The 138,775-nt window shown below is 33.5% G+C and overlaps 5 protein-coding genes and 3 long non-coding RNA genes across 9 annotated transcripts in view; 4 read left to right on the top strand and 4 right to left on the bottom strand.

Moving 5' to 3' along the window:
- Positions 1 to 6,856: 6,856 nt before the first annotated feature.
- Positions 6,857 to 52,874, bottom strand: LOC126886626 (pickpocket protein 28-like). 2 transcript variants are annotated; one of them, XM_050653619.1, is made up of 9 exons: positions 52,722 to 52,874; positions 46,032 to 46,274; positions 39,441 to 39,537; positions 34,813 to 34,958; positions 30,913 to 31,114; positions 14,371 to 14,424; positions 12,972 to 13,188; positions 9,134 to 9,398; positions 6,857 to 7,164 (listed from the first exon to the last, which is right to left on the bottom strand). In XM_050653619.1, the coding sequence occupies exons 1-9, from the start codon at positions 52,847 to 52,849 to the stop codon at positions 6,939 to 6,941; spliced, it is 1,578 nt and encodes a 525-aa protein (XP_050509576.1). In that variant the 5' UTR covers positions 52,850 to 52,874; the 3' UTR covers positions 6,857 to 6,938. The 2 variants fall into 2 exon arrangements, with proteins under 2 accessions (XP_050509576.1, XP_050509577.1); XM_050653620.1 differs by lacking the exon at positions 14,371 to 14,424.
- Positions 52,875 to 67,127: 14,253 nt separating this feature from the next.
- Positions 67,128 to 67,932, bottom strand: LOC126886627 (uncharacterized). Its single transcript, XR_007698722.1, has 2 exons — positions 67,528 to 67,932; positions 67,128 to 67,470 (listed from the first exon to the last, which is right to left on the bottom strand). It is a non-coding gene; the product is annotated as an uncharacterized LOC126886627 (long non-coding RNA).
- A 1,722-nt stretch (positions 67,933 to 69,654) lies between these two features.
- On the top strand, positions 69,655 to 70,845 carry LOC126886628 (mitochondrial import inner membrane translocase subunit TIM50-C-like). The gene has a single exon (XM_050653621.1). The coding sequence runs from the start codon at positions 69,684 to 69,686 to the stop codon at positions 70,731 to 70,733; it is 1,050 nt and encodes a 349-aa protein (XP_050509578.1). The 5' UTR covers positions 69,655 to 69,683; the 3' UTR covers positions 70,734 to 70,845.
- A 6,252-nt stretch (positions 70,846 to 77,097) lies between these two features.
- On the bottom strand, positions 77,098 to 89,559 carry LOC126886629 (serine--tRNA ligase, mitochondrial). Its single transcript, XM_050653622.1, has 5 exons — positions 88,830 to 89,559; positions 86,121 to 86,269; positions 84,992 to 85,179; positions 78,829 to 79,086; positions 77,098 to 77,352 (listed from the first exon to the last, which is right to left on the bottom strand). Exons 1-5 carry the CDS (start codon positions 89,290 to 89,292, stop codon positions 77,115 to 77,117), a joined length of 1,296 nt encoding a protein of 431 aa, XP_050509579.1. The 5' UTR covers positions 89,293 to 89,559; the 3' UTR covers positions 77,098 to 77,114.
- A 5,236-nt stretch (positions 89,560 to 94,795) lies between these two features.
- Positions 94,796 to 100,806, top strand: LOC126886630 (uncharacterized). The gene is made up of 3 exons (XR_007698723.1): positions 94,796 to 98,709; positions 99,345 to 99,690; positions 100,626 to 100,806. It is a non-coding gene; the product is annotated as an uncharacterized LOC126886630 (long non-coding RNA).
- Positions 100,807 to 113,446: 12,640 nt separating this feature from the next.
- LOC126886631 (60S ribosomal protein L17-like) lies at positions 113,447 to 114,333 on the top strand. Its single transcript, XM_050653623.1, has 2 exons — positions 113,447 to 113,615; positions 113,721 to 114,333. Exon 2 carries the CDS (start codon positions 113,730 to 113,732, stop codon positions 114,249 to 114,251), a length of 522 nt encoding a protein of 173 aa, XP_050509580.1. The 5' UTR covers positions 113,447 to 113,615; positions 113,721 to 113,729; the 3' UTR covers positions 114,252 to 114,333.
- Positions 114,334 to 118,578: 4,245 nt separating this feature from the next.
- LOC126886632 (uncharacterized) lies at positions 118,579 to 120,754 on the top strand. The gene is made up of 2 exons (XR_007698724.1): positions 118,579 to 119,034; positions 120,590 to 120,754. It is a non-coding gene; the product is annotated as an uncharacterized LOC126886632 (long non-coding RNA).
- A 13,052-nt stretch (positions 120,755 to 133,806) lies between these two features.
- LOC126886633 (translation initiation factor eIF-2B subunit beta) overlaps positions 133,807 to 138,775 on the bottom strand; it is a 12,633-nt gene continuing 7,664 nt past the window's right edge. The window contains exons 6-7 of the mRNA XM_050653624.1: positions 136,386 to 136,582; positions 133,807 to 133,899 (exon numbers count right to left, since the gene is read on the bottom strand). Coding sequence (XP_050509581.1) covers positions 133,827 to 133,899; positions 136,386 to 136,582 — 270 coding nt within the window. The 3' untranslated portion in view covers positions 133,807 to 133,826. The remainder of the gene's footprint in view (positions 133,900 to 136,385; positions 136,583 to 138,775) is intronic.

Below are 138,775 nucleotides of genomic sequence, written 5' to 3' on the forward strand. Positions count from 1 at the left end.
ATGTCCATGAATCTTTGAGCTAACACATTAAAAGCAAATAACGCCTCTCTGGTTCCTAGTCCGTTTCTGAACCCAAACTAACTATCATCTATTCCTTTTTCTAGTTTTTTATTTATGTGACCATGTATTATTTTCAAGAATAATTTGAGAATGTGACTTATTAATGATATATTTCTGTAGTCACTGCAATCTTTAGGGTTTGTATTTTTAGGGACAGCACAAAAGGTTGAGAGTAACCATTGTTTTGGTATGTTTCCTGTTTTGTACATTGTGTTAAACAAGTCTACGATAATGTCTAAGGTTTCTACTGGGATTTGCTCTGAACCTACTGCTTTAACATTTTTGCTGTTTTTTAATGCCGATTTAATTTCTTTTTTTAATCTCTTTAAGACCATATATCATCTTCTACTTAGACTTCCATCTGCTCTGATCTATTGTCTTTGAACAATTTATTTATGCATTCTGTCCATCTCTTTAATATTTCGTTACCACTCAACACAAGTTTCCCATCTGTAACTTTTAGTATTCCCGGTTTTCTTTTTCTGTTGTTCTGAGTTAATTCCTTATTTTTTTTATGTGTGTTAAAACTATCATGTCTTTTCTGGTGTTCTTCTATTTCTGCGCATTGTTATTTTAACCATTGTTCTTTTGCCTGCTTAATTTTGGATTTTATTTGTTTATCCACATTTTTGTACATCTGATTTTCTTTGTTTTTATGCTGACGTCTTTCTTCCATTAAATCTAAGATTTCCTCTGTGATCCTTGTTTCCTCTGTCATCCAAAGTTCCGATTTACTCCTAGCCAATTTTGCCAGGTCGTAGGCAAATGCTAAGCACTGGTGCTTTTTATGATATATAAGACCTGTTCTATTAATATTTGCTTCCTTATAACCTTTTCCAATATTATGCTAAACATTACAGATCATAATGGATCACCTTGCCGTACTCCTTCTTTAACATCAAAACTTTCTGTTAAACTATCGCCGATCTTAACATTGTTCGCTGTTCTTTTAGTCCAGGGCGCATCTGTTTTGAGATGGACGTTGAGAGGTGACTCAATTTTTTTTGCAGAAATTGCTTGAAAATAAGTCAAATAATAATATTTGAGTTATCCTCCCTCTCAAAAAGGTCCGGAACATTGTTTAAATAATCAAAATGTCAAAAATTAAAGGAAAAATTCGATTTTTTTCTTCATTTTTTGATTATAACTTTAAAACTATTCATTTTCGAGAAAAGTTGTACTGACATAAAAGTTGCATAATTAAATTTCCTACAATATAGAATTGGTTAAAAATTTAAAAAATAGTCACCCTAGTTGCAAAATAGCAATAATTGCGAAAAAAACCGTACAAAAACAAGTATTCGCATTTTACGTTTTTCAACCAGTTATGCTACACTTAGGACCTTAATATTTCACCCAGAAAAACTTTATGATACAGTAAAACAATACTGTAAATTTCATTAAGATCGGTTCAATATATTTTGCAAAATAAATTTTGCAATCCAGCTTTCGCAAAAAAAATTCATTTCTTCAAAATGTTACAGGACTGAAAATAAAGCAGATAGCAAGTTGAATTTTTTTTTGCTTATAGAAGTGTACTGTAACTTTCATTTGCAATTTTTAAAATTAAAATCGATTAATTACCACGGCGTCAGAAAATTTTTTAAATAAACAATAATTTTTGGTGCTACGCGCAGGACAGCGGTGTTCGATTCACACAAGTTGATTTCCACCAAAATTTCTTCCAATCTTTAACTAATATATTATTTTCTTACTCTATATTTTGTTGTATTTTAATATTTTATTTCCACAAAAATCAAACTAATTTTATTATTGTTTGTGAAATATTGTTTAAACAATTGCATATGTTTAAAAATAATAAACTTTTATTATTTAAGTTAAAATATATGAACAAAGAAAGTCTTTGCTAACAAAAGTGTTATTTAAAAGGATAGAGTAGGTGTTTTTATTTTGCAATGAACAAATTTATTTATTTATATCGAAATGTAATAAAAATTAAAATGTATCAATCATTATCAAAGGTCATTGGAATGCCCAATCAGAGCAAACTATCCGCTGTCCTGCGCGTAGCACCAATAATTAATGTTTATTTAAAAAAATTCCTGACGCCGTTGTGTTAATCGATTTAAATTTTGAAAAATTGCAAATGAAAGGTACAGTACACTTCTATAAGCAAAAAAATTTTCAACTTGCTATCTGCTTTATTTTCAGTCCTGTAACATTTTGAAAAAATGAATTTTTTTTACGAAAGCTGGATTGCAAAATTTATTTTGCAAAATATATTGAACCGATCTTAATGAAATTTACAATGTTATTTTACTGTATCATAATGTTTTTCAGGGTGAAATATGAAGGTCCTAAGTGTTGCATAAATGGTTTAAAAACGTAAAATGCAAATACTTGTTTTTGTATGTTTTTTTCACAATTATTGCTATTTTGCAACAAGGGTGACTATTTTTTAAAGTTTTAACCAATTCTGTATTATAGTAAATTTAATTACACAACTTTTATGTCAGTATAACTTTTCTCGGAAATGAATACTTTTAAAATTATAATCAAAAAACCAAGAAAAAAATCGAATTTTTCCTTAATTTTTTGACATTTTGATTATTTAAACAATGTTCCGGACCTTTTCGAGAGGGAGGATAACTCAAATATTATTATTTGATATATTTTGAAGCAATTTATGCAAAAAAATTTGAGTCACCTCGCAACGTCCAAATGTACTAATATTTTTACAGATGCGCCCTGGTCTATTTGTAGAGTTCATTTTATCATCCTAACAAGCTTTGGACAAACACTCATATCTTGCAACTTGCAATGCTATGAATAGTTCTTTTCTTCTGACTCTCATTGAGAATCAATGAAAAGAACCATCGTGGGTTTATTGTATTCATGGCTTTCGGCTTGTATTTCTCTCAGAGTGAAAATTTGATCTACGGTGCTTCTACCTTTCCTGAACCCACACTGATATTATCCTATTCTATTATCAGTCGTTGCTGTTTTTCTATTTTTAATGTGTTTGCCAGTATTTTATACGCTATGTTAAGTAGCGCTGTGCCTCGATAGTACTTACATTCTGCTTTACTTCCTTTATAGGGCCTAATATTCTTTCCATGTGCGTTAGCTGCTGGCTCTATTATTTCATCGTTATCCTCATCTCTCTCGTGTGTCCCATTCAAAACACCGTCAGGCATAACATGATAATCTGAAAGAAAAAAAAAACGTTTCGTTCGTTGCAATCCGTGACTGTACGCCGGGGTTTGTTCTAGTTGGGTCAGAGAGAGCCGCATATGTGCCTCCTGATGAGAGACTGCTGCTGTAGTTTCGTGTTGCAACGAAATTGAAAATGGTGATTCATTTTTGATTTACATGTTTACTCTGATTGCAGTACGAAGGGAACCATTCTCGTTGGAACTTTACCGCGCTGAGCAGATGGGACGTGAATTATAAATTGTAAAATTCCCTCCTCTTCCTTAGTCTCAGCATCCGTTACGGCTTGCACCTTGTAGAAGCCTCGGAGGTGTTACCAGAGAAGGTTCCCATTGTTTTCAATCTGATAGGATGTAGAGTAACATTTTTGGATGTTGTTTTATGTGCTATTAGATTAAAGAATTAGTTTTTTGCTAGCAGTTGCCGCTAGGGCATCCCTGCCATTTCTCTCGTTGCAATCCGTGACTGCACGCCGGGGTTTGTCCTAGTTGGGTCAGAGAGAGCCGGATATGTGCCTCCTGATGAGAGACTAATAAGTTTCGAAACCGGTAGAGGTGCTTGTTGCACTCTCTGATTGAACTGGAATGATGATGAGGCTGTAGTTTCGTGTTGCAACGAAATTGAAAATGGTTATTAATTTTTTATTTACGTATTTACTCTGATTGGAGTACGAAGGGAACCATTCTCGTTGGAACTTTACCGCGCTGAGCAGATGGGACGTGAATTATAACTTGTAAAATTCCCTCATCTTCCTTAGTCTCAGCATCCGTTATGGCTTGCAAATTGTAGAAGCCTCGGAGGTGTTACCAGAGAAGGTTACCATTGTTTTCAATCTAATAGGATGTAGAGTAACATTTTTGGATGTTGTTTTATGTGCTATAAAATTGAAGACTTAGTTTTTTGCTAGCAGTTGCCGCTAGGGCATCCCTGCCATTTCGTTCGTTGCAATCCGTGACTGTACGCCGGGGTTTGTCCTAGTTGGGTCAGAGAGAGCCGCATATGTGCCTTCTGATGAGAGACTAATAAGTTTCGAAACCGGTAGAGGTGCTTGCTGCACTCTCTGATTGAACTGGAATGATGATGCGGCTGTAGTTTCGTGTTGCAACGAAATTGAAAATGGTTATTCATTTTTGATTTACATGTTTGCTCTGATTGGAGTACGAAGGGAACCATTCTCGTTGGAACTTTACCGCGCTGAGCAGATGGGACGTGAATTATAAATTGTAAAATTCCCTCATCTTCCTTAGTCTCAGCATCCGTTATGGCTTGCAAATTGTAGAAGCCTCGGAGGTGTTACCAGAGAAGGTTCCCATTGTTTTCAATCTGATAGGATGTAGAGTAACATTTTTGGATGTTGTTTTATGTGCTATTAGATTGAAGACTTAATTTTTTGCTAGCAGTTGCCGCTAGGGTAGAGGTACTTGCTGCACTCTCTGATTGAACTGGAATGATGATGCGGCTGTAGTTTCGTGTTGCAACGAAATTGAAAATCATTTTTGATGATAATCTGAATTTTTGGGTAGGAATTTGATATTAACAGTATAATTGTTTAAATATACGTACCGGTATTTAGGCATCAACGCCCTTCCGGTAGGGATCTATGGAGGAGTTTCATCGAGCCTCAAGCCCTTATCCCTTGTCGTACTACTCCCCCATATGCCGATCACACTCCTGTGTGTTCCATTCTAAGCCTTAGATTTATATTAGAATTTTAAACTGCTGGGTTAGCCTTTTGTTTTTCGTTCACCGAGCCAGGATTTGAACTCACATTTATCACGACGGAGTGATGTGCGGGACATCTCTCGTCCCACCTTTTGTCCCACTAGGTAACCCGGTCGACGGATACCTAGCTTAGATATTCTTTAAGGAGGATTTAACGTTACAAACGTCACATCTTTGCTATTTTATTTTTAAATAATTATTTTACTTTATTTTCTTTAATATTTCATTAATAATTATGTTCTATTCGTTTTAACCTGCTTTTTCGTTGAAAACTTGTTTGGCGCCCTCTTTTATTATCCTCTATTTCCTATCTCTCTTTTCATCTAACATCTAAATCATCAACTGAACATACTAAACGTACCCCGTATATCCTTACTCTGTAGATATCTGTCTTTTAATACGGAACATGCCTGCCACCTCCTACGTCCCACTGTCATGGCAGTGACACTTCGTCTCTCAATTCTCAGTATGGTGGTGGAAAATTAATTTCGGTATAAAAGCCGAAGAAGCTTCAAAATTTCAACATTTTCATCAGCACTTAATATTCTCTTGGGGTGATTTTTTCATACAGCTTTTTATAATAATTTCTTATAGTCAATTTTTCAGGTCTAGAACGTTTCATCGCCGGCAATTCATCGCGGGTCGATTCATCACCGGCCGATTCATCGCCGGCCGATTTATCGCCAATTAATTAATCGCTAATTGATTTATTTCCAAATTCCCGACCAATTTTCTTCAGTAATATTTATTATTTATTTTTAATATGAATTAGGAAGTCTAGGAAATGACCTAACCTAACCTGACACTTCATAAATTTGAACATATATATTTCTACAAGGCCATTTAACACTACAAATTTAATACTATTTAGTATCAAATTTAGTGGAAGTAGAAATAGAACAGTAAATTAATATAATAATATTTTTTATCTTTTTAATTGTCCTAAGTTTTGAACTGAATTTAACGTCGTGTCGTGTCATCTCCCATAATACAAAATCAACTGACTAACTGGCGATGAAACGGACGGCGATGAAATGGACTGGCGATGAACTGGCGGCGATAAACCGGCGGCGATGACCGGCGGCGATGAAACGTCCCATTCCGCAATTTTTCCTATACCTAACCTTCCATGTCTACGACCACATGGTCAGTTTTAAATACCCATTTCTTTCTAATTTTCATATATGCACGTGTAAATCAAATTTTAACTATTCCTCTCATCCTAATTCCATTTAATTTATCCTTTGCCAATGACTACTTTTTACAATTGTTTGGCAAAGGCTCGTTTTTGGTTTTTCTTCTTGATGTTCGATATGTGTTTTTACCTTATAATTTTTGGGAATAAATCAACGTTTCTCCCTTCGGGAGCCTCCAGCATAAAGCCTATCACCGGCTGACAAGAATGAAGACCATGCCATCTAGACTACAACGACGAACATCTTCAGCTGCTTCAGTTGGGGACCTAGGTCCACAACATCTGCCCAGGTCTACAAGAAGTCTACAGCAGTACCATTCGACATAAAGAAGTTACCGTCGAACCAGATACCAAAAGCCATAAGTATAATCCAGAATTGTTAGTTTTTGGCAAGAATTTAAATATATTTGTTAATGCATTTAATAAGTCACACTTTTATGATATCTTTATTGAAAAAATAAACATGATTAGTTAAAAATACTGTTTTGTTTGCTTTCATTCTAAATTTTCAGAGTTCATATCTAAGATTAGGACAAGACGAATACACACCCTGAGAGATTGAGCTAAACTGGGGTGAACGATAGCTATCTTAGTTGATTGAAATATTATTTTCGAATAGTATTTCAATTAGCTGGGGTAGTCTATCGCCTTTTTGTAGCTTTCGTTTCAAGGATATTCTCTAAATATTACAAAAATAATAAAACATTATTATATTCAGCATGCTTATATTGACGAAAAGTTATAAAAGTGGAATACATATTAAATAATTTGTTACAATAATTTATTCTCAATTATCATTTCCTGACCACTGGCCAAAGAGCCTTACGTTACAACATATCCTAATTGTTAAGAAATATACTATTTCCATCATGGAGAGCAGTGAAAATCCTGTAAAGAGTCCTAATAATCCTCCGAAATTAGCCAAAAAATCCAAAGGTCCGTACAATTCATTCCGTTCGGAGAATATGAAGTCAGTCGTTTTAAAAAAGATTGTTAATTTGGATAGAGTTATACTAAAAAAATAAGATTAAATAGTTAAATGTCTTTTTATTAAAAACAGTTTGATGCTTTAGATCCGAAGAATTGGCTAGTGGGACCAAATTCTGGTAAAACAGCTTGAACTCGTACTTTCTAAAACTTGCTAAGCAAACGAACGGTGAATTAGAATAAGACTAAGGAAAATCTAAAATTGCATTTCACCACCTGTCTGTCATATATGTAAAAATTCCAAGATTCCAAAAAAATAAGCAAAAAACGAAAAATATCTCGACGTTGTTACCTCAAGAAATGTCTAAAGAAAATCTATGCAAAATTTCAGGTAGATCGATCAAGTAGTTTTTCAGTTACAATGTCCACAGCATTTGAAAAAGCAGTTTTGAGAAAAATGCGTTAAAAGTTTTGACAACTGCATCTTCATCTTCTTATTTGTCTGCCAAATCGTAAAGTGATGATCATTGGAATATGTTTTTACATACAGAGAGAGTCTGTAAAGTGGAATAAATTCAATATCTCAAATACTAATTGTTTTTTTGGAAAATGCTCAGACCCGTCGATTAGTATTTCAAATTGTCCTTTTTGACATTCAATAAAAATGTATACAGGGTGTCCCAATTTAGAGATATGACGTCATCGTCGATTTTCTTAAATGGCAACACTGTCATTTTGATAGCTAATTTGATAGGGTTTGTAAAGTTATACATAACTGCAAAATATCAAATTTTTATTCTCTACCATTTACAAGATAATAGAAAATAACAAAGTTATATCTGTAATTTGGAATATATTCAATAATTAAAATACTAACTGTTTTTTTGAAAAATGCTCAGACCCGTCGATTAGTATATCAAATTGTCATTTTTGACATATAATAATAATGTATACAGGGTGTCCCAATTTAGAGATATGACGTCATCGTTGATTTTCTTAAATGGCAACACTATCATTTTGATAGCTATTTTGATAGCGTGTGTAAAGTTATACACATCTGAAAAATTTCAAAATTTTATTCCCTACCATTTACAAGATAATAAAAAATAACAAAGTTATGAAGAACAAGAAGTAATCAAATAATAATTGAATTTATTTATTTCAATTAAGCAAATGCTCATAACGTTGCCCATTGACAATTTGACAATAATTGAGGGCAACATTATGAGTTTTTGCTTAATTTATTGAAATAATTAAATTCAATTATTAGTTGATTACTTCTTTTTCATAACTTTGTTATTTTTTATTATCATCTAAATGGTAGAGAATACAAATTTGAAATTTTGCAGTTGTGTATAACTTTACACACCCTATCAAAATAGCTATCAAAATGACAGTGTTGCCATTTAAGAAAATCAACGATGACGTCATATCTCTAAATTGGGACACCCTGTATACATTACTATTATATGTCAAAAAGGACAATTTGATATACTAATCGACGGGTCTGAGCATTTTTCAAAAAAACAGTTAGTATTTTAATTATTGAATATAATCCAAATTACAGATATAACTTTGTTATTTTCTATTATCTTGTAAATGGTAGAGAATAAAAATTTGATATTTTGCAGTTATGTATAACTTTACAAACCCTATCAAATTAGCTATCAAAATGACAGTGTTGCCATTTAAGAAAATCGACGATGACGTCATATCTCTAAATTGGGACACCCTGTATACATTATTATTGAATGTCAAAAAGGACAATTTGAAATACTAATCGACGGGTCTGAGAATTTTCCAAAAAAACAATTAGTATTTGAGATATTGAATTTATTCCACTTTACAGACTCTCTCTGTATAAATAAGTTTTGCAATATTTTACCGTCAGTGAACGGACTAAAAGAATAAAAGATAAAGAAAAAAGGGAAAAAAGGAAAAGATAAAATTGAATAACTATATAAAAATTGTTGTAACCAATTCGGATTACCGGGTGTTCTTTTTTCTGTCACCTACAGTATAAAAAAGAGAGACTGATGGATAAACTATGCTTACCTAGATGGATCTAAAAATTTCTCGTTTCTAACCAGCGCCCTATAAGCAGGATGCCAATTCCATTTTGATTGAGATAACTCAACGTTGTAAGATAAGTCGGAGCACATTGGTAGACAATCGCAAACCGTGAAGTTGCCATGAAATTTATGTTTTTTAGTCTTATTTTTGCTACTAAAATCTGGTAAATTTAGTATATGTAATTTATCCGCAGCATTCGTCATACATCTTTGTTTTTCAATACCACAAATTTTTGTTCCATTTTCTCCTAAAAAGTCGTAATATGTATATAATGTTAACACCCAAATACTGAAACGGCCTAATATTAAATAAAAAATAGTGTAGAGTGACTATAGACGATTTGGTATTTATTTTTAATAGGTTTGATCCCCAAATACAATTTACAGTTGAAATAGGGGACAACAATTATTCAATTCCTTTTTTAGACATCAAATTATATCGCACAACAAATAATACGATCTTAGTTGATTGGTACAGGAAACAAGTAAGTTCAGGTTAATACCTGAATTATTGGTCTTACCATAAACACTTCTTCTTCTTTTGGTGCCTATTCGTTCCGATTATTGGCGATAATTCTGGCTATATTTTTTTTATTAACTGATGCTTTAAATAGATTAGTTATTAGTTATTGTTGTGGAGAACCATTTCCTCAGGTTCTTTAACCATAATATTCTTCTTCTCCAGATAAACATGTTTTTTCTATAAAGACTTAATAAAAGTTAACTTGGTAAAAAAACATAAAATCCTTTATAAAAGGTGTATTTGTTAAAATCCCTATACAGGGCTACATCAAGAACAGAACTAGTTTTTAATCGGTTGACCGATCATCATTAGTGTTTTCCTAAAATGTGTATAACCTGATAAAATGATGCAAAGTATTTAAAATTTTGACTACGATTTTAAAAGTTATAGGTTATACTCACTCAGAATCCAACATGCTAACCACCAAAGTAAAAAATATTTGGGTAAAAACCCTTTACAAATAATCCGTCAAAGGAACATAGAAAAATGATGTGAATTTAAATATGGATGTTTAAAATATCCAATGTTTCCTGCTCTAGGTACCATTGAGCTCGAATTTGACTTGTTCACATCATGGCTGTATGGTAGCAAGTGACTTTGATAGCGGAAATTGTGAATGATGACATGACAGAAATGACAGTTCCACAGAAAGTTAAAATTTCCCTGTTAGTTTTGTGATATTTATTGTAAAGTTTGTTAAATTATGAACAATAAAAACAGTCGCTCCCACTGTGGTAAATCATCTGTTACACTGAAAATAACCTTGATGTAAAAGTTAGAATGTTTGCGTGAAAGAGATAGGCAAACCACATTACACGTTATAACGAAAACTTGATGAACGTTACTAAGTCCTCTTATGTGAACATCTAGGGCTTAGAAAAGCAATTTTGTGTTGATTTCAAGTTATCGATTTTATTCGAATGATTGGAAGTTGTTACAGTATGTGGAAGTTAAATAAAATATCACAATAGGGTGACAGAGGTGTAGAACTGTCTCATAAACTGGAAGGGATGTATAAGACCAGCTCAGATTCATGCGATCATTTCCCAAGGCCCCTGCAGGCTACCTAATCAGAACTCTAAGGTTTCGACAAAACAGACCGTCATATGATATAGTTAACCATAGGGGAGTGGGTTGATCGTTAGAGGTTTATGAGATTATAATGAAAATGTGACATGAACGGGACCCAGAAAGAGTAGAGAGACTATTAAGTTTAGTTAAAGTGTGAATAGATGGGGTGAAAATAGTCATAGAAAAATTATGGATGAAATTTAGAGATGGAGATCTATGTGGGTGATGATAGCAGATGTTAGTTTGTATGTGTATCATAGGATAGATGATAGTAGTTAATGGATAGAGATGTATAAGGAAGGAAATCATTATAGATTGCGCTAAATGAACTGTAAATGTGACTGTAGGAAAGTGAAGGAACTAGTAAAGAGGTGGAAAGTAATATTGTAATTAAGAAAGAAGTTAAGAAAAGAGTTGTCGATGAAGTGGATGGAAGTCCCGGTTGAACGAAACGTGGCGGTTGACACAGTTTGGACTTTTTTTGTTTTTCCTTGACTATTTCTAGGTCCTCGTACAAGTCCAACTTTAAGAAGTCTTTCTGTGGGATGTTGCCTAGAAGAGAGACGTCATCTGGGATATTCAGAGTATGATTTTCTCTTTAAGATGTTGTGAAAAAGTAGAGGTGTTCTCTCTTTTGGTGTGTTCAAGAGAGCGAGAAGCAAGTGACTTGGTAAAACAAATGCGAATTAGGATTAAATGATTTGCTGATGAGTCATTCCACCAAACTATTTAAAAAAAACTATATATTCTGTTTTTAGACCACTCTTACCCTCCTGCAATGTAAGAGCATCTATTACTTAACACCCCATCTGCCACACCAACTATTGTAAATAATGATAGTGCAAGTAACAATGATAATGTTGTAATTCCGAAAGTAATTTCATTCATATCTTTAGCATTCTTTAGAGAGATTACGGCAAAACTCACACAAATTGTAAAAAAAAAACAGGTAAATCTCAAAATTTTATATTATTTTATATTATTACATATTTTCAAGTATGAAATGTAGATCACCAAAGGAGCTGATGTTTGATGTAGTTTACAGTATACCATGTATTGAGTGTGACAAACAATATATTGGCCAAACCACTAGACGAGTTAAAGATCGTATTACCTCTTATAAAAATGATTTCAGATTATATCCAGGGATGCTCATTTTAGTGTTAATAAAATTGTTCTTTCATTTAGATTACAACAAAATGGTTCTTTTTAGAATCACAACTTGTTTTTAAATGTTGAATGCATCTATTCGTTTCAAGAAATTTTAATAAATAATATTATATTGTTTGTTACTAGCGATTAAAATTTCAGTTGATTTGCGTCATAAATGCGATCCTATGGCATAAAAACATCGACATTATTAATACATTAATCAAAATAACTATGCCGCTTCATTTTTAACTTCAAATATTTCGAAAAATAATGACTTTATTGTTACGAATTAAGAGTATATTATTTACATAGAAAGCATTAGAGAATCGAAAAATTGCACTAACATTGTAATTCCGCCAGCGTTGTAGAGTTTTGGAAGGGTCTACCATTTACTTTCCCCTGCTGTACGCCTCGTGTAGTAGCCAAAAACGTTTATTTAACATAATTAAGTAGGGTGTATAGTACCTACACTTTCTGCCAAGTATGACAAGGATATGGCAAATAGTTTTAATGTACGTGGTACAATTATTTTTTAAATTTTTAAATAAAACAGCAAACAACCTTTAACTCAGTAAGGAGCTAGATTTTATTTAAGTGATAAATCTTAGTATTTTGAGCCCAGAAATCTACAGTTTAAATATATCTCCAATAAAAAAAAGTTTAAGGTTTTAAAATTACCATTTTATATAATTATTTTATATTATAAATAATTAAACTTTAAAACTTAAACTTTTTTATAGCAGATGTCGCTAGGGCATCCCTGCCATTTCATTCGTTGCAATCCATGACTGCACTCCATGACAGTATTATCCTGGTTCATTCAGAGAGAAGAGCATATGTATCTCCTGATGAGGGGCTAAGAAGTTTCGAAACCGGTAGAGTACTAATTTGCCGCCCGAGCATACGGGATGTGAATTATAAATTGTAAGATTCACTCATCTTCCTACAGTCTCAGAATCCGTATGGCTTGAAGTTGAAATGAACGAAATTGAAAATGTTTATTTATTTTTATATTTCCAATTATTAATTAAATACCCTGTATATCTAGACAATTAAGTGTTTAGCTGTAGCTTACTTGGCATATAAAATCCCACACATCCACAGTAGTATAAAGTAAAGTTTGTAAGGCACTCTATTTTACAATTTCTAATGGTGTAAATTTTGAAAAAGTGCAACTCTTTTTCGTAAGAAAAATAACAATTTCTTCTAGCTACATCATAACTCTTGAGAGTGTTTGAAGTTGTTATCATAGTCGGCGTAACACCAGCAATAACTATCTCATTATCCGGTACCTAAAAAAAAATTAAAACTCAACTATCGATGGATGCTGATAGACAAGAGCATTTAGAACAAAAAATACCGGAATAAATCAATTATTTTTTAATACAACAAATATCGACTTGCAACTTTCTGCATTGTGTTCAGGATGATGCCAGGAGCAAAGTCTACAATAAAAAAATGAGTGAAAATTTATAATTGCATTTACAATGCATAAGATGCATTAAAAAGTGTATAAACATATCAAAATCAACTTTTGTTACCTGGGGATATTTGGGGTCGCTGAACATGAATGCGCTATCAGTACCGACTGTGGACATACGGGTAACTGCTAAATCACGTCATTTGAAGTTTGGAGAGTTTTCGTCATTAAGCTGATGCAAATTCAGGTTTTTTTTTGGGGTCGATGAACATGAGTACGCCATCAAAACGGATCCACGGAGGACCTGGTGTCCAGGGTCACTGCTAAGTCACGTCATCTGGAGTTTCGAGGGCTTTCGGCACTTAATTGATGCAAACAGATTATTCGGGGGATTTTTGGGACTGCTTAACACGAATACGCCATCAGAACCGACCCTCAGAGCATCTTGTGCCCAGGGAGACTGATATGTACGTCATATTCTGGATATGATACATTCCAACACTAAATTGGTGCAAACAGAGTACTCGGGGATTTTTAGCAACCCCAAAAACATCTGGGAAATCTGTTTACATCAATTAAGTGACGAAAACCTTCGAAACTCCAGAAGAAGACGTGCCTCAGCAATTACCCTGGGAACCAGGTGCTCTGGAGGTCGTTTCTAATAATGTATTCTTGTTCAGCGAGTAATCTACGTATTTGAATCAATTTAGTATCGAATCCCTTAAAACTCCAGATGACATGCCCTAGCAGTAACCGTTTGAACCAGATGGTTTGGGAGTCGGTTCTGATGGAATAATCATGTTCAGCGACCCCAAAAACCCCCGAGTAAAAAAATCTGGATATTAATATACAGTGATTCTGTCAATTTTGGATGCACTTTATGCACTGTAAATGCAATTTTGCATTTCCACTAATTTTTCTATTATAGAGTTTTTCCTAAAGTCATGCGTCATCCCGAATGCAATGCAAAAAGTTGTAAGTCGATAGGTCGTAAATGCCCTGGTCTATTATGAACTTCGGGTTCGACTATATTAACTAAAAAAATATAACCTACTCTGAAGTATCCCTGACTTAACAAAGGCAATCTTGATGGAAGGTGAAGTAAAACCTACAAAGGAAGTTATATTATATTGTAGCAATTTTACGTATTAAATACATTTTATTAAAGAAATAAATCAATACAGTTCGAAGTTTTACATCCGAAGAACTAAAGGGTTCTACTACTGGGACCATGTTCTGGTAACAACCCGAATTCGTGCTTTCTAAACATGCAAAGCAAACGAAAAATGAATTATTATTAGAAGAAGACGAGGAGGAATCTATGACTACATTTCACTACCTGTCTATCCATCTTTACACGTGGAATGAAAAGTTCGTAGTCTGATACATAAATGACACTTCTAGTATTAAATCAATATGATTTTTAGTCAAAAAAATGCTGTAAAAATTTGACTGCTATCTAACTGTTAATTTATGAGATAAATATAGTATATATTATACAGGGTATCCCGAAAAGATTGGTCATAAATTATACCACAGATTCTGGGGTCAAAAATAGGTTAATTGAACCTCACTTACCTATATTCAATAGTGCAAACAAAAAAAGTTACAGCACTTTCAAGTTACAAAATGAAAATCAATTTTTTTTTTCATATATCGAAAACTCTTAGAGATTTTTCATTGAAAATGGACATGTGGCATTCTTATGGCAGCAGCATCTTAAATAAAAATTAAAATGAAATTTGTGTACCCCATAAAAATTTTATGGGGGTTTTGTTCCCTTAAACCCCCCAAACTTTTGTGTACGTTCCAATTTAATTATTAGTGTGGCACCGTTAGTTAAACACACTGTTTTAAAAACATTTTTGTCTAGTAGGACTTTTTCGATAAGCCAGTGTTTATCGAGATATTTTGAATATTTATCGAATCCACCACCTATTTGTATATGGTTAAGTACGATTATAGAGACCTGTTAATAATCTTAAAATGTATTTATAATTTACATTTTTAGGTATATTTTGAAAACGAAACCACATCTCGATAAAAGGTGGCTTATCAAAACAAGACTAAGAGGCAAAAAAGTTTTGAAAACACTGTGTTTAACTAATGGTACCACAATAATAGTTTAATTGGAACGTACACAAACATTTAAGGGGTTTAAAGGAACAAAACTCCCATTAAATTTTTATGTAAATATATTAAAAAAGAAGCCGCATTTCGATAAAAACTCGCTTATCGAAAAAATACTAAGAGGCAAAAAGTTTTAAAAACGTTGTTTTTAGCTAATGGTACCACAATAATGAATTAATTGGAACGTACACAAAAGTTTAGGGGGATTTAAGACAAATCTTACTATAACTTTGTTTTAAGATGATCCTGCCATAAGAACGATACATGTCCATTTTCAATAAAAAATCTTTAATAGTTTTCGATATATTGAAAAAGATCGATTTTCATTTTGTAACTTCAAAGGGCTGTAACTTTTTTATTATTTAAATAAATTTTTTTTTGTTAAAACAGAGGAGATATCAGAATTAAAAGCTTAATTTATTAGATGAGAAATACTTGCAACAAATCTAAATTTTTAGCATATTTTAAAATCTTATGTTTATGGTATATTGGATAAATAAATAATATTTTTAACATTTATATGACATTGAGTGTGTTTAATTTCCTTGTTTTGTCCTGGATGGAGTAAGCAAACTAGAGATACCAGAAGCCACAAACCAAAGGTAAAGCATCAAAAATAAAATAGCACTGAGAATAAAGTTGATTAGAAAATTAAATTTAAATTTGGTTTTGTTTTACATAAGCAGTAATTAAAATAATTGAGTAATTAATTAAATTAAGAATTTGCTGATCAATCTCATAAAAGAGAGAAATACAGAGCATAACAATATATTGTGCATGAATATTTGGGTATGAGAAAGCTCTGTGAAAAGTGAATGCCGCGAGAGCACAGCTCACAATCGATCAAAAACAACAACAAATTGATGATTCTGAGAAATGTTTGAAGCTCTTCAATCGTAATAAAACCGATTTTTTTCGTCGATATATTACAATGGATGAAACGTGGCTCCATAATTTCACACCGGAGTCCAATCAAGAGTCTGCTGAGTGGACTGCACGTGATAAACCGACTCCAAAGCGTGGAAAGACGCAACAGTCGGCTGGCAAGGTTATGGCGTCAGTATTTTAGGATGAACATGGTATAATATTTATCGATTATCTTGAAGAGGGAAAAACCATTAACAGCGACTATTAAATTGCGTTATTGGAGCGTTTGAAGGACGAAATCGCGAAAAAAAAACGGCCCCATTTGAAAAAAATGAAAGTGCTATTTCATTAAGACGACGCACCGTGTCACAAACCAAAGAAAACGATGGTAAAATTTCATGAATTGGGCTTCAAACGGCTTCCGCAGCCACCGTATTCACCATATATGGCTTCCAGCGACTACCACCTGTACGCTGACCTCAAGAAAATGCTCGCTGGAAAGAAATTTAGCACCAATGAAGAGGTAATCGTCGAAACTGAGGCTTATTTTGAGGCTAAAGACAAATTGTATTATAAAAATGGTATTGAAAAGTTGTATAACCGCTATAATTGTTGTATCGTTCTCGAAGGTAACTATATTGAATAATAAAATCAAATTTTATCAAAAACAAATTTCTTTCTGTGTTAGCATACGAACTTTTCAGCTCAAAGATTAGGTAAAAATTCCAACGAATCTTGGTTTCCTGTACCCAGATAGAAATATAGCCTATAAAAAAGTGAAAATGATGGTGTATGTCAGAAGTTTATAGACTCAGTAGAAGCACAGTTGTAGCTAATAAAAAGTAGATTATCATTCGTCAAATTCCAAATCGAATATTTCAACGTGACGTAATAAAAAAATGAAGCACTTTTCGGAAAAAAGTTATCTAAACTTTTTTAAAGTGTTAATCTGTAAATTATATCGGTTCAAAATGCTTATTTTTGAAACGGCTGTAGTTGAATGGGCTTGAACGAGTCTCTAATCATTATTGTATGCAAATGTTAAATAGCCATATTTTAACCAATTTTTGTCTTACAGAAAAACAAAAATTCCAAATAATTCAAAAAACAAAATCCATATTTTTTACTCTTTGAGATTTTTAGTATCACTAATAATTTGTACGTTATTTAAAAAAAACAGGCATTTTTTCCAAAATTAAAAAAAATACTTTAAAACTAATTTTTTTTAAATAAGCACTTTGAACCGATGAAACTTACAGATCATATTTTCCTACATAAGAACTGGTGAAGCTTTAACGAGTAATTTCATTTGGGATGCTAATTAGGGGGTGATTTGCACGACTTTTTTAACATTCACAAACTTGTTTAATTGATATGTTATAGAAACTTTCTTAAAACAACAAAAATAAAGCTTTTTTATGCTTTAAAAAAGTTGTAACAAGTTTTCTCCGAAAAGGGCTTCATGTTTTCGTTATTTCACTTGGTTAGATTTCATTTGGTTATTTGGTTAGTGTTGTTATGGATGTACAGACTTATTACATACACAATTTCTTTCACTTTTTTTTCGTGTGAATTTGATGGCCTTGGCCGAACCAATTAGCCAGTCATTTTGTTATTTTAAAAACAAACAATTTTTTTAATCAGAGTTCGACTTATTTCGTATGCTTTAAATGATGACGCACGGGTAAAGATTCGCGGACTCAACTGTAATGCTCATTTAAAGATGGAGTTACTACAAATAAAATGGTATCTTTGGATGGTGAACTGATTGTAAAAAAGCAATAGTTTTAAGTACCTGGGATCGGTATTACAGAGTAAAGGAGAAATAGATGGAGATGCATGCAGTAGATTTAGGGCTGGATGGATGAAGTGGAAGGAAGCGAGTGGTGTGCTGTGTGACAGGAAAATTCCATTGAAGTTGAAGGGAAAATTCTATAAAACAGCCATAAGGCCGGCTATGATATACGGAACTGAATGTTGTGCAGTGAAAAAGAAAGAGGAACAACGAATGCATGTGGCGGAAATAAGAATGCTTAGATGGATGAGTGGAGTGACAAAAAAGGATAAAATTAAAAATGAATATATTAGGGTCTAGGTGTGGCACCAATTGATGCCAAAATGAGAAGGCATAGGTTGAGATGGTTTGGTGATGTTCAACGACGAGACGTTAATCACCCAATACGAAGAAATGCTGAAGAGCAGATTCCTGGAAGGAGTAGGAGAGGAAGACCAAAGAAGACGTGGGGGGAGACGATTAGGCAGGACATGTTGGTAAAGGGGATTAATATTGATATGACTAAAGATAGAATAGGGAACTTGCATAAAATTTTAAATTCGAAAAAAATGTTATAAATCACAACGGAACATAATTTAAAACATGTATCAAAGATAAAAAAGTTTTGTTTGGCTTTCGTTTGGCCCCTAAAGACGATTAAAAATTCAAATTATACGAGCCAGCCCAAAACGCGTCGTGACGTCATCTATTTATATGTTTCCATTCTTTAAACAAAGTAAACATAATTTTAAATTAGACGTTATAAACGTCAGTAGAAAATACAGTTATGTGACGTTACAAGTGTTTGATTGTTTGAACTATTCATAGAAAACTTATACTTGTACACAATGGTTTTATTTTCCGTAGTAAACCTTCTTTCCTTTCCTTCAATAACTATATCAAACTCCAATGTCAACAAACTGGTATATATTATTACAATGAAATACGATAAATGTTAATAGAATATAAATATTTTTCCTTTATTCCGCGACGCGGTATTCCCCCAAGTAGTTGGAGGCCAAGAAACTAAAGAAGAAGAAGAAGATTATACCTAATTATAACCATAAACGAAACCATATAGTTAAACTGTGTGACGTGACGGGTCTTTTGAACTATTTTAAAATACAGAAGACTTTAAATTTGTACTTCTAAGGTATTATGAGTATTTGAAGAGTAAAATTTTGGAAATTTCATTTTTATACAAAAATGAACATTATTATGTAATAAAAAAAATGTGCAAGTTCCCTATTGGGTGAAGAAATGCAATTAGGGAAGCCGACCCCGCATAGGGATAAGGCAAATGATGATGATGTTTATTTTTTATTAATTATTTTTTTTACTACGAAGACATAAACCCTATCACTCTTTATAGGCTGTATTTTGCTAAGAATATTTTTTTCGATAAACTACCTTTATGAGTTAAGTATTTGCGAAAAACCGTCAAAAAACTTTTTTTTTGTTAAAAATGAAATATTCACTCGCAATTAACTCGAAAATTATTGACTTAGTAAAAAAACTCTATGGAACAAAAGTTGCTTAGAATTAGTAAGTTTGTCCACTTCCGGACTTATTTTGAACATATGTTTTTCACCCCCGAGAAGGGGTGGTACTCCCCCTATTGCGAAAGCACACATCGGAACAATATCACTGGCATGTTAGCTTGTGTATGCCAAATTTCATGCCAATCCAAGCGGTTCTTTAACATTCGGAGTAAAAACCGTGAGCAAAAATGAACTATCATATTACACTAAGCATTAAAATTAACGCACCACCTTAAAAACGGGACATGTTTGATGTCTCGTATTTCCTAAACCTGTTGTCCGATTTTAGTGATTTTTTTAATGTGTTATAGCTTTATTCTTTAAGAATGTAATAATATTATTGCCAAACAGATTAGTGTCATTGTATACCGGGTGCAGGGCCCCCGCTACCATAAGTGCAAAGTGTGTAATGCACACGGGCGCCATCCTTTAGGGGCGCAAAAATTGAGGATCAAAAATTGCAAAATATTTAAAAAAAAAATCAAAAAGCAAAAATTAATTTTAAAATAAAAGTTGAGAAATTAAATAGAATCAGTTTTACTTTGTTTGGATGACATTATTAGTCTTTCTATAGATATAAAATAAAAAATCCTGCTATAAAAATAACAAACACCCATTCCGTAGATAAAATTGTAGATAAGAAATACCTAACTAAGCCCTGATTTCGTGGAAAAATTCTAAACATGTAAGTAGTAGTGTGTGGGCGGTAATTCTATCTCATCTATAAGCCAACGATTGTGTGACACTCAAATGATGAATCGACAATATTTGCGTATATTAGCGTACACATCAAATAACTAATTAGACCGGCCTGTATCGTCGTCCCCGTTAGCAAAATTATTTCGATTCGATTTTTTTGCAAATTACTCAAAATGAGGTCTTTATAACAAATCCAGAGAGCCAGGCGATGCCTTGGTCGAAAAATTATTAAAACAAATTCACAAAAATAATTTTTTTCATTCGAACCAATTTTTTTAGATCGCTTGGGTCATTCTGAGTAAAAAATTCCTCTTGTCATTTTTCACTAAAATTGATTGTTGTCGAGTTATACGCGATTTCAACTTAAAAAATGCGAAAATGACCATTTTTAAGGCTTAATAACTCGATTAAAAATCATTAATATGAGAGTCAAAAAGCGACGAAGTCAAAGTTTAAAACCCCTCCTTCAAGATCCTGAAGAAATTTTTGTCATTATTTTATTACGAAGCTGTTGTTTTTAATTATTAACAATTAGCGCTATAGCCCAAGCTGTATCGTTGCCCCCGTTAGCGAAATTATTTCGATGGTTTTTTTTTGCAAAAACTTACTCAAAAATAGGTCTTTATAACAAATCCACAGGGTTCCAGGCGGTACCTTGGTCGAAAAATTGTTTAAACAACTTTTTTAAACAAATTCACAAAAATAATTTTTTCACTTCGAACAATTTTTTTAGATAATTTGGGTTATTCTGAGCAAAAAAGGTCTCTAGTGATTTTTCTCTAAAATTGATTGTTGTCGAGTTACGTATATGATCATTTTTTCGCATTTTTCAAATCTTAAATCGCGTATAACTCGACAACAATCAATCTTAGAGAAAAATGAAAAGGAACCATTTTTACTCAGAATGACCATAGTTATCTAAAAAAAATTTGTTCAAAATGAAAAATTTTCTTTTGTGAATTTGTTTAAAAAAAATTGTTTAAACAATTTTTCGACCACAGCACCGCCTGGTACCCTGTGGATTTGTTATAAGTATTATGCCTATTATGGTAAGTCCCGTCTAAAGGTACGTTTTTACTGGCGCGGCTCGCTCGTTTAATCGCTGAAAGATCGTCGCTGAACAGGGTTGCCAGATTGGGGTATTTTCCCACAATTTTTTGGTAATTTGAAACCGTCTAGGGAAATTAAATTTGCGAATGTACATAGAACTGTATATTATACTCTCATATAATCGAAGACGATAGGACATATGAATTATTTCCAGGGCCTCTGTTAATAAGTAGTATAATTTTGGTTTACTCTTCTTTACATATAACTACTAATTCATTAAAATGTGCCAAAAATTTAAATTTGGGAGATTTGAGCTTCAATTTGAGGGAATTTCAGAATTTGAGGGAATTTCAGTTTCTAAGTGGGAGATTTATAAAATCACATCTGGCAACTCTGTAGCTGAACAGTGAATGCGGTGTATCTGATTGTGCGTGTGGTTGTGTGGATTGTAGGAGCCGTTTTGACTGAAGCGTCTATAACCTTTGTACCCAGGGGCAGCAAGTGTCGATTTTTGGTGACTGCTCTGAGAGTATGAGAGCAGACAAAATCGTAGACACTGGGCGGTTATAGTGGCGTATTTCGTTGACGGTCAGACAAACAGACAGTCATGAAACCGGAAATATATATTTGTTCTCGTATTGCTGAGCCGCGTCGAATAATATATCACTTGTACTATTCCGACGACTTTAAAACAGTACTTTCGGTCGAATTGCTAAAACCGGAAGTCCTAGGTGAAATTTCCCACTTTTATTACCATCGTTGGGTCATAAGCTTTCATTCGACATCTCATTTGCCATTATACCTAGTGCCATGGCGAAGGAGTTATTTTCACAGACGGACAGATAGTCAGAAAACCGGAAGTATACATTTGCTCTCGTGTTTCTAAGGTGAGTCGAATAATATATTGCTTATATTATTATTCCGGCGACTTTAAAACAGTACTCCCGGTCGCCTTTCTAAAACCGGAAGTCCTGGGTCAAGTTTCTCACCTTTAGTACCATCCTTGAATCATAAGCTTTCGTTCGACATCTCATCTGTCATTCTACCTAGTGGAATGACGGAGGAGTTATTTTCATGGACGACGAACAGACAGTCATGAAACCAGAAGTAGGTATATATTTGTTCTCATCTTGCTATAGCGCGTCGAATATTACATCGCTTGTACTATTGACTTTAAAATAGTACTTGCGGTTGCATTTCTAAAAGCGGAAGTCTTAGGTCAAATTTTCTCACCTGTAGTAGTATACTTGGATCATAAGCTTTCATTGGACACCTCATTTTCATTCTACCTGGTATAATGAGGAGTTATGTTTACGGACGGACGGACAGACGACAGACGGACAATATTAATATTATTATTCAAAGAAAACAATTATTGTTAAAATACATGCGAGCAGAGGAAATAGAGGATGAAGAAAGAATTATCCAATGCTACAAGATTAGAAAAACATGCAATATTTAAAAGAAGACATGAAGAAGGATACTTAAAAATTGTGATAAACAACCATTGATTAGGAAATTATGAAATGATACATACTTATAAAAACAAGCTTCACTTCACAAAAATTTCTCAAATAAAAAACTCCGAAACACGCACCGCCAACAAATCACACAAGCAGTATACCGCAATCAATGCTCAGATTCAGCGACGATCTTTCAGCGATTAACGAGCCAGCCGCTGCAGTAAAAACGTACCTTAATGGACAAAATTTGAAAATCGCGTTACTCTGGGTTCGCCATCCACAAAAAGGTGGGATGTTGTGAGGTGAGCAAAAATGTTCTCGGGTTAAGTCTAAACCCTCTATGTGTGACAAGATGGTCCAGCAGAATTGATTCAATAAAGCCCCTTAAACTTTATTTAATTAAGATTTGTTATGGTGTTATTTGTTCCTATTTTGCTTTATTTGCACCTACCTACCTACCTTCAAAAAAAAATAAATAAAAAAAATTATCAAAATGCCTTAAGGGGCGCCAAAATCATTTTTTGCACACAGGCGCCAGTAGTTCTTACGGGGGCCCTGACCGGGTGTAACAATGATAGTGTGTTTTTTCTAGCGTATTATATCTGTTTATATTCTAGAGTATATAAAATATTGAAATTAAAACTCAACTGTAGCCTTAGGCTTTCTTAACATTTTGCTTTTTGATTCATTCGCTTATGTTAGATAATGAAAAAGTTAAGTACTTTAACAACTAGCAACGTTCTTCATCAATACAGGGTGTTTCTTAATAAGTGCGACAAACTTTAAGGGGTAATTATGCATGAAAAAATAATGAACGTTTGCTTTATAAAAATATGTCCGCAAATACTTCGTTTCCGAGATACGGGATGTTGAATTTTTTCTTACAAACTGACGATTTATTTATTGCTCTAAAACTGGTTGAGATGTGTAAATGAAATTTGGTAGGTTTTAAGAAGTAGTTATTGCTTATTTTTTGGCATACAATTGGGAATGTTATATTCACCATTGACGTGCATACGGGTAATATGACCGGGTACTTACTTACTTTCCGTGTCCGGAACTCCAACAACTTTAAATTCTGTATTTCCAATGGTTGGCCACATAGATGGCCCTTTCATTTGCTATAATTAAGTCTTGTTCTGTGCAGGTCTCTCTCATCTCTGTGCATGATAGTAGATGCCGGCTGGTCTGAACCGCCCCACAGTCGCAGGTATCGTCCTCCTGGTATCCCCATTTTTTCAGGTTACTCTAGCACAACGTGAAACGCCGGTTCTTAGTCTGTTTAGCGCTTTCCAAGTCGGATACGGTAAATTGTGTCCAGCAGCCATTTCCTCCGAGGGAGGAAAATGTGTCGCGGTAGCTGACGCTTGCCATAGGTGTATTCGGCGCGTCTCTGGCGCTTCGGGGATGGATCTTGATGTTTTCAGGAAGCTTTTCCGAGATCTTAGTCTGCTTGGCTGAGTTTGGTGGTCATATAAGGGGTGTCTTCGGTCCGTCTCCTGCTTTTTCCGTTCTACCTCTGACGTGACCTTCCTCCTGATAGGTGGTGGAGCAATTCCAGCAATGGGGTATACCTCTTCGATAGGTGTCGGTTTCAGGCAACCCGATATTATACGGACCGTTTCATTTAGAGCCACGTCGACGTTCTTTGCGTGAGCGGAGTTTGCCCATACTGGTGCTCCAAACTCCGCGGCCGAAAAACATAATGCCAAGGCAGAAGTGCGGAGAGTGTGTGGTTGTGCTCCCCATTTTGTATTAGTTAGTTTGCGGATGATATTATTTCTGGCACTTACTTTCTTCTTGACATCTTGACAGTGGTATCGGTAAGACAGAGTTCTATCCAGACGGACGGCAATGTATTTTGGCGTCTTGTTGTGTTCCAGCATCTGACCACGCCATTCCACCTCCAGCGACCTTCGGGCATGCTTGTTTCTCAGGTGGAAAGCACATACCTGGGTTTTTGTGGGATTGGGTTTCAGATGGTTTTTATCATAGTATAGAGCTAAGTCTCCCAGGGCATCTGTCAGTTTCACTTCGACTTCATTGAAGGTTCTTCCCTGAGCTGCCACCGCTGTATCATCAGCGTAAATAAATTGCCTTGTTTGTTGGTGTATGGGTTGGTCGTTGGTGTATATGTTGTATAAAATCGGCGCGAGGACACTTCCCTGTGGTAGCCCATTTTTTTGGTCCCTCCACCGACTGTTCTTGGACTGGAGCGTTACGTAGAAGCGTCTATTCTGGAGGAGACATTTCACTAACCTTGTTAGTCGGAAATCCTTTGTAGTTTCGTAGAGTTTTGCGAGTAGCCGTTGATGGTTAACTGTATCATAGGCGGCAGTTAGGTCTATGAACGCTACTCCTGTTATTTCCTTCCGTTCAAAACCATCTTCAATATGTTGGGTGAGATTAAGAATTTGACTGCAGCAGCACTTTCCGGGCCTGAATCCTGCTTGTTCTGGAATAATTTTAGTCTCCACATATTCTGCGATCCGGTTCAGTATCATTCTTTCAAAGGCCTTGAAAAGGTGGCACAAGAGAGATACAGGTCTAAAACTCTTTGTATCCGCCGAATCCTTCCCTGGTTTTAAGAGGGCTACCACTCTAGCTTTTCTCCAGATTTTGGGGATTTGTAATGTACGGATGCAGCAATTCATCATTTTTACGAGCCACTCTACGGTTTTTAGTCCAAAGTTCTTTATTTGCTCTGTTCGTATGTCGTCCAGGCCAGCCGCTTTATTATCTTTCATTTGATGGATCGCGCCTCTCATCTCCTCTAGACAAAAAGAGGTACCTAGAACATCTCTTTCTTCGTCGATATTCCGTTGAGCTCTCACCTTGTTCTTTCTTGATGTCGTCTTACCGTTCATTAGAAGATGATGGGCTATCTGATCGGGTGTGACTTCTGTCATGTTGACTGCCGGAGCAGCGGGATCGTTGCCAAGATTCCGAATCAGCTTCCAGGCACGTCTGCTGTTTTGTTTCATGTCCAGACTCGTGACCAGCTTGCACCACCTTTCCGTTCTGTTGGCGGATATCGCATGTAACATTTCCTCCCCAGCCTAAATTGTCGCTTCCGAGAAAGGGTCTTCTTCATATAGCTGTTCGTATCTTTTAAGTAGGGGTTTAGATTCCTCATTGAGCCCCGCTATGTACTCAGTTCGACAACCTCTAGGGATAAATTTCCGTGATACTTGCTTTACGATTTCTACAAATTTATCGTATGAATCAGGGCAAGGTTCTAGCTGGGAAACTTCTTGATCCAATGTTTCAGAGAATTTTTCCCATTTTGCTTTAGTCAAGTTGAACCTTCTCTTGAAAGGAACAATTTCGTATCTGATTGCCGCGTTGGAAAGACAAATTATTGGTCTGTGCTGTGTCTTTGGGTGGGCGCTTCCAACGATTTTTGTCACCTGGTCTCCAATTCTGTCGCTGACAAATATATTGTCTGGGTTGTAACCTCTGCGCCATCTTCCGCTGTTGAACGACGCAGGCTGCTTTGGATCGTGAATAAGTTTTAGGTTCATGCTTTCAACCCATTTTTCTAGTTCTTCGCCATTGGAATCTGTTTCGTTGTAACCCCACGCGACACTGTGACAGTTGAAGTCACCCAGTACGAATTTGATTTGCTGTGATTGAAACTTATTCGGTTCCTCAAAAGCAAAGTCAGCGTTTGGTGGTTTGTAGATTGACGTTACTGTACAGGAGTTTATCTCCACTGTGAGGATCTCGATGTCATTTTGATCTGTTAGAAATGTGGATGCTACGTCGATATCTGGTCTGACGAAGACTGCGCTACCATATTGGTCGTGTGGCCTCTCCAGTATGAGCTTCATACCCCGAATCCTTGGTCTGCGGCTTGCAGTACCTCTATGGGTTTCTTGAACCAGTAGAACATCGACACCATGTTCTCTGCACATATTAGACAATAGGTCTTCTTTATCTGCTGATAGTCCTTCAATATTAATTGAGGTCGTCATCAAAAATGGCCTTGATAAAGACCGTTTTGATTTTGATTGCATCTGTGTTGTTGGTGCACCGGTGTTGAAAGGATTAGCCGACATTACTCGTTTCCAGGGGACGCTCGATTGTATTCACAAGTGACCACAATCTACGTGGAGGCTCCTTTCATGTCCCCCTATGACCGGGTAATATGACAAGTATGCACGCCAATGGTGAATATAAAATTCTTAATTGTATGTCAAAAAATGCGCAATAACTACCTCTTAAAACCTACTTAATTTCATTTGCATATCCCAACTGGTTTTAGAGCGATAAATAAATCGTCAGTTTGTAAGAAACAATTCAACATCCCGTATCTCAGAAACGAAGCATTTGCTGACATATGTTTATAATGCAAACGATCATTATTTTTTCATGCAGAATTACCCCTTAAAGTTTGTCGCACTTATTTAGAAACACCACCCTGTATTGATGAATAACGTTGCTAGTTGTTAAAGTACATAACTTTTTTTATCCAACATAAGTGAATGCATCAAAAAGCAAAATGTTAAGAAAGCCTAAGGCTACAGTCTACAGTTGAGTTTTAATTTCAATATCCACAGAGAACGGCAGTTCTCACCAGTGGCGCACAACACCCCTACAAGCGACACTATATATACACGAAATTTTCGATTTTCTAAACCTGACTGAATGGAAAATTGGGCCACATCCCATCTTAAAGTTTAGGAAAAGACTCGTCCATCCATATGTTACTTCTCCATTTAGGTCCAAGGGTGCGGAATTTACGGCCCTTCCCATTTAAAGCCTGTTTTTCGTTCTCGTCCCCAAAACTCCCAAAAATTTCAAAAATTTAAGCCCGACCTTTGCGGCTTCTGATAGCATAGATCATTACCTTTTCAACGCATGTTCAATTTTGAAAATCGGTTGCACCATCCAAAAGTTATCGAGCTCAGAAATATGACTCAATTTTTATTTAAAAAATGGAAAATGTTTGTGGATATGTATGTTTGTATGTATGTATGTGGAAAAGTTAAACCGATCTGAATTTTTTTTTCTGTGTTTCAAGAGGGTGTGAGGGCCGATTCAGAACCGGTCTAATTTTTGACTTCTGACTACCCGTAAGTTAGCTAGAGGACTAAGTAGATACAAAATAGCATATTTTTTGGGCGTATATATCTTAGGTTCAAGGAAAGACAGGAAAACCGAAAATACACCAAATCAATAGAGTTGAGTTAAGCTTTCAAATGGCGCCTAAGCGATCAAGCTGAGACATACGCATTGCTCAACATAGCCAAAAAATTGAAAAATTAAATTTTGAAAATTTTGGTTTTTCGACAATTACTCAAAATTTCAACCTACGAATTGCGCCAATAACTGAGCGTTTGTAGAAGGACTCAGGACGCGTCTAACGGTGTATACCTTATATCTGGGAAAATTCGAATTTTTAAGTTATAGGGTTAATAGTATGATCAAATCTATTTCTTTTGGGAAAAACGGTTTTTCAAGCTCAATAATTCCTGTAATACGTTCAGTTATCATAATCGATCTTGGATGCATCAGATACTACTTGTCAATACGTTTCAAATTCATGTTTAGTGATCAACATCAGGTAAGCCGTTCAGAAGTTATAGAGCTCCAAAGGTATAATTAGTCCAGGAACTGAAATTTTTCACTTCGCAATTTTTACAGAATGGATACATTTGTTTAAAAATTTGACAATAAGTAGTGGATAGTCCAAGGATCAAAATCTATATGATGCCGAAAGACGCTTTTACCATGGGGTGGTTGCCACCTCATCTCGAGGGTGGAATTTTTTTTTTTTTATTTTGACCGCAAATGCTGGTAAAAATATTAATTATAAACAAAAAATGTTCATTATACATTTTTTTTGATAAAATTAATAGTTTTCGATTTATTAGTTATCGAAGCTGTTAGTTTTATATCGGAAAAATTACCAGATAACGGCAGTTCTCGCCAGTGGCGCAGAAATACACCCCCCTACAGGCGACACTATTATATACACGAAATTTTCAATTTTATAAATCTGACTGAATTGAAAATTGTGCCAACTCCCATCTTCAAGTTCAGAAAAAGACTCACCCATTCATAAGTCAACCATCCATTTTGGTCCAAGGGTGTCGATTTTACGGCCCTTCCTATTTAGGGTCTGTTTTTCGTTCTGGTCCCCAAAACTCCCAAAAACTTCGAAAATTTAAGTCCAACCTTTGCGGTTTCTAATAGAACTGATCATTACCTTTCCAACGCATGTCTAATTTTGAAAATCGGTTATACCATTCAAAAGTTATAGAGCTTAGAAATGTGACTCAATTTTTATTTAAAAAAGGGAAAATGTTTGTGGATATGTATGTATGTGTGTTTGAAAGTTAAACCGATTTGATATTTTTTCTCTGTATTTAAAGAGGGGGTCAGGGCCAATTTACAACCGGTGTAGTTTGTGACTTTTGACCACCCATAAGCCAGCTATAGGACTTTGTAGGTACAAAACGGCATATTTTTTGGGGATATATATATTCGGATCAAGAAGAGGCATGAGAACCGCAAATATATCAAATCAATAGTGTTGACTTAAGCTTTCAAATGGTGTCCAAGCCGTCAGGATCAGACATACACACGGCTCAGTATAGCCGAAAAACTGAAAAACTAAACTTTGAAAATTTTGGTTTTTCGACAATTACTCAACATTTCAACGTACGAATTGTGCCAATAACTTAGCGTTTGTATAAGGACTCAAGACGAATCTAACGATGTCTACCTCATATCCGGGAAAATTCGAATTTTTAGGTTATAGGCTTCATAAATATGATAAAATCTATTTTCTGTGGGAAAAACGGTTTCGAAAGCTAAATAATTCCTGTACCTAATAGCTCAGTTATCATACTTGACCTTAGATCCATCAGATACTACTGGTCAATACGTTTCAAACTCATGTTTACTGATCAAAATCGGTTAAGCCGTTTAGAGAAGTTATTAAGATACAAAAGTATAATCCAATTAACGATTATTCCCCAAATGGTTTATGAGTTGTAGTGGTTACGACGCTAAATTTGATCTGGCAACGGGCAATCCGACTTCATTTACCGGCCATCTCAATATATCTTTTTCTCAATCTATTTCGAATAGAAAAAAATCTAGTGTACATTCGATGGACACTAGATGATTTGGGAGATAATGCAACAAAGGTGACCATTTATAAAGCTTGACGTGTAATAGAGGAACATTGCATTCAACTTCATACATTTAATTTATAAATAACTTTGAAAAACTCCTGATACAAGAATAAAAAACCGCTAAACGCCGTAAAAATGAGTGGCGCATAAAATATTCCAGCTACAAAAGATCTGATATGAATGTTACGTGGCGCGAAAATGGATTTTCATTTGATGCAAAACAAAATTCTAGTTTTATTTTAAAAGATTTTTCCATAATATTTGCTAAATTTGAAGTAAACGCGCCACAAAAGAGTTTCAAAATTCAAACTGTATCAAAGTTACTCTTTTGTGGCGCGTTTACTTCAAATTTAGCAAATATTATGGAAAAATCTTTTAAAATAAAACTAGAATTTTGTTTTGCATCAAATGAAAATCCATTTTGGCGCCACGTAACATTCATATCAGATCTTTTGTAGCTGGAATATTTTATGCGCCACTCATTTTTACGGCGTTTAGCGGTTTTTTATTCTTGTTTTATATACGCTAGAATATTCCACAGGGTGTTCCAAACTTTGAGGAAAAAACACACTATCATTGTTACACCCGGTATACAATGACACTTATCTGTTTAGCAACAATATTATTACATCGTTATTGTTGAAGAACAAAGCTATAACATATTTAAAAAATCACTAAAATCTCACAACAGGTTTAGGAAATACGAGACATCAAACATGTCCCATTTTTAAGGTGGTGCGTTAATTTTAATGCTTAGTGTATAACAATCCTTTGCCATGAACAGTTTACATTTTTAGGTTAAAACTCTGTAATAAATCAAAATTTTGATTTATTTCACTGTGTCTTACTTTAATTTTTGCTACTAAATATAACAATTAGTTTTAGTTTATTTTCAGTTTTTTGAAAAATCGTGACTTTACTTACTTTATAACCTTGAACTCCTAATTTGCAACTTGCATCAATATCTTCTGTAGTCGACCTAAAATCTATTGACAAGCCATTTTGAAGTCCAGCAAAGAGCGCCCTTCTAGGATATGTGTGTTTATCTAAATGTTCAGCATAACCAGTTTCTATAGTCCAATCATTATTAGTTTTATTAGCGTTGTGAAAATTTGAATTAGATACACTAAAAATAAAATGATTTGTTCTGAAGCTATTTCTTTGTGGCATCTTATGCAATTTACTATTTTAAGTATGTACTTGGGAAATAAGACACAATTTAAGTTGGAAATTAAAGTTATTGACGTTTTGACTTCCACTTCGGGAATCGTTATCGAAGTACACAATATTAATAAATTAAACAAATTTTAAAAAGACTAAGTTTTCACTCTAATGGCATATAAAACAACATAATGCTATTCTTCATCCCACCAGAATGAAAACAATGGGAACCTTCTCTGGTTACACCTCCGAGGCTTCTACAATTTGCAAGCCATAACGGATGCTGAGACTAAGGAAGATGAGGGAATTTTACAATTTATAATTCACGTCCCATCTGCTCAGCGCGGTAAAGTTCCAACGAGAATGGTTCCCTTCATACTCCAATCAGAGTAAATGTAAATCAAAAATGAATAACCTTTTTCAATTTCGTTGCAAAAGGAAAATAGAGACAAACCATATTCTAGTCCAATCAGAGAGTGCAGCAAGCACCTCTACCGGTTTCGAAACTTATTAGTCTCTCATCAGGAGGCACCTATGCTGCTCTCTCTGATCCAACCAAAACAAACCCCCAGCGTGCAGTCCCGAATTGCAACGAACGAAATGGCATAGATGCCCTAGCGGCAACTGCTAGCAAAACGACTAAGTTTTCACTCTAATGGCATATAAAACAACATAATGCTATTCTACATCCCACCATAATGAAAAGAATGAGAACCTTAGTCTCAGCATCCGCATGGCTTGTAAATTGTAGAAGCCTTGGAGGTGTAACCAGAGAAGGTCCCCATTGTTTTCATTCTGGTGAGATGTAGAACAGCATTATGTTGTTTTATGTGCCATTAGAGTGAAAACTTAGTCTTTTTGCTAGCAGTTGCCGCTAGGGCATCTATGCCATTTCGTTCGCTGCAATCCGGCACTGCACGCTGGGGGTTTGTTTTGGTTGGATCAGAGAGAGCAGCATATGTACCTCCTGATGAGAGACTAATAAGTTTCTAAACCGGTAGAGGTGCTTGCTGTACTCCCTGATTGGACTAGGATATGGTTCGGCTGTATTTTCGTTTTGCAACGAAATTGAAAATGGTTATTTATTTTTGATTTACATTTACTCTGATTGGAGTATGAAGGGAACCATTCTCGTTGGAACTTTACCGCGCTGAGCAGATGGGACGTGAATTGTAAATTGTAGAATTCCATCATCTTCCTTAGTCTCAGCATCCGTATGGCTTGCAAATTGTAGAAGCCTCGGAGTTGTAACCAGAGAAGTTTCCCATTTTTTTTCATTCTGGTGGGATGTAGAATAGCATTATGTTGTTTTATATGCCATTAGAGTGAAAACTTAGTCTTTTTGCTAGCAGTTGCCGCTAGGGCATCTATGTCATTTCGTTCGTTGCAATTCGGGACTGCACGCTGGGGGTTTGTTTGGGTTGGATCAGAGAGAGCAGCATAGGTGCCTCCTGATGAGAGACTAATAAGTTTCGAAACCGGTAGAGGTGCTTGCTGCACTCTCTGATTGGACTAGAATATGGTTCGGCTGTATTTTCGTTTTGCAACGAAATTGAAAATGGTTATTCATTTTTGATTTACATTTACTCTGATTGGAGTATGAAGGGAACCATTCTCGTTGGAACTTTACCGCGCTGAGCAGGTGGGACGTGAATTGTAAATTGTAGAATTCCGTCATCTTCCTTAGTCTCAGCATCCGTATGGCTTGCAAATTGTAGAAGCCTCGGAGTTGTAACCAGAGAAGGTTCCCATTGTTTTCATCATGTTGTTTTATATGCCATTAGAGTGAAAACTTAGTCTTTTTGCTAGCAGTTGCCGCTAGGGCATATATGCCATTTCGCTCGTTGCAATCCGGGACTGCACGCTGGGGTTTTGTTTTGGTTGGATCAGAGAGAGCAGCATAGGTGCCTCCTGATGAGAGACTAATAAGTTTCGAAACCGGTAGAGGTGCTTGCTGCACTCTCTGATTGGACTAGAATATGGTTTGGCTGTATTTTCGTTTTGCAACGAAAGTGAAAATGGTTATTCATTTTTAATCAAATTTTGTTTATGTTCATCATCATCATCACGTAGCGCTACAACCCTGGGTGGGTCCTGGATGACTGTACAACTTTCTTCCAATTTCTTCGGTCTTCCATCAACCTAGGGTCAAAAAAATGGAATGTTAATTTTCCGGAGATCTGCTTGTATATTATCTCTCAATCGCATTCTGGGACGTCCGACTGGTCTTTTGCCTGTAGGAATCCCCTCCCATACCAGTCTTATACTTATAAGTCTCTCGTTATGAAGTCTGTGCACGTGGCTTGCCCATCTTAGTCGCTGTGATTTAATTTCTTGGACAATATCGGTGTCATTGTAGAGTTCTTTTAATTCGAAGTTGGTTCTGATCCTATACTGGTTTGTGTTAATGTCGTGGTCCGAAAATTTTTTTAAGTGTTTTTCGTTCAAAACGTTTCAGCTTTTCTTCGTTCCATTTGGTCATGGTCCACGTTTCGCAACCATATGTTAGTACAGGTCTGACGATGGATTTATAGATTTTTATCTTGGAACTTCTTGTAAGATTTTTTGATTTTATAAGCTTATCCAGTGCGAATAGACATCGATTTGCCGATTGGATTCTGTCTTTTATTTCTTCAGTAGCATCGTTGTCAGCTGTGATTACGGCCCCCAGATACTTAAAACGTTGTACTCTTTCGAAATTGAAGGTGTTGACCGTCACATTTTGTCCTATCCTGTGTCTGTGTGTATTTATACACATATGTATATTTCGTCTTCTCTTCATTAATCCTCAGCTCTACTTCACTTGTTGCTCTCCTTCCACCTTGTTGAAAATGCCTTTTATGGATAGGATGGAGTCTCCAACGAGATCAACGTCATCTGCGTATGCTAGTAATAGCTTGGGATCTTGAACCTATAGCAGTTCTGTTTTTATTTCGGCCAACCTCATGGCTTTCTCTAATACAAGGTTGTTTATGTTGCTTGATAAAAAAATTCTTCTAACAATTTAATTTAATCTGACTCATTCATATGGAAAATTCAGACATATATTATACATTTTACTTAACTATATTATGCATTGACTTATTGATCGTGGTATTTTATTCTATTTATTTCCTCTTTTAATATGGGTGTCAGGGTGTCCACATCCTATTGCATTCTACCGAGGAATTTGCGCACAATTGGTTTCATTTAGCATAATTAGAGCCGCTTCTTTAATTTTTCTCTTTTTACCATCTGATTCTTTCAGGACTAGACTTGAATCTGACCACTGAACTCTATGTTCATTGCCACATGCGTGTGTACATTTGAGATCTATCAAATTCTCAATTTAATAATACAAGATTGATGTTCACTTATTTTAATGTTTAATGGTATTGATGTTTCACCTAAATAAAAATGTTCGCATTAACAAGGTATTTTATGAATACAAAGCTTTGTTCTTTCTTGTTCATTGTTAGGTTTAGTTTTAGATAAAATATATCTCAATGTGTTTTTTTTATTTCCAACTTAAATTCTGGCTTATTTTCCAAGTAAAATAGTAAATTGCATAAAATAATTTATTGCAAAAATATTTTATTATATATAAAGTGAACAACTTTTATTTACAATTTAAACCGTAAATTGTTATTACATTCACGTACTTACGTATTACATCATACTTACACAATATCTTTAAAGAGATCAGATTTGTCCAAAATATTAAACGAATAACATATTCCATCATCAGTAATAATTGGATCAAATACTGCACGACAGTCAACGGACTGGCCCATATAGGAACACCTATTCAAAGGACTTTTGCAGTTTACCTAGAATAAATTGGTATAAGTAAAATTCATTAACCTAATAACTCTCCCGTTAAATACAAATCACACCTCTGCTCAAACAGTATTACAACTTAAAAAAAAATTAAAAACAGTTTTATTGCACTAACAGTTTAATAAAACTACAAATTTGTATCTCAAAAAGTGTTACTAGACAAGGAGAAATCGGCGGGTTCGTTGGAAAAAATATTCCCATGAGATTTTTTTGCATCATCACATTCGTGAAACATCCTAGAATTAGGTTCAAGAAGTCGCCCACGCAAAAAGTGGTCCAAACTTTTTTGAACAATTTTTTTTTGTTCAAATTGCAAAAACCAATATTTTTGGCCCGGACAAATTTTTTTTTAGATTTTTTGGACCATTCTGGACAAAAAAGATCTCTTATAGTTTTTCTCTAAAGTTGATGGTTTTCGAGTTATAATAGATTTCAAGGATTAATAAATCGCTTAAAATTTATTATTATGAATATCAGAAAGTGACTAAATCAAAGTTTAAACCGCTGCTACAAGATCCTGAACAAATTTTTGTCATTATTTTATTACTAAGCTATTATTTTTAATAAAACTAGAAAAATAGACGGATTCGTTTTGATTTAAATCTGTCTCCTGCCATCCCCTGATAGCGCTATTTCTAGGTCTACCTGTTATCAAGGAGGCTATGCAAGAAGACAAATTTACATCAAAACTTCCGTAGTTCTCGGTATACAATAAAACTATGTATACCGGAGTATGATTGTTACACCCAGTATACATGGCAGGCATGTCCTTGTATAGTATCTCTATCCAGAGCTCCACGAGATCGAACACATACTACCAACGTGAAAAGAGACTTAAGGGCATTAAAACAAATGAACAGAACGAACTCCGAATATTCAGCAAGAATACTTATTTCTGAAATCACACATGCGCTGAAAGAAATGAAATCAGGTAAAGCACCTGGCTTTGATGGTATCCATCCAGAGTTCTTGATACACAGTGGTGCATACACGAAACAGTGGCTTGCAATGTTCTTTAATGATATACTTCAGTCAGGTAACATTCCTTTCTCACTTAAGCGAACAAAGATAATTGCAATTCCGAAACCGGGCAAATCAAACAATAAGCCAGAAAACTACCGCCCCGTAGCTCTACTCAGCATGGTATATAAACTATTAGAAAAGCTTCTTCTCAACAGAATTAGTCACAGGATACTAGAAAATGTCCCCATTGAACAAGCTGGCTTCCGCCCTCATCGAAGCTGTACGGACCAAGTGCTGTCATTAACAACTTTTATAGAAGCTAGTTTTCAAAAGAAACAAAAGACAGCAACAGTATTTATAGATCTAACAGCAGCATATGATACTGTTTGGAGACAGGGATTAATATATAAACTGGCCCGCATTATCCCCTGCAGAAAGATAATTAACCTCATTGACAACATGCTGACCAACAGAGCCTTCCAGGTTATAATGGGAAAGGAGACGAGTAGACAGATGAAACTTAACAATGGTCTTCCACAGGGTTCTGTCCTTGCCCCTTTACTTTTCAGCCTCTATATTGCTGACATGCCTGAAACCGAATCTCGGAAGTTTGGATATGCTGACGACTGGACCCTTGCAACAAGCCACCAATCTTTAGAAACTACAGAAATCACTCTCACGAATGACTTATCCATCCTCAGCGAATACCTTAAGAAATGGAGACTACAGCCAAGTACTACAAAAACTGAAGTATCAGCTTTTCATCTAAACAACAAGTTGGCAAACAGAGAATTGCGAGTGTATTTTAATAACAAGCTGTTAAAACACAATAAATACCCGAAATACCTTGGGGTTACTCTAGATAGAACGCTCACATTCAGAGAACACCTGACGAAAACAGCAGCAAAATTGAAAACACGCAACAATATAATACAGAAACTCTGCGGCACTACATGGGGGTCCACAGCATCAACATTAAGATCCTCTGCTCTTGGCCTGATATATCCGGTGGCAGAATACTGTGCTCCAGTGTGGCTAAATAGCAGGCATACCCACCTGGTCGACACCCAACTAAACCGTACTATGCGTATGATAACAGGCACAATTAAGCCCACCCCTACAATGTGGCTACCTACCCTTAGTAATATAGCACCACCCAACCTACGCCGCGAACATGCATTGGTTAAAGAATATAACAAAATAATGGACAGTCGCCAGCTTCTAGTCCACAACGACATCCCCGATATTCTTGGAAACCGTCTCCGATCCCCCCTCTACAATCTGCTCAAGCGCTGCAGCAATCCAACTTTGACTTAAATACCCGATGGAGAGAAGATTGGGAAAGTAGGACAGATCCGCATTACCATAGTCTACCGGACATCATAGGGAAACCTGGCGAATTTGAACGTCCCCGTAAGATTTGGGCAGCCCTTAATCGAATTCGAACAAACTGTGGAAGATGCGCCGACTCCCTCCACAGATGGGTTAAACTCCCCTCGCCTTCTTGTGACTGCGGCGCTGCAAGACAGACGATCAGTCACATTGTTCAGGACTGCCCACGCAGAGCATACATATGCGACCCTATAGACTTTGTAATGGCAACCGAAGGGTCAATCGAATATATAAAAAAATTGGACATCTGTTTGTGATGCATTGTATAATGCATAAATCTAAATATATTCTGTGATATACTTAAGCCATACGCTAAATAAAAACCCAGTATACAATTACATTTGCACTTCCACCAACAGTATTACTACATAAATGTTCTTAAAGAATAAGGCTATAACATACTAAAAAATCACTTCAATCGGATAACAGGTTTAGCAAATTCGAGACATCAAAAATGTCCCATTTTTAGGATGGTGCGTTAATTTTGTTGCTCAGTGTATTATTATTTATTAAAAATGGCTTTAGCAGTACAGAAGAAAAATATCATTGTTATTATCTGGTTAACAGAGTTATACTTTTTTAAAGATCTAACTTTAAATATAAGTAACAAAATTAAATAAAAAACATACTGCAAAAAGAAAAATAAAGGTGTCAGTTTTTTTGAGCATATTCGCAGGTTATTTTGAATGAAGCAATCACATAATATACTGTCTTATCTCGACAAACGATGCTTTATATACAGATCTTAAATAAACAACTGTTTATGTTCGGTGCATTTTTGATTTTGGTTAACCTTATAATGACACTAATAGTGTCATATAACCACAAATATTTGAACCATAGAAGTAACACTTTTTGAGATATGATTTTCTAGATTTATTATACTGTTGGTGCAATAAATCCGTTTTTATTATTATTTTTTTAAGTTGTGACATTATTTGAGTAGAGGTGCGATATTTGTAAAACTAAGAACTGTAATATAAAGTTCTTGTATTTATCATGTTCTGTGAAGTTTGTTGGTCAACGTGTCAGTTCTAAATTTTCACAAAAATAGTCATTAAATGTTTATCTATTCAAAAGATTATTTTTAACTTTATGGTTTAACCCGGGGTATACCCAGCTGCAAATTTTAGAGAAGTGCGTTTATTATTGAGGACGGCTTAAACGGTATCGGTACAATAGACGGACAAACGCAACATCTGCTGACGTCAGGCAGCAGCCTACTTTGTATTACTAAGTGACTAAAAACACAACACCAAAAGACAGTCGTTGTAAAAAACTGCAAAGATCTCCTTAACAACGGAGTCAAAGACAATAAGGTCTCTTTTATATAGGTGCTGGTGCTGGGTCATGAAGGGGTGCATGGAAATGAACGAGCAGACAGGTTGACAAAACAGGGCTCGAGAGAAACTTTTGAATGCCCAAAACCTTTCTGTGCATCACTAAAAATGCTACGAGAAATGAGGTTCAGAAATGGCTGATAAGGAATCATCAAAAGAAATGGCGAGCCACTCAATGGCAAATTCAGACTAAAAAAATAATCAAGCATATTGATAAAAAACTCTAGAACAATTTAATATGATTTGAAAACTCTTAATAAACGAGAGATCAAAAAGGTCACTAAAATGGTGAATGAACATTGCTGTTTTAGAAATCACCTATACCAACTACATAGGTGCAGAAAGTGCGAAATTGAAGAAGAAAATGTGATACACATACTATGCCATTGCAATGTGCTAAGTGGTATAAGGCAGAAATCCACTGTTCAACTGAATTTGGCTCTACACCACTATGTGCTAACAGGGTTTTTTGAAAATATATATTATGTAGCAAATTTATTTAAATTTAGCAATATATTGTTTTTGTTATATTTAATTATCCCTTATTTTATAATATTGACGAATTATGTAATTTCAGTAAATTGTATTAGGTAGTTATTTTTTTTTTCTCTGACTCTTTGTAAGCTTTATATCCATAAAATTGTAAAATTTTCAATGGCAATAATCATATTTCTATTATATTCTGTCCTCTTTGCACCGAAAAACCTCATCCTTTTTTGAGTTTTAAGTAACAAAATATAAAATATTGCAAGAAAAATGTAGGGATGTCTTACTTACCTTAGCTAATACTTTGTAAATATTTTCATCTATAAATTTTCCCTTCGCAGCATGCTGGGTGTCACAGACTAAACTTATGTAGTTTAAAATATTTTGTCTATAATTCAATATATTTTTTTTATTTTACAAGTTTTAGATAAATGAAGCAGTTGACAGTAAAAGTGATGTAAGCATTTTCTAGGAATTAATTAATTAATTAAAATTAAAATTATACAGTGTGTTATTTCAATTTGAAAAATGCCAGCCTCTATAATTTGGTCCTTATAGAAAATCTAAAAATATGCAAAAAATACATCAAATTTATTTTAAATTAATATTTATTTCAAATTAATACGTGGGGGGGGGTGTGACATTTGGTAGACCAGTTTTCAACGAAATTATTCAACCCGCTGACAGAAATAACCCCCAAAATCTTTAATGGAAAGAAGGGTTGATATCTCATTTTAAAGGTCGTTTAACTCACTTTTCAAAAATACCACATAAATTTTATTTCTTTTCAGTACTTTTGGAAAAATCTTGGACTCAATACTCCATATTTTGGCGTTTTGCACTCACTTAATATCTTTAGGGTTTGCTTGATTTTTTCAAAAATACTATAAAAATACTCACATACTCCAATACATTACAAAAACTTTTGGGGTTCTGAACTCGATAAAGATCCCCCCCCCCCTTTTCCGTTAAAGATTTTGGGGGTTGCGAATACTTACGAATATTTTTAGAGTTCTACTTGATTTTTCCAAACATACTCCAAAAAATACTCAAAATACTCTAATACTCCGAAAGTTTTATTTGATTTTTCAATAGTACTAAAAATAAATATAATGTAATGTGGTATTTTTAAAAAGGTGCTTGAACGATCTTCAAAATGAGGTATCACTAAACCCCCTTTCCATTAAAGATTTTAGGAGTCGTGTCCGCTCCCGCTAGAGGGTTGATGTAATTTAGTTGAAAAGTGGTCTACATAATGTCCGCCTCCCAAATAAATTTGACGCGTTTTTGCATATTTTTAGATTTTCTATTGGGACCAAATTAGAGAGGGTGGCTTTTCAAATTGACACACTTTATAAAATTAATATTAGACATATAAATACTACGCTGCTAAGACATAATTTTCCTGTGCTAGACGTCGAATTAATTAGCAAAATAAAACCAAACTATAGGAGGAGACCACAAAAATCAAGTTAGTGCCAGTGGCGGCTCGTGACCTCAGTATGCGGGTAGGCAACACATATACCTTTATATATACTCTATACTCTACTATACTCTACATCTTATATACTCGTATACCTATATACACAGTGTGTCGCATTTAAGATGAAGACACCCCTATATTGCGGCTATCAAAATAAATACAGATTTAAAATTTTGCTACCTACTGCGAATTTACAAACAGGGCGAATTTTCGATATTTTGCTTCGCGTTAGAGATATCGGAAAAAGTTATTTTGAAAAGTTGTTCCAAATATTATTCTAACTCCACGTACCAAATTTCGTGACAAAATTCGCACTTTTAATTTTTTCAGTATTTGTAGTAAGGATCCTAAAAAATACAATTGGCTATCCCGAGATGCAGCTCGAGACAACCATTGCCGAAGGCGCAAACAAATGTAGCCTAACCAAGCCCCAAAAAGTTCCCGGAAATTCTCGTTCACTAGGGCTAGACAAGCCACAGCCACAGTTACAACAGCGCTGTGCTTAGCGTAAGAATGAGAGACGCATATCATTCTGTTCTGTTCTTTAGGTTAGGGGGATTTTTAAGTGCCTGACCATAGGATAGTGCCATAATTTAGAAGTCAGTACTACTACTACGAGGAGCGTACAATAATTACAACTTTGAAGAGAAATTAAAAAGTAGCTTTTTTATTTTAGATACTTACGCATTGTGTCAAAATTTATAAATTACAATTTTGAAATAAGTAATTTATATTAATGAATAATTTATTATTGTATTGTACATTTGAAGAGGTTAGGCAGCGCCTACCTTGCCTACCCCGACGGGCCGCCCCTGGTTAGTGCAGTCACTGAAGGTGGATATGAGCTATTACCTCCGATTTCGTTGAACCTCCATCGATTTGCATGAAAATTGGTGAGTGGTTAGAGGATATCTCAAGGAACAAAGGTGATATGGTGCCAACTTGCGCTTTTACCCTGGGTGTGGATTACCCCCTCCTCGGGAGTGAAAATTAGTTTATTAAAAATAACCCCACAATTCGATAGAGGGACAAATTATCAGGAAAATTGGTTTTATAAAGTTATTAAAATAAATCAAAACTTTTTGAGTTATTAAAGATCAAAGATTTTAATTGTTCGTGAGAAAAATGCATGTTTTTAACCGATTTTTCATAAATAACTCAAAAACTATAAGTTATTACAAAAAAGTTGTTATTATTAAAATTGAGGCTAATAAAAAATCAAATAAACTCCTTACTAGAAAAACCTTTCAATGGTAACTAAAAGTGTGTTATAGGTAATTGAATGTATATTTCTTTCGTCGAGTACTCAAATCTAAATATTCAAGCTTAAATACAGGGAAAATGATGCATTTTATAACATACACTTATTAAACATTTGTCAAAGTTCTTAGAAATATCTATCAAATAAGCCCTCGAACAAGTTGATAGCATTAAAATTTATGCACCAAAAATGTTTCAAAATTTATCTTTTAAAAATTTTTCCAAAAAATGTTTCTTTGTAAATAACTCCGTTAATTTTTAAGATGTCAGGTTCACCTAAAAACTAATTAAAAGTTGATTCCAAGAGCTATTAAAAAACGTCAAAATTAGACTTTTAAACCTCTTACTTTTTAAAAAAATAAAAGGTTAAATGGCCCCGGTTACATGGTTCTCGCAGCAAAATTGAAATTTTAAACGTTTCTATCTCGGTTATTTTTTGCTCTACAGAAATAGTAAAACGGGTAAAGTATATTGAGTATTTTTGGAGTTATTATCAAAAGAAAATGAAAAGTACGATGATTTTAAAAATTCTGATTTTTTTAAATTATATCTTTTTTTTTCAAAAATATGCATTCTAAACCGGTCAAAATGGTTGAAATCATTAACTATGTTAACCTAAAGAAATTCTTGTGAGGATTAATACAAATTTTAATTTTTGTGGAAATGGCGTATGTTTTATTTTTCACTTTTTCCTAAAAAAATCGAAAGGCTTCTCTTATTTTTATCATAACTTACTTAATTTTGATGCTATTAACTTCTACTGTAGCTCATTTGATAGGTATTCCGAAGTACTTTGACAAGTGTTAAACAAGTATATTCTATAAAATGCATCGTTTTCCCGTTATGTAAGCTTGGATACTTAGATTTGAGTACTCATCGAAAAAATATACATTCAATTACCCATAACTCACTTTGAAATAAGATTAGTTTAGTTCTTTAAGTGGGGAATGTATTAAATGTTTTATTATCCTTAATTTTGGTAATAATAACTTCTTTACAAACGCTTATAGATTTTGAGTAATACGTGAAAACCCGCTTTAAAACATGCATTTTTTTTTAAATAAAATCTTTGATATTTAATAACTCAAAAAGTAATTATTTATGTTAATAACTTTATATAACACATTTTGCTTAGAAGTTGCCACTCTATCGATTTCTGGTATTATTTTTAATAAAAAAAATTCACCCGCGAGAAGTGGTGGCATCCACCCCCAGGGTAAAAGCGCAAGTTGGCATCATGTCACCTTTGTTCCTTGAAGTATCTTCTAACTACTCACCAATTTTTATTAAAATCGATGAAGGTTCAGCCAAATCGGAGGTGAAAACCTTCAGTGACTCCACTAAGTGGTGGATGTTGAAAGAAGGTCTAAGCAGGGCAAATATAGTAGAAAAAATGTGTCTTTGTAAAAAAAAGATAGTGAGAACCTGAATTGGAAGTGATTATATAATTTGAAGGAAAATTGTCAGTATCATTAGATATACTTCTATTGAAATACTTGGAAAAGCCTCAGAAAAAAGTTTTAAGGGTAAAGACCCACATAACAATGATGTTCACATCATGTTCTAAGCATATCCTACCAACATTCGTCGAAGTATATCCTTTTTAGTATATGCGTAGTACAAGCATAGCATGTACCATAAAAAACATTCTAAATTTCATGTTCTTTGCATGTGCTTCAAAGAATATTCTTGCACCGAATATACTAAGCACATTCGTGTACGTAGTATCTCAGAATGTTCGTAAAAGTTTATTCTTAGAATATACCTTAATCAAATATTCTTAGTATATGCGTAAGCATATGGAAAAGTATATGCTTAACACATATTTGTATATACTTTTAAAATATCTTAAAAAGAATATACTGTATGTACCTATAGGAAGAAGAATAATGTTAGCCTATAGATTATCAACTTCGCGTTAAGAATAATTAATAAAATTTAGGTATTTTGGTAGGAACTATACTGAACTATCTAATTCATTTTTTTAAACCGTTTTAATTGTATGGTAAAAAAGTTTAAAACTTAATTCTATTGAAGAAAAATGAGAAATTCTCGTTTCGTTTTCCATTGAAATGAATATACCATTTTTATTTAAGTTTATACCATAAGTATTTTTACCTATAATTTTCGGGAATCCGGAAACGGCCATTCATTGTCATTCTGAGACTTGCATTGCATATTTTATACCTGCACAAGAGAAGGGGGTAGGTAACAAAAGGGCAAAATATGAAAATAGTTTCCAGTTAGGTTAGTACAGTTCTACATCTACAGTTAGGTTAGGCATTTATGTCTCGCTGTTAGGACGAAGCGAAGACAAGTATTTCTAGCTACAAGGACTAAAACATTTTTAAGAACATAAAAAGCAGCTTGAAAATAATAAATTCATATTGGTACTTCAATATTTCCTAAATACCTAGTAAGTAAAAGTATGTATAATGTATATAGATACCTATAAATTTTAGTAATTTACATACATATTATATATATTTGGCTATTATATAATATATAAGCAGCATTTTTATTTTGATGTGCACATAATAACTAAATATATTACTTATATTTTATATATTATAGGCTACTTACCCATATAATATTTATTATACATAGGTACCTATATAACTAACTAAAGTTTATATATTTTATACTTACTTTTTACGTAATATTGTAGAATGTAATAACTACATTCTCATATGCAATTAGAATATGTAAATATAATATATTAGTAGAACCTATAGGATGAGATTGGGTGATGTTGAAAACATACCTTTGAGAAATATAGCACATCCTTGTAATATTCTTCCCATATACTAAAAATATGTGCGATAGTACATTCTAAGTATATAACTAGAATGTATATAGAACTTCCTTGGAATATTCTTCCCATATACTAAAAATATGTGCGATAGTACATTCTAAGTATATAAATAGAAGGTTTATAGCACCTCCTTAGAACCTTCTAAAAAGTATGTTCTTGGTATATACTGAAAAGAAGTGCGGTAGTACATTCTAAGTATATACATAGAACGTTTAAGTACTGTAATGTAGTATATACTCAGTATATGCTTTGCACATTCGCAATGGTAATTACGCATATTCTAAGTATATACTTTTTCTGAAAAGTATGTTCTATGAATCTACTAAGAACATGAAATTGTTATGTGGGGAGACCTGGTGCTCAAAAGAAGTTCAAGAAAAATAAAGGAGAGAGTGTGTACCTAATAAAGCCCAATTTATCTTACGACGCGACGGGACGTGGACGGCACGTGCCATAGAACAATAAAAGGCACACGTTCCGGTGTCACCCCGTTCCGTTGTTCGATAAACTAGCCAATGCTTTTCGTATCAGGCTATGCTTTAACGTGCCCCTTAAGACAGCTGTGTCGTCTACGTTGCGCGCGAAGGTAAATCTGCCATAATTATGGTGTCCTCCACAACCACGGAAAAACCCAGTACCTTCTGATCTATTACATATACAGGCAAGATATCAACAAAAATTGTCAAACACATAAAAAAGAAAGGAATAACATCAGCTTTCAGAATATACATCAGCAAATAAATTAAGAACAATATGAGCCAAAAGAAAAATAAATTACTTACAAGTGATACACAGAAACTTGCATGTAGTGACTGTGCAAAAACTTACACCGGTCAACTGGCAGAACCTTTGACAAACGTATAGCAGAGCACAAAAAGTTTTTCAAAAATAGAAAAACAGGTTCTACTACGTACTTCACCTTCTAGATCATAATTATTGTTTTAATGAACAGTTTCAAATTTTTCATAGTCAAAATAAAGACCTTAAGCTATCTTTTATAGAATCTATGGAAATTATTAAATTAAAAAATACAGATATAATTCTGAATGACCAACTTGGGACAAATAGCTCCCCCTCCTGAACCTATTCAGTTATATATTTTAAATTGGAGACACATGGTAAATCAGTGTTTTATTGTTAGATAATTTACTTATTAGTTTAAGAGGTTATGGTAAAAGAGGTGGAGAGAGATTAAGATGAAGACGAAGAATATCATGTACACCACTGTGAAGCGAAACTACTATTCGATATATAATTTTCTTAATAGTTCATTTTATTAGCATACATCACTTTTGCTCGCAATGGCCAAGTTATAAGTACTTACTCATCCTCAGTTAAAGACTTCTTATCAACAAGTTTTCTTACTACTTTTGTATGATTATATAAAGACTGGTTTGTCTTTGATTCTGGACATATTGTAACCGCTGGAAACGGTATGGAGTATATTGGAGTTTCTTGGGTAGCAAATGTCACAATTACTGGACTTCGGATCCATTTCTGATACACTTCTAGAATAGCATAAACACAACTTGATAATGCTATAGCAAATACGATAAGCCACCATATCCTAAAAAAAATAATTTCACTTAATTATTAAATATAAGCATTAGTAATAAGCCAAGAAGTAGAAATGGACTTGGAAGAACTAGCGACATTTAGACCAGGAAAACAGACAAATGACAACCTATACGTAATATCATTAGGAACCTAATGGAAAAAAGCATAAACACGGGGGAAAAACTAGTTTTAGCATTCATAAACCTAGGAGCAGCATTTCACTTGATAGAAAGGAAAATTATAGGGAAATGCTAGAGGAAAATATATGTGCATAAACAAATATACAGGGTGTTCGGTAGGTCGATCGAAATTTTTTAAGGGATAATAGAAGACGCCATTTGCAAAATTTTTTGCTAATAATGTATCGCTCAAACTGTTAAGGTTTTCGAAATAAAGTTAAATTTGTCAATATTCGACAACCGTCTATTTCACGTTTAAAAATTATCTAGGCGTACTACCTCCCTGTTTTACGAATGGAATAAAAATGTAAACCTACAACACTGACTCTTCGCATACAATTTCCATCAGCTATCGTCATTCTCCGAACGCATAACAAACCAAAAACAATCTACCTGCTATGCTAACAAACAATCTACCTGCTATGAAGTGGTTTATTTTGGTTTATAAACATGGTTATTGTATGCGTATGAAAGGTGCGTTTTACTGTTTTGATATCCGAATTGTGTTTGGAGTTGCATTAACAACGAAGGGTTTTTGCAATCTGAGCAAGTAATACGTAAGGCATTTTGTATGCCAGGGAAGTATCTCGCATAGATAATTATTTTTAAAAATAAAATAGACGAGCAGCCTTATTTTCGAATATTGACAAATTTAACTTTATTTCGGAAACCTTAACAGTTTGAGCGATACATTATTAGCAAAAAATTTTGCAAATGGCGTCCCCTATTATCCCTTAAAAAATTTCCATCGACCTACCAAACACCCTGTATGCATACATTGATAAAAATTATAGAAAAAACTTTCAAACAGGTAAAAGGAAGAGTACAAATAATAGGGGAATGATCGGAAGAATTTAATTAGAAGAGCGGTATTAAATAAGAGATATTAAACAAACATAAAAATATACACAATAGTGGTACCAACTGTGCGCAAGTCAAAACTGGACAATTCTGGAAAAAGATCAGAGCAGGATAAATGCAATTAAGATGAGACACCTAAGATGAATAGTTGGAAAGAGAAAATATGATAGATTAAGCAACGAGACTATTAGGAGAATGGTCAACCAAGAACCAATAATGAATAAAAGAGCAAAGAGACCAATGTACTGGTATGGGCATTTGATGAGGATGCAACCCAACAGAATTACAAGAAAAGTCCAAGAAGCCTAGAACATCGTAAAACGAGAAAAGACAGACCAAGAAAAAAAAATGAACATATCCTCCTCTCTCAGATTCTTCCACGTACCACACTTTGGGCCTTTCCGAATTGCAAAGAAAGAAATGTCACGGATGAACTAGGGCCATCTACCAAAAAACAAAGTAAGTTATCAATCGAAGTAGAACAGAAAATGACAATAAATATCGTCTCCATATTGTAGATGTGGTAGATGGCCCTAGTTCATCCGTAACATTTTTTTCTTTTCAATTCGGAAAGGCCCAAAGTGTGGTACGTGGAAGAATCTGAGAGAGGAGGATATGGGACTACTGATGAGTGGGAAACAACTTCCGAAACCGGTATAGACTTTTCCTGCACTCTCAGATTTGACCATAGTATTATGCAGCTGCTGCATTTTCGTGTTGCAAAGAAATTGAGAATGTTTATACATTTTTAATTCATTTACTATTTTGTTTGAGTATTAAGAAATATTTCTTGTTGGAGCTTTTACCACGCTGAGCAGATGAGTTGTGTATTATTTAAAATTCTCTCATCTTAATTTCCTATATGATTTATAAATTTTGAAAATCTCAGGAGGTGTAACCAAAGAAAGTACTCCACCTGTTGTCAATCTAGTGGTATGGAGAGGATATTTATTTTCATTTTCTGTGCTACTTCGATTGATAACTTACTTTTTTCTTTTTTTTTCTTTTATTTTTATTTTATTAAATTTATTAATTTTTTTTTCAGATAAGTATTCGACATTTGTCATCTATCTTTCTTAGAGGTAGCAGATATAAACTAACTGTCTAAAATATCGTTAAGTGTTGCAGCTACGAGGGATTGAGTTGGATCAGAACAAAGTTTTGTCAAATGCAGCTGAAACAAAATTTGTTCCACAAACGTATGCAAGTGCGGGAAGGCAATGATTATGACATCAAAGCACTCCATGGAAAAATAAATAATAATTTTTATAACTGATGTATATCTGCTTTTATAAAAAAACCAGTGATTTTTTTATAATATGCTTATTTGTATTACCAATAGTCCATTTATTGCTGGGCCAGGCAGGAGAAGACACTCTCGTGGCTCCAAAATCTGCGGAAGTGGTTCAGGCTCACATCGGCCGAACTATTCAGAGCTCCCTCAAGCAAGATCAGAATTGCCATGTTAATAATAATAGTGCCACCTTCGCAATGTACACGGCACTTGAAAAATAAGAATCATTTTATTTAAAAAAAAATGAAGGCACTCCTAAGAGTGCCGACAGAAGTGAAAACTTCTTATAGTAAATAAATTACGAGCTCAATGCTTTTTCCTCATCCAAAAAGAAGTGCTATACCTACATTATATACGCGATGCGTATGCCCTATGCTATTAATGTATACATACACGAAATTTATATACGTACAAAATTTATTTGAGCGAAGTGATGACGGTCGCAAATTCAATACTCTTCCCCATTCAAGAAGTGCACAACGTCCCTAAAGAAATTTTCAATTCAAAAATTTAATTAATAAAGACATCCAAAGAATATCTTGGGAATGTACTCCAGACATCAAAAGACGCCTAAAAGGATGCAACTACCCTGCAGAAATTAGAACGTTGGTATACGAAAAACGGAAAGCACGAGGAAAATGGTTCCAAAGTAGAGCTCCTCAAGATAAAACAATTGTAAATAATCTCACCCAACAACTAAAAAGAGAGATAAAAGAATTTAAAGAAGAATCCACTAGGACATACCTAAACAACCTAACGAATGATAGATCCACAGAATACTCACTATGGAAGGCAACCAAAGGATTAAAAAGACCAATAATGCAAATACCACCCATAAAAAAAGAAGACGGCACTTGGGCTAGAAGCAGCGAACAGAAAGCAGAATGCTTTGCTACACATCTAGAGAAAATATTCCAACCGCATCAACAACAACAACAAGAAGAAGCATTACAGAGCAACCATTTGCAAGAGGAAGAAAACGTAATGCCAGTAACTGTAGAAGAAGTAATAAAAGAAATCAAGTATAATTTAAACCCGAGAAAAGCTCCTGGCTTTGATGTAATAACAGGACAAATATTAAAACAGCTCCCAAGAAAAGCAATTTTCAAGTTGACCTATTTAATTAATGCTGCGATCAGATTAAAATATGTTCCTTCATTGTGGAAAGTGGCGGAAATAGTAATGATACCAAAACCAGGCAAACCACCACATATAACCTCCTCCTATAGACCAATATCACTGCTACCCACAATGTCTAAATTATTTGAAAAGCTTCTCCTCATAAGATTGCAACCAATTATAGTAAACAAAAAATTAATTCCAAATCACCAGTTTGGCTTTAGGCAGAGACACTCAACTATAGACCAACTTCACAGAGTCACCGATATTAGAGGAAAGAAAAGTCTGTTCAGCTTTATTCTTAGATGTTGCCAAGGCATTTAACAGAGTTTGGCATGAAGGACTATTTCATAAATTAGAGGCTACTCTTCCAAAATCATACAGACATAATTAAATCGTACTTAACTGATAGATATTTCAGAATCAAGCAAGATGATGCTTATTCTGAACTTAAAGAAATAAAAGCCGGAGTCCCCCAGGGTAGCGTATTGGGCCCGGTCCTATATCTCCTTTATACATATGATCTACCAGAATTCGATAACTACTGTTTAGCTACCTTTGCCGACGACACCGCAATATTAGCAGTAGGTAAAGATAACGTAGAAACAGCGAATAAACTGCAAAATGCGATGAGCAAATTCCAAAAATGGACTAAGACGTGGAAAATTACATTGAATGAAAGCAAATCAGTACATGTTGATTTCACTAATAGAAAAATTCTCTACGCACCAATAAAAATTAATGGACAAGACATGTAAAGGAAAAGAAAGAAGAATTAAATATCAAATATAAAAAATTGTACTGGCTACTGGGAAGATACTCAGGGTTGTCAACGTATAACAAGATGATAATCTACAAACAAGTTATAAAACCAGTATGGACGTATGGTATCCAACTATGGCGATGTACAAAAAAGACAAGCTTGAAAATAATACAGGCTTTTCAAAACAAAGTATTAAGGGGCATAGTTAATTCACCCTGTTACATCCGTAATGACGACCTCCACAAGGATCTACGAATGGAGCCCGTCGACAAAGAAATCAGAAAACACGCAGAAAGTCATGAAAAAAGACTTCTTCTCCACGAAAATATTGAGGCCATCCAGCTCCTGGACAACTCAAACCAGAAAAGAAGACTGAAGAGGACCAAACCTCACGAGTTGGTGTAGTGCGACAAAGCTAATAGCGGAGCATTGCGCGACTAGTGTACAAGCAACGTTTTGGTGCAGTGCGTGATAAAGTGAAAAGCAGCGCTTTGTGTGATAGTGCGCAAGCAAAAAGTGCCCCAGTAATAATAAAGACAACTAAGAAGATATCAAAGGGTGACTCTTAGATATTAAGTAGTTAGTAAAATAGGATAGATAAAAAGTTACTCATTGGTCAAAGATTGTAGCACTTAGCAAATAAAAAATATTCAAAAATTTATTTTGTCGAAGCGATGGCGTTCCCTAATTTAATACTTTTTCCACATCCAAAAAGTGCACAACATCCCCCAAGAAGTTTTCACTTCAAATTTTTATTTCGTCGAAGCGATGATAGTCGCGATGACTGTCGCTAATTTAATACTTTTTCCCATCCAAAAAGTGCACAACGTTCCTAAAGAAATTTTCAATTAAAAAAATTATTTCGTCGAAGCGATGACGGTCGCTAATTTAATACTTTTTTTCCCATCCAAAAAGTGCACAACGCCCCGCAAGAAGTTTTCACCTCAAATATTTATTTCAAACGCCCCTCAAGAAGTTTTCACTTCAAAAATTGATTTCATCGAAGCGATGACGGTCGCTAATTTAATACTTTTTCCATCCAAAAAGTGCACAACGTCCTAAAGAAGCTTTCACTTCAAATATGTATTTCGTCGAAGAGATGACGGTCGCTAATTTATTATTTTTTCCCATCCAAAAAATGCACAACGTCCCTAAAGAACTTTTCACTTTAAAAATTTATTTCGTCGAAGTGATGACGGTCGCTATTTTAATAACGTCACCCCATCCAAAAAGTGCACAACGTACCTAAAGAAGTTTTCACTTCAAAAATTTATTTCGCCGGAGCGATGACGGTCGCTAATTCAATACTTTTACTCTATCTAAAAAGTGCACAACGTCCCCAAAAGAAGTTCTCACATCAAAAATTTATTTCGCCGAAGCGATGACAGTTGCTAATTTAATACTTTGTCCCCATCTAAAAAGTGCACAACGTCCCTATAGAAATTTTCTCTTCAAAAATTTATTTCGTCGAAGCGATGACGGTCGCTAATTTAATACTTTTCCCCATCCAAAAAGTGCACAACGTCCCTCAAGAAGTTTTCACTTAAAAATTTATTTCTTCAATGACGGTCGCTAATTCAATACTTTTTCCCATACAAAAAGTGCACAACGTTCCTAAAGAAATTTTCACTTCAATAAATATAGGTACGTACAAACTTTATTTTGTCGAAGAGATGACGGTCGCGATGACGGTCGCGAAATAGAGCCTTTTTCCTTATCCAAAAAGAGGTTTTTGGATAGGGAAATTTTATTTTAAATTTAAATACTTCTATACAATTTTTGTATACATACACATAATATACAGTTGGAAAAATGAAAGAATACCCATGGACGATCACATCAATCACTTATTTTGTATTTGCTGTCTTTTTCTATAACAAACGTTTGTTATTAATAGAAAAAGACAGCCAATACAAAATAAATGATTGATGTGATTGTTCATGAGTATTCTTTCATTTTTCCGACTGTAGACTGTAGATACGTACAAAATTTATGTTGTCGAAGAGATGGCGGTCGCGATGACGGTCGTGAAATTAATGCTTTTTATCTATCCTAAAATAGGTTTTACATTTACTTTAAATTTTAATACTTCTATACAATTTATATACAAATAATATAATATAGCATAAGCGATGATGGTCGCGATGACGGCCGTGATAACGGTCGCGAAATCAATGCTATTTCCCTTATCCCAAAATCGCACAACGTCCCTAAAGAAGTTTTCACTTCAAAAAAACTTACTTCTCAAAATACGTTCTTTTTTCTCCAATATACGAAACACCATGAATACCAGTGGATTTTGAATACTCTCTAAATAAAATTCCACAACTTGTACAAAACGGTTTTTTCGCCGGGCTTTTCTTTTCCATCTTGGAATACGTGTGCTTTCGTACCGCGAAAATGGAACAAATAATATTTTTTTCGTGTCCTTTCTATATTAATTTGCCTAATTACATTTGTAATAAACTACCGGGTGCGCCTATCCTATCTTTCCAAATCAAAATGATCGCGGTAAACAGGTTAATTATATTCCAGGGAGGCATACGGAATTTAATTTAGTTTTTTCATTATACGAGTAATAAAAACTGCCAGAAGGATTTGTTACAAATTCTTCTCTTGTCTATAGGGCAGTCAATGAGGGTATTTGGCTCCGAATTCCATCCTACTACATCGATTTACTTGATATTTTCACAATAAGTAGGGTAAGTAGTTTCACATGAAACAAAGTCTACCTTATACCGATGTGCGCTTTTATCTTGGGGGTGGTTCCCACCCCTTCTCGGGAGTGAAAAATGTTTTGGTTAAAATAGCCACGGAAGAGGCTAGAGAACCTATATTTTAAGCAAAAACTGTTCTGCAATTATTTTTCGAAAACTTAATATTCGTGTTTGAAAATTGGCGATTTTCATTGAAAAATGACACCTTTTTGGACGGATTTTTGTGAATACCTTAAAAACTATGCATCTAACAAAAAAACTATATGCAATATTTCTATAGGTTATAAAAAACAAAGAGATTCGTTTCTTCATAAATCTTCTAGTTACAATGGAAAGAGGGATATAGTAGGTAAGAAGAGTTTGTTTTTTTTTTGCTGCATGCTGAAATCGGTATGTTCAACGTGAAATAACAGAGAAACGGTCGATTTTAGGTGTATAATGATATTTACAACTTTTATAGTGCTTGAAAAGACCTTTAAAATGAGCAATACTAAATGTCGATTACATTTAAACTAAGCGAGATATTCTGCAAAAAAGTTGATTACTAATGTATTTTAAGAAGAAATGAGAAGTATATTTAACCCCTCATCCATCAGAATTTAAATACATCGTTTTTCTTCTACAATACGTTTTATTATAATGTTATTTATATGTTCAAAAAGTTGGACTGGTTTAAAATAAATAGTTTTTGAAAAAAATAAGATCAAATTATAAAGCGCATTTTTAAATTTTCTTAAAAATCTTCCATTCTCTCCATGTAACTCGAAAATGATAAGAGATACGAAAAAAGGATACCACACAAAAATGTAGGGTTTTTTCAGATAAATTTTTTTTTAACTTTTCATTACTGTATCTCTTATCATTTTCAAGTTACATGGAGAAAAAGAAGTTTTTAAAGAACATTTAAAAAATGCTCTCTATAATTTGATCTTTTTTTTTTCAAAAACCATTCATTTTAAACCCGTCCAACTTTCTGAACATGGAAATAACACTATAGTAAAAGGTATTGTAGAAGGAAAACGATGCATTTACATTTTGGTGGATGGGGGTTAAAATTACTTCTCATTTTTTCTTAAAACACATTAGTTATCAATTTTGTTCGCAGCATATCTCGCTTAGTTTTAATGTAATGGACCTTTAATATAGCTCGTTTTAAGGGGCTTTTCAAGTACTACAAAAGGTATTGGTAGCATTATACACCTAAAATCGACCGTTTCTCTGTTATTTCATGTTGAATATACCAATTTGAAAATGCACCAAAAAACAAACTATTTTCACCTACCATATCTCTTTTTGTATTATAACTAAAAGAGTTATGGAGGCAAGTGTCTCTTTGTTTTTTATAACTTACAAAAATGTTGAATATAATCTTTGTTCTTGAGTTGAGACTTCTGAGCTTCACCGATGAGGCATAAGGATGCTGAAATAGCTATATGGAGATGGTGGTCCAACTCTGAATCAAATATAAACAAAACCTGCCTTGATCTTTTTTATCATAATCTTTTTAGTTAGATGCATAGTTTTTAAGGTATGTATTCGCAAAAAACCGTTCGAAAACGTATTAAGTTTCAATGAAAATGGCCAATTTTCAACCACGAATAACTCAAAAAGTATCGAGTTTTCAAAAAAAAAAATATAAAACAATTTTTGCTTAGAATTAAGGTCTCTAGCGAATTCCGTGATAATTTTAACAAAAAAATTTTCCACCTCTGAGAAGGGGTGGGAACCACCCCCAAGATAAAAGCACACATCGGCATAGGGTAGACTTTGAATTAGGAGATAAGTAGAGGCTAGGCCCAAAATTTCATTAAAATCCATGCAGTAGGATAGAATTCGGGGTAATATCCTATTCTTCCTCCCATTGACTGGCGTATGCTGCAATTATTGTCCGATTTTTTATTAAATACATTATTATAAATAATCATTTCGTTGTAAAACGAAACAAGAGCCGTCTTATATTTCAGTTCGTTCCGAGAGTGCCATCTAGCCCTCTAACCGGTTTCAAACCTTGTTAGGTTGTCATCAAAAAGTGCATACAGGGTGAGTTTTTAGTGCGGGATCGGTCGATAACTCCATTATAGTATAAAATATCGAGAAAAGTTATTTAAAAAAAATGTAGGCAATGATATTCTCCACGCTTGGAAAATATGTCCATTTCTACGGGGTGATCAGTAACTGCGTGGTATATCAAACATATAATTTTTTAAATGGGACACCCTATATATTTTTTCATATTTATATTCCCCTTATAATTCTTGTTCATATAATATATAGTTTTGCATTACTATACAGAGTATTTAACAAGTTATGGCCATTTTTATTTCGAAATCACTATGAGATTAACACCCTGTATATAAAGAAGTAATTCGTAGACAATAATTTGTTTTATGTAATAAGATAAACAATATACTGTAGTTTTTAAATTAAGTCCAATTCAAAGCATTGACGAATATTTGTATACAGGGTGAACTACAAAACCAAATTACGATTTTCTCTATGTTTTTAAAGGGATCACCCTATATTTTATTTTTCAACATTATTGTATTTAATATACTCTTTCATTTTTATATAGCATTCCCTATATCTAAACTGATTACTTTCCGAGATATTTTTAGTTTTCTTCAAATTATTTCGGGAATACATTCAATTTTTCTAGTAGAAATAAGTTAGTATTGAGTGATAATTAAACAAAATTATTTTTATTAGATAAATAACTAACACAAAATATAAACCATAGCAATATGCAGTGAATATACCAATAAATGTGATATTAAGAAATTATCATATTTCCCTAATATACAAGAATCGTAAAATTCCTACAAAAAAAACTTTGTATTGTATATAATAATATAACAAGATTATTTTTATTCAATAAATAACTTACATGAAACATAAATCAAAACAATATACAACTGATGTAACAGTTTTTAGATTGGGATATCAACAGCATTCTAAGCCAAGAATTTTTTAGTAGAACATTCATTTTTATAAGCACTTTTAAACTACAAAACAAAATTACGATTTTCTCAATTTTTTTTTAATAGATCACCCTATATTTTATTTTTTTTTTTTAAATATTGTATTTATGATACTCTTTCATTTTTATATAGCATCTCCTATACCTAAACTTAGTTTCTGAGATATTTTTAGTTTTCTTCATTTGCCGGGAATACATTCAATTCTTATAAATATAAATAACTTAACAAACAAGTATTATGTAATAATATAACAAATATTTTCATTCAATAAATAACTAACAAAAAAATAAAAAACCATAACAAAATTTAATGAATGTACCAATTAATGTGATGTTAAGGATATAAGTCTAAAGTAAATGTTGAAAATGACCACTTTCAACGTCTATGCAATTTTGTAACCGATATTCAAATGACCGAGCCACATTTCTAACATTTTTCTAAGTCAATATTATTAAAAGCTTCTTTTATTCTATTTTTCATATCATCAAGCGTTGTTGGATGCTTCTGGTATACAAGGTTTTTTATATAGCCCCACTTGAAAAAAATAAATTTTGGAAGAACTGGAGCACCGTCGTATAAAAACCTCAACCGTCAAAAAATGTGGACCAATCACATAATCTCTAACAATATCACCTTAAACATTTATAGATCACCTAGTTTGAGTGTTAACAAAGTAGGCATTTCTTGATGCATATTAATGAAATTTAATATGAAAATTATATTATTAATAACTGCGGGTCACAATCTGCAATTAGGAATGTGTTACTAAAAACTTCTTGGCTTAGAATGCTGTTGATATAATAATCTAAAAACTATTAAATTAGTTGTATATTGTTTTGATTTATGTTTTGTGTGAATTGTTTATTAAATAAAAATAATCTTGTAATTTTATTATACACAAGATACCTATATTTTTTTTGTAGGAATTGTATGATTATTGTATATTAGGTAGGGAAATATGATAATTCCTTAATATCACATTTATTGATACATTCATTGCATATTGCTATGGTTTATGTTTTGTGTTAGTTATTTATTGAATAAAAATAATTTTGTTTAATTATCATTCAATACCAACTTATTTCTACTAGAAAAATTGAATGTATTCCCGAAAGTTGAAAAAAACTAAAAATATCTCCGAAAGTAATAAGTTTAGATATAGGGAATGCTATATAAAAATGAAAGAGTATAATAAATACAATATTTTTGAAAAATAAAATATAGGATGATCCATTTAAAAAAATAGAGCAAATCGTAATTTGGTTTTGTAGTTCACCCTGTATACAAACATTCGTCAATGATTTCAATTGGACCTAATTTAAAAACTACAGTATACAGTGATGAGCGCGCTAATAACCGGCAAAATAGCTCAAAAGATGGAAAATGTATTAAGTTGTCAGATAAAAAGAAATGCAACTAGTGGAGGTGGGATTTTATCAATATTTACTTATAATTTACATTACCATTATGGATAGTTTCCACCTTTATACCTTTAAACGTCAGCTAGTTAACTTCGGTCATAATCACGGGTCATAATTCTACGTATGACGTTCTTTCAAACCTAGTTTTAATAAGTTATGTATCTCTTCTTCTTCTATTGTTTATTGGCCTCTACCTGTATGGGTATTTGGCTGGTCCATCGTCTTGGAATAAAGGAAAAATCCCCTATTCACCTAAAATTTATAGTTGATATCGGACAAATACAACAAGGGTAAAATCTTTTCTCGTACAGGGATAACTGCCGACCATTACACAATCTGCTTCTATTTCTTCTTCTCGTTATTTAGTTAATTGGCAATTTCGAATTGTCATGGGACAAATACAACAAAGGCAAAAACCTTTCTAGCTCAGGGACAACTGCCGATCATTACAAGATTTCCCTGGTGTAAGCTGGGAGAATTATCCGGAGGGATAAAACCCAATAAAGGAAGAAGAAAATGATCATTACAAGATTGCGTAATGTGGCCTCAGTTAGTTGAAGTGAAGAACCCAGATGATTACAAACTGTTTATACAAAAGATTGTATTGTTATTTTACCTAGATTTGAATTATCTAGTAATCTAGTCGTATGTAATTTTTGACATATTGTTCAAATTATTTATTATTTTATCCATTCATTTCCAATATTTTGCTTTCCTCATAACTACGTATGACGTTAACATGGCATTACCATTTTTTTTATTTCGCATAAAGTAAAAATCAATTGAAGACAATAAAGCAAAATAAAAACAGTTTAATTAGTAGTAATTTTTTATTCTAAAATTAATTTAATTTCTACCATGATTTTAGACGTCTCGCATGTCACTACAGAACTGTCGAAGGTTGTTTCAAATCCCATATTTGTGACTTTTTTTGCAATAATTAAATATTCAAATTTGGAATTATTGAGTTATTAACTCTAAATTGTAGATGGTTGATTTTTTTTCTTTTATTCTAACAGGATGAGCTGGCCAAAATACCCATGTAGGTAGAGGCTAACAAAACCAAAGAAGAAGAAGAAGATATACATAACCTGATAAAACTGAGTTTGAAGGAACGTCATACGTAGAATTAGAATTATGACTGAAGTTAACTAGCTGACGTTTAAAGGTATAAAGGTGGAAACTATTCATAATGGTAATGTAAATTATAAGTTAATACCGATAAAATCCCACCTCCAGTAGTTTCATTTCTTTTTATCTCACAATTCAATACATTTTCCATCTTTTGAGCTATTTTGCCGGTTATTAGCGCGCTCATCACTGTATTGTTTATCTTACTACATAAAACAAATTATTGTCTATGAATTACTTCTTTATGTACAGGGTGTCATATGTCAAAAATGGTCATAACTTGTTAAATACTCTGTATAGTAATGCAAAACCCTATATTATATGAACAAGAATTATGAGGGGAATATAAATATGAAAAAATATATAGGGTGTCCCATTTAAAAAATTATATGTTTGATATACCACGCTGTTATTGATCACCCTGTAGAAATGGACATACTTTCCAAGCGTGGAGATTATCATTGCCTACATTTTGTCTAAATAACTTTTTTCGATATTCTATCTTCTTCTTCTTGTAGTGCCTATCCGTTTCGGATGTTGGCGACCATCATGGCAATCTGCACTTTGCACACTGCTGCTCTGAAAAGATTTGTAGTGGTTGTATTGAACCACGTTCGTAGATTTTTCAGCCAGGAAATCCTTCGCCTTCCTGGTCCTCGCTTTCCCTCTACTTTTCCCTGCAAGACCAGTTGCAGCAGTCCATATCTCTCACTGTTCCTCATGATGTGACCGAGGTATTCGATTTTGGCTGTTTTTATTTTGATTAACAGCTCTTTTTCTTTTTTCATTCTCAGCAAAACACCCTCATTAGTAATGTGGTCGGTATAAGATATCTTCAGGATTCGACGATAAAGCCACATCTCAAAAGCCTCAATTTTCTTGCAGGTGGCGTCTGTGAGAGTCCACGACTCAACTCCGTACAACAGTATAGGAAATATATAACATCGTAGTAATCTGACTTTTATGGGTATCGACAAATCATGACATTTGAACAACTTTGCCATTTTTTGAAATGCAGATCTTGCTTTCTCTATCCTACATTTGATTTCTATAGAATGGTCCCAATTTTCATTGACGTTCGTACCAAGGTAGGTGTATGTATGGATACGATATTCTATACCGTAATGGAATTATCGACTGATCCCGCACTAAAAACTCACCCTGTATATGACTATCTCTGAACAAACTGAAACAAATCTGACTGCTAGTATAGAATTACAACAAAACAACGTGATACGGGTCTCTTGGAGACATCTACTTAAAACAAGCGAAAGTTTTACTTTAATAAAATTAAAATACTATTAAAAATAAAATTCTATTAGGACCAAGTTTTCTGGTAACACCTTTGTGGTTTCTAAAATTTGCGAACCAACGAATGTTGGAGCAAATAAGGCTGAGGGAGATCTAAAAGGCTGAGGGACATCCCACTTCTCGCATATCCAGAGCGGTAAAATTACAACGAAAAATGGTCCCGCATACAGCGCATACTCAGTTGGGAGTAAAACTAATAGAAATAAATAATCTTTTCGTTGTAAAACGAAACCGATTAGAGTGCGTATGGCGCTCTCTGAAATATAAGACAGCTCTTGTTTCGTTTTACAACGAGATGATTATTTATTTCTATTAGTTTTACTCCTAACTGAGTATGCGGGACCATGGACCATTTTTCGTTGGAATTTTACCGCGCTGGACAGACGGGAAGTGAGATGCAACTTTTAGATCTCCCTCAGCCTTCTTTGCTCCACATTCGTTGGTCTGCAAATTTTAAAATCCACGAAGGTGTTATCAGAAAACTTGGTCCCAATAAAGTTTTATTTCTAATAGGTATTATTTTAATTTTATTAAAGTAAAACCATCCTTTACAATATTATACTTTTTTTCCCTTCATTCTTCTTCTTAGGGTGCCTGTCCGTTTCGAACGTTGGCGATGATTCTGGCTATGATGACTTTGTTGGTTTGCTTAATGGAATAGTTGGGTTGAGGTCTTTGTGTACCATGCTCTCAGATTAGCAAGCCAGGATATTCTTCTTCGTTCTGGCGCCCTTTTTCCTTCAATTTTACCTTGTAAAATGCATTGGAGTAGCTCGTATATGCCTTGATTTCTCATTATACAGGGTGAGGCATGAGGAACTGTACATACTCCTACCTCGTATAGAGGCTCCTATGGGGAATAACAAATGACCATTAAAAAGTGTCTGCTCCCATTGTTTAATAATATACAGGGCGAATTTCGCATTTTGACAGAAATTTGTATTCGTCATAATTTTTGAACGGTCAGATCGATGTGTCTCTTATTTTGGTCAATCTAATCACCCAATCAACTGATTTATTCAAACTAGAAAAAAATCAGGTCGGCTTAAAAAAATTAGTTCGTTTGGGTCTTAGAAAAAATTTCACCTTGTATACGCTTTTTGAAAACTCTAATATGAATTTTACAAATAAGACAAATAGGCAATTAAAATGGCGTATTTATTTTTTCCCCACACGATTACTTAATTTTTTATAAAATCAAATTTGACTATCAAATAAAAAGTTTGGTAAAGTGAACCATAGGTTTAAAAAAAATAACTTTTATAACAAAAATTAATTTTTTTTAAACAAATATTTAATTTATGATACCATCCAATCAACTGATTTATTCAAACTGGAAAAAAATCAGGTCCGGCTTTAAAAAATTAGTTCGTTTGGGTCTTAGAAAAAATTTCAACCTGTATACGCTTTTTGGAAACTCTAATATTCTTGTTCTCATGATCATTTTTCAGTGCGTCATTAATTATGACGTCATATACTGTATTGGGCGTGTCGAGACTTATTTCATGTAATTATTGACGAATCTGACAGATGCCAGAATCGTACTTCGCCATAGGTGAAAAGCTTGTGGAATTAAACTAATTAGTAATTTAGTAGATTTTATTTTTACACAATATGTTAACATGTAGGTATTTTTTATAAAGGGGAATAAAATTAAAAAGTAAACAATATTGTTAATTAAATTTATAAATATGGAAACATTCAAAAATGACACAAAACTATCCATAAACTGTATTTTTATCTTCTTCTCTAGGTGCTGTCTCCGCTTCAAAAGTTGGTAATCATCAGAGCGATCTTTATTTCTGAAACCGCGGCTTTAAATAATTCATTGTTATTACATCCAAACCAGTTCCTAAGGTTCTTCAGCCATGAGTTACGTCTGCTTACTATGGATATTTTTCTTGCATAATAACCTGGAGTAATAATAATATCGTATGGCATTTTTGCCGGGGAGATCCTTTCGGATAGTTCCAGCGCCAATTACATCTTTAACCCTGTTTCAAGTAACTAGTGTCGATGTACACTAGCCCAGGGGGACCGACGGCTTAATGTACTCTCCGAGGCACGGTGAGACGGCTCGTGTCATTATTGGAAATGAAAATGGTTTGTCTTTGGCAGGGATCGAACCCACGTCTACTGGCGTATGAGGCCAGCGTTTATGCCGTTACCCACGGCCGCTCACATAACCTGGAGTATAAACTAACTTCTAACGAATTAAATTCTAAACCAAAATACAAAACTAACTTTTAACGAACTAAATTCTAAACCAAAACACAAAATAATGCACAAAAACGTTGTGAAACACAAGGGAAGTCGAATTCGAAATTTCAAAATGATAGGTACACAAAATACTGACCTGAATAATAACCGTCACTTGACTCTTTGACACTTCTAAAAATTGGCCAAAATGGACGAAGTTTTCGTCAAATGTTCGTAATACGTGTATTTGATTGGCTAGAAAAAACGCGCATTCTAAATATCAACGAATCAAACGTAGGTTAGGAATAGACATCTTATGTATATAACCATTGTAATGCTGCATTATTTTTGTGTTTAATCACGGAGCTACCGCGTTTTCCGTCTCATCAAACTTAATGCATTAGAGAGAAATCGAAAAACTGTGACGCACTGAAAAATGATCATGAGAACAAGAATATGAATTTTACAAATTAGACAGATAGGCAAATAAAATGACATACTTATTTTTTTCCACACGATTACTTAATTGTTCATTAAAAAATCAAATTTGTCAAAATCGCAATTTTACCATAAACATAAAAAAATTAATCAACGTTTTTCTTAAAATTAAAAGTTTCACCATTTTTTTCTATAACACGTCTAGATCTAAAACTCCCCATAACACTTCTCTTTGGACTCTATGGTTTAACACAGACGTGATCAAATTGATAAATAAATTTTTAGACATCATTTTAGACGTAAATAACATAGACTTGATCAAATAAAATAAATTTTAAATTTTTGCACTTAATTTTTGCGATTTATCTTTGCAATTCAGGAATCTGCACCTTTTATTTTTTAAAATTCATAACTTTTACGAGAAGAAGACTAAAAGTCTACAACAATTTTCATAGTCTTCACAATGATAAGAGATATGTGCTGCAAAAACTTCAGAAAAAAAATAATATTAAAATGGAACAGAGATGTAGCGAGTTAAACCGAGATTTAATTTTTTTTTTCATTTTTAGGTTAAAATTCCGATTTTGACAAATTTGATTTTCATAAAAAATTAAGTAATAGTATGGGGAAAAAATAAATATGCCATTTTAATTGCCCATTTGTCTAATTTGTAAAATTTATATTAGAGTTTTCAAAAAGCGTATACAGGGTGAAATTTTTTTTAAAACCCAAACGAACTAATTTTTGAAAGCCGGACCTGATTTTTTTCTAGTTTGAATAAATCAGTTGATTAGGTGGTAATAGTGTAACGATTGACCAAAATAAGAGACACATCGATCTGAACGTTCAAAAATTATGACGAATACAAATTTCTGTCAAAATGCGAAGCTCGCCCTGTATATTATTAAACAATGGAAGCAGACACTTATCTTTGAGTATTTCTCAGCTTTCCTCGATGTTATCATTTTCTAATATTTCAGTCTCAGCAATCTTCTTCGATATTCTTTTTTTGTATAAGTGTTTCGTGGATTCCGTATTTATAGTCCTTGGACTCTGATTTTTGTTTCTGTTGGTGCTGCTCTCTTTGTTGTGAAGTATTTCATGATGAAAAAATAATACTAGACTATGGTCGCTGACCTACATTAATTTGCTGAGTTGAAGCATTTTACGTCGATTATTTCTGATAGATGTAGGATATGTTGTTGGTCACAATATAAATCTATTATAGATCTTTTTCCACAGATGTTATTGGATGTACATTTATGTTGGTCTTCTTCTTCTTTAAGGTCCATCTTCTATCGAAGGTTGGAAATCACCATGGCTATGCGGACCCTATTGGCTGCCGCTCTAAATAGTTCAGCCACAGTATAAAGAGGGGCAGTTGAACCGCTCCCCGAAAAATTGGAAGTAAAATCTGTAGTCGCGCATGGCGATCGCGCAATGTTCTTAGTCGCTTTTGCCCCACTCTCTCATTGCTAGTCGCATAGAAACGTACGGGTTTTAACAGGGAAAACCCGCATCCACTACTGGTGAACTACCAATTAAGTACTACCGGTATTACTTCTTGAGATCAAAGCGCCGACAGAGGAGTGGTTTTACCGTGGAACCTCTATATACTGTGATTCTGCACTACTGCATTCGAACCATTCCCTTAAGTTCTTAAGCCAGGATATTCTTTGTCTTTTCATATTTCGCTTTCCTCGGCTTTTGCCTTGTGTTGGTCTATATACAATGGTAGGGGAGCAAAGTATGCTAAATTTGTAGTCACTCGAGCGTTATGGGGACCTATTGGGTTGTGATTATTAGGTCCTAAAACCAAAAAAAGTTAAATAAAATTTTCCATTTTAGTGGAGACTTTTCATTTTAAAACGTTTTTATATACTTGGCTTGGTCGGTGTCACGGTTTCCACAAATTTTGTAATCCATTTTAAAAATAGTTCTAGGCTACCTACGTACCTGAAATTTTCAGAATAGCGTAGAACTAGCTAACAATGCAATATTTAACTGCTATTATACAGGGTGATTGATTAGTAGGGTAAAGCTCCGTAGATTCATTATAGTAATGGATAGCGATAAAAGTTAATAACAAAAAGTGTGGCCAACTTTGAGCTTCACATTACAAAATTAGTTAGAATGTTACAGGGTGTTCGATAACATAGTGGCAGATCAAACTTATGTTTATTTAAATCGAACACCCTGTATTTAATTGTATATTCGACATCTTCTTAACTTCTCCATTACAAAAATATAAAGGATTGTTATGTTATACAGGGTATTTACAAAGTTATAACAAATTTTATATGAAAATCGTAACAACTCCCTATATAAATGAAAATAAGCACAACGGCAATAGTTTGTTGATGCCATATTTTTTTATTTATTGTCAAAATTTTCATAAATAATTGATATTCCTAATTTTTTTTATATTGAATACAGGGTGAGTCAAAACGCAAGTACATTATTTTCTCAGTAATTTTAAATGAAACATCCTGTATTTTATATCACTATCGAAAAGTACTAAACTAAATTTATTAGTTTTTGAAATATTTTAATTTTTCCGAGCAAATTATTAATTACGGCTCTAAATCTTTTCAAATTTTAGGTAAGCCATGATTGAATTGTCTTAAACTGACAATTATTGATTATCAATCTGTAATCAAAGTTGGCTACAATTTTTGTTATTAACTTTTATTGCTATCTATTACTATAACGGATTTACGGAGCTTTACCCCACTAATCAATCACCCTGAATGGACAAATCGATTTTTTTTATTTCAAACTATTTTAAATATGTGGCTAATGCAATGATATTTTAAAGTACGTTAATAAATCGATATCTACAAATTGATGGTGGGTCAGTGGCATTAGACTGCAGATCGAAAGTTCCACAGTTCAAACCCGGCTGTTGCGTAGATATCTTTTTTTAATTTTTTTAATAAATAATTAAAAGTTGATATACTTAAAATTCATATTTTATAAGTTAATTATTATATATAATTATTATATATTATACCATTTTAAACAACCGTGGTATTATAAAAGGTACTTTTTTATACTAGTGTAATTTTTGGAATTATAATTTTAACAGTTAAACCTACTAAAAATTCATATTTTAATCTTTCGAAACATGTTGTGTCCTGTATATAACAAAACCGTGTTATTATAAAATAGTTATTTATGAAACAGTTCGTGAAGTATGCTTTATTCGAACGCACGCGATGTTTAGAGCACGAGCGCAGCAAGTGCTATATATCGCGTAATATCGCAAAAAGTACTTCACGCACAGTTTCATACAATATTTTACCTACAATAAACAAATAAGAAAACTGTAACTCTTCGTCACTGGAATTCATTTCTATTCTACAATTTTTAGACATTTAAAAATTTTAACTTGATTCAAACCACAAAACTGTCAAAACTTTTGTTGTAATTTATTGCTCATATGTCACCACCATGACAACGCGAAAGTTGAGGATATTTGATTATATGAAAGTGTGCCAAAAAACAGTGCGAAAAAGTAAATCCCATTTAAAATCCATTGTTACTTCAGGCACATTTTAAACCCTTCACGCACTGCTATTGTATTGTATAATGACAGTATTCCCAAACTAAAAACTAGGTAGATAAAGTACCTACTTTTTTATTATAGTGTAATTTTTGGAATTTTAAGCATTTTATATCGTCAAATTATTTTATATTCTCTCCAATAAATAATAAAAATGTTTTATTATAAAAAAAGTTTTTTTTTATAGAAGTGTAATTATTTTATATTAATATTCCATTTCCAGCAATCGTTTTTTCCGATTATAGCGCCATCTATCTATAATTCGATAAAATATCTCGAATAAAAGTTGCTTATTTTTACGTAAGGAATCCAAATCTGCAATAAAAATTTGGGGGTACCATTTAAGATTTTAAAGTAACCCCCCAACCCACCTCCGTAGGGGGTCGTGTTTGGTACCGTTCGATAGATTAAAAAAAAACATTTTGAAAGTGTATTTTGCAGTTTTTCGATCTGATGTTCATTTTGCGAAATATCGCGGGGTTTGTATTTAAAATTTTAAATTTACCACCCACCCCTCTCCGTGGGGGTTCATGTTTAGTACCATTCGATAGATTTTTGAAAAATATTGAAGACGTATTTTTTAGTTTTTCGATCTGACGTTCATTTCGCGAAATATTCGCTTTTTTGTGAAAGTTTTAGATTATTTTTGAAATATACACTCTTTTGCATGTACTTAACTTACCTTATCTTAATCTGACAATTTGGAGTATTTTTAAGGATAGATTTTTTTTCGGACCCCCTTAACGAACTTCCCTGTGTTAAGAGCCAATTTATGGTAGAGGTACATCTGCAGGGTACCAGGTTTCTCCCCATGTAATAATCTGACGCGCTCGAGTAACTGCAAAAATCCCCGCTTGGGCTCCCCTACCACAAATAAAATAATAAAGTAGAACCACAAACATAGTTTTTATTTTTAATTACCTCTGCTTCTTCTTAGAAAAAAGTATGCAATAATTAGTTCGTATGTAAAGAATGGGAATATTACCGATATTATTACAATACCACATATTATTTTAAATATTGTGTACAAAATGCGTACAGGAAGCATAATCATAAAGAATACAAAATATATGGGGAATAAAATAACACTGATAACTAAGAAGAGCACCTTTAATGTACTTTTTAAAAGTATCAAGATATACCATAATGGATATCTCAAAACCAATAACGATGGTCCAAATTGTTCTCCAAAAAACCTTACATTCTCAACTATTAATCCTGATGGTATACCTAAAAATATATCCTATTTTACAAAAATTAAAAATTTACTAAAAAATAGATACTCACTGTTCATAAATATTTAATTGAATTATTTGTTCTGTACATAATATTTAAGCGGTTAATTCTTGTTTATAAATTTTGAAGATATTGTCAAATAATGACAATTTTTATTTTTGTGGTTCTAGCAACGAACTGTCAACACTGATTCACTGTTGAGAATTCGTTGGGTTCTAGTTTTTTATCTAATGTGTCAAGTGTGTGCCACAGTAGTGTGACGTAATAACAGAATTTGTTGATAATTTCATATCAAAATAAAAAATAATCAATCAATAAGGTTAGCACAGAGCCTTTTTGACGTACCTATTTGTAACGCATGCTTGTATTTTAGACACGTCTAGAATTATTGAGTTTGTAGGTATATATTTTCTCAAATTTAAAATATTGCATCAAGGGGAAAATTGCGTGCGAACCTTATTGATTGACTTTTAGGCACTTCGACATTTGGCAGAATCGTATTAGCCAAATGTGCACTTGCTAAATAAATATCCCATATCTTTTCAGCCAAAGCATGGCTGAAACCTTAAATTTTGAAAATACATAGCCTCTTCATAGTCCGTTATTTAACGGTAGAATATTGCAAAACCTCTAAATTTTAAAGAACCGCTTGGATTGACATGAAATTTGGCATACACATAGCTAACAAGTCAAAGAAAAAAAGTGATATTGTGCCGATATGTGCTTTTGCCCTGGGGGTGCTTTTCACCCCCTCTTGGGGGTGAAAAAATATTCGTCCAAAGAAAGTCAGGAAATGGATAAACTGGATAATTTTAAGTAACTTTTGATCTATAGAGTTTTTTCATTAAGTCAATACTTTTCGAGTTATTTGGCAGTGAATATGTTCATTTTTTCAACAAAATAACCACGCTTTTAGACGGTTTTTCGCAAATAACTCAAATAGTAAGTATTTTGTCGAAAAAACATTCTTAGAAAAAATATAGCCTGTAAAAAAATTTAAAAAATGGTGTATACATCACGTCTCTACACCTAGTACAAGCAGAGTTATAGCTAATGAAAAATAGATTCATATTCGTCAAATTCCAAATGGAATACTTTAACGTGAAATAACCAAAAATGAAGCACATTTCGGGGAAAACTCATTACAACTTATTTGAAGTGTTTAAAAAAAGCTTCATTTTTGTTTAAAAAAAAAATTCTGGTATCAAAATTTAACAAGTTACGCTCAAAATAAAGTTAGTCCCTTTTGGTTTTGGTAAAAAAATCGAGAAAATCACCCCCTAATTAGTATCTTAAATAAACTTAATCGTTACGACTTCACAAGTTTCTTGATTCGTGTATATATTGTTTATATGATCTGTAAGTTTCATCGGTTCAAAGTCCTTATTATTGAAAGGGCTGTAGTTAAAATGGGTTGAACGAGTCACTGATCACGAATGTATGCAAATTTAGAAGCACCAAATCTTAATCAACTTTTGTCTAACAGAAAAACAAAAAAATACATGATATTCAGAAAAGCAAATCTGACTTTTTTTGTTTACCGAGATTTTTGGTATCTCTAACAATTTTTAAGTTATTTTGAAAAAAAGCATATATTTCAAAATTCATTTAAAAAAAATGAACATATTCACTCGCAAATAACTCGAAAAATGTTGACTTGGCCAAAAAAGCTCTATAGAACAAAAGTTACTTAAAATTAGTCAGTTTACCCATTTCCGGACTTATTTTGGACATATATTTTTTCACCCCCGGGGCAAAAGCACACATCGGCACAATATCACTTTTTTTCTTTGACATGTAAGCTATATGCATGCCAAATTTCATGTCAATCCAAGCGGCCCTTTAAAATTTAGAGCAAAAACCGTGAAAGAATGGACAATCAATAACTTTGGCGGTTATACACTCTTTTTAACACAATTCCTAAATAATCTTTTTTGAAAACGATTTTCGAAGTGGAAATCAAAACGTCCAATTTTTAGTTAAAAATGTAATTTTCATTTCAAACAATTGTGGCTGAGCACATTATTTAACTTAGTCGTATCCGATATTAGGCAACTATCCCATAATAGAAGACTTTACTAATTTGTCCTAATTTTTTGTGGCTGCATAAATTATAATTAAAATATAATTTTCTTGTACATACTTCATAATATCAAATATAGATTTGACATCGATTGTCATTTTTGTCAAAAATTTATGTTATAGTTATGTGGGGGACAACAAAAAATCTTTTAAGTAGAAATTTGAAAATTATCTACGCAAATAAACATATTCAAATATCACCTCTAAACAATATTGTCTTGGGTAGGTATCTATCGAGTAGTACTGACAAAAATGAGCCTAATGTTACAGTAATTGATAGACAATATTCAGAAAAGGATTTTGCGGTAAAAGAAGCAATACATAGTAAACAAACTGTTCGAAAATTAAAGGTAATATGTGCACTTTTAGGCCTCTCCGTCACTTTACTTGGGACGTTTGTGTTCATAGAACTTCAAAAATCAGAAGAAGTTGGCTCAGAAATTCCAAAATGGAAGTTTTATATAAAAAGGTTGTTAAAGCAAATTGAAGACGTAACATTATTTATCCAAGAGCCGTCTAGAGATAAACTTTTACCAGATCCTGTGAAATATCCATATTACCAACCTCCTTACACATTAGTGTTGGAGTTTACAGATGTTATGGCCCATCCAGACTGGACCTATAGAACAGGTTGGAGGTTTAAAAAACGTCCAGGATTAGATTACTTATTAGAGAATTTGGTGGATCTGTATGAGATTGTTGTATTTACAGCCCAACCGGGGATGTCCATTTTCCCAGTAATCGAAGCTATGGATCCAAAACATTTAATCTCATATAAATTGGTTCGAGATTCTACACACTTTGTAAACGGCCTTCATGTGAAAAATCTAGATAAGCTTAACAGAGATTTAAGCAAGGTTATTGTCATTGACTGGAATGCTGAATCTATCAAATTTCATCCAGACAATCATCTAAATCTTGATAGGTGGCAAGGAGAAAACGATGATACTGTTTTGCTGGATCTGACTTCGTTTTTAAAAACCATAGCTCACATGGAAGTTGAAGACGTACGAGAAGTTCTAAAGTATTATAAGCAGTATGATGATCCACTTACAGAGTTTCGTAAGAGACAGCTTCAATTCTATGAAGATCATAAAGATAATAAACAGGAGCATGGAGGTTTATCCAAAACTACTCCAAAATTTTTCAGCAAGTTATTTAATTACTTAATCTAATTCAGTAAACTCAGTTACGCTAAACCAAAAATTGGACCCATCGTATTTTTTCTAATTTTTACAAAAAATATATATTTCTTTAAATTTTAAAATAAATTTTACAAAAACTAAGCACATAATAAATTTTTAAATATGATTTAAGCTGTTTGTATATACACTCACCGTCACGAAAAACGGGCACCCCACAATATGGGTCATTTTTGATAGCTCGTATTTCCTAAACCTGTTGTCCGATTTAAGTGATTTTTTTAATATGCTATAGCCTTATTCTTTAACAATATCGCTGTGATAATATTGTTGCTAGACAAGTAAATTGTCATTATGTACCGGGTGTACCAATCAAAATGTGTTTTTTCTCAAAGTTCACTACACCCTGTGGAATATTCTAGCATTTATAAATTACTGAAATTAAAACCCAACCATAGCCTCAGGTTTTCTTAACATTTTGTTTTTTTATTCATTCGCTTATGTGGGATAATGAAAAAGTTAGGTATTTTAACAACTAGCAATGTTTTTCATCAACACAGGGTGTTTCTAAATAAGTGCGACAAACTTTAAGGGGTAATTCTACATGAAAAAATAATGACCGTTTGCTTTGTAAACATATGTCCGCAAATGCTTCGTTTCCGAGATGTTCAATTTTTTCTTACAAACTGACGATTTATTTATTGTTTTAAGACTGGTGCCATATGCAAATGAAATTTGGTAGGTTTTGAGGTACTTATTGTGCATTTTTTGACGTACGATTAAAAATTTTATATTCAACATTAGCATGCATACGGGTCATACTACCCGGTCATGTTACCCGTATGCACGCCAATGGTGAATATAAAATTTTTAATTTTACGTCGAAAAATGCGCAATAACACCTCTTAAAATCTACCAAATTGCATTTGCATATCTCAACCGGTTTTAGAGCAACAAATAAATCGTCAGTTTTTAAAAAAAAATTGAATATACATATGTTTATAAAGCAAACGGTCATAATTTTTTTATGAAAAATTACTTCTTAAAGTTTGTCGCAGTTATTTAGAAACACCCTGAAGTGAAGAAGACCATGGCTAGTTGTTAAAGTACCTAACTTTTTTATTATCCCTCATAAGCGAATGAATCAAAAAACAGAATGTTAAGAAAACCTGAGGCTATAGTTGGGTTTTAATTTCAGTATTTTATAAATGCTACATTATTCCACAGGGTGTTCCGAACTTTTAGAAAAAAACACAGTTTGTCCGTTTTTCGTGCCGGTGAGTGTATTATGATACAAGTAAATGAAGGAACTCGCTCAAGACAACGCCTGACAAATGAAATCAATAATAATTTTTTACTGAATGTTAAAACAAATTGTGAAAAATAGTGAAACTGATACAAAATGGTTATTAATAGAGAGCGGAATATATGCAACACAACATTACCAAAATATGCGCATATATATGCATTACTTTTACTACAAATATGCAGGTATTTTTTCTAAATTTGTCTAAATATGCAAATGCATATTAAAAATACTCAAAAATAAAACAATATATTAAGTCGTAAGATCTTCAGAAAAGTTGCCTTCAAAAATACGTACAACTTTCCTCAAACAATCGAAGCCCTCATTTTTTTCTAAAACATTTTTTAATTTATTTCTAATTGTAATCCCTGTATTTGCGGGAATTTTTTGACAATGAGCAGAAAAAGTGTTAACAAGATTAACCGAATCACTTAATTGTAAATTCCTTTGTTCTAATGACTTTATTAGATCTGGTAAAAAACTAAAATTAACTTTTATGAACATAAGTTCTTTAGCAATTTGTACGTTACTTAAAGAACAAAGTACGTTACTTAAGCTGAAGAACAAAAGCGAAATTGTCTACAATTTGATGGATTTTTGTATTTTGATGCTTCTCTCTATGTCCGTCTTTATAGAAGTAAAAGCGAATTTGTCGAATAAAAACACTCTTTCCAGAAAAATTTCTTTTGTGGGACATGATGCTTTTGTTTGTCAGTTCCTCATTTAAAAAATGAAATGTTAAAATGAATGTAACTTACGATTTTGGAACATGCCTTGCAAAATACTTTGTCTCCACTTAGCTTTAACTCGGGAAAACACTTTATCCAAGCACTTTTTTGAATGGTAGACATATTTAAATTTAATATATACCAATCACTTCAAAAACACTAAATACGATACAACGTTTACTTTAAACAAATGTTGGCCGGAAACTGACAAAATAATTATTAGACCCTTAAAAGCAGGTAGGTACACTTCGCGTCATATAAAACTGGTACACTTTTTTTCCCCAATGTAAACCTGTGTTCAGACTGACAATTATTGTTCGTGAATCACTTCGTTGTTGCCATCACAGGTAACAGAATTGCACTAAATCTAAATACAAAAAAATAACAATTAAAATGTATATTTCGAATTGTAATACATATATTTAAATTCCACACTTGTTCACTGTAAAAATTATCCATTTTGTATTAATTTCAAATTAAATTTTTAATTTTTCCAGTATGTTTTATTTATTCTATACAACTTAATGCAGTTTCGTCCTACAATTTACGAGAAACCAATCACACCTCTCGATTTGACATTAAACATAATAATTTAAAGTCATGTCAAGATTTATTATCTATCATTATTTTTTAATTGAAATATTTTCATAAATTATAATAAAATACGAAATAATGTATGGGTACTTAATTGAGATGACGGAAAATTACAATTGTTTTAGTTTTTAGTAGGTATATTAAAAAATGCGGTCTGTCGCACAGCCCCGTTTTTACCTAGTTTGATATAATATTTTCGTTGAACTGGCAACGTTGCCCTAGAAAATAGAATGACACTTGTGACAAGATCAACTTACACAACTTGAAAAACACGATTTTCGGTTATAAGAGTTGTACCAGTTTTTTTTGACGCGAAGTGTACCTACGACTTGCTACGCTAATAAAATAATATTTTTCTGGGAACACCCATAATTGTTAAATTCAGGTAGTAATGGGAAAGTCCAGATGAGCGATAGATAGATAAATAACGAGCTCGTTCATATCGAAGTTATAAAATTCCAACTAAGAGAGGAAAATTTTAAACTTTTATACAATTTATTTTTAAAATATGCAAAATAAATCGTTTTTAGCTTAAATATGCAATGTTGTGTTTGTTGTCTGAAAATATGCAATATATGCATCTATATGCACTTTGCATATATTCCGCTCTCTAGTTATTAATAAAGAATGAAAAAGATAAAAGTAAAAAAAAATCTGACACCAACCAGATACAAAAAGAAACACTGGATAATGGAGGAAATTTTAGATTTAATGGAAGAAAGAACAGCAGAAAAGACATGATAGTTTTAACAAACACAAAAAAATTAAAGAATTAATTCACAACAATAGAAAAATAAAACCGGGAATAACGGGAAAAATTACGGCCATGGGTACATAATTCGCAAATATTTTACGGTTATCCCTACCTTTTCTGTCTTTACATGGCAAATTACGTGTAGTAAAATTCACACTGGTATGGATATGTACATATTACTAGAATGTCATTCTACTTGACAATGTCATAACTAGCTTAAAGAGATGGCTTTTGAATGTTCTTGGATAACTGTTATTTTTTGTATAATTGCAAATTATTAATTCAGTTAATAAATGTGATAATTTTTTCACTAGCTGTGTATTCAGTGATTGTAATAATTTATATGTACCTACAACAAAAACTAATACTCAATCGAGAAAAGAGGAAAAGTGTTAAAGTGATTTTTTAATAAACGGAATAACTTTTAACGGAAACTTTTTTAATAAATGGAACGCTTACAATTTTGAACATCTTTAAAAACAAAATACTTGGATCACAGAATATATCTTGATATTATTTTTATTCTATCTTCTATATTTATACTAGTATTCTCTGCTTCTATCTTCCATAAATAATACACAACAAATAACTTTTTATAAAGTTCACCTTTTAAATCAATTATTTATCAAATACACGATATATCAATATTATTTAATCAAGAATTCAAAATATTCCCGATTCATGTCAAATAATTATTTAAAATTGTCACTGATCGTCAGTGTCTGACTGACAATATTCTATTCGACTGAGTGCGTTGTATGATACAGATAGATTTGGAAAATTACCACGGACATTGTGTTCATTTTTTTCGAATCCTGAAAAAACCAATAAATATTTTTGAAAAATCTACTAAACGCAGAATGAAAGACTAAATTATTACCGAGGGCCGAAAGTCCCTTAGAATAAATAAAAAGTTTATTTTGAATGAGATATTTGAAATCAAAAATAACACTAAATTTTCTCTTAGTTTTTCACCCCTGTAACTTATTAAAATAACCATTATAGAAGCTCTCAGGGACTTTCGGCCCTCGCTAATAACGCAATCTTTCATTCTGCGTTTAAATTTTTTAAAAATACTTTTTTCTGAGTTCTCTCAGGATTCGAAAAAAATGAATCCCCATTTGAATAGCATTGCAGCCGAAAAAACGTACTGATCCTCTTAAAGAGATGGACAGAATACAATAATGAGTTGTTCAAAGACGGTAAAAAAGAACAGATGGAACTAGAATCTAGAAGATGGTGTGGCTTTAAAGTTATATAAAAAAAAGGAAATTCAAATGATATTAAAAAACTGCCACATGACTAACAGTAGGTACAGACCAAATCCCAATAAAACGTTTAAGGTGCATAAATGATGAAATTTTAGACATTAAGTATAGTAGACTTATTTAAGACAATATACAAAACGGTACATACATATATAATAGTTACTCTCTACCTTTTGCACTATCCCTAAAAAAACAAACACTAAATACTGCAGTCAATACAGGGCAATATTATTATCAAGTCATGTTCGCAAATTACGTTGATTTTGAAAGAGTATTTAACAAATCTACATTGCTTGTTCCAACATCAATCATCACTCAATCTTTCCAAATCCTTTCTACACGCTCATCCGGTAGACTGCACGAGTACCGAAACTCAAGCAAAATATGTTGATATAATCTGACCAAATCGTCTAATCTTCAAAAGACAAGGAACTACTTTGTGCCCAGCGAAATCACCGGATTTGGCATCTAATGATTTTTTCTTATGGGAACACGTAAAATTATCCATTTACGCTTAGGCTAGAGATATGTACTGGTTTGGAAGGACTTTCAAAGAATTTCGATTTTTTTGGTTTTAAAAATAAATACATCTGATAAAAATATTAAAATTATTTTGCCTAATTACTTCAGAATTATTTTTCTGTTATATGAGCAGTAGAATAAGACAACAAAATAATTCGTTACGTATGATTTTTGAAGTTATACTTCTTTAGGTGGGTTGGGAGTAAAATATGTGCGCGAATTCATCAAAAGTCTTGGTCCTGGGCGCAGCTCAAACGTTATACGGGCTCTGATTGGGTAATTACAATGACCTGTCAACAATTGTTCAATATGTCGATTATGGGTAAACAAATGTTGTGTATATTAGTTTTTATTGTTGTGAGGACAGAGAAAAAAGCAAGTTTATAATTGTAGTGACTTTTTAAATAGTTTTTAAAAGCAACAGGTACGTATTTGTGAATGTTTCAGTATCTATTGTAATAAAAAATTACATAGGTACTTACCTATTTGGAAAACGTATGTACCTAATTATCTAGTAGGTAATGCTTTGATTTACATAATTTGATTACCAACAAAACTTCTACCAATCTTCATCTAATATATGGTTTTCTTATTCTATGTTTTGTTGTATTTTAATTAATATTTTAATTCCACAAAAATCAAACTAATTTGATTACATTCAGAACTGTCAAACAGTAAAACGTTTGGTTAGCCTATCTTCGCACATAATAAGTACGTATAAGTGGCTAAATGAGTAGAGACTTCGTTTTCAAATCCTAAGGAACCTAATAAATGCAGGTTCGAATCCCAATGCATTTTTAAAATTTTTTTTTATACATTTTATGATTGTAAGTATATTTGTTATATAATTTTTTTTTTTAGAAAATGTGTATTTAGTTAAAATTTTTGCCAACAATTATTGTTCAGAAATCATTTCTTTGTGGCATTTTTTAATGTGTTTGTGTGTGTTTTACTCTTTTATTTTTTTGATTAATTGTATTTTAATTATTTGTATTAAAATTAGTTTAATATTTAAGTAAAATATAAATAAACTGTTTAAAGTACATATTAATTTCGTTGAAATCATATAATAGAAGTATAACTTCTTACGTGCGTACAAAGTACACACACATTCTTTTTTACAAATACTCCACGTAAAAATAAATTAGAACTCTGTTAAATTTGCTCACCAAAATAAATCTGAATTTAAGTGTTCACAAGTTAAGAGATTAAGTAAACAACATAATATTTCTAAGAAATTTATTAATTCTGCTGTTTTTTATTCTTCACAAGTCGCAATTCGGGTATACTTTTTTGTCTGAAAATAGACGCCCTATTTTTCATATATTTTTGTAAAACTTCTGGAATATGAACCGAACCCTTTTCATCCTGACCATTTTCAATGAGAGTTATAAGAAGCCTTGGAAGAGCACACGCAGTTCCATTTAATGTATGTGCAAACTTAACGCTTCCATTCCTTGTTTTGTATTTAATATCCAACCTTAAAATAAATATAAAATTAGTTTTTAATATAAAAATATACAAATATCTAGTGATAATTAAATGTAGAGTTAGAACCTACACGGTACCCATTCTAATAGAGTCAATGGTCTTAAAGTGGTAAGGCTATGTAAATCTCGATTTCAAAATACATTTTTAAGGATCGTATTGTTACGACAGTTCCGTAAGATTGAACTTTCCATAAGAAGTCCTTCGGCGAAAAAAAAAAGTAATCAAGTCGAGAATATTTTAGATGTCATCGAAAAACCCGAAATATCGAGTGAAGTCGTGAACGTCAAAAAATCTATTGTTAAATAATTTTTATGAGGAGAATTTAAAAAATTTATTTTAGTCAAAGACCACGAGACCGTAAATTTTCATGACCCTGTATATGGAAATTTGTATGGTTTCCCAGAAAGAAACGGATAGTAAACATTTTTGTTTAGTTTAGGAAAGAGGTTTTTTCTAGATTGTAAATAAAAATAATTTTAATATCTCCTGGAAATTGATAAGAAAGAAATTTTGTATACAATACTATTTGTTCTTAAGAAAAAAAAGTAGGGATATGATGTGTGGAGAATGTTTAAGTTAGAAGTCAAATTACTACTAGAATAGACACATAAAAAGAAAAACAAAAATATTTAGACAACAAAATAGAGCAACAAAACGATTTAAACTCTAATTTAGACAGACAGATAGTCGAGTTAGAGAAAATAATTAATACCCAAGCTTCTTTATCTAACATTGTTTCAGTAACTAATATCGAATGTGAACAACGAGCCTCACCATCTTGAACTAACTCACCTCACTATCTTGAACCAATCTAGTTCAACTAAGAATTATTAGAGCCGTCAAAATTGTAAAACCAGCCACATTCGATGGTCAAAGAGCATGAGAAACTTATCGTTTTCAATTCAAAACTGCAGCTAGAGCAAACGGGTGGACTGAGAAATAAATAGAAATAAATGGCAGCTTCCTTGGTATAAAGTTAGCTGAAAGTTCGGTATGAAAAACATACTGAGAGCCTGCAAGAATTTGAAGCCGATATTAAAATATTACTGCATTAGGCGTACCCTCAAACACCTAAAGACTTTTTGAAACACATTGATATACGAGGCTTTCATAGACGGACTGAAATATGTTTCGAACTATGTAGTTAGATCTCTTGGAACAGTGGTATAGCCGAAGAAAGACTTGAAAAGACACAAGTACGATTCCTAATTAAGATTCCTGCTTAACCGAGTAGTAGCGCTATGTACTACTTTATCGGATCATGTCATAGTGTGAACGAAGACAGAATTATAGAAAGAAAATACAGACATTCCTGCCATCTGGTGCATAAATACGCCTCACTTTATTAAACTAATTACAAAAGTTTATTTGTGGACAATATACGTGTGATTCAAATAAATATTATCTACAATACACATCTATTGTAGCTCCTCATCTTTGCATATAAAAATTTAAACTGTCGTACCTCCTTGACTGATAATCTGTGCAATTACTGCAGCTGGAAATCTCGCCATAAACTTTCCTGCCCGGCATCCAAGCCTCTATATCGTATTTTCTATAAGCTTGGGCGCCGAGTTCATGTGGCGGCATATCTAGAACTTGGAAATGAAGCCCAAGAGATTTAAATCGTTCTTCCTCCCAACTACGGATTTCTTCTAAAGCTTGATCCGACAATTCTGGAGTCGTAACCATAAACATTTCTACTTTTGTAAATTCATGTACCCTAAAAAATATGTAATATTTGATTAATAACAGTGGCAGCGCCAGGTGTAAAATATTGGGGGTGCACACATAATATTAAGATATAAAAAAGACCGTGAGACCCTATTTCCGTAGGTAAAATTTTTTGAGTGTCGTCAAATTGTAAAAATCAAAGGACTTATTAAAAATTACAATAAATAATGTATTTTATTGACTTAAAATTATATTTTAGTGTTTAAATGTTACAAGCAAGTTTTGTAACGAAAATCAGTCGCCTTTTTTTAGATAACTTATTCACATACAAATTTAGTAAAATTTGGTATTTCTTGGAATCATTTTTTTTTTTATTGAAAACATTGCGAGTGCAGTTAATCGATCCTGGCCTATTCTAAGGAAAGTTTTGTACGTTTCAATGCAGAGAGATATCGTTCTGTTTCTGCAGTTGTCACTGGCATCGTAACAAGTAATTGAAGAATTCAAATTATTTCAGAAAAATCGTCTTATAAATTATTTTTAATCAAAAATTTAGTTAAGTGGACTGCGTCGGATAGTTAAAATTGTATCTTCTATTTTATTCAATATGCTTCCTCTTCTCCAAATATGTGCTTCATACCTACACAATTTGTAAGTTTTTACACAAATCTCCATTTTAAATAATCATTTATAATCCCGACCTTTGCACTTTGGTACATTCTTAATTAACAAATTTGGTTTCGGCATTTTTAATTTTTCTTCTAACTATAATGAAGAAAATTTAATAGATTTTAAATATTCCCCGCTAACATTCACATCCACAAATCCCTCCATTCTTAATATTGTTCCGAAATTCTAACTTCACGAAAGCAAAATTAAAATGTATCTACGTGTGCCATGCACGTTAAAAACACCATAAGATCACATCATGATCACATCCAACTTGTGTTCTTGTGGCCATCTAAACTTGTGGGCTATAGCGGGTAGCGGGCGGGTGTTGAGTTGTATTTTGCCGTATGAAAAGTCATTGGGATAGGAACCACAGTAAGAGCGGTGAACGAGGGGTTCTGTCTAAGGCCTCGCATCCGTGTGAAGTTTCTCCTTTGAAACAGAATAAAAATATTTAAATATTACCTATTAGATACTTATAAACTCCTTGGATCTGTTATTTCGAATTTAAATTAGTGTACATGTAGTTAGATTAAAATGTTATTTATAGAATGATAAATTTTACATATATGAATGTTGGTGTGAAAATAATTTTGGGGGTTCACGTGCACATGTGCACTTATGGAGAAACCGCCACTGATTAATAAGCAGAGAAATGTTCTTCTGGAGGTATTATCTAATGGTATTTTAATATTATTTAATACCTTTATAGAGACTTAACCGACATGTTTTCCGAAGTAGAAATTAAAAAGTCAAAATAGACATCTTTATGACGATGTTGTTCTGTCCAGAGAATTAGAAACAAATGCGGATATTCCGCCTGATGTGTTTCGAAAAGTTTTTGGTTACTGCATGTCTTTTCCATAGTAACCACATGGCGTAACGAAATCAGCCCCGAATATACTGCGGACGCTTAAAACAAATGTAATTGTTGTAACATTTAGTTCAATTAAGTGAATATATTTTAAACGAATAAAGTTTCAATAGAAAAGTGAATGAAGTTTCAACAGAAAAGTGAATGAAGTTTTAACAGAAAAGTATGAATGTGAAACATGAAATACAATTAATTGTTTGATTATTTTTCAATGGAGGGGTGTCACTTTTGTCTGTACTTAAACGATAAATAGTAATAATATATGTCAAAAATGAATAACCATTTTCAATTTCGTTGCAACACGAAACTACAGCCGCATCATTATTCCAGTTCAATCAAAGAGTGCAGCAAGCACCTCTACCGGTTTCGAAACTGATTAGTCTCTCATCAGGAGGCACATATGCTGCTCTCTCTAACCCAACTAGGACAAACCCCAGCGTGCAGTCACGGATTGCAACGAACGAAATGGCAGGGATGCCCTAGCGGCAACTGCTAGCAAAAGACTAAGTTTTCAATCAAACAGCACATAAAACAACACCAATAAAATGTTACTCTACATCCTACCAGCTTGAAAACATTGGGAACCCTCTCTGGTAACACCTCCGAGGCTTCTACAATTTGCAAGCCATAACGGATGCTGAGACTAAGGAAGATGAGGGAATTTTACAATTTATAATTCACGTCCCATCTGCTCAGCACGGTCAAGTTCCAACGAGAATGGTTCCCTTCGTACTCCAATCAGAGTAAACATGTAAATCAAAAATGAATAACCATTTTCAATTTCGTTGCAACACGAAACTACAGCCGCATCATTATTCCAGTTCAATCAGAGAGTGCAGCAAGCACCTTATGGTGGTAAGCGGATATTGAACTATACTGGTGATGGGGTTGATATCAGGAATACACTATATACTCATAACTAATTTATTTGGTTGAAATAATACCATATAAATGTATTCAATTGATAGGTGATTACACTATTCTGCTCTAATATATTGTAAATATTTTCGTTACTGTGTCAAATGAATAATCAACCTTGTTGAGTAAGCAGAACGTGCACTTTAGCTAAAGTGTTCCACTTATGCAATTATAACAAATATGCGTGATGTTTATACAAATAAATATCTAACGAATAATTTAAGTTAATTTAAGGATTTTTAAAAGATCTTAATAATGAGATAAATCCCATTATAACCTCTACCGGTTTCGAAACTGGTTAGTCTCTTATCAGGAGGCACATATTATGCTGCTCTCTCTGACCCAACTAGGAGAAATCCCGGCGTACAGTCACGGATTGCAACGAACGAAATGACAGGGATGCCCTAGCGGCAACTTCTAGCAAAAGACTAAGTGTTCAATCTAATAGCACATAAAACAACACCAAAAAATGTTACTATACATCCTACCAGATTGATAACAATGGGAACCTTCTCTGGTAACACCTCTGAGGCTTCTACAATTTGCAAGCTATAACGGATGCTGAGACTAAGGAAGATGAGGGAATTTTACAATTTATAATTCACGTCCCATTTGCTCAGCGCGGTAAAGTTCCAACGAGAATGGTTCCCTCCGCACTCCAATCAGAGTAAACATGTAAATCAAAAATGAATAACCATTTTCAATTTCGTTGCAACACGAAACTACAGCCGCATCATTATTCCAGTTCAATCAGAGAGTGCAGCAAGCACCTCTACCGGTTTCGAAACTTATTAGTCTAAGATGAGAGATAGACTAGATGAGAGACTAATAAGTTTCGAAACCGGTAGAGGTGCTTGCTGCACTCTCTGATTGAACTGGAATAATGATGCGGCTGTAGTTTCGTGTTGCAACGAAATTGAAAATGGTTATTCATTTTTGATTTACATGTTTACTTTGATTGGAGTACGAAGGGAACCATTCTCGTTGGAACTTTACCGCGCTGAGCAGATGGGACGTGAATTATAAATTGTAAAATTCCCTCATCTTCCTTAGTCTCAGCATCCGCTATGGCTTGCAAATTGTAGAAGCCTCGGAGGTGTTACCACAGAAGGTTAACATTTGTTATCAATCTGGTAGGATGTAGAGTAACATTTTTTGGTGTTGTTTAATCTGCTATTAGATTGAAAACTTAGTCTATTTAATAATATTATCTGATTTTAATTTTTCACTTTCTTCTTAGGCTTTTTCTGGTGCGCTGAAATTAGAATTCCTAAAACACTTGTTTAACAAAGGTGATCCTGTAATCGCGGAAAATAATTGTTCGATCAGTTAATTAAATTTTTCTTCCAAATGTAAATCAACAATATGTATCCGAGGTTTGCAAGATTTTTTATTTTCAATATTAGACACAGGGCATGGAAATCTTTCGAGACGGTCGCCAAAAATTTTGTAAAGTAGATATTTACGGGTAATGCAATGGGATTTGTTAAGGGCATTTAACAATTTAGACGACCCAATTCTACTAGAATAATTTGAAAGATCTTTTACCAGAAGGTCAGTTTATCATTAGAAAAGATTTTTATATAAAAAAAGCAAGCAAAAAATAGTTATAAGATAAGTTGGTAGATACCTACTGCTCCTAGTAATCTGCTCCTACCGCTTACCCAAATAATTACCAACAAAATATCAAGTAACTTTGATAGGTACCAGCCTGTTAAACAAACGGGATTTCGCAAAGGTTATAGTACCATAGAACACCTACAGACAATAAAAACACTTACCGAAAAGTGTAACGAATATGATGAACCTCTTCATTTGGCATTTGTGAAATACGATATGGCATTCGATTCCATAGAATGCTGAGCCGTGTTAGAAGGAATGAATAACGCAAGGATCAATTCCAGATATAGACTACTCTTAAAATACATATATGACAACGCAAGTAAGCAAATAAACGTAGCAGAAGGTCTAATAACAAGCAAAATAAGAACGGAATTCGTCAGGGACACACTTCTTCTTCTTTTAGTGCCTATTCGTTTCGAATATTGACGATCATTCTGGCTATAATTATTTTATTAACTGATGCTTTAAATAGATTAGTTGTCGTGGAGAACATTTCCTCAGGTTCTTTAACTTCTTTAACCATGATCTTCTTCTTCTTCCAATTCCTCGCTTTCCGAATACTTTACCTTGAAGGATTACCTTCAGTAATCTGTAGTGCCGTTTCTCATTATGTGTCCGAAATATTCTAACTTTCTCCTTTTAATGGTATACATCACCTCTCTTTCTTTGCCCACTCTTCGTAATAAGGTCTCGTTGGTTATCTTGTCCGTCCACTATATCCTTAGGATTCGCCTGTTTAGCCACATCTCGAAGGCTTCAAGTTTTTTCTCCATTGCTTCAGTGAGTGTCCAGGATTCAACTCCGTAATACAATATTGCGAAGATACACACAATACAATATTGAGAAGATAATACAATATTGAGAAGGGACACACTATCTCTCCAGAATTGTTTACTCTTGCAACAGAAGATGTGTTTAAGAAGAAAAATTGGGAACAACGCTGAATTAAAATCGGTGGCAGATGTAAGTCACCTAAGCTTCTTCGATGACATAGACATAGTACTCATATGCAACAATATTACACAGAGGAATTACTCTACAAGCTAAAGGAGCTTAAAGAAGAATCTGTGATAATCGGTTTAAAAATGATTTTAAAGAAATAAAAGTGATGACAAATCAAAATATCAGAATAGACTTAGAGGGAAATGAGATCGAAAATGTCGAAAGGTATATCGGTTACTTTACTCGATCAAACTAGGCAAACAGAATCAAACGGCAGAGATAACTATGAGAAAATCCGAATGACTTGGGCAATATTAGGAAGACTCAGTACTGTGTTGAAAAACAAAAAGACACCAATAAATATAAAGAAAAGGATATTCAACAGTTGTATTCTACCAGTTATGACCTATGGAATGGAGATCGTGACAGTTACAGAGATATCAGCCCATAGATTAAGAACAACACATAGTTGTGAGTTTCTCTGAGAAGATGTATACGACATGAGGAAACATTGTACAATAGAGACCACCAGAACACAGTTGTAGTAGAGGAAAAGCACAAAAACAGTAGCTAGATGACATCAAAACAAAAGTGGGGAGAAACTGGCACCAAGTAGCACAAAACAGAGAAGAGTGAAGAACTCATGTGGAGGCCAGGAGTGGATGCAAACAGGTTAAAGAAGGAGAAGAAGAAGACTACTTCGAGGATGGATTTATTATCGTATGCATCCCAGGGCGTCATTATTGGGCATTTATTATTTGTTTTTTACGTAAATGATCTAGCACGAGACATTGTAAATAATTGAACGAAATTTCTAGACAGAGTAAGATACTTTCGATAGGGGGTAAAAAAGGACGAACAAAGGATATGAATACACCTCAACCAGAACTGAGAAAATAGTATAAAAGCATATTTGTCGTTTACTCACCTGAAGATTCCCCTTTCTTCAGCCACACTTGATGTTTCAGCCCTATAACATCTACTGACAGCAGCTACCTTTTTCGGCAAATCTTCTTCAGACAAGGTTTCACCAGCAAAGTATCCTGCTAATGCCATTTCAGATGTTCCAGAGAGACATAGGTCAGATGGATGTCTCTTAGGATCTAACGTATATACCTAAAAATTTAAAAAATGCGTTTATATGATGGTCTATTATTAGGTATAAGTTAGAAATGGTCAAAAAATCAACTGCAGGAAATATATCGTCGTCGACACAAGAAAACCGCGTAACTCCAATTTTTACTTAAAATGATATTTTACTGCCATCCATCCATTAGCCAATCGCCTATTCTAGCTCTCCGACAAATAATACGTCATTTAAATGTAGATTTCTAATTTTAAAATGTATATTAGAAAAGCAGGTATCTCCCTTGTCAAAAAATTATGTTAGTAAAACACGCAACTCCCGCTCATTTTGTGTTAAGTCGGTTAAGTGATTATTGCCGTTGATTTGATTTGTTTTTTGGAGTGAAGTAGAGGTTTTTGAGTTAAAATTATACATCTGTAGGGAAGTAAGATAAGGTAAGTTGATTTGTGTAATAAATGTTTTTAGTACGATTTAAAAATAAAGGGATTTTTGTTGCTTTAAACTATCGCTGAAGTTACATGATTTTCCATATTTTATTATATGAACCCATGTTCGAGTTACATGTTTTTCTAATGTTACATGTTACTGCTTTTAAGGTTATCCTGAAAAATTAAGGAAAATGGAGTTACGAGTTTTCCTGTGTTGACGACGATATAGGTTCGTGTTATAGAGGTCCATACAACTCAAAATGTGTTGTTACGGTGAGGCTGAGTCAGTGTTACGAGAAAAATCTTATTACCCTGGATTAATATTGTATTATGTCTAAACCTACTTGGCAAAACTTGCAATAAGAAGGTGGGGGATTATGGATGACAGAAGTGCTACGTCTTGATGAAATTCATAATGCTCTAAGACATCTAAGCAGCATGTAATTAGTAAGTTTGCAAGTAAAAACAGTTTTTACAAGTTCCACACCTTAGTGAAAAATAAATACGACCCCACATAGTCCATAATATGAAAAATCACTTACTTGAGTACGTTCCCCTCTTGTGTTCATTCCACAACTCTCTATTATATCTCTTGGTAATATGTCTGGCACAGAAACAATTTCATAATTTGACGTGATTAATTGGTTTACAAAATAATCTACCAAAGCTTGCTCTAACTCTGCTAGATCACCTGAAATATTTACATGAGAGAGTGATACATGATTAACCCTTAAGCTCCTAGCGTTACATATATGTAACGCAGAAACCGCTAAAATCTTAAGCCTTAAATTCAGGAAGTGATTCTAATTTTAACTAGATGAAGACTTTCAAGGGACATTTGTTTACTAGTTTTCAGCAGTTGGTTCGAGGATTTGATCTAACCTGTTTATTTAGTTGAGTATTTTATGTGACGGTGTTTATTATTTATGGTAAAAATGGATCACATAGAGGAAGCCACTGTTGAGAAACTCTGGAACAAGTATAAAGAGACGATAAAGATAACGGCAGTGGAAACAGTTCGCTACAAGAAAAACAGTAACAAACCCTGGATGACAAATACAACATGGGACAAGATACAAGAACGTAAACAAATTAAAGTCAAGTTACTAGGAATGAAAGACGACGATGAGAAGCAACGATTAGAACAGAAATACTAGGAAAAAACAAAGAAGTCAAAAGAAGCGCAAGAAATGACAAAAGATCATACCAAAACGGACTCATTAATGAAGCTGAAAATGAGGCAAGAGAAAACGACCTAAAAAAAATTGTATGACATCACAAGAACCTTGACAAGAACAAGCGGAAATGGTACCACTAAAATAAAAGATAAAGATGGTGTCGTACTGAAAACAGAACAACAAATTCTTACCAGATGGATGGAATATTTCAAAGAAATGTATGAAGAACAGAATATAATAAACAAAATAGAAGAGAAACCTAACAGACAACCAATGAACATGAACACCGAAGAATTCATCCATGAAGAGATAAAAGATGCAATTAAACAATTAAAAAGAGGAAAAGCTGCCAAAATAGACAATATCCTTGCTGAGTTAATCAAAGCAGACATCGAAACGTCCACCTCTATACTGTACACTTTTAAATAAAATTTGGAGAACCGAAGAGCTACCCAGAGAATGGATGGCTTAATTGTAAAAATTCCTAAGACACATCAAAATGTGGAAATTGGAGGCCAATCACCCTGCTATGCACAACAAGCAAAATAATGACCCGAATTGAACCCGGACCTGGAGCAGAAACTTGGAAAGCGAATGCCTAAGGAAGATTCTTAACTTGGTATTTGTGTTTAAATTAATAAATGGTTTAATTTGTTGTTCTGAACTTCTCCAATCTATTAATTTATATGTTCCCTCCAGAAGTCTCAGACATGTTGATTTGTTTTATATACCTTTTCATCGAACAAACTATGGTATGCATTCGCCCAATGAGCGAACACTAAAAATTATAAACGAGAATAACTTGGAAATATTTGGTGTCTCCTTGGCTGCTTTTAAGAATCTGATTAAAAGAGCTTGACAGGTACTTTTTTGTTTATTTTAATTGATTTGTGTAATAGATGTAATATGTGTAATGGATAACTATTAATATTTTGTTTTTGTTTAATGTGTAATTAAGACTTTAATTTTACTCTAGTTTATAAGAAATTGCAGAGATTGATTTTATTACTGCAAGAATTATGGACAAGAACTAACCAGGTACCTATATCTAAGACAACATGAAAAAGGAAATGGAGTTGGATGGAGCACACGCTAAGAAGACCTGATACAGACATGGCGAGGCAAGCCCTAGAATACACACCACATGGCAAGAGAAGACCAGGTAGACCCGTAGAAACGTGGAAAAGAAGTGTGGACAAAGAAATTAATGCTATTGGGAAAACCTGGGCAGAAATAAAGATTAGTGCAAAGGATAGGACAGAATGGAGGCAGACAGTTGACGCCCTATGCTCCGCATGGAGTGAAGAGGAATAAGTAAGTAAGGAGTAACAGTTACAAATAGAGGAGACAAAGAGAGAGAAATATATGTTGAAAGGTAGCAAAGCAGTAGGATCATTAAACACACTGGTGAAGGCAAAAAAGTGTCCAGTGCAGCCAAGGTTCGAACTTATGAAACAATAGTGAGACCAACAATGTTGTATGCATGTAAAACTTGGACAATGAATCATAAATAAGAAAAAAGCTAGAGATTTGGGAGAGGACAATCTTGAGAAAAGTTTTTGGTAGTGTAAAGGAGGCCAACAGGGAATGTCGCAGCAGAACAAACCAGAATCTAATGGAGATGTATAAGAGACCTAAAATAACACAGAAAATCAGAGTGCAGAGAGTTAGATGGTTGAGACATGTTTTATAAATGCCACAAGAAAGAAACGTCCTAAGAGTTTTGTTAACAGAAGAACAGGAAGAAGAAAGAGAAGAAAACAAGAGGGAGATGACGAAGATAGTTGCCTGATGCCGCTAAGACTGACAGAAGAAATGGGTACAAGAGACTGGAGAGAAGAAGTGAAGCACTGGAAAAAGTGGAAGAATTTAGTCAAGACTATGGAAGCCAAGGGCCTCTGAGGCCTGTAGTGCTGTAGACACTATTTATTATTCAACTACATTTACTGAGACTTGCTTTCAGGTGTAATGTTTATTTTAATCGATTAGTTAAACAATAAAGTTAAAGAATTATATACATATCAAGAAATTACTTCCAATCCTACAATTTCGGAAAATATAAGAACTTCATACCTACAATATAATAACTTCTATTTCCTGCAACATTTCCTAATTGTTCAGTTCTAACTAAATTAAGGCGCTTGGTTATTTCGCTGAATTCTTTGCATTTGAAAGTGAAAAGCTTCTTATCTTTGACTACTTTTATTTCCTTTGGTTTATCACCATACTTAAAAATATCCGGATGGGTGTTATTGGGTATTAAACTTAGTTCTTTGTAATATTGTTTCCTTATATCTTTATATTCACTGGTATGTGTATCTGCTTGTTCTAACTTCCTTTTTAGTTCATGCACTAATTTAATATTACCTACACCTTTTCTATGTAAAATATTATTTTCAATGGCATCTACATTATTGGGATCACAGATATATTCTTCATTAAAAACGGGGTATTCTGGGATTCTCCATGATAATGTTGAATTAGCTCTTATTTTTTTTGTAATGTTCAACAGTTTTCTCATATTTCTGGATACCATTTTTAAATAATTATCTCTTATTATAATATAAATTCACATTTTGATAAATAAATCATACTGTTTTATCTGAACTGAAGTATTAAATTGTAACTTCTTTTGGCTGGAAAAATAAACATTGACTACAACCTAACCTTACTTCCTTACTCTTGAGAAATAACTTGTTCTCGACTCTAGGTTTAGAATTTAGTTCTCAATAAGTGTGATATAATTGGAATTTGGAATGAATTAATTTCACACAAAAAATCTTTTACAAAATCTACAAAATATTTAATAGTGTAGGACACAGAGGTTGAACCTTGCAAAATGGACACAAGTCCGGTTTTAATTTTTTTCTGGCATATCAAGGGGTGCTTATTATAAGACTAACTTTTTCTGAAAAAATTTCGCCCCGGGACCCTCCTTTTCACCCCTTTAAAGGGGGTAATTTATGGTTTTTGCAGAATGTAGCCCTTCCTGTACCTTTTACAAAAAATTTCTTTTATAGAAATATGAAGAGGACTACATTTTCTACGATTTATTTCCGACAGCATCTCTCTATCATCCACCGTTTAGCAAGGGTGGCGCCCCAAAGTTGACAAGTTTTTAAAAAAGATGTTTTAAAAAAAATATATATGTTTCCCTAACTGTCACGGAAATTAAAGAGAAATGCTGCGAAAATTATTCACAAATAGATGATTGATTTTTTGGTAAAGGTTTCACTTCAGGGTAATTGCCCTTTTTTTAATTACAGGGTGTTACATTTTAAAAAACCCCTTTTTATACGATCTGAACCGTTTATGCTAGAGTAAAAAGACTTTCCAGCGATTACCCATGTACTGGTGTTATTTACAAATTTGTATAATCCCTAACAACACACAACATTCCAGGAATGTACTACCAAAGTTCTATCAATATTTGAATGTCCTGGACATTTAGGGAACATTCGGTGAACATCTGATTAAATTATTCCTGGAATGTTACCATAAGACATTCTGTGAACATACTACCAATGTTCCTATATTTTAAGTTGCGAAATAATACATACGTGTAAGAGATACAACATTACTTATAACATACCAGACAAACTAAGTGACATTTTAGGCCTACAGTGCAATAATATGTCAAATTTAAAGAGTTTCCCAAGTTCAATGAATACAATATTATAAACATACAAATGTAATAAAAATTATTGTTCGCGAATATTCAATTTGGAATGCGATTTTGTTAATAAAAAAAATACTTATAACTTATGCAAAACCCAAGCGAGGCATTTATATTTATTTCTTTTGCGTTCATTTTCAAATTCGCCGTGCATATATTTTTGTGCATGGCGCTTGAGAGGGCATCACGTGACTAAAAACGACCAACCAACGACCTCGCTTCGGCCATCTTGGCATCTTCATCTTGGCGACCTTGCCACTTGCCGTTGCCCATGCCCCGGAAGCATATTTACAGATGCTAGCGTGTGTAGACACCAGGGTGTTGAAATCAGTTAGGGTTTGGAAAAACAGTACATTTACAGATGCTAGCGCGTGTTGACACCACGGTGTTGAAATCGGTTAGGGTTTGGAAAAACTTTACATTTACAAATAGGTACTAACAGATTTGGACACCAGAGTGTTGAAAGCAGCTAGCTTTCTTAGTGGTTATACATGCATATGCTAACGGCTATTGACATTGATTTTATATACCTACTGCTGTGGAAAAATATTTAAGTGATTTAGGTATTAATAAATAAATAAACGTTGTTGGGATATAAACAATAATGTATTAACACAAAAGAACAACATAAAAATAATGTTGTTCTTAAGCTATTTCCTTGTGGTATTTTTATAATTAACTATTTAGATAGGAAATAAGCCACAATTAAATTGAAAAAAATAATTTTATTAACGTTTCGGCGCCCAAATCGGGTGTCGTTTTCAAAATACAAAATACAGTCGAACCCGCTTATTAGAATACCTCTTAACGGAATATCCCGGTTTAAGGAATACTTTTACTTGGCACAAAGGCTATTCCAATAAGCGGGTTTGACTGTACTACTAAATTAAACAAAAATGTTGTTGCTTAGTAAAAAATTCTTCTAATAATTGAAGACCTAAGTGAAAGAAGGAGGTATGTTACAAAGCCTACCTTTTAGATATGGGCAGTTAAAGTTTTTTTCCTCTACTTTTATCATGAAAATATTGTTTGTGTTATTTGGTTTTATTCATATTGCTATAGCATTCCTTTACATATAATGTTGATAATTTGTTTTGATTTTTATTATTTTTTCTAAAAATAAATAAAAACTGTACATACCACCTTCTTCCATTAATTTTAGTTTGTATAACTATCCTTTATCTGAATGGATGAAGAGTGTATGTGACATGAAATAATGCTCTATATTCAGTTTTACAGAAATTTATGTAATTGAACACAAAATAACCTTCTTCTTCATGTTGCTATGTTCATGTTGGCTATCAAACTGGCTATAGTAATTTTGTAATGGCAGCTCGGTAAAGGGATGCAGAGGATCTGTTAAACCATTCTTACAGGTTTCTAAGCCATGACGGTCTTCTGCGACCTGGCCTTTCTGCTTCGACCTGGCGTTTCTTCTTCCGTTTACCTTGCCTTTTTTATTAATAGCTACCCTAGCCTTAGCTACATTTATATAAAAAAATTAAACAAATTAAAAAACAATTTTTTGAGCCTGTGTACATTATTTTAGGTTCTTTTGATTATTGGAAACAAAAAAGGTCTTTAGTAATTTTTCTCTAAAGTTAATAGTTTTCGAGTTAAAATTCTTCCATTCAAGAATTGTATTCTATATGTTACATACCTCCTTCATCCACTAGAATATCTCTTATTAAGCTTTTTAGAGGTACAGTAAAAGTGGCATAATATGATAGTTAAGTTACATACCACCTTCATTCACTAAGAAACTCAAAATTTTAGAAAATGTTACATACCTCCTTCTTCCACTTAGGTCTTCAATTTATTTAATCTGACTCATTTATATTGGCAATTCAGACATATACATATTATACATTTTAAAGTATTTTTTACTAAGCCACAACATTTTTGTTTAATTTAGTAGTATTTTGTATTTTAACAACGACATCCGATTTGGGCGTCGAAACGTTAATAAAATTATTTTTGTTTCAATTCAATTGCGGCTTATTTCCCATCTAAATAGTTAATTATAAAAATGCCACAAGGAAATAGCTTCAGAACAACATTATTTTTTATGTTGTTCTTTGGTGTTATTTGTAAATGTACTGTTTTTCGAAACCGTAATTAATTTCAACATCCTAGTGTGAACACACTCTAGCATCTGTAAACGTACTGTTTTTCCAAAACCGAGGCAACAAAAGGAAAAAAAGAAGCAGAAACCTGATGAGAAACATCACAGAGAACCAACCTAACGCTAAAGGGCATGGATCTGCTCATTAATCTAATATGTATTATTTTTATAAGTAACTATTTAGATGAGAAATAAGCCAAAATTATATAAATAATTTTATTAACGTTTTGACGTCCAAATCGGGTGTCGTTTTCAAAATACAAAATACTACTTCATTAAACAAAAATGTTGTAGCTTACTAAAAAATACTTTAAAATGTATAATATATGTCTGAATTGCCGATATAAATGAGTCAGATTAAATAAATTATTAGAAGAATATTTTACTAAGCAACAACATTTTTGTTTAATTTAGTAGTATTTTGTATTTATTTTGACAACGACACCCGCTTTGGAGGTCGAAACATTAATAAAATTATTTTTTTCAATTTAATTGTGGCTTATTTCCCATCTAAATAGTTAATTATAAAAATGCCACAAGGAGCTAGCTTCAGAACAACATTTTTTATGATGTTCTTTTGTGTTAATATATTATTGTTTGTATCCCAACAACGTTTAATTATTTATTAATACCTAAATCACTTAAATATTTTTCCACAGCAGTAGGTATATAAAATCAATGTCAATAGCCGTTACCATCTATGCATGTATAACCACTAAAAAAGCTAGGTGATTTCAACACTCTGGTGTCCAAATCTGTTAGTATTTGTAAATGTACTGTTTTCCAAACCCTAACTGATTTCAACACCCTAGTGTCAACACACGCTAGCATCTGTAAACGTACTGTTTTTCCAAACTCTAACCGATTTCAACACCGTGGTGTCAACACGCGCTAGCATCTGTAAATGTACTGTTTTTCCAAACCCTAACTGATTTCAACACCCTGGTGTCTACACACGCTAGGGTCTGTAAATATGCGCCCCGGAATCTTATATGAACAAACTGGGGAATTTCCCCCATCACTTTCACTACCGTCAGCTAATAAAGAGAAATGACAGCCTATCTCGCTCACGAAGACTTTAACCAATCATTTATGTTAACGCCATATCTGAATGTCATAAATAAAATAATCAAACGAGGCTTAACTCGGCAATGTCAATTCTGTCAAAAGTAATGACAGTTAGTGGAAAAAATTTTCCATTAGTTTACAGTTTTTATTTTTTATTGTATTACCTTTAACGATTTGTTCTTAGTAATTTCAATTTAAGTTGGTTCCTTATCCTTCGTTGATAAAGTGTAGTTTTGTTTTAGTTACGAAACGAAAGAACTTTTGTGTTGTGTTAATAAAAGAACTGAACATGGTTTATTATTGTTGTGTACAAATCATAGATAAGTTAGAAAAATGCATAGATAGGTAAATAGTAATTAGTTTATAACTGTTTTATCTGAAACAACAAATAAATACACGTACCTATATTTAGAAAAACATTGTCATAACTTTTTTTATAATTTGACAGCAAAAATAACATATTTTTGTAACTTGGGAATTCCGAATAATGTATGAGTATTACTTAGATATTATTTAAATAAAATACTTTAACAAACTTAGTAAGTTCTGGTATTTTATTTTAATAATATAGGTGAGATTATAACAACGCATGAAAGGCTATCCTTCCTAACCGACATCTATACAAATGTGCAGGAGAGCTGATCAAAAATTTTTTTTATTGAAAAATTCTTATAAAATCTTTACTTTTCATCATAGATAAATACTGGTTACAGTTTAGGCATTATAATATTGTGGGCTTTTATCTAAGAAGTAATATTTAAACTTAACACTTCAAGTTTACCATTTAGAGTTGGTTAGTAAAAGATTACCCCTAAAAAATAACAGGTACAACTATCTATGCGCCTGAGCCTACAAAAAAACTTTCAAGTATATTCAGTTACATACTTAAGCTATTGTATATGCAAATAGGTAAAAATGTATTAATAACCAAAAAATATTTTTGAAAAATAGGAAAAAAAAACTAAATAATTAAATTTTAGTCAGGTCCTTCAAGAAAAATAATCTAATTACTTATTATAAAGTAATATTTGCAACTCTATCCGACATTTTTGAAGGGAGTGAGTTTAACAAATAAAACGATTTTTGTTTTTAATCAATATTTATATTGTATTGCAGTATTTTTTTGAATTAAAAATTAAGAACTTAAACAAAATTTGGTTTTTATAATTAACACTGGGTACGAAAAAAAAAATGTTCTAAATAATTGTTAAATAACATACTTAAGTAACATCAAGAATTTGCTTAAACAAGAAAGAGATCTCAACATATTATTAATTATTATTACTCCAAATAAGGCACAGTGCACAGTTTAACATCACAAGACTCATCAGAGTTAAAAAAGTTTCTTTAAAAATTCATACATAATATTATGTTCGTGTGTACTGTTTCATTAACATTTAACTATGGTACTAAGATCCAGAACTCTAACTATTGGAAAAATAATTGGTAAAGAACACATTAAATGCAAAATTAACCAAGTGTACTTAGAGTAATATCCTATGTAAGACAATTACTAATATCCTATGTAAGGAGTAATATCCTATGTAAGGAACTCTATTATTCAATCTCAAACATATAACAAATGATAGCAAACAAACAAAATAAATAATAGTTAAAAAATTAACTTTAAATCGTATTTGGTCAAGACTGTAATACTGGAACCTCAAATAATTAAACTTATAAAAAATATGCTACTTAGGGGGCCTTGCGTAACGCTTCCTAAATCAATTTATGCCTAAACGCATTTAATAATGTCATTGCATCTTTTTCTAATCCAAACAGATGACGGAGAAACAATAATTGCATTTTAATGCATTTACCCATAAATTTATTTAGGAAATGTTACATAAGACGACCGTATACTTGTTATTAATCAGCCTTAACACTTTGACTTCTTATACTTTATAACATCAAAATGAAAGCAACCACAAATTATAATATACTCGTAATACTAATATTAATAACATAATATCAAAACAAAACTGTAGCAAAAATAAATTAAAAATCGCAATCAGGATCTTCTACGTCTGATTCTGGTAACACATCTTTCATATTCGCATCCCGTGGAATGTTCAAATATTCATGATGAAAACAAGCTGGAATGACTTGGTCAGTACAAAGTTTCTGAAGATCGTGATATTTCTTTTGGAAATGGGCAGTAGTGATTTATAGCAGGACATAAGTGGGACCCTAGTCTTAGGCTGGACTTCAACCAACATCGAATAATTTGGCAACAGAATTCATAGATGTTTTTATAGAAACAATGTGTTTGTCTTTCTTAAAAGTTGCAATCCGAACTTTACTTATTTTGCCAGTAAGATTTCCTTTAAAATATTTGTCTCCAATGTTATCCCATTTTTTAAATTGATCATAAGATATTCGCTCAACATTAAATGGCGATGGATTCTTTCTAGCAGTTGAGAAAATGGTGAACCATTGGGAAGGTGCATAAACAGTTGTATGTTTAAGGTTATTTTCAATGATGGCGTGAGACGTATCTACTGGCATATAAGTGTGCCCAGTTAGTAGGAAATTCAACTGAATTGTTTCAAGATTATTACATTCCTGCAAAGTTTGATGAATCATTCCCATAACATTGCGGTTCCGGTTTTGCCCTGGACAATAATCGCAGTATAACAGCAATCGTTTAACATTTCCTCTGGCATCAACAGATTTAATGTATTTATGCAAAATTGTTGCTACTTCATTTGCACCTCGTTTACCATTTGATTCGTCCCAATAATAACAGAATACTTTACGAGTGCCATTCTCGTAGAAACATAGGTTATAAACAGCCAGTTTTCTACTATAGTATAATAGCATTGAAGGTGAATATGGCGTATTCAACACCTTTTGAAGACCAAAGCTGACGCATAATGTAGAAGAATCATCTTTATGGATATTTTTGTGACTTTTGAAACGGGCGTAACTTTCTTCTTTTTCTTTCTCATGCTGTTCTTTTTCTTTCAGTTTATCAGGATCAGTGTTTTTTTCAAACATAAGGCATTTCTTGCACTTATCTTTCTTTGGTACATGAAAGCCGACGTTAAACTGCTCATGAAATATTTTGCGAAAAATTCTCTCACTCATAATATATCCATACCTTGATTAATGACATTATTTTTATAAATTCCGTAAAGAGTTGGTATGTTCTTGAATTCTTCTGGTAAATAAACTTTACTGGAATCTTGGCGGCCATAGTGCGATGGTAAAGCAGGCAAACTTTTTATAAAGTTTAAAACGGCATCCAGAGTAGTTTGTTTGGTTTTATTTGACGGCTCCATCTTTCCTCTCATGTCTTCCTTGGCACATCCCCACTCTGCATTTTTAACAATACTATAAATAGTTTTATCTGAAACATTCATAGTGGCTACTAAGAACTGTAAGCATACATTTCTCTTACCTTCTCCTTCATTTATAAAATATTTTATAGTACAGTTGGGTTTTTCAGACTCACTGCGCTTGCGCTTCACACCTACTCTTTGCGCCAATGATACCAACCAATCTCATCATCGAGTTGTATCCAGTTTCCAGAAATGGTTAAATATGCTTTCTTTTCTTTCTTCGGGGACAGATCCACAGTTATTCCCATATTTTTTTCCTTGACATGGATTCGGGAGAACTTTCTTGGCTGGTACTGTCACTCCCTTCTTAGTTGTATATTCTTCCCCAGCTCTCTTCTTCTAAGATCATTCTTTTCTTTCATTATTTTTTCTTTCCCTCAATCCAGCGTCACCTACAGTTTCTTCTTCTATGCCCGATCCATTCGTTGTTGGTTTTCTTCTTCTGAAATTCTTTTTCTTTTTTCTTTTTTTACCCGTTGACTCTGCATCATCTGTTTCCTCGTCGCTTGCACTTGCGCTCGACTGACTCGTTCCGAATACGAATGCAGTATGCAGTACGTTATGCATAACCGACATTCAAAACATGGTTGCGCCTCCTAAGCGCCTATTATTCGTTTTGAAATTCAAATAAAATTATCTAAGCGACACGTTTGGCACAACATTAAGGCAAGTAAAACTATCTAAGCGACATTCGGTTCCAAACTTATTAGTCAGGTAAAATTATCTAAGCGACATCAAGTTGGTATCGTTTTTTTATGTAAAATTATCTAAGTTCTTTTTTATACCTATTTCGCAACAAGCAAAAATGTCTAAGCACAAATGATGTCAAATACATTTTTAGGAACAAATGTATAAGGACACGTTTGGATCATATTTCTGTTTGTAAAAAAATCGGTAAGCGACTATGATAGCAAAATCTAGAACAGGAAAAAATACCGTACTGCTTGGTGCATATGATTTTACTTTCAGTAAATTTATCTAAGTTAACGGTTAATATAATTTTAAGACAGGAACAAATTACTATTCGTTTTTTTTTATAACTCAAACTGTCCAACCAACCGATATATAGAAAATTAGGACATTTTTGTTGCTTAGTCAGTTGAAAATGTGAGAATACTTAAGATTCACGTACTTCCTAAGCGACAACAAATCTCAACGCAGCGCTACGAGACCCAGACCAATCGACGCGGATTTTTATGGCGAGTCTAATGATATATATATATGTCGTTTTACCAAATCTTGTCGGTTAGGGAGCTTTGCCTTTCATGCGTTGATAAGAAGATATTTTAATTAGTAACGAAAGGGTCCGCAAGAGGCGCTGAACGGATGAAATTAATGCTTGTCCATTTAAATTTCCCGCCAAATGGTGATTAGTTAACACTACGGTCGCAAGTGGCGAAAGGAACCAAATTTTTACAGTGAGTTGCCTATCTATCCGGTAATACTATATTATTAATCTATGGTAATACTATATTATTAATCTATGGCCGTTGCCCGGCCTTGCCGTGGATTGTTGTTTGTATTTTGTATTATTTGTGCTTTTTAAGAATATTTTTTTAATTCGGATACTTTTATAATAGCTTTAATAGTATTATTAACATAGTGCATAAAATGGTGTCCTGTTTTTAACGCAGTTGGAGTAGCAGAAACAAATGTAGATAAAAAAATCTGCAGGAATAACGTTTCAATTATGACAGAAGCTCAAAACAAATGACTGTGAATGAAAAGCCCTATTAAAAGGTTAGTATGCAAATATGTAAACGAAAGCATGCCCTGTATTTCAGAAAATAAATTAATACTATTAATACCCTAATAATACTATTCATAAAAAATCTTTTAAGTAACGTAGATATAACAAAGTGAATAAAAGGCATAAATCAGAAGAATTATTATTTTATTTTATAAGTTAATAATTGGTCATATCCATTTATTATTTTAATAATAATTGTGAATAAGCCACAAACTTCGCTTATTCCTAACTAAAATAGTAAATAGAGATAGGTAATAACAAAAGGATTTGTAAAACTAAAATAATTCTTTTTGCGTTTTTGCTAGTGTATGCGTTTATAAATAGGATGGTAGACCACACACTATAATATGCAGTACCAACTAATGAATACACAGAATATTATAGTCGATTTGCTAAACTCAGTCTCAGTACTAATTACTGTAATTTTGGCAAAATTGGCCAAAAACAAAAAAAATTACCTACTAAAATCACTAGCCAGTTGTGTCTGAGTTTGGGGAACCGACTATACTAATAAACAATTTCTAAGCTGTTTTATAATAATTTTGTGAGTTCATTAATCATATTTTTTATTTAAAACTAAAATTTGTTAATAATGCTTAGTAATGCATATATTTTGTATTTTTAGCTTTCCAGAAGATCCTGCGAAGAAGACAAGAAAGTATAGATTAGATTTGTTAATAGGGCTTTTCATTCACAGTCATTTGTTTCGAGCTTCTGTCATGTGTCACATAATATTAATATATCTACGTCATACATTATTGACATATACCAATGATACAAACCAAAGACGTATGACGTAGATATATTAATTTTATGTGACACATGACAGAAGCTCGAAACAAATGACAATCGATGAAAAGCCCTATAGAGGAGTATGTTCAAAACACTTTTTAGAAAAAGATATTGACAGAACTTCACTTTCATCTGTTCGTTTGAGAGACTGTGCTGTTCCAATAGCTTATGTCACACAGGTATATGCATAACCTAATTAATAATACAGTCCGTACAATATAGATACTGTTGTAATTCATTATCTACATCGGAGATCTAAGTTGACATTGTTGCCCAACTACAGAAAATTTTTGAATTCATTTTAAGTCAAATATATCACATAATTATTGCGAAGTAGATTATACAACAAAACAGATTAATATTCAATGTAAATAAATAAAAACATCAGAAATCGAAAACAAGAATTAAGGTATAATCTTATGTTACAGTTATTAAGGTACCAAGGGTATTATAGGGATATACGTTGACCGAAAGCGTTATTATTATAATACCTGTGGTGCCTTCAACGTTTAATGTCCGACTAAATTATTCTTTATATGCGAAAAATTTGAATGAATTTTGAATTGATTAGTTTTTAAATAAGTACATTTACCAGTAACAGTAGTAACGTAATTGTGGTAACCATAGTTTTAGTTAGGTTGATATTTGTCAACTTGACAGTATCTAAGTCGTTATTTAAATTTAATGCCCAAGGGCGTTATATCGTACTTAACAGACTTCGAAATGTCATTATTTGTCAAATAATGTACCAGTAGGACATTAAAGTAAATAATAAAAACAATAAATATAATGAATACTAAATACTTATTTGTTTGTGAAAAATCTATTTCTTTGTGGCTTTTTTGTAATTAATTATTCTAATGGGGAAATAAGCCACAATTTACTTGAAAAAATAATTTTATTAAAGTTTCTACTTCCACATCGGATGTCGTTGTCAAAATACAAAATGTTCATTATTATTATTTTATTTATTAAATATTATTTATTTAAATATTATTTAGTATTTATTTTTTTATTATTATTATTTATGCATATTATTACCTGTAAATAATATTTCTTCTGATTGTTAATTGTAAAGGATAGAAAAATTACCTTTTATTTTATTTTCTTGTAGAATCAGCTGAGAGAAGTGGTCTACAAAAAACCAGAAAGGAAACGGAATATGTGGCTACGAAAAGCAAAAGAAAGGTTTACAAAGCAAATGTGACACATTTTTTAATAATATTTAGGAATGTCAGCAAATTACATTAAAAAATGTATGTAAAGATTTTTTGCAATAAAAATGTTTATATTTATCAAGGATGTATTATTTGGTATGGCCATATATCGTCAGTGATGTGACAGTACCTCCTATCTGTTTTTTTCAAGAGATTTGTAAGATAGACTAAAAACTTGTTTCGGCCACCTCCTGTTTTCATATATTTTTTGACTTGTTTTGCAGTAAATTCAACTATCTATTTACTACAAAAAAAGTCAGAATACGTACGAAACCAGAAAGTGACCTTAAAAAATGTTTTTCGTCTCCTGCAAACCTCATGAAAAAACATATAGGAGGTATTGTCACATTACTGACGATATATTTCAGTGAATGTCTAAAAAATATACTGTGAATGTTCAAAGAACGTTCGTAGACATTCATGGAATGTTCTAACAAGACATTCAGTCTAAAAATATACTGTGAATGTCCAAAGAACATTCATGGAATGTTCCAACAAGACATTCAGTCTAAAAAATAGACTGTGAATGTCCAAAGAACATTCGTAGACATTCATGGAATGTTCCAACAGAACATTCTAAGAATATATAAAATGCTGACACAGCACTTTCCTGGTACTTTCCAGGGACATTTGGGGACATTCCAGGAATGTTTTCAATGTCCTGTGTGTACATTCTAGGAACATTCATGGAATGTTTTGTGTTATTAGGGATGCACCCCCATTTTTTCCCCGGAACCACCCAAAAACAAAGAAGAATTAATAAATAAAGTGATTTTCTTGGAATCCTTCACACACAATTCCCTTCATTAATATGCTTCTTATACCATTTTATGCAAGTTATTATTACCCATGCATGGACACTAAAAGCGATTTCCTAGTACAACCCCTGTAGCCAAAAACAATAAATAAAATGGGGGGTTAAATTTTTTTTTTTGTTTTTTGCTTTTTGATCTATATGGGCATATGCTTCATCAATAGTGCTTTTCAATAATATATATGGTTATTGCAACATCCCTGCGCAAACCACCCATATCCTTGAAAATTTACTGCAGAAACTACCCCTATACCTTATCCAGCATGTTTTTACGATTTTCTCATTACCTATTCATTTTTCTTAAACAAAACTTATACAAGGTTAAAGACCACTATTTACTCTAAAAATCATGTCCTATTCATTTTTTTCGTTTAAGCGACCATTACGGCACAGTGGCGCCGTAAACCTCATATATGCTTTGACGGGCTCCAGTTTTTGTTTATTTTTTCGTCATCTGTTTGTCTTATTGATAAAGTACTTATGTAAAATAAAACAACACAGTGTAACCTACAAATCATGACCTATGCACATTTTACATTCTTTGCTCCCCAAAGCTACAGTGGTGGCCCAAAATAAATTTTTTCATATTTTCGCCACCTACACGCATTTTATTGCGTTAATGCTACCTTAATAGCACAATATTCACCCCTAAGTGGTCGCTAAGCAGTGGCGGATCTAGGGAGGGGTGATGGGGGCGATCACCCCCACCCCTCTCGAACCAAGTGATATTATATTTGAAGATTATAAAAATATTCATTTATTTTTATTGAAATACTTATATTATATTAATATTATTTTTATAAGAATGACTTTTATGCTTTAGCGACAGTGGCGGATCCAGCATCGTTAAGAGGGGGGTGCCAATTGGTTAAATTTCTATAAAAATAAATGAATATTTTTATAATCTTTGAATATAATATCACTTGGTTTGAGAGGGGGGGAAGTGATCACCCTCATCACCCCTCCCTGGATCCGCCACTGCGTAGCGACCACCTAAGGGTAAATATTGTGCTGTTACGGTAGCATTAATGCAATAAAATGCATGTAGGTGGCGAAAATCTGCAAAAATTTATTTTGGGCCACCACTGTGGCTTTGGGGAGCAAAGAATGTAAAATATGCATAAGTCATAATTTGTAGGTTACACTGTGTTGTTTTATTTTGCATAAGTACTTTATCAATAAAACAAACAGATGACGAAAAAAAAAAAACAAAAACTGGAGCCCGCCAAAGCATATATGAGGTTTACGGCGCCACTGTGCCGTAACGGTTGCTTATACGAAAAAATGAGTAGGACATGATTTTTAGAGTAAATAGTGGTATTTAACCTTGTATAAGCTTTGTTTAAAAAGAATACATAGGTAATGAGAAAATCGTAAAAACATGCTCGCCAAGGGATAGGGGTAGTTTCTGCAGTATATTTTCAAGGATAGGGGTGGTTTTCGCAGAGATGTTGCAATAACCATATATATTTTTGAAAAGCACTATTGATGAAGCATATGCCCATATGGATCAAAAAGCAAAAACCAAAAAAAAATTTTCAACCCCCCATTTTATTTATTTTTTTTGCTACAGGGGTTGCACTAGGAAATTGCTTTTGGTGTCCATGTATCGGTAATAATAACGTGCACAAAATGATATATGAAGCATATTAATAAAGGGCATTGTGTGTGAAGGATTCCAAGAAAATCAATTTATTTATTAATTCTTCTTTTTTTGGGGTGGTTCCAGGGAAAAAATGGGGGTGCATTATACAAATTTGTAAATAGCACCAGTACATGGGTAATCGCTGAAAGTCTTTTTACTCTAGCATAAACGGTTCAGATGGTATAAAAAGAGGTTTTTTAAAATGTAACACCCTGTAATTAAAAAAAGGGCAATTACCCTTAAGTGAAACCTATACCAAAAATCAGTCAATTACTTGTGAATAATTTCCCCAGGATTTCTTCTTAATTTCCGTTACAGTTAGGGAAAAATATATTTTTATTAAAAACATCTTTTTTAAAAACTTGTCAACTTTAGGGCGCCACCCCCGCTAAAAGGTGGATGATAGAGAGATGGTATCGAAAATAAATCGTAGAAAATATAGTCCCCTTCATATTTCTATAAAAGAAATTTTTTGTAAAAGTTACAGGAAGGGCTACGTTCCGCAAAAACCACAAATTACCCCCTTTAAAGGGGTGAAAAGGGAGGTTCCGGGGCGAAATTTTTTCAGAAAAAGTTAGTCTTATAATAAGCACCCCTTGATATACCAGAAAAAAAATAAAACCGGACTTGTGTCCATTTTGCAAGGTTCAACCTTTGTTTCCTACACTATTAATTATTTTCATAAAAATTTTAAATAGGTTATGAACAACGTAATTTTGGTTGTATATACACAGGGGGCAAGCTGTATGGAGTATGGATGCGGATTCAAAATGAGAAAATATCGTGAGATTTTTGTCTCATGAAATAGAAAGAATAATAGAAACATTATAAAGTCTCATGAAATATATAGGTACATTTATTTTATACTTAACAGAACAGGTTATTTGTATTTTATTTAAATATTAAACTAACTTTCTTTACCTACCACTTTTAAAAATTTTTTATTAAAACGATACCAAAAATATAAAGAAAAGAATGTGTGTGTACTTTGTACGCAAGTAAGAAGTTATACTTCTAAATATGATTTCAATGAAATAAATATACTTTCGGACAGTTTATTTGTATCTTATTTAAAGATTAAATTAATTTTTACTTACTACTTTCCAAAAATTTTTATTAAAACAATGCCAAAAATAAAAAAAAAAAAGATTAGAAAACACCAGGATTTGAACCGGGGACCTCTTGATCTCCAGCCCAACGCTCTACCACTGAGCTATACCCTTTTGTTTATAGGGGCTACAAGATTTCTCAGACATAGTGACAAACATACGAAGTGAATTATAAAATACTTACGGTAGGAATAATAACAAGCGGCAGCTTTTTCAAAGAACTGTTCCAAATGCTTAAATCAAAACTTATCAAATCCTATTAGGGCAGTTTACTTTAACAACTTAGTTAAATATGGCAAACCAATTTTTTTTATTCTTTTAAATAACAGATGATTAGTGTTGTGATACTGTGAAAACAGTGTCTGTTGTCAGAGTCACCTTGTCTCATGTAAGAGTAAAATCTTAAGTCGCATAAACTCGGGTGTTTTAGAGAAATATCTCATAATATACTTATACTGTGTGGCAAAGCCAAATGGAATAAATACATTATTTCGTAAACTGGCTAGTTTAAGGAAAAATCCCGAAACAGGTCGATTTTTATTTTTAAATTATGATTTTTTGGCATATATATCATACTAGTGACGTCACCATCTCGGCGTGATGGCGTAATATATGATTTTTTTAAATGTGAATAGGTGTGCAAGCTCGTTCGAAAGGTTATTCAATTCTCTATTTAGTAATATAAACATTAACATAATTATTTATACAGGGTGTCCTACCTATTGCTCTCAGAAATCAGAACAAAAATTATTTGGCAAATATACATATACATAGTTTTTCACATAAATAAAAAGTACCAAGCATAAATATGGCATAAATATAAAGATCAAACTGACAAGAGGCATGAGGGTGACAGCTTAAACATTGAATTTTAAGCGAAAAGCAATAATGTTTATTTCCTAAATAATCATTTTTTCTGTTTTCTGACAGCAGTAAGATGTATACTTTGTATAAATTACATAGGTATTCTTTTTCTCATAGGCATCTTTCAGTGCGTCACAGTTTTCGATTTCTTTCTAACACATTAAATTGTATGTGACAGAAAAAAATACACGTCCGTGATTACAGATAACAGATATTTTATAACATTTATTCTAGTTGTCGATAGATGGCGCTATAATCGAAAAAAAATTATTTACGAAATATATAATATATTGTAGCGTGATTAGTGTAATTACTTCTAATTACAATAAAACTAGCGGTTCGTAATTTATATACGACTTTATTTTTTTATTTATACAAGTTTACTTTACAAACTTTAGCTTAAGACTAACTCTATTTACAAATATGTCCTATTTATATACAGATATTCCAGAAATATCTATATATCTCCAGCTATGTCCATGTGACTCGACCGCTTGGACGTCATCGGCGCTGCATCGGCGTATCTCGAAACATCGATAGTGTTCTGTCTGTGCGGAGACGGGAGCTGGTATACGAGGGTAGGTCAATAATTATTTTGTTACACTGCTCCCCTCTTAAGATCTGAGCGTCCCGATCAGCAACCCTAGATGGCCCAGGATGGCGGAATCTACAGGATTCTCCAGCTCTGCATACACCCCTAGAAAAGAAGTAACAGTCTACTGTCTTTGAAGGGTATGACATCTTCGGGTTCATGCAACACACAGTAATCCGTACGCCAGTTTCTCTGAAGATCACTTCCAGCATGCTTCTCACAATCTTCCAATCCAGATTTTCTACTGCATGGCCAATTTTTGGTAAAGCCAAATCTTTGATGTCATAATTACAGACCATTTTCTTCAAATTAGTTAGAGCACGCCATATGTTCTCGTAGCTTGGCGTGTCCGTATAAGACTTCCTGGTCACTATATACAGCAAAGATCGAGGACCATCTTCCAATCGCAATACTCTTCCAATTTTAGGTTGTTGATTCCTTAACTCGTCCAGGCGGCCGAACTTTCTATTGAATACGGACGAGATTCCTTTAGTCATCAACACAGTGGGCTAGAGAGACGTTTTCTGGAACACCAAACAGATCTTGCTGAACTTCTGTGGTCACGCCGAATCTAGCACTCTTTCTTTCTGCGTAATTTGACATAAATTCCTTAAAACTTGGCTGTGGTGCATCTTTCATCTCCTGTTGGAGGACTCGGGCTTCCTCTGTTTCATTTGAGCCAGCATATGGTGCAAGACGATTTATGTGAATAACTTTTGGTTTACCGTTTGGTAACTTCTTAATTCTGTATATTACGTCATTTATTTTCTTCTTAACTTCATACGGACCTTCCCATTGTCTTTGCAGTTTAGGACACAGGCCTCGACGACGTTGTGGATTATAAAGCCAGACAAGATCACCTACTTCGAAGCTTTCATTCTTGCAGCGAGAATCATATTGATCTTTCATTCTGTCACTGGCTATCTGGATGTGTTGTCGGGCAAGTTCATGAATGTTGTTCATTCGTAACTTCAGGCGGTCTACGTATTCTTCGCCTGCAACATATTCCTCGGAAGGTCTGCAGCCAAACTCTAGGTCGCAGGGCAAACGAACTTCACGACCCAACATCAGGCAGGTTGGTGTTTGACCTGTAGTTTCATTCACGGCCGAGCGGTAGGCCATCAGGAATAAATGAATGTGTTGGTCCCAATCTCGCTGATGTTCAGATACAACTTTGGACAAGTGTTTACCCATCGTTCGGTTCATCCTCTCGACCATTCCATCTGATTGAGGATGCAGGGGTGTTGTTCTGGTCTTATTGGCACCAATCAATTTACAAACGTTTTGGAAAAGAGCTGACTCAAAGTTTCGCCCTTGATCGGAGTGGATCTCCAAGGGAACACCAAATCGGCTGAAGAATTCTTTAACAAGTACCTCTGCAACGGTAGCAGCTTCTTGATTCGGTAATGCATAGGCCTCGGTCCATTTCGTAAAATAGTCCATGGCTACCAGAATGTATTTATTTCCAGCATCGGTTTCTGGAAATGGACCTGCAATGTCGATTGCTACTCTTTCCATAGGACTTCCAACATTGTACTGTCTCATGGGTGCTCTCTTTTTACCAACTGGACCATTACCGGATGCACACAGTTCACATTTCCGGCACCATCTTCTTACATCATCTTTACAGTTCACCCAATAGAACCGTTCTCGAACCTTTTGCAGAGTCTTCGTAATACCAAAGTGTCCACCTGATGTACCGTCATGCAACTGACGCAATACTTCTGACACTTTACTTTTAGGTACAATCAACTGAAGCTTAGATTCTGTACCATCATCGTTCTCAAAGGTTCTGTACAGAAGATCATCTTTTAGTATCAGGCAATTCCATTGGCTCCAGTAGGCCTTGACTTCCGGACTACATGCACTAATGTTTTGCCAACTAGGTCTCTCACCTCGACGCATCCAATCCAATACTCTTTTTATACATGGATCGTCTTCTTGGGCTTCTTGTAACTGTTGTGGCTGCCATTGCTCATTAACGACGGTGGTTCGTCTCACGGGGCAAAATCGTTCCTCTAATTTGGCACAGTGATTACAATTTGCACTGCATGGTCGTCTCGAAAGGGCATCAGCATTTGAATGAACTCTTCCGGCCCTGTGTTCTATCTCATAATCATATTCTTGAAGTCGTTCTAACCATCTTGCCATCTGGCCCTCTGGATTACGGAATTGTATGAGCCATTTTAGAGCAGCGTGATCTGTTCGAAGAAGGAACTTTCTGCCGTACAAGTATTTATGGAAATGTTCGCAAGCCTTCACTACACCCAGCAGTTCTCTTCTGGTAACGCAATAGTTTCTTTCTGGTTTCGACAGGACTTTGCTGAAATAAGCGATGACTTTTTCCTGTCCATCCTGGATTTGTGAGAGAACAGCTCCTATGGCACTGTTGCTAGCATCGGTATCCAAAACAAATTTTCCTGCCTGTCCCGGGTAGCTTAATATCGGTGCACTGATCAGAGCCCTTTGTAGTTGTTCGAAAGCTTTTTGACACTCCTCACTCCATGTATATTCTTTGCCCTCCTCCGTCAACTTTGTTAGGGGCTTGGAGATATTGGCAAATCCTTTGACAAATCGTCGGTAATATGTACATAGGCCAAGGAAACTTCTAATTTCATGTTTATCTTTTGGTACTGGCCAATCTTTAATTGCATCAATCTTTTCAGGATCAGCTGTTACACCATTACTCGATACAATATGTCCTAAGTACTTAACTTCTCGTCGAAACATGTGACATTTCTTCGGACTTAACTTCAAGTTCGCTGCCCTCAATCGTTGAAAGACGTCTATTAGATTCTTGGCATGTTCATCAAAGGACCTTCCAACCACAATTACATCATCCAAGTAAACCAGGCATGTTTTCCATGTTAGACCTCTTAAAACTGCCTCCATTAATCTTTCAAATGTGGCAGGGGCATTACATAAACCAAACGGCATAGCCGTAAACTGCCAAAGCCCTGATCCTATCGAAAATGCGGTTTTCTCCCGATCGGCTGGCTCCATGTCTACTTGCCAATATCCACTTTTTAAATCGAGTGTGGAAAACCAACGAGAACCGGAGAGAGTATCCAATGTATCGTCTATTCTGGGCAAAGGATAACTATCTTTTTTTGTTACCGCATTGAGCTGGCGGTAGTCGATACAAAAACGCGTTGAACCATCTTTCTTCTTTACCAGAACTACTGGTGATGTCCATGGACTGTTCGATGGTTCAATTACCCCTTGTTTGTCCATATCCTTGATAATCTCTTCGGCTTCATCTCTTTTCGCAAATGGAAGTCGTCTAGGCCGTTGTCTGATTGGCTGAGCGTCTCCGGTATTTATTTTATGCGTTACTATGCTTGTTTTTCCCTTATCCTTCGTGTCAATAGCAAAAACATCTTGATACTTTATCAGCATAGATGTCACTTTTTCCGTTCGTTCATGATCAAGATCTTGGCATCTTTCAATGATCATCTCAACAAGCTCCTTTGGATACTTCGCCTTCGATGATTTCTCATTGGTATTCACAGAGCAAATTGAAGCCACGGGAACACACTGCCCGATCAAAGCTCCTCTACTTAACTTGATAGCAGTTTCCCTTAAATTCATAACTCTTACAGGGATCACATCTCGAACTTTTACCAAAGTTTTCGCCGTTAGGAACTCGACATTATCCACATCTTCGACCATCCTTAAACTTCCCTCTCGGCAGTGTCCATCAAGCATGGTCATCAGAATTTTCTCACTATTACCGGGTATGGTTACGTCGCATGTAGTAAGTAAGCGGATGACATCTTCTTTGTCGTCGTGAAAGGGCAACTCTTCACCATTGATCTTGAGAACTCCATTTTGAACATCCAATATTGCCCCCACTTTCCTTAGTACGTCCATCCCCAATATGAATTCGTCGGAGATCTCGGCAATTAATACTTGATGTTCAACTGTGGTCTGGCCAATGGATACTGACATATTAGCCTCGCCATATGTATTAATTAGCTCACCAGTCGCTGTTCTAAGCTTTACTGTTGCAGGTGATAATTTATTATGGTCTCGTACTACATCTGGACGTGCGATAGTTCTCGTTGCACCTGTATCCACCAAAAATGATCTACATCTATTACTGATACGACCTTCGATGTATAAGTTGTGGATTCCACCGGAGGACGTAAGGTTGACAGTTACTATGGGGGCTCTAGTTCTCGAGGTCGGCAGTTGCCCCTTGGTGTCGACCCGCTCTAGTTTTCCGACGGCTGTACGATCTTCTTACAATTACGACGAATGTGGCCTACGTCTCCACAATTCCAACATCTAGGCTCGCGTCTCTTTGGCATCTGATTACTTAATACTCTCCGTATCATTTCCTCCAGACGTTCATCGTTGTGTTCGTCACTTTCTTCAATGGTTCTTACTCTATGGCCTCGTGAAGTTTGACTAGCCGTTTCGTGTTCCAATGCAATAGCAAGTGCTTCATCTAAAACTTTCGGTCTTGCTAGTCGTAAAGCTTTCTGTAGTTCATTATCTTTCAGCCCATTGACGAAGGTATCTACTGCAATTTCTTCTAAAACGCTGTCTGGCACCTCTGGATAAGCCAACCGCACCACACGAGCCACATCTGCTTCAAATTCTTGCAGATTCTCACTTGCTCGTTGACTTCTACTTCGCAGTTGTGCTTTGTATACTTGTTGTAGATGGGCATCTCCATAGCGTTTTTCTAGACGAGTGAACAAGGTCTGGTAACAATTTTCTTGACCCTTAGGAATTGATCTTAATATATCTGCAGCATCACCTCGCAAAGCAGCAGTCAAGGAAACAGCCTTTTCCTGTTCGGTCCAATGATTGGCGGTCGCAATAGCTTCAAATTGTCTAAGATATATGGACCAAGAGGACTTTCCATCGAATGGTGGTAATTTGAATCTCATATTATGCGACGTTTCGTCTCTCGGTAGTTCATCTTTCACTACCGGATCTAACGCTGCTGCATTAACTGATGGTTGTACTTTTGTATCGGTTATCATGCTCTCTAGTTGTTTGATCTTTTCTTCTACGGTCTCTACACTTTTCTGCATCTTATCGAATGTTCTAGAAACTTCTTCAAATTTCTCGTCATTCTGTCTACAAACGTCTTTAATTACTTGAGAAACACTTTCAAATTTCTCGTCGCTTTTTCTAGAAGTTTCATCGATCTTTTGAGAAACACTTTCAAATTTCTCGTTGTTCTGTCTACTAACTTCTTCAAGTTTCTCGTCGCTTCTTCTAGAAGTTTCATCGATCTTTTGAGAAACACTTTCAAATTTCTCGTTGTTCTGTCTACTAACTTCTTCAAGTTTCTCGTCGCTTCTTCTACTAACTTCTTCAAGTTTCTCGTCGCTTCTTCTAGAAGTTTCATCGATCGTTTCAGAAACAGTTTTTAATTTCGATAAGATTACTTGTTCTGCTGACTGGAAGTGGAACGTCTTTGGGTCTTCTCCGTTCTTCGTGAGGACATCCTCGAGTCGTGCTTGTAGGACTATCTTGAGCCCACTGCTGTCCAGATCCCGTTCCTCGAGCTGTTCACGGAGCTGTTTTACTGTAAGTTCTTGTAGCAACATCTTTGGTCGGCACACACGTACTTTCCAAAATGTCTTTTAACAGTCTTTCCGAATACCGAACAATCAACGCACTTTAACTATTCCCGACGAATAAAGTCCAAAAGTCTTTTAAAGTCTCTCTGTAATTCACTTATTTATATCGCACTAAGTTAACCGAACACCGACACCAACTGTAGCGTGATTAGTGTAATTACTTCTAATTACAATAAAACTAGCGGTTCGTAATTTATATACGACTTTATTTTTTTATTTATACAAGTTTACTTTACAAACTTTAGCTTAAGACTAACTCTATTTACAAATATGTCCTATTTATATATGCGATACAGATATTCCAGAAATATCTATATATCTCCAGCTATGTACATGTGACTCGACCGCTTGGACGTCATCGGCGCTGCATCGGCGTATCTCGAAACATCGATAGTGTTCTGTCTGTGCGGAGACGGGAGCTGGTATACGAGGGTAGGTCAATAATTATTTTGTTACAATATCTAAGAATATAATCTGTACAATTTATAAGACTATACAAATCAAAGAAAATACCATTTTATAAATGTAATAAACACAATTGATTTGTCTTTATGCCAAATTGCAAATAAAATGTGTCAACTGTCAGATTTAACTAAAATGTCATGTTAAAATAAATGTTATTATCATGTTAAAATAAATGTTAATATTACATGTTAAAATAAATGTTATAATAAGTGTATTATCCAGATATATGCAGAGACATGTAAAGAAAATAGACTTGGCTAGGCTAGGGATATACCACTCAATGCATCGGGGTGTAACGTCGATATCAAGTACATCAAGTACGGTGGTTTAGCTATCTTTGTCTGTCGTGAGAGTGTGAGCGTCTACCAAGAGGTGGGAGTAACGGAACCACAGTGACACACAGGCGCGGCGGCCATCATATGCTAGAGAGAGAAAGCTAAGCGCCGGTAGAGGGAGATAGATAGACCACCGACCCGAACTGCTCCGCGTTACGCTATTTTTCCGAGTTGGCCAAATCTATGTGTATAAGATCTTTTGATATATGTCAAGAATAGATCTGGCTAGGGATATGCTAAACAATGCATCGGGGTGTAACGTCGATATCAAGTACGGTGGTCTAGCTATCTTTGTCTGTCGTGTGAGTGTGAGCGTATCTACCAAGAGGTGGGAGTAATGCAACGACAGTTACACAGAGGCGGCAGCCATCATATAATGCTAGAGAGAGAAAGCTAAGCGCCAGTAGAGAGAGATAGATAGAGTTGGCCAAATCTATGTGTATAAGATCTTTGGTATTATCACAGACTTACCTTTTTTTCACAACATATGTGAATTACCTTTTCTTACCTTTTTGTGTAAATTAATTTAATTTTTTGGACACCCTTTAAATAAGATTATGTTAATGTTTATATTACTGATGAATAGAGAATTGAATAAACTTTCAAATGAGCTAGCACACGAACCCTATTCTCATTTAAAAAATCATCGATTACGTCATCACGCCTAGTTGGATGACGTCACTAGTATGATATATATGCTAAGACATCATAATTTAAAAATAAAAATCGACCTATTTCGGGATTTTTTCATTAAAGTAGCCGGTTTTGAAATACGTAATGAATTTATTCCATTTGACTTTGCCACACTGCTGTATATCTCATGTGGAAACAATCATAAATTTCTCATGAGACTCCTTGTGGACAATCACCTTGATGGGCGTAGGCGCAAAATTTCGGCTGCAATGCTTTTTAAATGCATTCATTTGTTTCGATTTACATTATTACCGAGGGCCGAAAGTCCCTTAGAATAAACAAAAGTTTCTTGTGAATGGGATATTTGAAATTAAAAGTCACACTAAATTTTCTCTTTTTTTTTCACCCCTGTAACTTACTAAAATAAACAATATACAAATATACATAGAAGTTTTCAGAGACTTTCGGCCCTGGGCAATAACCTAATCTTTCATTCTGCCTTCAAATTTTTAAAAAATACTTATAGTTTTATCATGATTCGAAAAAAATGAATGCATTTAAAAAGCATTGGAGCTGAAATTGTGCGCCAGGATATTCCAAAATTTGAACATAAACCAAGGCTAACTTAACTGTTGCACTACCTGAACCACATTAGAACTATTTCAAATTAATTACACGCCACCAGTAATTTTGACAGTTTAAAACTGAAGTTGTCAAAATACAAGTAAAACCTAAAATACTAAACTCTTTCTTGTTTAAACTCTATTTAGGCTAAAGTTTAGAAAGGTGTAGTTCTAGTATAAATCTTCACAAATACAAATAAAAAAGTAAGTGTTATTTTAAACGAATTCATTGACATATTCTATTTTTAGGAAATAGAAAGAAAGTCATACAAACATTAAAAACATTTTTAACTTTTGATTAATTTTTAGATTTTGAAAATGGGCCGGTATGCGCGTGAGCCAGAAAATCCCGCAAAATCTTGCAAAGCTAAAGGTTCTAATCTGAGAGTCCATTTTAAGAATACATGTGAAACTGCAAACGCAATAAGAAATATGCCGCTCAAAAGAGCTGTGGCATATTTAAATAATGTAATAACACAGCAAGAGTGTGTTCCGTTCAAAAGGTTCAATGGTGGAGTTGGTCGATGTGCTCAAGCTAAACAATTTGGTATCACTCAGGGAAGATGGCCCAAAAAGTCGGCAGAATTTCTTTTGCATCTGTTAAGAAATGCTGAAAGTAATGCTGATTATAGCGGACTTGATGTAGATAGATTAGTAATAGGACACATCCAAGTAAACAAAGCTGTTTGTTTGAGACGTCGTACTTATAGAGCACATGGTAGGATTAATCCATACATGTCTTCACCGTGTAATATCGAATTATGGCTAACTGAGAGAGAGTCTACACCAGATATTCCGCAAAAAGGGAGATCTAATAAAGTCAAGAGATCTAAAGCATAAGAAGATTTTTCGTTTAATAATTGTTTTGGTATTGCCATGTAGCTTTTTTTAGTTTTGGTTTAATAAAATTGTTCTCTACCTATTTGCAAATTCTATTAATTATTATTGGTATTACCTATATATAGAATAATAATTATAGTCGTATATGTGCCATATAGATCCGAATAAATGTTGTTTGCTCATTAATTGTTGGATATAGTTTATTCAGAACAGATTTTTAAATGAGTTATATTTCTGACTAAAATTATAATCAGATTCTTCTGCTCAGTTATTACTTCTACTAATAGGGGAGTGCAATTAGAACGAAAACATGCGTCGTTTCGGAAAAATTCAAACAAGCTTATATTTTTCTAAAACTTTTTTGTTAGTTTATATACTTGTTAAAGTAAAAAGTTCTACTCGCAGATTTGGCGCTGATTGTTTATTAATTGTTTAAACAATAACAATTTTTTTGTATAAATAATTTTAAAAATATCGTTAAATTCATCATTTTTACTTTGATCAAATATGTTTCTATTTTGTTTTTGATTATGCTGAATCCGAATACATATGACATTGCAATTTGAAAATTCTTATACAGAAGCTTTATACAGTATGTATGCGTAGCTAGGAACCACATGGAAAACCTTTTTATTATCAATTTTACGAAAAAAAGTTATTGTTCATAAAATGCTCTGGATAGTCAAAAATCTAAAACTCAACCATCAGATATCAAATTTTATCAATTTTATACGAGTTATGTCAAAAATATGAATTACGTTAAAGAGTAAAGTACCTTTATATTCCACAATATCAAAAAATGATATTATGAAAAGTTGTTTGAAATTAAAAACTATGTTTAAATATACAATTACATCATTCTAATTGAAAAAAAAATCAATTTTTTCTCAAATTACGGATACTCATCATCATTTTATTACAATTATGATAACTATTTTATTATCACTTTTACGAAAAAAAGTTGTTCTTCATAAAATGGTCTCCCTGGTCTAAAATCTAAGATACAACCATCAGATATCAAACTTTTTAAATTTTATACGAGGTATGTAAAAAATATGAAGAGTTAAGTGCCTTTATTATTCACAATATTTTAATTAGAAGGATGTAATTGAACACCAAAACAAATTTTTAATTCCAAACAACTTTTCTTAATAACACTTTTCGATATTGTGAAATGTAAAGGTACTTTACTCTTGGGTGAAATTCATATTTTTTGACATACCTCGTATAAAATTAATTAAATTTGATATTTGATGATAACGATGCAGAGTATTTTATTAAGAATAACTTTTTTTCGTAAAACTGGTATCTAATAAAAAAGTTATCACTAGGTTCCAAATTACGCAGACATACTGTATAAGAGCTAAAAAATTTTTTTTTACCGAACATTTATTATTGTTGAAGCTTATTATTAAATGTATTTTAGGTAAGTTTTACAGAAAAAAGTTTTGATCACTTTGTATAAACATTTTTTTGGCTGGTAATTTTTGGTTTTTGTATTACATTTTTGTTATCTTTCTTAATTTTCTCAAAAAGAAATAGTTTATTTCATTTCTAAAGTAAAATAGTTAAATGCATTTTAAAGATTACATCCTAAGCTTTAAAAAAGTACTTATAAAACTGTAATAGATCTGTTCAAACATGAGTAATACCGTCTTAAAGTGGTGGTAATTCTCTAAAACTACGAAGATTGCAAAGATTACATGTTTGAGACGTCATATCATTTGAATTAAATTTTTGAGATTTTTGTTGAATGAAACATCATTTAGTAAGATACTTGAAAGGTAAGTTGTGCAAAATTGAGAGTTTTATAAGAAAAATTGTATTAGTTACACATTGTTAAATCATTTTTGAACAAAATTCATGTAAGGCTCACTTTCCGCCCACACCGTACTTATGACCATACATTTTATTTCTTTCTATTATTATTATATAACCATAAGATAGCTTAATTATTCTTCTTTCCCGTTCAATATGTAAAATTTCATTTAATCCATTAGTTAAAGAATTACATTAAAATAACTCATCCATGCACTTCGCCGTACGCTAGTTTACAGTGCGCCACTGTTTGTGAGAATGTGTGCGTTATAAATAAAAAAAATATAGAAGATACAGATTTAATTTTAGAAAATTCTTTATATAAGGTTTTTTTTTGTAAAATTTTCTGAATTTTTCAATGGTCAAGTCAGTTTTTTTGTAAAATTTATATTTTCGGAGTTATTTAAAAAACATCTAATTTCGTAGTTCATTTGTTTAATAAAAAATGAAGCATCCACTTCTCGAGTAGAACTTTTTGATATGTTGTTTATTAAACATTTCTTAATCAAATTACAAAAAGTTCCATCTTGTTTGATTTTTTTTCGAAGTGAAAATCTATATGCACTCCCCTATAAATAGTTTTAAAATTTTTAAGTTTTCCCGTCATTCTTTAAGTTTATAAAAGTATGTGTACGTCAAAGCAGATTTTAGTCAGTACCTATGTTGAGACCGAGGAGCAATTAACACATCAACTGAAAATCTACTTTAAAAACAACTAAGCAGCCTAAACCCAAAATTACTAGAGACTACCGAATTAGTCAAAATATTCTTCTTCTTTTGTTGAAAGTCATTACTACGTGTTTGCGATCACTACATCCATTCTGTATTGTTCTTATAGTAATTATTGAATGTTCATGCCCGTCCAAGCCCTGATATTGCCAAGCCTAGGGATGGGAACGATGTATCGATAAATTAAGTATATCGATATGTTTTAAAATTTTAGCGATATTTTTATATCGATATTCAACTTTCGATATATTGGAAAATATATCGATATTTGAGATTCAGTGTATCGCCCACACAGGATTAATATATCATATTGGCAAGATATAAAATTATAATAAAATCTTATAATATAAATTATATCCTAACTTTTTTTGAGACGCTCAGTATACTATAGGTCATAGGTACTAACGAAATATTCAATATTCTACTACTCTAATATAGGTATATCATAATCACGATTTTCGACAAGTATTATTTAATTTGAATCTCGTATATACCTACCCTTAACTTTTTTTCCAAGTTTCAGGTAGTACCATATAATATTTTTTAATTTTAACAATGTTTTTGGGAGACCGGCCCTGGCAAGGTATGGTGAAGTTGTACTGATATCCCAAACAGCACAGTACGTTTTGAGTACGTACAATTTTGGTACTGTACGTACATGATGTAAAATGTACGTTTTAAGTACGTACACTGGGGTACATACCAGTACGTACAGAAGAGTACGTACTAAGTACGTACTGTTACGTCCAAGTATGTACCATGAGAAAGAAGAGCTAAGGCATATTCATAGATTTATAATACTCTAGATTGCGCCTTACGATCTTAAAATGGGTGACGGTTGCGACAGAGATAAATGAGCCTATTTGGTCGGTAGTCTCTTTTTAATTTAAGGGGAATATCGACGACGTGACTATCCCACTTTATCGAGTATTATGTATTGACAGTTCGAGCGGGTGGTGACGAGAAATGGTCTTTGGTCTTCGGACATGGATAATCGTGGTTCGAATCCCATACCAACTTTACCTTTTTAATTTTTAATTTAATCAATATTGCGTTTATTAGATATTTTTACATCTGAAAAATGGACCTAAGTAAATCTAGCAGATAATAAATGTATGTATAGTAAGTTAATATTGGAATACATAATTATTTGTAAAATAAGTCATTCGTTATTAATATAAATTCGGCCTTATTCGAATGACGTGAATAATGTTTGTATTGCTTCTACCTTTTTAAAAAATTGTAATAATAGTTTCATAAATAAAAATAATGTCTAATTACTTATAATTGAATCGGTCATTTCAAAAACAGCAAAGTCCACAATTTTGAGAAACTAACTTTTTGAGAGGAATATACTCCTTTAAGATAAACGTTGTGTGCAAAAACGACACCAGTCCAGTAAAAACATTAGGAACAAAACTACAATATAACTCTGAATTCTGATGTCATCCATTTCATCCATCTTTCGACTATATAGGTAGTTTTCTTTGGCCTTTGCTCTTCTGTAAAATTAGGAATATGTGACTCGTGTCTCGTGTTGTTTTTGAAATGACCGATTCAATTAATAAATCGATGATGGTACATTATGTTGATATTAATTATTGGTAATGTGTACGAATATTTTTAACAATTACTTTATACTATTGTACCATTAACTTATTAAAAAAATAACATTGGCTTTTATATTTTTAAAAATCTATAGGTACCTACACAGTTTTTCTTATTTGTTATATATTTCTTTGCTTAGATTTATTTAAGAGATATAATAATATCTAATAAACGCAATATTGATTAAATAAAAAATAAAAAAAAGTAAAGATTGGTATGGGATTCGAACCAGGATTATCCACGTCCGAAGACAAACGACCAGTTCTCGTCGCCATCCGCTCGAACTGTCAAATCATCTAAAATACTCGTCGATAGAGTAGGATAGTGACGTCGTCGATACTCCCCTTGAATTAGAAAGAGACTACCGACCAAATAGGCTCATTTATCTCTGTCGCAACCGTCACCCATTTTAAGATCGTAAGGCGCAATCTAGAGTATAATATATCTATGGGCATATTTATTATGTCAGGTTATGTTAACCTAACCTAATTTATTTGGTTAGGAACTTTCCTTCCACCTCGAGTACAGAGTTTTGATGTGATAATTCATTGCAAGACAGTTTCATTTAGATTTTTTTTACTTATTTTTGGTGTTGGAGCTTAGTGTGGTTTCCTGTTATCTTATTGAGGTGAGTGTTTTTTAACTTATTATAAATAGTCATACTGAAAAATGTATTTTGTGGGCGAGGAAGTTAGATAAATAAAATTAAATAAAAAATAAGTCTATTTAAAACAAAACCATTTGGCAAACTTTAAGAGTCATAAGTTTTGCTTGTTTTTGTACTTCAAAAACGCTTCAAATATGAATTTTTTTTCATATTGGTGAATAAAAAGGTAATTTTAACAATTAATTCATCATTTAGGTATCTATTTTAAATTTTAGACATGTCATCAAATAGTAAACATTACAAAAATGCTACAAAGCAATTGAAACGATTTAAGCAAAGAATGTGCAAAAAATATCTAGTTTTAATATTTCAGTGAAAAGTGAAAGTTAGATAATAAAACTATGGATATGACAGACACTAATGATAATTCAATGGATGTTTTTGAAAATTTAGAACATCATCCATTACCACACTCTCTTTCAGACACACTCTGTTTTGAATATGAGAATATATTATTAGAAGATGAAAAATGTATTAGTGATACTACGTAGGATACTACATAAAAGTCTTACCAGTAGCTTATCAGAATGGTGCTGTAAACATAATATTACACATGTGGCTATTAATGACCTGTTAAATATTTTAAAACCATATCATCCTGAATTACCCCGAGATGCTAGAACTCTGTTACACACTCCAAGGAAAACTATTCTACAACCAATAAACTCAGGTCACTATATTCATTTTGGATTGAGAAATTGTTTGCAAAAACTACTGTCTCAGTATTCTGGAGAAGAGTGTCTTGATACTGTAGAAATTTTAATTAATATAGATGGTCTTCCACTTTCAAAAAGTTCATCCAGTCAAGTGTATCCAATTTTATGCAGTTTATATCCGAAACAGGGGCCAGTTGATATAGTTGGTATATATCACGGTTATGAGAAACCCAAAGATTCTAATTTATTTTTAGAAAAATTTGTAGAAGATGCCATAGAAATAATTAATAATGGTATGAAATATGAAAGTAGAACTTATTTTATTAAAATTAAAGGTTTTATTTGTGATGCTCCTGCTAAAGCATACATTACATGTACTAAAGGTCATTCTGGTTACATGTCTTGCAGTAAATGTGACATTGAAGGGGTTTAACTAATAGGATTTGTTTTCCTGACACGAAGAATTTTCATTTGCGCACTGCATAAATTTGACTGTATTTAAACTACATTTGACTGTAATTAAATGCATTATGTAACAAAGATATGTACTATACAGTTAACTATAATTTATTGGGCGTAATATAAAGCATTTAATCGTACTAGAGGGACATCAGTCTTAAAACAGATTTTTTTAAATTATTGTAAAAAACAACCCACTTCTAAATTTCTAAATATTTACAGCAGTTGCAAAAATGAATTTATTTTCGGAGACACACAAGTCAGACATACATTTAGCAGTATTATTTATTTATATGGGTGTATTTCCATGGGTTAATTAATGCTTCAGTTGATGATGGTTGTGATAAAATATTCTTTATCAAAAGTATCCAGTTTTATAATTTGATATTCTTTCTTTATAGAAGCTGCAATAAAAAGTCAAAAATGTAGTGATAAGAAGGTGGCGGAGCAAGAAATTGGACGATGGTTGAGTAGAGCCGGGGATTGCTTAAAAACTTTCAAGGAAAAGGAATCAGAATAAAAATTGAATTTATTTATGTTTTAAATAATAAAGATATATTCACCTATATTTACTTTTATTTACATAAATCATCATAAGTGTGTATAGTATGTACATAATATTATGTATATACAGTGATGAGCGTGCTAATAACCGGCAACATAGCACAAAAGATGGAAAACATATTAAATTGTGAGATAAAAGAAATAAAACTAGTAGAGTTGTTAAAATTAGCGATAGTAACATATAAATTGATATTATATTGATTGTTTCCCACCTTAAGACGTATCAGAGGAGCATGTCAACTAAAACTGTCACTGTCACAGTGACATTTCTCAAAATCGTCCGATACGTCTAAAGGTGGGAAACAATATAATGTCAATCTACAAGTTACTATCGCTAAATCTAGGTTAACCTCTTTTTATCTCACAACTTAATATGTTTTCCATCTTTTGCGTTATTTTGTCGGTTATTAGTGCACTCATCACTATATAGTATGTACTATGTACATACCTTCAATATCTATCTACTAGGTACTTACCTTCAGTACGTACTAGGTACGTACTGTCAGTATGTACTAGGTACGTACCGTCAGTACGTATTAGGTACGTACCTTCAGTACGTACTAGGTACGTACCATAATTTGGAAAATGTACGTCTTATGTATGTATTAAGTATGTACTTCGTACAGCAAAGTACATACATTGTACGTACCATATGTCCCATCAGTACGTACTTAGTATGTCTTATGTACGTACTTGTGCTTACTGGGATTGTACTCCTAGTTTTTACTAAAAACAAGTGGTATTATTAAATAGTTTTTTAAAATTAAAGTGTTTATCTACTAGATACTACTACGTAAGTTATCTATACGTAATTATTACTTTATTATTGTGAAAAGAAAACGTCAAATAATAAATATACACCAACGTTCAATCATTTTGTAAGGTTAGCTAACATGCGGTTGGTTTGTCACTTACCAGAGCCGGACTGAAGCTTTCGCCACCGCAGCTAAAATGACTTCACACAATGTAAACACACCTTCCGATCTAACCAGTCCAGTAAATCAACGTTCGAATATCACAAACAGTTATGCATCAGCCGCTTCAAACTCTTTTCCGAGTAAGACCCAAGCAATTGTATTTAGTTGTATCGATAATGCTAAACTGCAGGATTTAATTCCGTTGGGCACAATAATCAACCCAAAAAATATTATTTTTTCATCTAGATTATCTCATAATAGAATCTGCATGTATTTGGCAAACAAAACCATAGTAGATAATTTCATGCAACAACATGGCTCTATAGAAGTACTCGGCGAAATTGTAACAGCACGGAGACTTGTCTCTCCAGCAGAAAGACTAGTCTTGTCTGGTGTCTGCCCGTCAATTCCTCATCAAGTATTAGTTGAAGAATTACAGAATATTGGTTTAAAGCTTATTTCCCCAATAACATTTCTGAAAATTAGCTCAACTCTTCCCGAATATAGTCACATATTGAGCTTTCGGAGGCAAGTTTATGTAAGCCCTATAACATCACCAATTCCAGATTCTATTCTAATAAATTTCGACCAAACACCTTACCGCATATTTTTGTCACAATAAGGTACACTCACCTGCTTTATTTGCAAAAATACAGGACACATATCATCCCAATGCAATAACAGTTCAGTAACGGAATCAACTCATATTGATTCAAACAATGAAGTACCAAATCAAACAGACCCAACAAGTATATTACACAAGTTACCAAACACTCAGCAGTCATCAAGTTATGCATTATCAAATCCGAGCATATCACCTACACCTACAAATCTCCATGACCAAGAAATTACTAATACTCCTACTCATAGCAACACTTTCAGTCATCCACATTCAGCGGCAATACCGTTTTCACAAACTCCTAAAGCAATATCCTCCAATCTATCAGCACCTCTTCCATTAGATACAACTGCAGAAAACTCCAATAAAACTGATACATCACCACAATTTTCCGAAACAACCATTTCAACCAATCTTACAATCAAAACTTCAAGCTCGACTTCTGTCATTACCAATGAGTCTGCTCCAGTACTTCCAAAGGTAATAAAGCCACAACATCCAAGTGAAAACTCTAATAGCACTTGCGAAAATGCAAGTTCTTCCATAAAACGCAGTATTGGTGAGATCGATACTCCTCCTTCAGACTCAGCAATTTCATCACAAAATCTGTTTGCAAAACCCAAATCTTCTAAACCAAAAAAACCGCGCTCATCTAAAGTCCCATCTACACGGGAAACTCTTGAACATTTTATTGATAATCATACCCCACCATTCGTTTTAAATTACCACCAATTGTCCTTACTGATTGATAATGTCCAAGGCTCCCCCGACACTATTAGCGTCGTTAAAGAATTTACAACTGATATGCCTGGCTTACTCTATCTTTTACAAAGCAGCTATCAATATGCAAATGATAGATCTACAAAAACTAAGTTTACAAAACTTCAAAAGAAACTTCATAAACATTTAGGGAAAGAGATTTCTGACTTAGACAGTGACTCTTCTGTAGATAATTGCTCAGTATCATCTAACTCCGAATCTGTTAACAACATTCAACTCGATACTTCAATGGAACATTGATGGATTTTTCCATCGTCTCCCTATGCTACAGCTTCTTTTATCTGAATATTCTCCAGATATTATTTGTCTACAGGAGACAAACTTAAAGGCCAATCAGTTGTACAATTCAAAACATTTCACTTGTTTCCGCAAAGACCGTACAGATGCAAGTCGTGCAAGCGGTGGTGTAGCGATACTAGTAAACAAATCCATCGAGGCGGTACAAATTCCAATAGTCAGTGATTTGGAGGCCGTTGCTATCAGAATCACATCTACCAGTTTAGTATCTATTTGCAATGTTTACCTTTCTTGCGACATACAAGTAAGTTCTGATAGCCTTTGCAGGTTATTAGAGCAACTGCCACGTCCTCGTATAATTCTAGGCGACTTTAATGCTCACAACATAATTTGGGGTTCAGATCACACATCTGCCAGAGGTTCAAGTATTGCCGATATCTTAGATCAACTTAATATAAATTTTCTTAATGATGGTAGCCCTACAAGGTTCAATATTTCAACAGGGTATTCCTCATGCATCGATTTAACTCTTTGCGACCCAAATTTAGCTCATTGTTTCAGTTGGGATGCTCAAACCTATACATATGGTAGTGACCACTTTCCAATCCTAATTAGAAACCATAATTATCCCTCCAGGTCCCATATTCATATCTAAGTGGAGAATAAAAAATGCAAATTGGCAAAAATTCTCCGAATATATCGATAATAATATTTCCAGTTTGGATATAACAGACGATGTGAACTCGAATGTAGAGCAGTTTAATCAACTTATCTTAAGCGCCGCCCACAAATTTATTGGTAAATCTAAATCTGTTAAAGGCCGATGTCCTGTACCATGGTGGAATGACAGTTGTGCTACAGCAATCCGTGAAAGTAAATCAGCCCTAAACCGATACAAAAAACATAAAACACCCGAAAATAAATTAAAATTCAAAATGCTAAAAGCAAGGGCACAGCTAACTGTCAAAACTGCTAAACGATCTTCATGGAACAAATACACATCGGAAATTAATAGCAATACCCCCCTCTCTGATGTCTGGAACAAAGTTAGGAAAATATCTGGTTTACACACTTCATATAACTTCACGGGGCTAAAAGAAAATAATAATTTCATAACATCGAGCAGCGATATTGCAAACATTTTTGGAAGAATCTATCAAGGCCACTCATCGAATCAACAGTATACCGCCAATTTTCTCAAAGCCAAAGAATTCGCCGAACAAAATCCCATTTATCCGTTTGAAGCACAAAATAATTCATTAAACCATCCCATCTCTCTTCAAGAGATAAACTCATCTATTCTTAACTTGAAGGACTCTAGTCCTGGGCCTGATGATATTCCTTCAGCATTTCTGAAACATCTCCCTGCTTCAGCCATAACGTATCTCTTAAACATATTCAACAGAATTTGGCTTCACCACCAATGGCCAGCTATTTGGTCCAATGCAATAGTCATTCCTCTCCTAAAAACTAATAAACCTAAATATGACCCAGAATCATATCGACCCATATCTCTGACATCAACAATCTGCAAATTACTAGAAAATATTGTTAACTCCAGGCTCTCATGGGTTTTAGAAAATTCTAATTTCTTAATCTCCGAACAAAATGGCTTTAGAAAAGATCGGTCAACCACAGACAACATTTTAGACTTGGAAAGTGAAATACATGAAGCTCTTGCTACAAACCAAAAATGTGTTGCTATATTTTTTGATTTAGAATGTGCATTTAATAAAGCTTGGAAGTACAACATTTTGAGACAACTTCATAAATGGAATATTCAAGGTCACTGCCTTGCTTTCATCCAAAACTTTTTAAATAACAGATCTTTTCAAGTAAAAATAAATAATATCTTTTCAAATATTTATAGTTTGGAAAATGGTACACCCCAATGATCCATACTCAGTCCAACACTATTTCTGGTAGCAATAAATGACATCATCAAAAACATTCAAGCACCCTTACAGGCTCGTTTATACGCTGATGACCTAGTGGTATCTATTAAAGGTAAAAATATTTCCTCAATGTCGTCAATTCTTCAAAACTTTTTAGATACTCTCGAAAATTGGTCCAACTTTACAGGTTTTCAATTTTCAATAGAAAAATCAATAGGAGTTGTATTCTCTTCAAGCCCCTTGCCACAACCTCCTAACCTAAGAATGTATGAGAAACAGCTGGAGTTTAGAGATCACCACAAATTCTTGGGTTTAATCTTCGATTCAAAGTTAACATGGAAAAATCACATCTCACAACTCATCCTTTCCTGTAATAAAAGATTAAATGTATTAAGATCTCTCTGTAATAAAAACTGGGGCTCAGACCAATCCACTCTACTCCTCCTGTATAAATCTTTAATACGTTCTAAGCTAGATTATGGAGCAATTGCCTATTCCACTGCTAATCAATCTCTACTGAAATCATTAGATATTATTCATAATAAAAGTCTTAGATTAATCCTAGGGGCTTTCCCAACTACGCCTGTATCCAGCATTTATGCTCTTTTAGGAGAACCATCGCTACATCACCGCCGCATGTACCTCGCTCTATCACATGCAGCCTCAGTTGCTTGCAATATTTCAAAGCCAATATATCAAAACACTTTTACAAAACAAATATGTAAACATATTCCAAGATATTCGCTATACTAAAAAACCATATTACGAAAGAATTAAATCCATACTTCAAAACCTAAACATTAATTTTCCGGAGGTTTTCTCCTCGGATATTAAATACCCCGAGCCTTGGCTGATCGATTTACCAACCTGTGATGCATCTCTGGAGTATTTCGATAAATCTAATACACACCATTCTCTGATTCGTTCCAAGTTCGAGGACCTCATAAATAAGTACCCCGACTACCATAAAATCTACACAGATGCGTCTAAGTTCGAAGACGGTGTGGGGGCATCAATCGTTTCTTCAGAAAACAATCTTCTTTTTCGTTTACCCCCAGCATGTAGCACATTTTCAGCTGAACTCTACGCCATATACCGTGCTGTGAAACTTCTTAACGAGCTTACACTCACCAAAGCCCTGATCATAACAGATTCCCTTAGCTCTCTAAACTCATTAAAACACATTTTTCCGAAACATCCTTTTGAAAAGTTGCTAAAATACCAGCTTTCCCAAGCTCATGAACATGGAAGAAGCGTTCAATTTGTATGGGTTCCCTCACACGTCGGAATAACAGGAAATGAAGAAGCTGACAGGACTGCACGAGAGGCAATTTTAAGTGATTTTTCGGAGCCGATAGACAAGTGTGTTTCCAGTGACTTAAAAGCTTATTTTAAAAATAAAGTGTTGTGTTTGTGGCGAAATGAGTGGTCTCAATCTAATTCTAAGTTAAATAAAATAAAAAATAATGTGTCTCAGTGGTTTCCATCGTCGCGCAATAGACGAGAACAAATTGCGGTTGCGCGTTTACGTCTAGGACATACCAGGTTAACGCACTCTTACCTTTTCACAAAGAGTAATCCACCTATATGCGATCAGTGTAATGTCCGATTAACAGTCGAACACTTTTTAATAGTTTGTAGTAAATATGACCAAGAAAGACAGCGCTACAAGATCCCAAACTCTCTACCACAGGCTCTAGGTCAAAACTATTCCTGCGACAATATAGTTAATTATCTAAAATCCATAAACATTCTGTACAACCTGTAGTTGTTTACTTTTGTTATTTATATTTTGTTCCGTCGCTAATAACCTTTTGGTGGATGCGACTTCTTTTTCTAATAAAAAAAAACAATGTTTTTCAAGAGGACACGTAAACCCTAATAAAACTATTTCAAATTTAACATTTGTTACGTTCTATAAACTTTTATATTGTATTGTATTTAGGGGAGATATGCCTGAGACCGCATACTTTTTTTAAATGTTTTGTAATCAATAATCGATAGAGTTAGACATGTAATAAAAATCAAAGTCAGTGCTAGGACCATTTACATAAATATAACATTATTTTTTAACAATGTACATATTATAGTATTTTTCTGAAAAAATAAATTGTAAAGTATTACATGTGCCATCTCATACACATACATGTGGGTAAGATGGCATATCCTTGAAATAAAGGCACTAATCTCGACATAAGTCACAAATAAATTTTTTGCAGTCTTGGGTACACCATCACATTCGGAATATGACCGCACTTGCCACAAATTTGGCATCTTAGTCAGGTTTCTCGAGAACGAGATAATGAAAAGATGCCATTACAAAAAATGCAAGTAGCATCTTCCTCGTCACTTGTCTCAACTTCGACGGAATCGATTTTGTCGGTTCGAATTCCTCCTAAAACGACCCATAACTGTAACGATAAACTCCAATCATATAACAAAATTAGGTAATGCAGTGTAAAAACGCATAAGGGTGAGATGGCATACCTATGCCATCTAATCCACCTACTTACTATGCCATCTCAGGCAACATTGCAATTAGACCGTTTTTTAACCTAATTTTTCTTAAGCACATTTTTAAGATATAAATCGATGCAGGCGTGATAGCAATTAGGTAAAAGAACATCACAAAATTTGAAAACTTAACTTAGGTGTAGACTCGCGAATTATAATGTAATACAAAAAAAGCCAATAAATATACCTATTGTCCTACTTATTAAACATTCCAAACGCTACTGCTGTCAAAACAAAACTAACATGCATAAGTTCAGCAATGTTGAGAAATTCTAACTTGAGGAACTGAAAACTGTCACACTAGGCACCAAATTTGAAATAGTTTAAGAAAAACGCGTGATATGCCATCTCAGCCAGATCTCCCCTACTATAAAACTCTAAAACTCAAGATGTCAAAGTTACCTGTGTTGGAATCCAACATTTCGTTTTTACCGTCTACCATCGAGAATTCGTCCAAGTAGGTACCTATTATTGAATTTGTGTGTAGTTAATAATAATAAAACGAGAAACAATAATGGCTCCATCCAAAAGCAATGTTTGGTTGCATTTTAAGAAAATTAATAAAGAACAATCTCGCTGAATTTTTGCTCCAAAATTTTAAGAACATCTGGAAATACCTCCAATTTATACGTCCACTTAAAACAAAATTATAATTTACTTTTTAATAGTTTATTTTAGTAATTCTTTTATTTTATTTAATTTAATAAGAATACATATATCGATATATCGTCTCTGATATAAATCGTATATCGATATCTTCATTCGATGTATCATATATGATACGATATATCGATGTGTAATTTTTTTGCCATCCTTAGGCAAAAGCCATGAGATTGTTCTTCTGCCTACTCCGCTTCGGCCTTCTATCTTCCCTTCAAATTATTCGTAGCTGTCATTTCTCATTATATGGCCTAGGTACGAAGTCTTTCTTATTTTAATCGCTGTTATAGGATCTAACTATTTGTTTATGTGTTGGGATTCTTTTTTTTTGTGTCCATGATATTCCAATTTCACATTACGGTAAAGCTACATTAAGGCTTCTGTAGCCGTCTCATGATGTTTAATTTTAATGTCCAGGCTATAATTCAATATAGAAGGACTGACAATACATAGCATTTAACCTTCGGATGATCAAGGGAGGTAAATTTGGACCTCAGCGTTTGTTTTTCTTTAATAAATTCAGAAGTATTTTCAATTTTTAATTCATTATTTTTTTATTGTGACTTTAATATCATTCTAGATATCCTCATATTTTGAAATAAAAAAATCCCTATACTTTACGAATAAAAAATATATTCTGAAGTTGATGTTTAGTAAAATACCGTCTATTATGTGGAATTATAAGTAGTTTTACACTGCGCGTTATCAAAATCTATTTTTAGACTGTGGTGCCTGTTATGTACGAATCATGACATTCCAGTCTGCTACAGTTTATTATTATTATTTCCTGGCATTTATTATAAGTCATTATTATTATTTCCTGGCGTATATTATTATACACACACCGGCAAAATTAGCCGAACACCTTAAAAATGGGACATTTGATGTCTCGAATTTCCTAAACCTGTTGTCCGATTTGAGTGATTCTTTTAGTATGTTATAGCCTTATTATTTAAGAATATCGGTGTAATAATATTGTTGCTAGACAGGTAAATATCATTTTATACCGAGTGTAACAATCATACTGTGTTTTTTTCTTAAAGTTTGGAACACCCTGTGGAATATTCTAGCACAGCGGTGCTCAAAGAGTCGATCGCGATCGACCGGTCGATCGCGATTCACGGGAAAAATACAAATGAAAAACATGTGGACACTAATTTACTTCTGCATACATAATGTATGTGAGGTGGTTGAAATAATTAGTCCCGAAATAATTTCTTTTCTAGAAGAACGAGGGGCAAATTTACTTCAAAACGAAAAGCTCAGTGATCTGGCTTTCGTATCAGATTTAGCAAATCATTTGAACCTCCTTAATTTGGAACTACAGGCTAAAAATAACAATTATCGATATGATGAGAGCAGTACATTCCTTTGTCAACAAATTGTTATTATTGATTAATCAAATGAACAGAAAGGATTTAAGCAGCTTTCTATCGTTGAAAAAAAGGTTAACCGCCCATTTGAATTATATTTATTATGAGACGGAGATGCAAGTAATTCATGGCGAGTTTGAAAGACGCTTGGCTGATTTTAAGAAACTGGCAGATATTGTAACATCCATGTCTAATCAATTTGATTTTGAAGACGCGGAAAAAATTGCCAGTGAAATATTAATTACTTTCAATATGGAGATCATTTCCGTCCAAAATAAGGCACTGAAAATAATTTCGGATACTTATATACACCTCAAGTCCAGAGCGGCTGATAAGAAATTTTAGTCTTTCATACCGTATATCAAATATCCATCTTTGAGGCAAATAGCTCTGAAGCTCATAGCATTCTTTGGATCAACGTACTTGTGTGAGTCTGCATTTTCCCAAATGAAGGTAGTAAAATCAAAGTATCATAATCTGCTAACTGACGAACATATCTTATCATGCTTGCATCTGGCTCTCAGTAATTCCGTATCATCGTATGAAAATCTTGTGAATATTATGCAGTGCCATGCATCAACATCCAAATAAAATTAGGATGAAAAGCATGACCTTAATTACAACTCTCTGAAGTTACAACTTTTTATCAAATAGAAATGTGCAACAAAGTTTTTTATTTTCAAAACTGTTGTTTTTTACTAGCAGTCGATCGTTGGACGCTTGCAGTTTATGTGGTAGATCCCACACAGTATAAGTCTGAGCACCACTGTTCTAGCATATATAAAATATTGAAATTAAAACTACATTACAAAGCCTTAGGCTTTCTTAACATTTTCTTTTTTGATTCATTTGCTAATGTTGGAAAATAAAAAAGTTATGGGCTTTAACAACTAGCCATGTTTTTCATCAATAAATCCTCATAGTAGGGGAGGAAATTATGCTAAATTTGCAGTTACTCGAGCGTTATGGGGACCTATTGGATTGTGAAGAGTGGGTGCTAAAACCAAAAAAATTAAGTTTTCCATAAAGTGTGGGACTCTCCATTTTTAAATTTAATTTTCCATTTCCACTAATCGTTTTTTCAGATTATAGCGCCATCTATCTATAATTGGAAAACATGTTGCGAATAAAAGTTGTTTATCTTTACGTCAAGAATCCAAATCTTCAATAAAAATTGGGGGCTCCTATTTAAGATTTTAAAGTAACCCCCCACCCCACCTCCGTGGGGGGACGTGTTTGGTGCCATTCGACAGATTTTTGAAAAATATTGAAACCCCCACGTATTTTTTAGAGTTTTTCGATCTGACGTTTATTTCGCAAAATATTCGCTTTTTTTTGTGAAACTTTGCGACTCACCCATTTTCTTACGCCCCGCTCAAATCGTCAGATTTTTGAAATATTATACACTATTTTGCATGTACAGTGGAACCCCGATAAGTCGGCCCCCGATAACCCGGAAGTCCGGCTAACCCGGACCGATTTTTATCAGACAAACATTACAACAATAAAAATGTATGTCCTTTATGCTGGATTTTCCAATTTCTTTTCAACATCTTAAAATATTTTCTTTTATCTTTCCTTATAAACATTGTTCGAATACTATAATATCTTATATTTTTCAGGCTAAGTTTATTTATCATAATAAACTTTCTTCGTAAAAATTTGTCGCTTTAGCGAATTCCTATGTAGTTCATTCGTTTCAATTTTCAATGTCAAACACATTATACAATGAGAGATAATGCGTATTTGTTTAATTTGATACATAATATACCTTAGTAAAAATGACTCATGGCATGGCAGACAACGCTCATTGTCGTGTTATCGAAACCAACAGGCATCTGTAGTATCCTTTATTTACTTGAAACTGGTAAAACTATTTTTCAAACAATGGTCTTAGTCTTCACTCTTATTAAATACCATAAGTTCGTTCTCGTTGCGAGACGGTATTGTGTGTAGTAAAGTCGCATTGTTCGTTCCGTTCTGTAATCGTTCGTAAATATATTCAGATTTTGTGTTTGCGTGATTTTTTGTCTACGTAATGGCAATAAAACTTAAAATGTTGTTTTTGTTTCAAAATGATAACAAAAGACAGTTTGGACAATCGGTGCAAAGCTAAGAAAGCTAAAAATGAGACTCTCGACGACGCTTTGTATGTGTGGAACGCGAACGTGGTTTACAAGTGCCTGTGTGCCAATTATAACGGAGTTTATCTGTAAGCGTACCATATTTTAATAATTTTTACCATTTTCTCCGGCTAACCCGAATTTTCGATAACCCGGATCGGCCGCGGTCCCGATTAATCCGAGTTAACGGGGTTCCACTGTACTTAATTTGACGATTTCGAGCTTTTCTAAGAAACCAATTTTTTTTCGGTCCCCTTAATGAATTCCCGGTGTTAAGAACCAATATAATAGGTACATTTACAGGGTACAAGATTTCTCCCCATGTGATAATCTGACGCGCTCGAGTAACTGCAAAAATCCCCGCTTGGACTCCCCTACTATCATTATCTGCTTAGTTTAATAAACAAGGCTAAAGTAATTCAATACATGTATTAAATAAATAAATTAATAAGCGATGTCACAATGACGACCTCCCGTGGATTTCAGCTGAACTAGCTTCGAGGGAGGTTTTAATGTCAAACGCTGAGCGCACATGCATTGTAATATTCAGTATTTATTTTTGAATGTTTTTTTACAAATTTTATATACAACATCGACGAAAAATGAACATCCGATCGAAAAACTACAAAATACACGTATTCAATATTTTTGAAAAATCTATCGAATTGCACCAAACACGAGCCCCACGGAGGTGGGGGATTTAATTTAAAATTTTAAATAGGAGCCCCCAATTTTTATTGCAGATTTGGATTCTTTACGTAAAAATAAGCAACTTTTATTCAACACATTTTTTCGAATTATGGATAGATCGCGCTATAATCGAAAAAAAAAAATGATTGTTTCAAATGAAAAATTAAATTAAAAAATGAATAGTCCCCCACCATATGGAAAACTTAACTTAACCTTTTTCTGGTTTTAGCACGTACTCTTCACAATCCAATAGGTCCCCATAACGCTCGAGCAACTGCAAATTTAGCATACTTTCTTCCCCTACTATGAGGATTTATTGATGAAAAACGTGGATAGTTGTTAAGGCACTTAACTTTTTTATTATCCCACATAAGTAAATGAATCGAAAAGGAAAATGTTAAGAAAGCCTAACTCTACAATCGAGTTTTAATTTTAATATTTTACATATGCTAGAATATTCCACAGGGTGTTCCAAATTTTAAGAAAAAAACACAGTATGATTGGTACACCCGGTATAAAATGATATTTACCTGTCTAGCAACAATATTATTATAACGATATTCTCAAACAATAAGGCTATAACATAATAAAAAAATCACTCAAATCGGACTACTGGTTTAGGAAATTCGAGACATCAAACATGTCCCATTTTTAAGGTGTTCGGCTAATTTTACCGGTGTGTGTAGTTTCTTAGTATTTTGTGTACATATAAGATATGGCCCGCAAATATCTTACTGTGGCTGAGTTACAGGAAATTGTTACTGCTAGCGATTTTTATGATATAGAAGATGAAATCCAGGTCATTTTTGACCTGAGGTCATTTTTTACCCCCGTTGGTCATCCGTGTAACAAAAAAAGGTTGGTCATCGGAAGGTTAATAACTCTAATTCTGATATAGATAATTTGCGTCCATTTATTGTACATGTTCCTGGTCTGTTCTATTGTCGCTTTTATTTCGGTATCTGGGTCAACTTATCATTTAGTACTACTCCCAAGTGTCTAAATTTGTGAACTGTTCTAACTGGACTCCGTCAAAACTGTCCGCTGGACTATATCTGGTATGTATTTGGTATTTTTCTGGTGATCGAATCACTTCTGAATTAGAGGATGATCACCTGAAGCATTTTTTATAAATACAATTCTGTATATGACGTCTGTCGACGTCATCCGCAGCAAAGAGGTTAATAAAGTATATGAGGACGCCTTCTTGAAATCTACAAAAACAGGGGAAAATATAAACCAATAATTATAACAAAATATTTATTTTTATATATCATAATCGTCTTGGTGATACAACTCGGATAGTAGTCTATAAACATAGGAAGGCGCATTACCACCCCTAAAACAGAAAAGAAAAATATTACAGGCACAGAAATTAAGTATAGTTCTGTTACCGTAGTCAAAAAGGCAAACAACTAAATAAGTGAAGATTTGTATTATATAATTATTATCTATATATAGGTACACCGTTTTTAGGCGTCAACGCCCTTCCGGTAGGGATCTATGGAAGAGTATCATCCGAGTCGCAAGCCCTTAGCGCCGGACTCAACTTGCGATTTTGTAGTCGCGCGATTGTTTTGTCGCGAAGATTGAACACATTAATTGTTTCAAATACAAGTCAATCCACGATTATTTAGTCGCAAATGGATTGACTTGTATTTGAAACAATGTCGCGACTACAAATCGCAAGTGGAGTCCGGCGCTTATCCCTTGTCGTACAGCTCCCCCTTAGGCCGATCAGACACCAGCTTATTCCAGACCCAGCCATAATTTAGCCTTTTTATTTTTCTATTCACCGGCCGGGGCTCTAACTCGATCGCATATCCTCTAGATTTGTCGATAGAGCACCTCAGACTAGTGCGGCAGATTCGTGCATTTAATGACAGAAGCATATAATTTGGACCACATATACTACACATAAAAAGGTTCAAAATGAGATATGAGGGCATCTCAGATTTTACCTTTTACAAAAATGGCAGGCATTCAAAATGGCGACGATACATAGGTGACTAATAGCACGATAACTTTTAAACGAAAAGTCCGACTTCAACCAAATTTGGTATATGGGTTCTTTTGTTGATGTAGATCAGCTCGAGCTCCTGAACCGGAAGAATCGGTTTACCAGAAGTTGTATTTTCCTGTTTTTTTTATGTAAAAATATGTTTTTTTTCTTCAATTCTTTCACCCTGTATACACGTATATTAATTTTTCAAAAAGGTAATACTGGCGTTAAAAAGAGCGTAGAAATATTTTTTAGGAAATATTTTGAACTCTAGTTATATTAATTACCATTTAATAAATGCATAATGCATCTTCACATGTAGGTATGTACCTATGTGCAGCAGATTCGTGCAAATAATAATATAAGAATTATTGTGCATTTAATGGTAGAAGCATATAATTTGGACCACACATACTACACATACAAAGATTAAAATTTAGCTACGAGGCCATCTCAGATTTTGTCTTTCACAAAAATGGCGGGCATTCAAAATGAATCTGCCGCCCATAGGTACATGTGAACATACGTTATGCATTTATTAAATGGTAATTAACATAACTAAAAAGTTCAAAATATTTCCTAAAAAATATTTTTACTCTTTTCAATGGCGGTATTACCTTTTTGAAAAATTTATATATATAGGGTGAAAGAATTGAAAAAAAAACAACACATTTTTACGAAAAAAAAAAAAGTAAAAACACAACTTCTGGTAAACCGATTCTTTCGGTTCAAGACCTCGATCTTCTTCATAAAAAAAAGAACCTTGGTGCCAAATTTGGTTGAAATCTGACGTCTCGTTCAAAAGTTATCGTGCTATTAGTCACATATGTATAGTCGCCATTTTGAATGCCCGCCATTTTTGTAAAAGGGACAAAATCTGAGTTGGCCTCATGTCTAAATTTGAACCTTTGTATGTGTAGTATATGTGGTCCAAATTATATGCTTCTAACATTAAATGCACAATAATTCTTATAATATTTGCACGAATCTGCCGCACATAGGTACATGTAAAGATACGTTATACATTTATTAAATGGTAATTAACATATCTAAAAAGTTAAAAATATTTCCTATAAAATATTTTAAGCTCTTTTCAATGGCGGTATTAACGATTTGAAAAATTAATACATATAGGGTGAAAAGATTGAAAAAAAAACAACATATTTTTACATAAAAACCAGGAAAAACACAACTTCTGGTAAACCGATTTTTCCGGTTCAAGACCTTGACTTATACGTCAAAAAAGAACATATATACCAAATTTGGTTAAAATCTGACGTCTCGTTCAAAAGTTATCGTGCTATTAGTCACATATGTATAGTCGCCATTTTGAATGCCCACCGTTTTTGTAAAAGGCAAAATCTGAGATGACCTCATATCTAAATTTGAACCTTTATGTCAAGTATATTATGTGGTCCAAATTATATACTTCTATCATTAAATGCACAATTGTTTCACATATCGGCTGCACTAGACAGCTAGGCTATCTGGCCGACTAGAATTATTATTTAGTAATTTAAATAATTTTTGGTTTTAATTTTAACCGTTAAAAAATGCAAAATATTGATATATTAGCCAACTAGGTAAAGTATGGAGCTTAAGCTTCTATTCTCTACTATTTACTCAACATAAATAACCTGAATATCTAGGGTCAAAAGCCGGAGTAATAATGTTTTGGTTGAAGCGTAGCACCGTATTTTGTTACCTTCTCTGTGTACAGTAGGCCCAAACTACTCTGCCTTATACTGCTCTAGCGGTGCAAATGCACAATTTATTATTTCAGTCCGAATACACATTAAAAAGCGAAGAAGAATGTTACTTACTGGTGTGAAATGAACAATGTGACCAATTCTGGTGGTACATAGTCAAAAACTGGATTGTAAATTTCTACATCGTTAAGAATTTTTCCTGCAGAATGAGGAATTACATCGGCTGGTGAGGCACATATATTAAAAGCTTCATTATTGTGTGATACAACGTACATCGGAGTGAATTTGTACATATGGGAGAGCACCATAACCTAAAAAACAAACAGAAAAATAATTTTATAGCATTTCACCTTTTATAAGGAATTACAAAAGCCATGTCAGAAAGAAATCTACAAGAAAGAGACTGGGTAGATCGACAGGCTTGGCGATTGGGTACCGGAAGGCGTAGAACGCTATAGAACCGGATATATATGTATAAACTCCTGGACACACCACTTTAATTAATCTAAATATTTACAATGTGAACACAAAATAAAACTAAGTTACCTTGAAATAACAATTAACACCTACAAATAAGTCCAACATGACTTTATCATGACCTTAATTTGCCTTATTGTTTCTTTAAAAAATTGTTTTGGCCGGAAATGCGTAAATAAGCTAGCATAACTCCAAATTGCAAAAAGAAAAAATCAGTAAAGTAACACTAAACTGCATCTGGGTCAACACTAATATCTTTTAGGCCCTCCTCTACTTCTTATGACTGCATTTATGCGTCAAGGCATGCTTGATATCAAATGTTCAACAAATGCTTGCGGAATATTCTCCCAATCTTCAATAACGGCCTCAATGAGTTGGTTGTGATTGGCAATAGGGGGTTTACGACTTCGAATCTTTTTTGAGATACTGAGGGACTGAGATAGTCCCATAGATGCTCTATAGGATTCATGTCCGGACTGTTAGGTGGCCACTCTAATAATTTAGGTAGCCAATAACCTGTCGAGCCACATGAGGACGAGCGTTGTCTTGCATGAATAAAAAATTAGGTCCAAGAAACGGAGCAAAAGGCATTACATGTTCGACAATAATGTTGCCTAAGTAATAATGGGCATCCATAGACCTCGTACGTATGGGGATCAACTCCGTACGAGCTTCAAAATAAATTCCCCCCCCAAAACATTTTAGAGCCACCACAAAAAGGTACTTTAAGAGAGATATTGCAGCTGGCAAACCTTTCTCCTCGCCTTCGCCAGACACGCTCACGACCATCTGGAGCTTTTAGGCTTACTCTAGTCTCATCGGAGAAAAGAACTCGTTTCCAATCATCGATGGTCCAATTTCGATGCAATCTTGCAAAATTAAATCTCTGAACCCTGTGTTCTCTGGTAAGCAAGGGTTTTTTGGCCGGTTTCCTATTGCTCAATTCTGCTTTATGTAAACGTTTTCTAACTATTCGAGACGATATCGCGACATTTCGAACATCTGCTAGTTCATTTTTTAGCAAATTGCTGGTGACTCTCCTATCTCTAAGAGCACGTTGTCTCAAAAAACGATCATTAATTTGATTAGTGCAACGTTTTCGCCCTTGCCCTGGTCTTCGATGGTACGACCATGTTTCATTATATCGCCTCACCTTGCGACTGATGCTGGAATGATGTCTTCCTAACAAACCTGCAACGTATCACATTGAATATCCTTCATCTAGGAGAGTCGATGCTCGCACTGCCTCCTCCATTGACAAATTTCTTTGGCGGTTCATTTTTGAAGTTATACTTCTTTAGGCACTTCCCTGGCGCATGCGCACACCTACAGTATGGTATTAGTCGCTACATCTTTTAAGTTATGTAGCGCAAATAAGGTGTGCGTGAAAAGAATATATTATTAGTGTTTTTAGTAACTATATTTATTATAATTTTTATGTCTGTGGATTTGTCTTCCTCCTAATAAGTATTATTGAAAATGTTTATTTTCAATTAATGTATCTGTCACCGTGATTGTAATTATGTCCGAGACATGATCGACTGAATACAAAAGCGGTGGTAGCTGATCGATAGAGCATTCGCCTAGGGATCGAGAGGTCCCCTGTTCGAATCCTGACAAAGTCATATCCTTCTTTTTTTTTTTTTTTTTTTTTTAATTTTTGGTATTTTTTTTGTTTTTTCTAAAATTAGTTTAATATTTAAATACAATACAAAAAAAAACTGTTTAAAGTATATAGGTATACTGATTCCGTTGAAATCATAATATGAAGTTAGATTATATTATAATAGAAGTATAACTTCTTACGTGCGTACAAAGTACACACACATTCTTTTATTTGATTATTATGCAAATGAACTTCCAAACATGCATGTGATGAAAAATATCACAATAAAAAGCTGGTTTTTCACAAGCACTTTGCTTTAAGGCCATCGGTACATAATTCGCAAATATTTTATGGGTATTCCTACTTTTTCTGTCTTTACACAGCAAATAACCTGAACTAAAATTCACACTGGTATGGATAT

This window comes from Diabrotica virgifera, chromosome 6, assembly GCF_917563875.1.
Source record: "Diabrotica virgifera virgifera chromosome 6, PGI_DIABVI_V3a".
NCBI lineage: Eukaryota > Metazoa > Arthropoda > Insecta > Coleoptera > Chrysomelidae > Diabrotica > Diabrotica virgifera.

Excerpts from the sequence above, each read along its gene's own strand:
- LOC126886626 (XM_050653619.1), bottom strand. The coding sequence starts at position 52,849 with ATGGAAAAGAAAAGCCCGGCGAAAAAACCGTTTTGTACAAGTTGTGGA. Across the intron at positions 39,538-46,031 it reads AAGTCTTTAACTGAGGATGA|ACAAAATATTTTAAACTACA; the intron begins GTAAGTACTTAT and ends ATTGAATTATAG. Across the intron at positions 7,165-9,133 it reads AAATTTTTAGATCCATCTAG|TATAACTCTATCCAAATTAA; the intron begins GTAAGCATAGTT and ends TTATTTTTTTAG.
- LOC126886628 (XM_050653621.1), top strand. The coding sequence starts at position 69,684 with ATGTGGGGGACAACAAAAAATCTTTTAAGTAGAAATTTGAAAATTATC.
- LOC126886629 (XM_050653622.1), bottom strand. The coding sequence starts at position 89,292 with ATGGTATCCAGAAATATGAGAAAACTGTTGAACATTACAAAAAAAATA. Across the intron at positions 85,180-86,120 it reads CAAGAGGGGAACGTACTCAA|GTATATACGTTAGATCCTAA; the intron begins GTAAGTGATTTT and ends TTAAATTTTTAG. Across the intron at positions 77,353-78,828 it reads ACAGATTATCAGTCAAGGAG|GTTGGATATTAAATACAAAA; the intron begins GTACGACAGTTT and ends ATTTATTTTAAG.
- LOC126886631 (XM_050653623.1), top strand. The coding sequence starts at position 113,730 with ATGGGCCGGTATGCGCGTGAGCCAGAAAATCCCGCAAAATCTTGCAAA.